We start from the raw sequence: 134976 nt of genomic DNA on the forward strand, positions 1-134976 counted from the left end.
GTGGACATTAAAATTAGAATGGTTTAGCATGGGGTACTATGTGAACTTCGTCAAACATCGCTAATAATGCCAAGGTGATAGTGGAATCGACATCTCATGCGTAGCATCCAAATTTCGCGAGATATCGTCATGTACGAAAAATTCTAGACTGTTTTTGGCCAAAAATGAAGTTTTAAAAACTACACAATACAAAGGGAAAAAATCCTTTCACCACATTCCACAAATCTAGACTATTTCTTATATTTTCCAGTGCAAAGCACCTAAAAGACTTCTAGAGTGAAATTTAAATCATTGTTCTTCAACAACTTAGTAAAAAGTTTTAAAAATATTTAAAAATGAAAAAAACACGTATATTAACACCCAAATTTTCACTCGTATTGAAAGCGAAATGGATTTAAATGTAATCATCACTGCTCACTTGTTTTTCTGAAACAGAATTCTCCCAGTTTTCGTCTCATTTAGTTCCAATCGTTTAGCATCAATATTTCTGTGCTCGGTCGGAAGTCTTGATCGTTAAAGTCATTGCGCTAGAAATACAGCTAAAATTTCACAATTCGAAAACCACTTTCTTCTCTTAAGAAATTTGCAAATAAAAATGTGTCTGACTTTTTTTTCTAAAATATTTTTTCATCCGCTTCGCGATCTTAAATAAAATTTTCGCTGCTTTACTTGACGTCGCTTCTCATAGTTTACATGCCACTGCAATAAAAGCGTGACATCAACTGTCTGTTGTCGACTGTCATCGACAGCTGTTGACGACTGTCTTTTCATCCAGAGGCTCATACTTCCAATGAAAAGGCAGATCCTTGTAAACCCAAAACTCGTGTCTGTCGTAATCTGCAATTTGTGCAATCTAACGTTGTTATTTTTCCTTTTTTACTTTTCATGCACAATGGTTCGCATCCAACGAACAGTTACATTAAATCTCGAAGAGTTATACATTAAGTCTTTATTTATCTGCGATGAATTTATGCGTGACAATTTACTCGAAAAGTTCACAAGGAACGAGCTTCATTTTTCACACACAGAAATTGTCATTTTCTTCATTAAAACGTTTCCTTCATGCAAACAGCAACGCAACACCTTATCACACACACACACGCACAGCGCTTTATATTAACCATTTATTTTCATCTTAACTAATATTCATCATGACTCATTCTTCATCTATGAAACTTTTAACTATGATGTACCAATGTTTTCGAATGGCAGTTTCACTTTCGTGGGGGGAGGGGGGGGAGGAAAGAAGTAAGTTACATTGTCCGTTTTATATCGGAGCATTCATGAAAGAAATCTTTTCGTTCCCAAACAAGGACAGGGCTTAATTTGAAAGACTATTTCTCAGTTTTCTTTGTCTGCCATGATCCCTGGGTTTTGCTTCCGGTTTTTAATTGCTGCCAAAAAAAAAAAAAAAACCTGAATGAATCAACTAATATTAAATCTAACAAATTAATTTCAGGACTGAACTTAAGCAAGCATGGTGGGCGGATTAAAAACCTTTTTTTTTTCACTATACTTGTGCAAAAGTGCTTTTAAATTCGAGTATGAAAATTATCTTTTTATGAGCAAAACATTTATATTAAAATGAAAGTCAATACCGCCCCCCCCCCCCCCAATCCAAAGAAGGATAGGAAAAAAAATACAGTCTGACCGCCGATCAGATGGAAAGGCAAACATCTGGTTTACAGGCGGAAATGGACGCATCCATTAATTTTCAGGGATGCCAGTTTTTGTAGATGCGTGTTAGCCTCTAAATCAGCGGTTCCCAACCTTTTCCCCTTTGCGAACCCCTTCTAAACTCCAAAAGAAATTGGCGAACCCCTTGGGTGATACTAAGCAATAATTAACAAGCAAAAAAAAAAAAAAATTCGTAGGGGTTTTTTTTTTTTTTTTGCTTGATGCTGCTCCATAGTTTGTAACAGGGGTTCTCAAACTGGGTGCCGTAGGAAGAGATGAGGGGTGCCGCGAAGTGTCCGTGGTATAGTATCAATATATATGTAAGCTGAGTGCGCGAGCGAAATAATGGTCGGTTAACTAGTAAGGGAATCCTTTATTTTTAGACACAATATAAAAAAAATTCACTGGGTCCTCTTTCATCGACATTAATGCGTCTATCTGAAGATAAAGCGTTATCAACAAGCCATTGTTAACTACCAGGCAACATTGTAACAGTGTATCATAAGTTGTTGTTAAAGAGTGATGTCAACCAACTGATCTTATTTTAAGGTAAATTTTGTTTTCACACGGTTCCCTAAAGTTTAACTAGAATACAAAAAGTTGCATATTGTTCTTGAAACTTAAATTATGTAGTTGACGAATTCAAAAAGAAAAATGTTGTGTGCCGTAATATTTTCCTCGAGATTTGATAACCTAGAAAAGCAGATTGAACTACTATAGGACCAAGGTTCGCCTCATTAACACTGTTCCTTATAATACACTGCTCGACATAGAAAATTCAACACCCAGAAGGAGTGGTCAGAAAGTGATGAAATTTGGAAAAAAGACAGAGACAGCAAGAAATAATAAATGATCTTAATTTCAAAATGATGGGCAGAATACAGAGCGAGAACGGCGTCGGCTCAGTAGGATGTAGGCCCACTGCGGACAGCGATACACGAAGAAACACGTCTAGGCATAGAATCAATAAGGGTGCGGATGGTGTACAGAGGGATGGCTCTCCATTCCCTTTCAACCATTTGCCACAGTTTGTCTTCTGAAAGAGGCAGGGACACAGTCTGCAAAAGGCGTCCAATCACATCCCACACATGTTCGATTGGTGACAGGTCATTAGAGTATGGTGGCCAGGGAAGCATCTGTGTGCCTTGGAGAGCATGTTGTCAGATTAGGGCACTGTGTGGTCGGGCGTTATCCTGCTGAAAAATTGCATTAGGTAGCCCTTGAAGGTAAGGGATTGCCACCGGCCGCAGCACATTATCCAAATATCGTTGGGAAGTCATAGTGCCCTGAATACGAACTAGAGGTGATATGGAATTGTACGCACCCCCCAAACCATTATGCCACGTTGTCGTGTGGTGGGACGTTCCACAGTTACTGCCGGATTAGATCTGTCTCCACGTCGACGCCACACACGTATGCGGCCATTATCACTGGATAAAAAGAAGCGGGATTCATCTGAGAACACGACATTTCGCCATTCTGTCATCCACGTCGCTCTAGTCCGGCACCATACTAAACGTTGCTGTCTATGTTGTGGGGTCAATGGCAGTCTTCTTAGCGGACGCTGTGAATGTAGACCACGTGCGACCAAACGACGGGAAATTGTTCTGGTTGACATGGGAACATTCAGGGTATCTTGCACCTGCTGCAGAATCGAGGAACAAGTGACTTGTGGGTCTGCTACAGCTTGTCGGTGGATGCGTCGATCTACGCGTTCTGATGTCACTCTGGCTGCCCCTGCACTCCTCAATCTTGCCACATTTCGTTGTTCCAACCATCTTCGGCACAGCCGATGCACCGTGCTCGCATCCATGTGGGTATCGGCTGCGATTTGACGTACGGACCAACCTCCCCTTCTCAGTCCCGATCACCATACCCCTCGTAAAATCGTTTATCTGCTGGAAGTGCTTTCGTTGACGTCAGCCTAGCATTCTCTCGTACTACACGTATCCTCCAAGACAAAAACAAAATTTCTTCGATAATTCTCCAGTCAGAAATAACGACACGAATATTGCCCATTCTACAAGTTCCTTCCCTTATATCTTACTTTACGTGCGTCGGAGAGCTGCGCATTTCACATCATGTACATAACGCAGTGATGTACGTCTACTCTAAAAATTGCATAAATTTCTGAACACTCCTTCTTGGTGTTGCATTTTCAATGTCGAGCTGTGTATAACATCGGACACCGGAGTATTTGGTAGGAGGATGTGATTCCGTGCTGCATATGATGCACGAACTGTGCGCAGGTGTTCGTAAAACCCCCCTGAAAATAACGACTTATTCTTAGTAGTTGTTTATATAATAGAGATGGACTAGGGTGCCATGAGAAAATTCTGAATCTTCAAAGGGTGCCGCGAGTCGAAAAAGTTTGAAAACCCCTGGTTTATAACAAGAACGAAAATATAATTGCAAAATATAGAATTACACCTATTGCTCTACGAACTAAAATGATCGCCAAAAATTAAATGCAAATCAAATTTACCAAAAAATAAACTGATTATTCTGTGTTAAGCTTCAGTCAACTTTGAAAAAAATTTGAAAATTGAATATTTGTGGAACAAAGAGTCTCAAAGCTTGGCTGAAATTTTTCTGACTCAAGGGTACATTATTTCTATCACTAAATCAGAAGTTAATTAAAGAATGATCATTAAAATACCTTTCAGAGAACTGCCTCAGATTAACTAAATGAACTTTTTTCTTCCAGTAAAGTAAGAAAGATCTCTAGATTTGTGTCTTCTCGAAAACAACTACGAGCCTAGCTATTTGATGAAGATATACTGTGCACATTAATCGTTTGATTTCTCAAAAACTGTCTTGTAATTATGCTATAAGTGCGGACTAAAATGCGTATATTGAAAAATAATAGAAGCGTCCATTTATCAATGTACGCATTTACGCTAATTTTTACACAAATGGTAATTTTTAACAAAACAATCATTTTTAATCTCATTTATTACAAGAGACATTTGCTACACAAATTTCATAAATTCCTTATTTACATGTAGCGCAAATTAAGTTGCATGGTTAAATTCCGTTTATTTATTCATTTATTTTTTTACTGCGTAAACCTCATACTGGCAAACTTTCACCCACGTAAATTTTCTAAAGTAATCAATTTTTCATACTTCCTGTGGTATTTTTGGGTTGCTAGCCATTCTTTCTCTTTTTCGACAGTAAAGTTCGAAGTAAATTTTAGTGTGAAAATTACAGCAACTAACAACGTGATCTGACTTCTATACACTTTTGACTCAACAGAAGAAAAGAGCAATAGCTCTTCGTCGGACTCAAATGGCAAAGGAACTAAACATCAAAATATTTGAAACGCTCGCATATGATTTTCATAAAGTTTAATCAATATTTTCAATCAAAAGTTTCTGAGGAAAGGAACGCTTTCAATTTCTTTCACATGGGGATATTGTATTCATAAGTAGAGCTTTTTCAGCATAGCTTCAGGCTATCATTCTCAATGAAAGCACTAAAATCGACGCTTTGCAATGACACACTAAATTCTCTGAATGTAAACTATGTCCGCAAGTATGCAAATATTTTCATGCTGAGTATTAAATGTGCCAGAGACAAATAAATACTAAAAAAGGAGCAAAATTTGCTGAAAACCGCTTGAACATAAGACTTTATCAGAAACAGGCATGTTAAAACTCCGCCATTACAATATTTGTTTCGCGAACCCTTGGGGGTTCGCGAACCACCGGTTGGGAACCACTGCTCTAAATTAAACAGTCACATTCAAATGAGCGAAATACGTGCATGAAATTTTACTTTCCCCCCTATTTCAGGTACACTCGTCTTAGTTGAACGTTTGCCAATTCCATATATTCCGTGGGCAGACTGTAAATATGTTTTAAATTTCAATAAATCATACCTCAAATAGATTTCAAAACATAAAGACTTAGAAACAAAATATTTAAATTTTTTTTAATTCTAATGACTATTTCTATAAGCTTGGTTTGCACTAAAATGTATGAAATAAAATGAGTATATGCCTTGTTGATTGTAACACTCAAAAATTGATGTTGATTTTACTACCTTTATGTTTATTCTAAAGCAACCAATAAAATTGAAGTTAAACATATGCGGTTTACAACTCTGTACGAAAAGTTTTTACTATAACCGTCAATATTTCTTCTCTCAATTTTAATTTGATTTTTATTGGCTGCTTTAGAACTAACATAAAGATATTAAAATCAACATCAATTTTTGAGTGTTGCAATCAAGAAATCATACTTATTTTACTTCATACTTTTTAGTTCGAACCAAGCTTTTAGAAATATTCTTTAGAATTAAAAAACATTTTTTTAATTTTATTTTCACTATTCCAGTTTACAATTGTTTTTATATTCGAGTATACAAACCTGCAATATTTAGAGCATATCAGCGGTAAAAATAAACGCTAAATGCATTTCTATTGCAGCAAAAGTGAATAGTGTTTTTTAAGAAAATAAGGATCGGTAATATGTAAATATGTTTTAATTTTTTTAAGTTCTAAAAGTTTCATGTCAAATAAAATTTTAAAGAGAAAATTTTTTGATATCAAATATTTATTTATTTTTATAAATCTAATAACTATTTCAAGTACGAGTATTGGTTTATTCGAAGTAAACAGTTTGAAATAAAATAAGTACAATGAAACTTTTGAAAGTTAACCACCTGCGGTACAGTACTTTCGTGGTCAACTTATAGAGGTCGATAAATAGTACGATCCAGGACCAGTGGTGTTCCCATAGGGTATACTCCACACACGCCGTATACTCTCAAACATTTTTTAGACATATAGCGTATACCCTCAAGCTTAAAAAATTTTCTTATTATGACATATTATGTATATGCTCGCATACACATATTGTGCATAACTGATTACTGGGAGTATACCCTCAGAAAAATTGCTGGGAACAGCACTGTCCAGGACTAATTCTGTTCCCGACAATAGCTGCCAACTCAAACAAGTGGTCAACTTCCAAAGGGCAGGCCCGTCATTTAAGATGGTCAGGGTGGACCAATTGCCCCCCCCCCCGCTTAGAAAAATAAATGTATTCATATGTAAGTTGGCGCGGTTTTGTTGTTTTCCAATTGAATTTGTCCCCTTTGTCCCCGAAATGACGGGTCTGCAAGGGTGGTCAACTTTACAGGTTTCACTGCATCTCATTTCTTGATTACAATTCAAAAAGAGGGGAAAGTACATCCGGAGCGAGGGTGGGAATCGAACCCACCGCCTCAAGTGTGTGAAGCAATTGCTTAGGCTAAGGATCCTACTCTGCCACTGAGGCACATTTAACTTCTTTAAGCGAGTATATTTTAAGCATTCCTGTCATCACAGACACGTTTTTGTTGCTTCTTCTACCCTTAATTCAACATGAACTTTTAACTCAACAGGGTATCATTTCCAAACAATTCGTAACAGATAGTATTCTCTATCGCATTCACAGATTTTCAAGGAAATCATGCACTCTATTTCGAAAGACGCGTCTGAAACGTCCACTCATTGTTTAATCCCTCCCAATCTCAGGTTTTATTGCTCGTTTCGGCCTCGCGACTCGGGATAACAACATCTGATAAAATAAATCCTTTCGCTTGTCTTTTTACGTCACGGATTATGCGTAGAAAGTTACGGAACCATAGAATAAGGACGACGAGCGACCGCCATTTTGTGCCTAAACCAAATGATTTCGTCTCCCTCTAAATTCATAAGTTTTATCAATACGCCAGAGATTCGTGGAAGTGAAAGGTTGAGGAATCATAAAACGATCCCATGAACCATCCTTATGGAGTAATGTAGCCATAGTTCGCCCCCGTGCTCTATTTCGTGCCCAAGTTTCTATCGTCAAACACTAGGTTTCGCCACCGGTGATATTTTTTATTGGTTGCAATCAAGAGCACTGTTTATTTCGGAAAGTTTCATGTGTCTAGTCCTCTGCGTTGTTGCTTGGAAGCAGTTATTCTGCTTTTTAAATCGTGAGGAGTCGTAATAGTGTTCCTGATTGCTCTTTTTGATAAATTAGAATGTGTTTATTTAGTTGTATTTGACACAATTTTTTCGTGTAAGCTATAAACTAAGTGATCTGAAAGTTTTGCAACATTTGGTTTCTATATTGGCAGATACAGCGGTGGTCAGAATTATAAGAACAACAGAAAATTGCACTGGAAAAAAAAGTTATTTCTGAAATAATTCAATGAAATTTATACTCAAAGTGCCTTTTTAAGCTGGAAATCGCTGGGGAAAGCAGAATATTTTGAAATATAAATTATAAATGTTTTGCCGTGATTAATAAAAAAAATGCCACTGATAAAACTGGACAAAATTGTAAGGACAACGAGCATTTTGCCATGAAAAACCCGGGTAATCCATAATTTCCCCCTTTTTTTCAATCACTTTTATCAGTCTTGATGTCACGGAAGTTGAAGAACGGTCTTGAAAAATTTTATCCTGGCTTTTTTCTTTCTTTCTTTTTTCTTTTTTTTTCTTTTTTTTTGGATGGGGAAAATAAGTTCTTTTTTGTTTCGACATTGAATGCCATTTTTTCATACTTCGGGTGCCACAATGCCTCACAACAGTAGCGTAACTTCAAATTTTCGGCCCCGCCGCAAAATCTGACTTTGGGCTCCCTACTAAAAATCGTATTAATCTACATTTTTATTAACATTTTTGAGTTTTTCGGCCCCACAATTTTTTTAAACAATATGTATTGTTTCAAACAATATGTGATTGTAAGCCATTTTTTCGTAATGTAATGGGAAGGTGTCAGTGACTCTCTTCCTGCAATTTTTCGGTGTTGAAGTTCGAAAAACGCAATTCTTCGATGACATTAAAACAACAGAGTGGGGAGGGGATCCTTGGAAATTTTTCGAAATTGAATTTCTAAAAATGTAATAGGCCACTTTTGATGAAACTAGATGAATGGGTGAGGTTTGGAACTCTGCCCCGGAGTTGTTTTAAATTTCCAAAATAGTGATTTTAAGCCTTCTTCAGTGGTGTTTATTTTTTAAAAAGAAAACAATTGGTTTTTCATGATGAAATTTTCGATATCGACACTTCGATCCTAATATTTTAATGTGTTTGCAATACACGCATCTTCGAAGCGTCTGTGACAACTGTAAAAATACTCTTAATGTTCTAGACTGAACTGGTACGTGGGGTATTTTTTCCACTCTGTTTGGTCAAGAGCAATTGAGTTTACTAATTATAAAAAGAAAAAAATAGTAATAAAAGATGAAAAAAAAAATCATAGCCTTGATTTATTTTATGTTTTACATTATCATTTTATCAATTACTTTATATTTGTTTTCTTACTTATTTATTCGCTGTTTATTTTTAAATTTAAATTTATTTTTCTACTAATTTGTTTATTTCTTTGAATGTAACTTGGTAATTTTCATTTCCTTTACAAACTATAATAGAACATAATCTCTAACAATGTCTTCATAAGTTATTATGTGCATACATGTACAGCTGATATCACGTTTCATGTTAGGAAAATTTTCAACAAACTGATGAACAAAATAGTTTCAAAAACTACTTACGATTTTACAGAGAGTTGTTCTGGGACGAATCTTTGAAAAATACAGTACACAAAACTGCACCACAGTCACTGCACATTGTGCGAGCATCGTTTTGAACTCTTTTAAAATTATCAGTTCTTTTGTTTACACACACGATACAGAATTTAGAATGTCTTGAATGATAATCTAAATGAGAAGAGGCACTTACCGGTCACTTACTTTTGATGCGTTCAAGGTTAATGACAAAGAAAAGAATTTTTGCTTGTTGCTCATCTAAAATGCAGTAAATATAATTTCTCTTGGGGTGGAAGCCGAAATCAGTTGCGAAACCATGGGAAAATTTTTAAAAGGTACGGGATCATAAAAGATAAAAACGGAATACCATTTCGGCAGTTACAGAGGGCAGTTAATGAACTTTCTGTCATTCGACGTTAGAGCAACTGAAAGCCCCTTCCCACGATCATAGAAGATAGATCTATCTTCTGTGGTCCTGTATCCCTGCACTGCTAATCCCTAATGTGCATCCCAAAGGAGCAGGAGCAAGAAAGGGAAAAAATGAAAGAGGAGGTTCCGCATCCCAGAGGAATACTTTTCGGAAGAAACTCACCGTCCGTGGACGTCCGGACGTCCGACGTACTTCTGAACAAGAAAAAGAGAGAAAAAACTTCCTTTTATTTTCGAAGGAGATAAAAAGTATTCTGCAGTGTCGTTTGGTGTATTGTGACGCCTCAAAATAACTAATAACACAGAAAATTATCTTCCTCGTCGATCCCTTTATCTTCGGGTAATTTAGTGCCCATTCCGAGTCCACGGATATAAGTTGCTCAAGCAGGTGAAATATTTGAAAGATAAGTGATTACAAAAGATCACAACTTACTGCTAAACCCCAATCTCCCTAAAGATCGTTTACATGAATACAACTAAAAGCTCTTTTGGGAGGTCCCATTCAACTCAGTTCTTTGGAGCGGCTTTCGCAAACTATCCCTTCCTCATGTTTTTTTACCCCAAAATAATTGAAATAAGAAAGGAATTCAAAAGCAAGCTTTACTACTGCTGAATTTCTTCAAAAAAAAAAAAAAAAGAAAAGAAAAAAAAGGAAAGAAAAAAAAAAGGAAGGGGGTGGGGAAGAAAACTTGTGAAATTGAGTCAGGATATTTTTAAAAACAAGCTTTGATAAATTTTAGATACTTTCACGGGATTAATTGCAATCAATAAGAAACCAAATATCTTATTACTATTTTTAAGTTCTCATATAAAAAGGTACAATTAATGCACTGGAGTAATTTTTAGACAGTAAATATAGTATGAAAAAAAATAGGGAGTAAAAAGAATATTTTATTTTGTAATGTCTAAAGGTACATTAAAAAAAAGAACTCAAGATATTATCATTTCATTTGTGTTTTCATGTTCTTCTGTTTTTCACGATCAACTTTTATCGATAATCAACTCTTCCATCATGGCAGCCAAGATTCAAAGAAAGTGGGAACCCTGAAGGTTCCCACAATTTTGTTTTTGCTTCAAAATCTAATTTTCAGCTTCTTGCTTAAAAACTTGGGAGAGCCAGCTCTTCTTATCGGCTCCATGCTGTAGTTAAATGACATTAATCCAACTTATAGCTGTGTTCATTTTTTGAATGAAATTTTAGCACTAATTATAAATTGTTGAAATTTACTAAAATTGGGTCGGGCCCGTCATTTTGAAGTTTTCCAGGGGGTGGGGAGGGTTTGAATTTAATTTTTTTTTTTGGATTTTGTTGGAGAAAAACATCAAAATACAAGCACAAATGCATGATTACTTATTATCTAAATTCCCTGACTTCCTTGATTGCTCAGATGACGGGTCTGGTTACTGCCTTCTTTACGACCCGGGCCAAAGGACTGAAAACTAGTTTCGCCGTGACGTCACTCTAAGAGGCGAACGATTCTGTTGTGGAGATAGCTAGCTAGAATGGATTACAGCTTTTGCAGAGTGTACGTGGTTTTGAAGTTAAACTGGATTACTTCGAAATAATTGCAATTATAATCGATAAGTGTTTATATGTCACATCTATTTTTGTAGTATTAATTACTTGAAGTTGTATGTGCGTTTCTTAAGGGTATTTTACTTGTAATGAATTAGATTTGTTTTCTATGTCTGCAATATTATATCGTAATGTCGAATGTTTCCTATGCTGTAGCATAACCATAATAAGTTTAAAATTCAAACCACTAATATTTTTCAATTCTTAGTGCAAATCAGAGTTTTTGTGCCCACAATTTGCAGATATAAATTATCTTTGTCAGAAAAAATGCAAGTAGTTATGAGCAACTATTATTATTTATTCGTAGTATACATTACGATGCAAAATTTGCAAATTTTTTTGTGATGTAAACATTATTTTACTTAAGATACCCTGAATAGCGAATATTCAGTTAGAAATTTAACTCTGGTATTATTTTTTTTTATTTTATGCCAATTTAAAGTAGAAACGCTATTTTCTGTAACATAATAAATTTATATTATCATTATTAGTTTGAAATATTTAAAAAGTAAAATCATTCCAAAAACAAATTAGTAAATGGGATTTTTGGTTTAAAATAAATTAATAATTTATTTATTTCGTGACATTTATGACCATGGTAACACGCTACGCCTTACCTATTAACTTCCGAAATTAACTTGCTACAATATTTAATATCCAATTGTTAATCTCATGTTATTAATCACCTTTTCAAAGACTTGTGAAAAAAATTGCTTTTTATTTATTTTTTTACTTATTTATTTTTATTGTTTATACCTGTATATTTTATTTCAAAAATAGTAAAACAATTAATTGACTTTACATAAATTTGTGAACACTTAATCTTGTGAAGGTTTTTTTTTCCTGGATATTGTGTTATATTTAAATGAGCTAGTAATAGTCTGAAGTTAATGTGGTGTGACATAAAATTTGCGGCAAATTAAAAAGCAACAAAGTTGAAATTTATCATCTGAGTTTTCCTCATATTAAATCATATTTTGAATGTAAAAGTATTAGTTAGTAACAATTTGAATTAATTCAGCACTATGGTAGTATATTATAACTTTCATTCATTGTGTTAAAAATGTATGTTCGCTTACCAATTGTTGAACATTTAAATTTGTTTACTATTTGGTTTTGTCTGCCGAATTGGCCGTATACCAATCGCATATTCAATGTATTCCTAGTTAATACTAATTGTAAACATAGTTTAAGTGTTATAACAAAATTTTGTTAAATTTACCTTATATTTAATATTTTTAAAATTAAATTTCAATTCCTGTTTTCACTGAATATACTCTACGTAGAATGGTTTTAAAACTAGATTTTTTTTTTATTTTATGGAATTAAGCATTTCTTTTAAGACTGAATTAAATGTAATTTCCTTGAACTTCTTTGTTTTTTTTATTTTCCTTTAAGGTCACTAACATTTCCATTTGTCTGACATAGCGTGGACCCGAGAGATTTTTGATGCAAAAAAAGTAATGATGAAACCTATGGTGAAAAATAGTTAAACAATGTTGTAAATCTACAAATTTGAAAAAAATTTGCCATCCAACTTTGATCGAGCCTTTTGTTGGGCCAATACAGCAATTTCACGGAATAAGCATTAAACATTGATTTTGAAATTTAAAAACATGCAATTAGGCATCATCCTGCTGAAACAAATTGTTTTAAATAGTAATTTACGGTGTTTTTGGTTTAAAAAAAATACTGCTAAGTACATCAACATCACTCTCAGAATTCATTCTGCCATGCACAAAAAACATAGGTACAGTTTCCGGTTCGTAGCGAAACTTCCACAGACCATTACTGAGCCGCCTCCAAACGTACGCGTTGATATTTTGTTTTCCTTCACAGAGATTGTACCAGAAGTCGCAAAAATCACCTAGTCCATCCTAATTAAACTTTTTCACATCAGAAAAGATTACATTGTCCCACTTTTTACCCATAATCAAGCATTTTTGGCAACGCTCAACCCTTGATCTCTCATGAATTTTTTGTAGAGTCGATCGTGACATTAGTTTCACATCATGAAACTTTTTCTTTTTTTTAAAACATGTTAAACAGTTCGAGAACTGGGAAGATTTCGATAATTGGGAATCTGGCGATGTTTCTTTATTGGCGTCAATTTTTGGCTCCAGCGCCTGACTGCTATAAAGCAGAAGGGTTACTAAAATAAAATTATTTATGCCAAAAATGAAACAAACGTGCCAGATTCCCAATTATCGAAATATCCCCGAGAACTGCATTGTAACTTAAACTCCCATCTTACGTCTTCATGTTTGTTTTTCAAAGCAAGCTCGTCTCATAATCATGTGTTTCACAAGTACAGAAACAGAAGATTTCCTACCAGTTCTTCTTTGGGGGGGGGGGATTTTTGAGAAAGTTTTAAATGACCGATCTTTTTCTATTCAGATTTGTTGCTATTTGACGTGCAGTAAGCAATAAGTCGTGAATTTTTCAAGCACCGACTTCGTTTTTTTTTTTTTTTTTTTTTTTCAAATTCTTTAAGTTTAGTACCTAACGTCATGACTGTAAAAATAGAATATGACGGTCCATATCGTTTACCGAGTATTTATATTGTTATGTAGTGCAGTGTGCAGAACAAAAAACAAGCAAATTTTGCTTTTCAGAACACACAAATTTAATTGTCCTTATAATTTTGTCCAAGTAACAGGGATGTATAAATTCGAACTTCATTGTATAAATACAAAATTTCTATGTATTTCCAATAAAAATACTTAAAAAAATATCTTTAACCCTTAGTTTCTAGTCATAAAATATGCATAACTTTCCGACCAAATGCAGCCAAGATCTGGGTATTTTTCTTTTGTTCTCATAATTTTGACTACCACTGTAAGACGTCCTATTTTCGTCTACAACCAAGAGTCGACGAAAAAGACGATGATGCAAAGTATCCTATGTACTAAAATCATTTTTATGAACACAAACATGGAGAATATGGATGCATTGCCTTCAGTATACCTCGAGAAACACAAAATGTGCTAGGGGTTGGAGAATTAAAAAAAAAAAAAAAAAGCAACACTAGTTTTGAGTGTTAAAGAATCAGTCTTACAACTGTTAATTTAATATTTTGTGCTGAAAGTGCATAATTTGTGATGTTTCTCTTTGATAAAATTCTTAGTATGTATCGATTTTTACTACCATATTTTCAAAACCATTAACCCCTCTTTTACAGTATGTATTGGGAAAAGGGGGGGGGGAGGCTAAAATGTGACAAATATTTTCCTTTCAGGTAAAATTTTATTTTTCAAAACAAATTGTTTTTCATGCATTTAAGCTTAAATACCATGTGCCTTAGTTGGTGGTGTTATAAAATTATTTGAAACATTTCTTTTACTAATTGATCGTGACAAGTGGTACTCAGAAACCAAAATCTCACATAAGGGGGACAAAATATCGTTTTTACCCTACTGACATACATACAAGGATAATATGAACAAGAAGGCAAATTTCACTGGGTGATAGAAAACATCTAAGCAAGGCAAAAATCATGTAGAACATAGGGGTCGAAAATGAAATGTTGACGCGCTACATGCACACAAAACCAGAGACTGAAAGATACGAGACAGGAAACAAATAATGAAAAAAATTTACACAAACATTATTTTACGCAACATTTTAGTTTTTGAGAAAGGTTTAAAGGTAGTGCGTTAAAATCGACATTTTCGATGAAATATTCGTAAAATTTTTTATGATTCCGTTTTGTAGTCTCATTCATAAGCTTTCAAAAATTGTCTTAGTTTTGACCAGGGCTGTGGAGTCGGAGTCGTTCGAAAAAATGCCGACTCCGACTCTGAATTTCTTTTTTTCTTTAATTTTCACTGACTCTCCTCGCAATTTTTAAAAATTGACTATTAATTAATTTGATTTCATGTATAAAGGCCTACTAATAAGAAAATGACTGTCATTGTGGAAACCAGCTGACTTGATTGTTTATTGAACTTTAGTAACAGCTACCTACGCCGTAGTCTCCTAGTTTGCTTATTTTTTTTAACTTTATTTAACTGATAGCAATTGCCAGCAAAGAGTATTGTGCCTAACATTTTCTAAATAATTACTTTCATATAAAAATAATAATATATTTTTCACTTCGATCTCAGTTAAAAAAGAGTAAAAGGAATGCATCGTTTGAGCAAGTCGGAAACTTCTGACGATGCTTGGTAAATTCAAATAAGTGTTGGCACGAAAGCACAAATCCAAAAGATCGGATAAAATATAAATGTTTTTTAAATCTTAAGACTTAATCTAAGAAAGCTTGGTTATCACTAAAAAGTACAAAATAAAATCCGTACATGATTTCTTGGTTCCAATCTCAATAATTGTAGTTAATCCTAAAATCTTTATATTAAGGTTAATTCTAAAGCTGCCAATGAAATTAAAATAAAAATTGAGCCAAGAAATGTAGGTATAGTAAAAGCTATTTGTACAAAGCTGTACACCGCCGCATTTTGTGTAAAATTTGCTTCAGACGTACCTGTACCCAACCTCTTCCCGCAATACAGTGCAATGATTTTGGTTAAAATTTTAAAGATGGAATTTAAGATTTATTATTGGGGAAATTTTTCAGAATTAAAGTATTTCAATTTTTATAGACTCTGAAATTAAGTTGAGGTATCACCCAGCAAATGGGTGTCAAACACAGTTTGCTAAAAAAAAAAAGAGTTCCCATCCGTACAAATGTAACGGTAGGTGTCAGGTCATGGGAGGGGGAGAGATATGGGGCTTATGACCCACCCCTTAAGCAGCCAATATAGCCCAAAATCTGAATTTTTTTAGACTTATAATTCGGAAAAAACGCCATAGATCTCTTATTTTTGAACCTGAAAATTACAGTTTAATTCCCCCTTCCCTTTTCTAATGCCCCCCTTTGTAACCAGAAGCTGACTACGCCCCTGCTAGGTGTTTCATTAACTACTCGTATTTTCGAAGTGGAGAGGGGAAAAAAAATCAAAAATCAGCACCGTGACCAAACATGGCAGCCAACTTCATTTCAATTTTTAAGTAATCTTAGGTAACGGAAGAAAAGATAAATCTCTTCATTCATTCATTATGGTAGAAACTCCCGCGGCGCCCTCTATCAACAAGCTCTCACTTCTCTTCGGTTCCGGAGTCAGTCGGTCACCATGGCAACGTCGGGCGCGGATAGCAGCTGGAGCTGGGTCGTGGCGGCCGCATGCTGTTGGATAACTTTCGTCATCCAGGGGCTTGTGAGATGTAGTGGGGTGGTTTATGTGGCCCTCATCGACGCTTACGGGGCCAACAGGGCGCAGGCCTCGTGGCCCTTCACTCTTCGAATGGCCATCTGGAACCTGAGTGGTGAGTAGAAGAAAATAATTAACTTTGTCTACGAGGCGAAAGTTGATTTTGTGTTATCACAGTTTTTAAATTGACTTCATTATAATCACCCTTCATGTATATTTCGAGTACTTATCCAATGCGTAGAGATGAACAGCCAAATGCGTTGCAAATAATGACTTTCTCATTTTATTTCTATTCTCTAAAAAATAGAAAACTGAATTTAAGCTTGATCAGGACTGATTATTAAATTTCTGAAATTAAAATAAAGACGAGAAAGTCGCTCATCAAGGTATGACGGGTGAAAATTGCTTCTACATTTGAACGAAGCAATTGCCTGTTTGGTGATATTTTGATAGTTGATATTTTAACCCTAACTCCAGTGGATAGCGTTAATTTTCAACCTTTTTTTTTTTTTTTTTTTAATTCTTCATTTCCCTAAAATACCAGTAAAACAGTTAAGTTACCGGATCGAGTTCAGCCTTGTCACAATAAAGCCTTTCCCTGCATATTAAACATTACCAAGACATAGTATCAAATTATCATGCCGTGGAGCGAGTTTCATTGTTGAAACTCGCGGGTTACTCGATCATTGCCTATTATATATATATATATATATATATATATATATATATATATATATATATATGAGGATAAGCAACGTTAAAGAATTTGGATAAAGCTGTGGTATCAACAAAACGAAACGAATTTTCTGCCGAGTTGGTTAAAACAACTGGTAGAAACCGGTTAAAACCTGCATGGCAAAAACCACTTTCTGCCATATTTGCGGCAGAAACTAGCAAAAACTCAAAAAATGATGAAAAATTAATTATTGACATACAATAGAAAATGCATGAAAAAAATAGTTAATTGTTAATCAAAGCACAATTTAATTACAATATCATCACAGTTCAGAATCAAATGCCGCATTCTTTGGACCCTGCAGTTGCCTCTTAAAGGTGGTTTCTAAAATCGAAACAGTTTCTAAATTTAGGCACAAATGAGAAACTTTGGAATATTCTTGCAACAGAAGAGCTAGCAGGCAATGCAACAAGGAACAAGCATTGTTTGAGAAATTTCCATCTATTGTAATTTTTTTAAACTGGTTCACCATGTAGAAACCAGTAGTGGCAAAAATTTGACTGAAAAATTAAGTTTCGAGAAATGTGGCCAATTTGTTTTGCAAAGCTGTGACATTAGATATAAAATCTATGTTAATATTGGAATATAAAATTCTGGCACTTTCTTCTTGAAGAACTTGATAATTTCAATCACAAGCAATTTAGAGGAAGCCTATAAGCAAGCAAATTACAATTAGTAGGTAAATGTTACGAGCATCTGGAATGGAATTGAAGAGTTGCTTTTCCGAACTAAATCAAGGGATAGGAATCATAAGATCAAATCATAGAATTAATTTTTTTAAAATGATGAAATGAAGTTTAATTTTTTAGTTTACTTAAACAAGATTCATTTAGTAATTTGTTGAATTATTAAAGACACTTTTAAGATTTTGCCAGTTTCTGCCGGTTTTTACCGGTTATAACCAGTTTCTGCCACTGGCACGGCAAAAACTAGTTTATGCCGGCAGAAAGCCAGCCCTGATTCTAATAACTGAAATTCTTGGCAATTTTTTCAAGTTTTGCCAAAATTGTTGATGCTAATAAAAAGAACTAATGCTTGTAGTCCTTGAAAATATAACAAAAACAAGAAGACTGCCAAAATTTACAAACAGAGAACGCATTACAATGGTACGCGATCACTGTTTATTAAATTTTAATAGCGTCTCCTAGCATTGCATGGGCTATCTTGTTTATAAAAGCGATGTCAAGTGACTCATGTTAAATAGCTAAAAGAAGGAAAAAATGTAATGCAAAATTTACATCAAAATAATGATAATAGAGTCACCAAGAAATGCGCATCCGGCGATGGCGGGCGGTGCATGGGCTACCTTGAATAATCGGTCACTCCCTGGGTAGAGGCAAAAAAAAAAAAAAAATCTCGAACCAAGTGACACAAGTTCATCACGTATGCCAACATTTTACATCTGAATGATGACGGCAGTCTCCGAAAGGTGCATCCGGCGTCGCACGTGCTAGTCCTCAAAACTTCCATTCGAAAAAGGTCAACAATTCTTAAATAAAGTCTAAATTTTCCTTAAAAAAAAAAAAGGTCTCCGTCATATTAACATTGGGCACGGCTATCTCGATTGTTGCATCGCTTTCTGGAGGAGAATACATCGCTTTCTGGAGGACATACAGGTCCCTCCCCCCATTGTCGCATGATATATGAAGAGAAATATAGTTTAAAATGCCATTTTAAAGTAAAGAAAATTTCCAAAATAGCGTCAACAGATCGTACAAATCCTCATTCGAATGTAGTTCCTAAAATGTCTCATTAGAGTGAGGAACAATCCCTAAAAATAACCATCAGAATGAAGAGACTTACCTAAAAAAACTTCAACGGCCCCGTTAAAATGAGTCTGTATTTTTTTTAACTACTACCATTAAATTTGAATGTTTTGTTGTTTGTTTAAATAAAAACGTCATACATTATAATAGTGAAATATCCCTTTCTTCTTCCTCTACCAATTTTCAATTTCATCCATAGAAACTTAGATTTCAAATGAATTGATCACTACTTGGTCTTCACTGTTAGCGTATATTTCACTCCTCCAAAATGGGTTTCACTTCTCTAAAAAATGTTAAGGAGTATTTTCTCTTGGTGAGAAATTCTGTGTGAGTGTGTGTTTGCGCGCGTGCTCATGCGCTCTCGCGTATATTTACACGCACATATACGCGTATATGTACGCGCCCCGAACTAAAATTTTTGGGACGTGGTAATTCTCAAGTTGCCGAATGGAACTTCAAACTTTGTGGAAGGATGAAAATTTTACCGAATCGTCAGACCTAATTTGACGAATAAGTTAATTTTTGGGATATCACACAGACCTCCAGCAGTGGCGGATACAAGGCGGGGAGGGGGTCACGGGGGTAATGACTCCCCCCCCCCCTCCCAACCGCGACCGTATTTGAATGTTTGCTTGAAAAAATAAAAAAAAAACTTGATCGAAACCATATTAAAAAGATTATTTTTTTAATTCAATATTTTTTGGGCATTACATGAAGGGATGGATACAAGAAGGGGGGGGGGGGTCATGTGGGTCGCGACCCCCCCCCCCCCCCCGGAATCTGTGCAATGTTTTTTGTAATCGTATAAGGTTCATTGCATTTGAGTAGTGAAAATGACTGATTGAAAAAAAAAGAAGAAAAAAAAACTGAACGGAGAAGCATAAAAAAAAAGAAAGAACTTTTGATTTCCTTTTTTTTTTTTTTTTTTTGTGGCATAACACGTCATTTGCTATTGATATATAGCTTTGCTTGAGAGAGTCTTTCCACGGCGCTGTTTTCAGGTGCCAGTGAACTGAATAAACAAAGAAGTGTCTGCCGCCTGATCGGTTTTTATGCAACAAATTCAATGGACGATAAAAATATTTCCAGAGTTGTAAGGCATAGCTTTAATTGATAAAACATTTGATTGTGTAATTATTTTTATGTAAAGTCTCTGTAAATTAATATTCCTTTCTGTTGTGATTTTTAAATAAATCACTTCAAAAAAATGCCTTCAAAAAATTTTACTTGAGTCCACTCTCAACACTTGGCCATGCCCCCCCCCCCCCTAAAATGAAATTCCGTACTACCCGCCTCTGACCTCCAGTGACCTTCTATCGGGGCACCCCTGCATACAACCAGCTTAATTTATCGTTCTAGTCTCAAAATTTCCCCCATTATTTTACTTTGTGAGCTTTTTCGAGCATTCCGCACGTCTCACCTGTGCGACCGGTCTTTTCCGTGGATTCGCTCTCAACCTCTTGAAGGAGATTCCCGACAACCACGCTGTCTGCCCTCCTCGCTTGGAGTGAATCCAGAAGTTAAAAGAAAAGAAAAAAATACGATCCGAATACTCCTTTGATTACTGCTAGGATTTGGATGACTTTGTTACTGGTTGCGCGAACTATTCTCATTTTCCACAGAGCTTTTGTGATGACTGTGTGCAAGATAGTTGCTGCTCTCACCTTCTGAAAGTCCTTGTCGGATGTCTTGCTTTCCTTCGTACAATATCATCCGAGTTCTTAACATTTCCTCACGTTTAGTTCACATAATTTGCATTAATATTGTAAAACCTTGCAAATATTTCACAGCTTCATGAACTTGGGGAACGTTACATATGCTCGTGGTCACAAAGTCCTTCAAGTGAAACGATATCTTTTGGGGTGCTGGACCAGGGATTGCTCGCCTTCTGGTCTGGATCAAAAATTCAGAGCTGTCTTCAGGGTCCCATCCAACAGGTTAAACCACTAATAGTGGTAGGTACGGGGGACCCTGCAGAGAAAAGCTTCATGAACTCATTATTTATGCAAGGGTGTCCCGAAGCTAAATTTTTGGGAAGGCGGAAACTTTCAATTTGTCGAATGGAACTCCAACCTTTGTCGAATTATAAAATCGCCGAATAGAACGCGAAGTTTTCGCCGTAAAATTTGTCAAGTAAGGAAATTTTTGGAAGGTCACAGTAACTTCCCGTGGCCTCTGATCGGGGCGCCCCTCAACGTGTGGGGTTTGAATCTGCTACAGGTATCCGCCTACGTCCGTTCTCAAGGAGGGAAATGGAAATTTGACAATTTTTGGTGTGAGTTCTGTGATTACACTCGTCCAGTTTCAGCCACTTTATATCATGTTTTTTACACACATGGATGCAAAAGGGAGAAGCTGAGGTTAACCAATGCCCTCATTAATACACGGTTCTACTCAGGTTCTACTTAACTCTCTATCATGTCAGTCAGAAGGATAATGTTAATAGCAAAAAAAAAAAAAAAAAGTAAATAAATGCACGTATTTCTACTTTCATCTTTTTAAAATTTCTCTTGAAGTAAATTACAAAAACAAGGAAACTAAACAAATACTAATTGCCGAAAAGGAAAAAAAAAACGAAAAAAGGTAATTGTCCATAGCAAAGTGGAAACTTTCCTCTCCCGCTTTTAATGACAATACAAAAAAAAAAAAAAAAAACGCTCATAATCTTCTGAAACTTTTCGCAATTAAGGCATAAATTCCCCAAAAGTCAAGTTACTGTACGTAAAGACGTTATAAAATTTTAATGTTATGCATTTGGTAGGCAATCGAATGGTTTGTTGCCTACAGTCTAGGCCGATGATTTCAAATTTGTGGAGCACAGAAATTTCCAGTACGATCTTGTCAAGTGCGAACCCAAAGAAGGTCATGATTCATGATACCTTTAAGTGACCAAACACAGCTCAAATCTGCGTTTTAGAGCATTACACTTTGACAAATTCATCCCAGACACTATTTATGCGTAAAAATGATACTTATATGACCCATTCGCCTTCCGGAAGTGACCCCTCCAAAACCAGAAGCTGGATTCGCTCTTGAATCTTGTACTATTTAGGGAGTTATCGTATGGGGCTGTCCATAAATGGTATCACCATGAATGGTCTTGAAGTCATAACAGTTTGTGACACGGGGGAAGATGGGAGTAACAAGAAAAGTGACATCAAAAATTGTTTGGTAAACAATTTGCTTATGAGAAACAGCGTGAGATCTGAAAAGAGAGGAGGGGGTAAGGCAAAGTGTGATACTTTGTGACACAGGGGGAGAGGGGATAATTTTTTTGAAAAAAAAAATCATTCATGGACAGTCCCTAGTGAGAGGTCTCAAACCAAAGTTTCTCACAACTTAATGAAAAGCGAGGAAGTTGTATATGTTTTCAAGTTAAAAGCGGTTCGCAAACAGATAAAGATTGAGAAACACAGGCTTAGTGGGTTGAAATAGCTTTTGCAATCTTTTGTAAATAAGGAAGGAATGTAAGTAAGAGCCAATTATATTCTCGCTGAGCAATCCAGCCACGAGATAATGCTATGCAAATAGGAAAATAAACTCTTTTTTTTTTTTGAAACTTTTAAACGAAGCATATTCGGTTTTTCTTTCTTTCATAGTATTATTGTAGGGGAGCTCATCAGGAAAGGTACAGAAATTTTGGGGCGAGTCACAAATGACTTTTACGGGAATCCCTCCAAATTGTTTACCCCTATGTCCCTACATATATTTCACCCCTCATTTAAAAAATCTCGGTCCCGGGTCAACAGGTGCTCTATCCCCCCCCCCCCCCCGTGCACACGCCACTGGAGCCCGTGATGCTAAATGCAAATAAATCTTCATATTGAAATACATGAGCGCGTCCGATTTTTATACAGAAGGTGCAGCTTGATGTTCCAGTCATCGTAGACTAAAATCTGACGAATATTCAGAGGAGTTTCATTAATCTGACCGCTAGAAAAAAATTTCGTCGATCATACCTACTAACCGATGAAATATTCCGTTTCAACCATCAATTCACTCGCCATTCTCAGTGGTCAAGCTTAATTGCTTACTGTGACTGTGTACGCTCTAAACTTGATCAACAGTTTTTATTACTTCGGCTTGTAGAAATCAGCAGATTATAATTTTTTCGTGATTCTTGCATTCTTTTCTTGGGAAAAAAATCAACCTCGCTTCAGAATGTAAAGACAACGTTTTTGTCCTTTTCTTTTCTTTCTTTCTTTTTTTTTTCTTTTTTGCAACTTTATAACCCTTCTAAACCCTTACTTCATGCTCAAATAGTCAGAGTTTCTAAATTTACACTTTTTAGCTAGTAACTAACCCACCTTATCTTAATCTGACGCAATTCAATGATTCTGACGATCAATTTTTTAAAATTATTCTGACAGGCTGCCTTAGACGCACAGCCTTGCAAAAAGGGGCTTAAATTTTGTGAAGGTACTCGAAAGGATGAAAGGTATCCCAATCAGCTCTTCGACGGGCTCAAGTAAATCCCAAAACACTCTTTGCGCTCCCCTACTAAGAAATTTTTTTCATCTTTGAACCTAAAGATATTGCATAATACTAGAAAAAAGGCTGAATCCCAGCCAGAATGCTATCACAATGTTTGCCAACACTCGCTATTTTTAGCAAATGCGTCTCGGGGAGGCTTACAGGTGAGGACTCATCACCTGTTGCAGCCATTGACCTCTTCCACTGTCCGGACTGATTCTCCCAATGATTGGACATTAACTTATGGTTGAAGCTTTGGCATTACGTTTAATAAAAAAATTTTGAAAAAAAAAATAGAACCGACTTCAAAATTGCTCTAAAAAGTGAAAAATAATTTGATTCTTTAAACACCATCGATAATGCTTTTAAACATAATTTTTGAAGTTGGCGCAAAAACAAAACGTAAAATCCAGTGTAACCATGCTTCGTTCATATTTTTTTCAGAAAAGCCAAAGTTACGAATGAAAGATTTATATCGTTATTCAAATATGCTGTCATCAATGCATAATGTATGTGATAGTGAAGAAACTGGGCCTGGTTAAATTTATAGTTATAGTTGAGTTACGGCTGTGAATGGTTTTATCTATCGTTTTTGCGTCAACTTCAAAAATTATGTTTAAAAGCATTATCAATGCTGTTTAAAGAATAAAAATATTTTTCACTTTTTAGAGCAATTTGGAAGTCGGTTCTATTTTTTTTTTTTTTTCAAAATTTTTTTATTTTATTCTTTTTAGTGTAAATGTAGGTATTTCAGAAATAGTAAGAAGTTACCATCACGAAACTTCGCCTTATTTTTTTCATAAAAATTCTCCATACTAAAAAAAAAAAACTATAAACACGCATTAAACTTTAGGCAATTGGCACTAAAAACTTATCTTTGTTCCTCTCTGGAATTCATGTGTGGTTAATTTAATTATAACCATTTAAGTATTACGTTTTCCCTAACTAGTTTCCATTTCACAGCATACAAGTTGCTTGTTATGCAATTCTGTATTTTCTTACTTATCCCTGAGCATCTGTTATTGGCGTAGATGATAACGATAAAAATACTACTGTGTAGTTGAGGCAAACCAAATGGTAGCATTGTGAAGGCTAAGCAGATCCTAATCACTGCATCACCTTGCTTCCAGGTTAGGTTTACCCCCACTATGGAGCAATAGCACTGAAGAAGGGAAGATTTCGATAATTCACATAGCCTTACTTATAAATCAGCAGAGTTACCAAAATCAAATTATTTATGCCAAAAATGAGACGACAGCGCCAGATTCCCGATTACCGAAATATCCCCCTGAAGAAACTTGATGCTTGCTTCAGAGAAGCTTTCATTCAAAATTATCACTACAATTACTATTAATGTTACTGTCGTATGGCATCAAACTTTTATAAAACAATGGGTTTTTATTTAATCATTTAATAGGGAAATTGCATGAAATTTGTTGTTTTTTGCCCATAACTTTTTTCTAAGGGACAAATAGGGTCAAGCAAAGTAATGGGACCTAAGTTGAGCCATCCCCTATCCATTAAAAAAAGAATCATCAAAATCGGTTCACTAGGTGAGACGCTGTGAGTAGACAAAAAAAAAAAAAAAAAACCATACATACGGTATGAACTGATAACCGCTTCCTTTTTGAAGTCGGTTAAAAAAATAAGTACCTGTGATAAAAATAATTTGCGAGAAATGAATAAATACCTTTGTGCAACACAACAATAACAGTAGTAAACAACGTAGATAGAACACAAATTAGCAAATTGATTGCATTACACGTGTTTCAGCGTTTCAAGGAACTCCTTTCTCAATGCAAAAAGTGTGAGCTTCACAATATAAAGTCACCCGATAGATGGTAGAACTACATATGAGGCAGTGAGAAGCAATGGAATGTAAGTAGCAAAATTGAGTCCCGTATAAAAAGTTAAATTTTGTATTTTTTGCCTAACTTTTATTTTTACTTCAAACTTTCGCTATCTTAACTCTGCATCTGATTTTTGCAACTGGAAGTATACATCTAAGATTAACGGTTGCGAAAAAAAAGGTCTTGCAGGTTAAAACGGAACACCCTGTATAGTGTTGCTTTCAAGCCTGTTTAGCTTTAACCTTATACTCTATATTCATGGTAACTTTATACTCTATTTAGCCTCAGTGGCGCATCGAAGAGGGGGTTTGGGGGGTGAAAACATCTTCCCCCCAGAGCCATTAGTTTTAACATAAATGCAAATTCTAATACAGTAGTTATGCACATGAAAGGTCTGTTTCGATCAAAATCCACCTTCAAAAGGTATTTTTGATCAAAAACCCCTTCAGTAGGTATTTTTGATCAAAACCCTCCTCCAGAAGGTATTTCTGACTGCGCTAGTGTTCAGCCTATAACGCATTTTCTTTATTTCAAAGATGGTAAGACTTTACGTTTAGAACACTAACAGAACCACGTTAGAAGTCAAAATAATGAAAAGGATTATCGATAATCCAATTATTTCTCCCACTAGGCCTTCCACATTTTCACATATGGACTACCCCAACTGAGACCCTTTGTAAAAGTAGGACCACAGATAAGAACTAGGAAAGGAAGAAAAAAAGGAGCATGTCCATAATCCTAACTGATACATTAAAGAAGTCCTCAAACAAGAGCAGTTAGAAGCTACAAAGAAAAAAACAAAATGGACAGAACAAAACAAAAAGGAGAAATTACTTTAAAATGTACAAGTTTCTATTGAAGCAGAAATGAAAAACACCAAAGAAAACAGTATAAAACTAAAACCTGCGACAGTGAAAAAGTTAGTACACTCTGTAAAAAGGAAATTAGTGAATGGTACTGTTTACGAAGTAGAAAATTGTGCTTGCATCTATTGTTTGAAAGCACACAAACAACCAATCGAAAAAAGGACAAGACAGGGTTCAATGTCTTAGATGACACAACGCAATCCCATGCGAAGAGAAATACTTTATTTTTGTTAGTAAAATCTAACAGAGATGAAGAATATGACTAAACAGTTTGTTTTTAATTAGCAGTAAGCTCTATGATTTTAGTTTAGCCTATGAAATGTTCTTTAATTAATTATTTGCGATTTTCTTATTTTTAAATATTTTTTTAGAAAGTCTTTTTTGTTTTTAATCTTGTTGTAAAAATGTTCACAAGCTCATCTGATATTAATTTTACTTGTCAATGTTACAAATGAAAAAATAATTACCCTAAAGAATCCTTCACGGTTGATTATTTTTTGACTTTTTTGGTCATCGATAATCAAATTAATTTTTTTCCGGGAAGTGAAGTAATCTGGTCGGGACGCCGGGATTTTTTCTGAAAACCGGGACGTCGGGCAAGCAGTTATAAATAAGGTATCACATTGCTCAGAATTAAATTAGGCATTTCCTTTTTTCCCAACAAAATTAAAGATTTGTAAGGTTAAAGGTTCTTAGACCCCGAAAACATTCACTTGACACTACCTTATTGGCTGGTACTTTCGCTTATGCGGTGCTTACGTCTGAGAAGCCTGTCTCTGATTACAAGAAGAAAATGATTCTTTTTTAGTTTATTATTTAACATATAGCTACAAAAATATAAGAAGCGAAGGCTGAAAGTCCTTTTTTTTTCTACAATAGTCTGTAAAACAGCCCGTTCCATTTAATATAGCTGTGGAGCTGGATTCGTCGAACAGAACAAGACAGGGTTGCGTGAGTGCCAATAACCTCATTGGGGATTCGAAAAAAGAACAAAGAGCACCTAGATTGGAAAAAAGGAATATTTCACAGCATGCTAACCTATATTCAATTCTTACTCTTTATTTCGGACATTATGCAATTGTTTTTACATCCTTTACAAAAAAGGAAGTATTGTATTCGCAAAAAAATGTCACTCGAAAATCGTCCTTAATTTCTATTTTGCTCACCCCTGAATGAATGTTGAATTTTGTTTTCAACCCGACCACACGTGGATAAGTGCCTAAGAACGTATAGCCTCCGAAATATCCATTTTGACAGTCCCCGAGTTAATTACAACGAGTTTTCTCGTGACGTCCGTATGTACGTATGTATGTATGTGCGTATATGCGTATATGCGTATGTGTGTCGGGTAACTCAAGAATAGTATGTCCTAGGAAGTTAAAATTTGTTACGTAGACTCCTAGTGGGGTTTAGTTGCGCTTTTTCCCTTTTGGTTGCAATCGGGTGTTTCTAAAGAGGTCTTTTGCCCCTTTTTGAGGGGAAATCATTGTTAATTTCGATGCAAACTCAAGTGGCGTTATAATTTTGCGGACACTTGGAGATATAGCGCCAGTCTTTTGGTCGCCAAGTTTTGTCGCCAACTTGGCGACAAATTTAGCGATTTAAAAAAAATTGTTATTATTATATATTTTTTAAATCTGGTTTCAATTTGGTCACTATTGGTGGTATTTAGAGCTTTAACTATTGAATCACATTAGAATTGCCAATAATGGAGAAATAACATTAAGTTGGTTTGGTAAAAAGAAAGTCATGTGATGCACACATCGGCTCGTTTCACCCCACATTTGGTTAAATATGAATACCATAACCTTCCGCATTTCATTTTCGTTAATTGTTTTAAAAGTATTTCATTTGAAAAGAGTCTAGTTTCAGCTGAGCTGGAAAAGTATGTAAATTTGTAACCGGTAACATCTTTTTACACTGTAGAATTAATTGCTCTTGAACTAAAAAAAAAGGCTTCTTTTACGTTTAAAACTCGTTTTGAATGTGTTTTAAATTGAGCCTTAAATATTTTGAATTAGGAAGAAAAAAAAAGTTACAAAAATGGCTTTTACTAATAAGTGTTGTAGTACGAGTCGAACCGCACCATACTGCAAACACAAGCTGGTGAGATAAATTTACTTTTACTACCCGTTTGTTGGCACTCTCAGCTTCAATGAGATGACATCTGCTTTCAGCTCGTTTATTCGCAATTCCAGACTGAAGAGTCAGGGCTGTATACAAGGGGCGGGGAGGGGGGTTCTTAGGGTTCAATCTCCCCCCCCCCCCCCCGAAAAGTTCGGCTTGACATTTAAATGTTCGTTTTTATTTAAAAATTTCCAAAAAATATTGCTCCAAAACTCAAATGTCTTTCATATGTATATTAATTGCATAAAACGCTTTCATTATAGATAACACGACGACTTGAACATTAGCGCAACTAGCGCAAAGCTCCGCATGAAAGTTTTCAACCCCCCCCCCCCCTGGGTTTCTGGTTACGACCCTGTGAAGAGCCAAGCTTTGCCTTCAGTTCACGAGTCGAATCACACCATACTGCGGACACTCGCTGGTGGGATGAATTTATTTCAGCTACCGGTTTGTTGGCACTCTCAGCTTCAATGAGATGACTTCTACCTCCAGCTCGGTTATTCACTAATCCAGACTGATGAGTTCTAGTAAGAACGAAACTGCAGTCTCTGGATGTGATAAGCAGGCTGTCTGTTATATTGCATATAGCTTTCCCTGTTTCAAATTATCCTGTCATTACTACTTTCATATTCATCAATCCTTAAAGCATTATCTTTTATCAAAATTTCATTAAGGAGTCGTCCATAAATGATGTTACGCTTTGAGGAATAGTGAGATTCATCAAAGTGCGACAGTTTGTGACAAGGGGAGGGAAGGGGTTACAAGAAGTGACATTAAAGCCTTTTTTCATAACATTATGTTCTTTTGCCGTGTTACAAGGAGTAGGGAAGGGTGTAAGGTGAATTGTGACAGTTTGAGAAAAAGAGGAGGGAGGAATGGGGTCTAATATGTTGAAACAAAAAATATGATACCATTTATAGACAGGCCCTAAGCTATGAAGATATTGCTTTCCTTTTAGTATTGGGACATATTCAACATAACAGAAAAAGAAAAAAACATTGAAAAGCTTATTTTTTGAATCGAAACCTTATGAAGCTTCAAAATGTATATTGAGAGAAAAATAAGTAAAAAAGTAAAAAATGAAGATAAAACTCTTAGTAAACAACAAACATCGGTGTAATTACAATTATTATTTGCTTTTGCTTTCTGCAACCATCTATGCTACGGGAAAATTTATCTGTCTATCTACACTATATGACCAAAAGTATTGGGATACTTTCAAAAATTCACATTTTTAAGGATTTCTCGAGATATAAGAGACCAATTGCTTTGTAACTTTTGTCACATAAAAGGTATGCTCCAACTGTCATTTTACAATGAAAGTTGTATCATCCACGCATTTAGGAGATCATCAATAAATTGAGAAAAAGAAAAATGTTTTTTGATCATCGTTTATCGTAAATAGCTGAAAGTAAGCTCTAAATTTCAGAAATTAGTTACTTTACTATGTACAATTACGTTACATACTTTTGAGAAAGTATCATTAATATTCATGAAGATATAAGCATTTCTATCAGAACTACAAATTTTATTTGAAGGTTTTTGGCTCGTATCGCGCAAAGTGTTCCATCTAAACTTACCAAATTTTCCGAAATCTTGACAGCATAAAAGAGAAGTACGATACTAAAATTTGAAATTAAAATGTCGAAAATTTGAGGAAATATGAACGTTTAAAGCAACTAACTTTTCACTGTGCATGCGCGAACGATAGCAATTTTTGACTTTCCATAATCTAAAGCCTAACTAAATTCCCCAACACATAATAAAATTCCAGTTCAATATCTTAAAAATTCAGAAAGTTATCAGCGATCTAATGAGCCGAATTTGAATAGCTTTTGGGTAGGCGATGAACACAAAGAGGGATTGTTCGCAAATAATCTCTTTTTATCATGAATGTTGCAAGCAAAACTTGCGAACCAGGAGTGCCCACAAGGGGGGATTATGGCGCAAGTTGCGCCACCAAAACTTTTTTTTGGGGGGGAGGGGATATTTTAAATTTATTTATTGATTCATTTTTAATTTAAATTATTCATTTCATTTTATGTATTCTGTTTATATTTCATTTCATTTATTTATTTTGTTTGTGTGTGTGTCTCAAATTGGCGTACAGGGTTCGTACGCTCCGGGAATTCCGGGAAAACCGGGAATTGTCAGGGAAAATGACTCTGTCAAAAATGTCAGGGAAAAGTCAGGGAGTTTTCAAATTTTGTCCTCCAAAAAATTTTTTTCCCAAGGAATTAAGTACTATGAGATCTAGTCTTCGTTTTTATTGTGATTTCACGAAAAAAATTGTAAATTTTTATCTAAACCGACGCTGGCACTTAAAAACTGCAATCGAAAAATGAACGTTTTTTTTTTCACAACGAAAAATGCGCCAAAAGAGCGAAGATTTTCTTGCATGGAGTCAGTGAGGAGAACGCATTTCTTTCTACTGCCTTAAGTTTTAGATGGGTTGCCACAACATTCTATTCGGTTCAGGGTTCGTACGCTCCGGGAAAACTTGGAATTATCAGGGAAAATGACTTAGTCAAAAATGTCAAGGAATTTTCCAAATGTGTCCCCAAAATTTTTCTTTTCCCAATTTTTCCCAGGGAATTTCGTTTTATAAGATCTAATCTTCATTTTTATCGATGTATTTAAAAAAAATTGTAACAATTTTAAAGCAATGAAAAAAGTGGCGACCCAAAAAATATTCAGCTGCCGCCATTTTTGGCTCTCAGTAGTTCCCAAGGGAAAAAAAATCAGGTGAACAGCAATTATGCACAATCTCAACAGGAGAGAAGACAATTTACTGCTTCGGAAGCACAACCTGTAGATGGGAGGGTCGATCGGGGAAAATGGTTTTTTTTTTTTTTTTGTTGATCGGAAAATCATTTCAGCTACGTGTTAAACGTAGTCGCCATCTTTGGTCATTCACAAGATGGAAGTAGATACGATCCAAAAATGCCTAAGTTTCTAAAAACAAAGCAGAATTGGATGTTTCCTTTAATTGAAAACTGATGAAAACAACAAAAAATGGTCTGCAAATTGTTTTTGTATTATTATTTGAAATAATTTTCTTGAGAAATGAAAAATTTTGTTCTTAAAACTTAATCTTATCCTCACTGCCTCGGACGCAAATGTGATAAAAACTTTTCAATGAATTGTAGTATCATGAAGATTTATTATTTTTTAACTGTCTTCATGCAACAAATTAAAAAAAAAGTTATTTCTTATTTTTGGGCATAGCCGCCATATTTGGTCATTCCCAAGATGGAAGTACACAAGCCTTTTTCAAGTGCCTAAGTTCCCGAAAACGGCATTGGATGTTAATTGCAATGCAAACTATTGAAAACAACACAAATTGTGCCCTTTTTTCCGGATAATTTGTAATTATTTTCTGGAAAAATGCAAAATTTAATCTTCATAACATTTTTTTTGTTTTAATTGATTTAGACTCTTAGGTGCTAAATACTGACTATTTTGCTTTTATTGTAGTTTTTTAAGGATTATTAATTATTTATTACTATTTTATACTACAAATCCAAAAATCTACTTATTATTTTAAATTTTTCACTTTGTCGCCATATTTGATCGTTTGCACAATGGAAGTAGACTTAAACTTCCAGAAACAGAATTGGACGTTTATATCAATGTGTAATATTGAAAATAACATTAAATGTGCAAAAAGTTATGAATTTTTGAAAATTAACTATTACTTTCTGGAAAAGAAAGTTTGAAATTTTAATGTAAGCGTCCTTTAATATGTGAAAAAAAAAAAAAAAAAAAAGATTATTGGCATTGGCCTATGTTTGGCGGATGTTGATTTTTGTTACTATGCATTACCTGGTATGCCGATTGATGCAACAAGTTAATCATATTTATACTGAAATTTAGCATTGCATTTTGCTCAATATGTTTCGTGTAACCTACTTATAAGAAAATAAAAAGTATTGTAAACCAAAAGCGGATGCTAAAAGGTTGCTGCAGGACTACAGCAAAATGCTATAATATTACGCGTCACATCAAAGAAACGCTAAAATAAGTTGAAAGTACTCTGTTTTCAACAAATAGTAAACAAATTAAAACAATTTTGAACAAAATGTTGAAAAAAAACTTTAGACAGAGAAACAAACGAACAGAGAAACAAACGTTGACAGAGAAAACAAACGAAAAAAAAAACAAGTTTTTTTTTTTTTTTTTTAAATCTAAGGGGAGAAGTTTCAGTTCTTCTGCATCGCTACTTTAAACAATTTTAATTATTCTGAAAATATTACTATTTAAACTTAAATTTTGAATGAAGCGAGTAACCTGGAATTTTCTAAAAAACAACCTGGAAAAGTCAGGGAACTTTTTTTAACCAAAAGTGTATGAACCCTGGCGTAGCACTGAACTTTTCTAATAAAATAATAATAACAATAGTAGTAGTAATAATAATAATAAATTAATTAATTAATTAATTAAAAAAAAAAGTAAATTAAAATAAGAAAGAACTAAAAAATGAAAAATAAATAACTAATATTTAAAAAAGTAAATAAAATAAAAAAGAGCTAAAAATAAAAAAGGGAAAGAGTGCTGAGATTTTTGGGGGGGGGGGGTTGCGCCATTGAACTTGGGGAGGGGAGGGGATGAACACCCCTGTTGCGAACGAGAACGACTCCTAACGAGTCGTCGTCTATCAAAGAGCTATTCAAATTCGGCTTAATACATTGCAGATGACTTTCTGAGTTTTAAAGATACTGAACTGAAATTTTATTGTGAGTTGGGGAATCTAGTTGGGGTTTAGATTATGAAAGTTACAAATTGCAATCGTTCGCGCGTGCGCAGTGAAAAGTTAATTGCTTTAAACGTTCATATTTCCTCAAGTTTTCAACATTTCAATTTCAAATTTTAGTGTTATACTTATTTTTTATTCTGTCAGGTTTTCTGAAAGTTTGGTAAGATTTGATTGAAAACTTTGCGTGTTATGAGCCAAAAATCTTCAAATTAAATTTAGTTCTGAAAGAAATGCTTATAATTTTCATGAATATCAGTGATACTTTCTCGAAAGTGCGTAAAATAATTTTACATAGTAGGGTAACTAATTTCTGAAATTTACAGCGTATTCTCAGCTATTTACGGCGAAAATTGATCAAAAAACATTTTTATTTTTCTCAATTTCTTGCTGATCCCCTAAATGCATGGGTGAGATAACTTTTATTTCAAAATGACAGCTGGAGTATACCTTTCATGTGAAAAATATTTACAAAACAATTAAATCTCTTATTTCTCGAGAATTCGTTAAAAATATGAATTTTTGAAACTGTCCCAATACTTTTGATCATATAGTGCATACATAATGGGTACTTTTTGTGTATGTGTATGTTCCTTGTACAAATCCACAGTTTACGTCGGATGTTTGCGAAATTTGGCACATAATTTGATGCTGAGAATTCCCATGGGGGTTTTTCACCTCTCGCGAAACGGAATGCTTATGCCAATTAACAACAATGACTGAATTTTCGGAATTTAAAAAAAAAAATCCTACGAGGTCTAAATAAAAATTTCGAGTCATAAAATTGCTCTTTTCTACACGTTAACGAGAAATTTCACTTTTTTTTTCTTTTATTTGAGCTTTATTATTGAACATGCGTCACTTGACACAACTTTTGCTTTCGAGGTAGACCGTGCAGCGCCGGACAACGCAGCTAGTACATAATAATACAAAAATCTGAAAAAAAAAAAGAAAAGAAAAACATATAAAATAAAAATTTTAGAAAGAATTTTAAAATTCGGCGTCTGCTGAGGTATGTTAAGCCACTTTTAGACAAATAATCTCGTCAGGGGTGCCCCGGAAAATCATTTCTGCCCGATTACAGTACGCTAAAATAGTGCATGGCGTAAGTTTTAATACACTTAAAAGAAGAAGAAAAAAACTAGTATGTTTTCCCAGTGTGCAATAATGTTGCAGTTAAGCGAATCCTTACATTCTATTCGTGGAAAAGTCGTTTTAACCTTCTTTTTCACGGACATTAATTTTTGCACGAGATGATGAAATGGGGAACGACTACCGTTCTTAGACAAGGTTGAAAGATAATTGGTTTCCCACAAATAAAAACAGTCAATGAAGAGGTGCGAAAAGTTTTTTATTGCATGACAACCTGTAACGAGTCGCTTAAGTACCGCTCATTATACGGATCGTTTGCTGGTTATGGAATATCTCGAGTGTGACATAACATGTTGTATCATTACCAGTGAATTGCCGAGTGCTTGGAAACATGCTAACTTTTTTCGGAGTACTTTTCAAATTTTACAAAACAGATAAACGATATTGCTGCCTCCCAAGCAGGAATTTTTCAAAGGGAGAGGGGGGGGGAGGTGGTCCAGGACCGAAGGTCCACCATTCTCATATCATACTCCAACACGTATTCAAACATATTCTTTTGATTTTATTGATTGTTGGGAACAAAAAATGTTTAAAAAATGTTAAATTAATTACATAGCATTAGTTAATAAATAAATTTATTAATAAAAACATTCAATTAAAATATCAGAAAATACAAAAATGACTGTATTTACTATTATCATAATTAAAAAATCTAATCCTCACTATAGAACAATTTATACTCACATACAGTTCGATTTTGCAGGGGAAGAAGGAGAGAAAATAAATTTTAATTTGCGGTTCTATAAAGTCTTAATAGGGCATAAGGGTTGCCCTAATGTAAAGTGGACAGGTTGAATAAAAATAATACTTTTAATGTAAATCAAAAGAAATCGCCATGGGCGTTGAAACACAGGTCCCAGCGATGCGACAGCAGGTCGATGCCTTAGCTGTAGAAAGATCGAGGATGATTCCTGGGGAAGTCTTGCACGGCGTCCTGCATTTCATCGTCCGAATGGAAGCGTTTCCCCTGTAAGGCTCTCTTAAGTGGCCCAAAGAGTGGAAGTCACATGGTGACAAGCTCGGACTATGGTGGTGGAGGTTGCTCCAAAACCTCCCAAAGGAATTTGTTTAGGGTACCTGTTAGGGTATTTGTTAAGGATATTGTACCTCAGATATTTGTGGATGATAGTGCGAACTGTTCCTATATTCAGGTTGAGTTCGTCATTTGTTTCACTGGTCTTAATCCTTCGATTAGCTCGGATCATTTCATTAACGAAGGCAATGGAATCATTGGTGATCGCGTAGTTTGCGTGGCCCGGTCTCGGCAGATCCGTAGTCGTTGGCCGCCCTTTTCGAAAACTGTTACACCACTTGTTTACAGTCTTACGAACTAAACAGTGGTCACCATACACTGCTACCATTCGCCGATAGATGTCCGCATTACGCTCACCTTACGCAACCAGAAACCGTACTACCGCGCGTTGTTCCGATCTGGACGCATCCATGGCTAGTACGACCTTCCTTTTGTGCTAGTAAAACCTGTGAAGTTAACCACCCTTGTACGTTTACCACCTATCTAAGTCAGGCACAGAATTAGCCCTTATCATAGAAATAAACCTTTGTAAGCTGATCACCTGTTTAAGTTGAAAGCAGTGCACCGCAAGTGGTCAACTTAAGCGTAATTCAAACAGCGTCCGCACATCACGTTCGCCACGTAAAGCGGACAAAGTAACGTTTTCCGAAAAGGGAGAAGCATTCACACTTTGCGAACGCGAAAAAGGCACATGTCAATCTCTCACCCAATAGAGAGCGCGCTCATGTCGTGGAGACCAATAAAATGCGACGCCCAGCTCTGCGGACGTCAGAGCCGTCAAATATCTGGTTTCTCGTCCCGTCGACGGGTCCCGTACAATACGACTTGCTGCCATGGCAACGCCGGCCGAAAACTGGTTTTAGGGAGAAAAGTATACGTCGGTGACGGATGTGCGGATGCAGTGTGAATGTGTGTGTTGCATTACACAGGTTTCACTGTATTTCCTCTACTGCAAACAGATTTCACCGCTGAACAGCATCTGAGATGCATACCTCATACCACCTATACTTGTAAATTGGCGCTCTAATCGAACCATTCATTCTAACGTTATCGCACTTGTCTATTTTTCATTTGGGCAACCCTTATATTTATAAAATCTAGCACCGATAAGAAAAATATATTTTTAAAAAACTAAAAGATAAAAACATTATTTTTTAATTTTCATCCTTCTTTCATTCAGGTTTTCCCCAAAAGTACAATATTAGCTATAATCAGAGCCTTAAAGGCGGGAGGAGCACCGTCTCCTGAAATATTTGGTTTTTTAATGTAAAAATAATGTAAATGCAACGTAAATTATTTTTAAACCGCCTTTTTCTTTTGGTGAACCCATTCCAAGGAGAGTTTTCCCGAATGCTTTTTTTTTCTTTCCTAACTACAGTGCTGGCTACGACAGACAATATTCGCACAAGGAATGTCATGATCAAATCCTCACCTCCGTCCCAACCCCACCCCGGAAGGTAAACGCTAATGTTTTTTTTATGATGTGCGTGATAAAAGAAGTGTGCGACTCATGAAAGGTTTACTTCATGAAGAAAAAATACTTATAAACAGGTTGAACTTATATGCCTTTTAAAGTTAAACTTAAAACTAAGACTTTTTTTTACGAAATTTTGATTGGAGAACAAATTTAACCTCTATCTGCATTGACATCTTCGGTAAAATCAATGGGAATGCAAAAAAAAAAAAAATCGTCTGAAGAAGAAAAAAAACGTTTAAAAAACACTGGATGAAAAATAAAACATTAAAATAATATATATATATATATATATATATATATATATATATATATATATATATATATATATATATCATCTGTTATACCTTAGTTCTTTTATTTGACCCAAAATGTGACTCCAAATCACACGTCTTTTTACCCTCTCTCTGCCCCCTTGTCACAAACTCACAATTTCACGAACTCCTCCTCCTCAAAGCATGCATGACATTATTTGTGGACAACCCCAAAGCAAATTTGTAATTCAGCTACATTTTCCTTGCTTTCACGTCATTACCATTTTCTTCGACAATGAAATGAATACAAACGGTTTAGAAACAAGCATTTTTTTGAATCAACATATCATTACCAGAAAATTAGGTGTTTAAATGCTCGATTAAGCATGATTTTGAAAATTCAGCGTTCAGATCGCTACATTTTGTACATCGTAAAGTGACAGATTTTTAGTTGAGGCAACGGTAGGCCAGATTTCTGAAATGCTGAACCGTGACACCGGAATGACCCCCCCCCCCCCCAGCGTCGCGAGTATTCAAAAGAGTATGCACTCCTGACTGGAATTTAGAGTATTTTACAGGACTGTACACTCTCAATGCTATGAGTCAATGGTTACTAATTATGAACCTAAAACAAAGGTATTAAAAATGACACCATGCAGATAATTTTTAAATTTTTACGTCTTACATGTTTTGCCTACAAGTTATTTCGTAAGAGAAAACACTTTAAATGAGGAATGAAAAATTGAACAATATTTAAATATACTTTTTATTAGTTGGGACTTTTTTTAGAAAGTCTTGTTTTAATCTTGTAAAAATCCTTATAAGATATTCCGCGATATTAATTTTTCAAGTCAATGTTGCAAATGACAAAGTAATAATCCCAGATAATCCTTACCAATTAATTATTTTTAGACTTTTTTTGGTCACCTGTTATGAAATTTATATTCTTCCGGGACATGAAATAAACCGGCCGGGAGACCGGGATTTTCTCTGAAAACCAGGACTGTCCCGGTCCAGGTACGTCTGGCAAGCCTACGCAACGGTAAAACATTGTAACAATCGGATATCATTTTCTCTTTGAAATGTTTATGGAAAGAACACTCATTATAAACTCAGACATTCTGCAAAGGGTTCGATTTTAGAACTAAATATAAATTTCTTATCATCCGCTGCACGTTCAACATTTTCAACATCATTCATTATGATTTCAAACATAAACAAACAGATAAGATTCGACGATAGTTTTGCCAGCCGCTCTTACATATTTTCTCATCAGGAGGGTGAACGGTCGATTTCCATTTGGAAAAAGAATATTCAAGGTCTCCAGACTTCGTATTTCGAACGAAGGAAACGTGAACGTTTTCCGGGTCAGCCGGGAGAGACGTTCGTTGGGCATAGAATATGAATTTCTACTCAGTGACCCTAATAAGTTCCATTCCGTACGTGACGAGAATAGTAACGGGTGCATTATAGCTATTCGGAAGAGGTTTTCGTTTCGGGCCGGAACGGTGAGTAGAAGTGTATGCGTTCGATGCGAAAGGCTGGCACACCCTTGCGAAAAATGTAAAACTGGGTGATGTTTTGTAAAACTAGAATCAACCAAAGCAGGTCTGTCATTTACGCTTTTCCAGGGCTAGGTAGCAATGAACCTATACTAAACAAAAGGTATTCAACGTCGAATACTTAGTTGAACTCTTGGACCTTACAGTTTTTTGAAGGAGACTCTTGATTAAAGAGAAGAAAAAGTAGGGTAAAGCTAAGTCTAAGGTGAGGTTGTAGCCTAGGAAGGGGCGTGCACACGCACAGGGGGAGGGAAAGGGACACCTGTTGTCCCGGGCCCGAGCCTGAAAGGGCCCAGAAATTTTTAAACTAGGCGTGAAATATAGAAGTAAACAACATGGAGGGAGGCCATTCATTTGTGACAGTCCCCAAAATTTCTGTGCACGCCCCTGAGCCTAGGCTACCTTACCACGGACGCTCCGAACTAAGATTTTTTGGAGGACAAAAATTACCAATTTTCCGGATTTAATTTTAATTTAACCGAATGATATACGTATAATACGTTATCATACATACATAACATCCAGTGAGAAGGAACAATTGGTATTATTGAAAACTATTCAAAACACTTTCTAAAAGGGAAAAAAAGTCTCAGTGTTGCAGTGTTATCTTCAAATTTGACGAATAGTCAGCAAAATTTTCCGAATGAGGATTTTTTTGGAAGGCCACATCAACCTCCCGTGACCTCCCATTGGGCGCCCCTGTACCTTACCTAGGGTAAAGCTTTACAACCTATTCACGTTTACAAAATTATTTTGGCACCTTTATTTTATCAGAACGCAAAGATCTTTACACGATAATGAATGAAAAGGTAGCTAATGGGAGGTTCTGCTGGTTTTAGAAAACATATTCCATGAATAAAGGGTGATTGCGGATAGAATTTTCGAGTCTTTATCAGGTGAAAAGCGGAAGAGGTGGAACTGGTCAAATGCAGGTTTCAGTGGAAACGGGGCTTACTGGAATTCCATACTCCCTGCTTTAATCTGGCTCATTGTATTTCCTTTGTAAATGTATCCATACAGTAACCTTTCACTAATACGTCACTTTGTGTCCCTCTCAGTCGATTTTCAAAAGTTCTGTTCAAAAGTATAGAAAATTGATTTAAAAATTATGTGTTACTGATTCAGAGAAACGTCTCTTAGTTACGCTAATATTTACGTAAATGTTACTAGCATTAACTTCATCTATTAAAATTAGAATATAGAAATGAAAAAAAAAGAGAAATAGGTTTCTTTCGAAGTATATTTTGAGATTGAAATTTATAGAATCTGATATAGCGTTTATAGCAGTGATGCTACATTTTTCTGAACTTGATTTCCTGTTCTTGACTGCTATTGCAATGCTTCGAAATTCTTCGTCCTCATATTTTGGAAGGCAAGAAAACATTTCATGACAGCGATATCATGTTCAAGTTCGTCCTTCTCATATTTTGAAAGACAAGAATACTGCTCATGATAGCGATATCATATTCAAATTCTTCGTCCTCATATTTTGGAAGGCAAGAAAACATTTTATGACAGCGATATCATGTTCAAGTTCGTCCTTCTCATATTTTGAAAGGCAAGAACACTGCTTATGACAGCGATATCGTGTTCAAATTCTTCGTCCTCATATTTTTGATGGCAAGAAAACATTTCATGACAGGGGTATCATGTTCAAGTTCGTCCTTCTCATATTTCAAAAGACAAGAAAACTGCTCATGACAGCGATATCAAGTTGAAATATTCTTCATCTTCATATTTTGAAAGGCAAGAAAACATTTTATGACAGCGATATCATGTTCAAGTTCTTCATCCTCATGTTTTGGAAGGCAAGAAGGTTCATAACAGCGATATCATGTTCAAGTTGCCTTGAGTTAGCTCCTGAGAAGGGAAAACTTCATGACGAAAGTATCGCGTTTTTACTTTCAAGTTATTAATAGAAAGTGTGATATTGTGCATGATCAGAAGATAGGAGAAAAAAGTAAAAATCCACTATAAACGGAAGAACTGAAGGTCTTATTTACTACACACGGAAAGGAAGCAATGTCACCACCTAGTTTAGTATTCCAAACAAGACAGAATACGAAAACCTCGCATATGAGCCCAACACGGAAAGATAGCTCCAGGAGTCACTAATTTGTCAACATAATTTATTGTCTGATAAGTTAATAAATTGTTCGCATTGTTTACCGAGATCGGAATCCTTAATAAGTAACATGTACGCGCATTTTGTACTAAAAAGTTTTTAATTGTTCATCCTTGGTGAGGTCACAGGTGTTATTCACGTCGAAAAAGTATATTTCTCGTGCTCTTCTTGAGCTTACATAGTGAACTCAACAATCGCCATATCCTTTTCGGGCAAGGCAACAATTTTTGAGGCAAGGACAAACCGCCACCAAACTCGTCCAGTTTCAATCGCTGTATGGATCATAGATGATTCCGTGAAAAATAAATTTTTCCAAACTTCACAACAAACATTGTGAAACAGCACGTCAGACAAACGTAAAAGAAAGATAAAAATTACATAGCGACCAGTAAAAGAGCAATTCAATTTTTTTTTTTTTTTGAAGAAATAACGGGTTAAAATTTTTTCTTAGATAAATTAGCAATAGTAACTTCCAACTATGCATCCGACTTACACATTAAAAGAGGACTGCGTACACTTGCTTCTTAGCTATACTTTAAAACTTTTACATATTTAAGTTTTCAGACAGAAAACAACTAGAAAGTTCCGAGTTTGTCCACTGGTTGAAGTGTTCATTCATTAAGTCGGGGTCATTTGTTTAATTTCAACAACATAAAAAACCTGATGCAAACCTATAAAAGTTCTCTCAATTTTTAAAAACTAACCTCATATACCATTTGAAATGTTTTTCCTATCATGTATTAAATGCTACAATTTGTTACGATGCCACGAAATTTCGAAATGAAATTGCGCTCAGGTGTTCATTCAATGGGCGATCTACCCTTCTGAGTATATAGAGAGTGACTAAGAGATTCAATTAGAGGAAATATTGGGTGAGAAAATCTTAATCTCTATTGAAGAAACTAGAGAGAGTTAATACATGAGAGAGAAGTTTTTTTTTGTAATATATTTTCTACACAAGAGTACAACGTTTAAAGAGCTTCTATCTCTTATTTTTGCGTTGGTAAAATTTATTACATCGTTCATATTCAAAATATGTCTGAAAAATCTTCATGGCTTTCACACAATTTCTATCGATGAAAAAAAAATATTGATTTTATAAAAACTGATATGATAAACGCGAAACTAATTTTTGATGAAAGTCTCATAGAAGTAAATAGCTCACGTTTTGTTTTTGCAAAATTTTGTATTAATTTATTTAAGTCCTGTTAAATGTCTTATACATCCTTTGAATGTAGAAAAATGCAGGTTTTAACCTTCTGCTTTTCCGCAATAAATTCCATTTTAATGTTTTTTTTTTGTAATTTTTTTTTTTGTGAAGTTTGTAAAGTCAAAATATTTTTAATCACACCATTTAGCAAAGCTTTCCCCCCCCCCCCCTTCAAATTTTTTAGTCTCACCATTTGGAAAAAGGACTTTTTGTTTTTTTACTCTGTGCGAAGTTGAAACGAAATACTTTTTAAGGAACGAAAAAAAAAATTAATAAATAAATTCAAAAACGAAAATGTCTCATGCATGAGAATGGTCCGTTTTCGCAACCACGATTTTGGTTAAGTCAGTACATTTAAATGAGCTAAAGTTTTCCAGCCCACACTTTTTCAAAATTCGCCGTTTCTCGTATTTTTCAAATGGTCTTGCTTTTACTGCACCAATTAATCGTTTTGGTTGGTAGTTAATAGATCAATAGACCCTACTATTGGCTAAAAGTCAAAGGAAAAATATGGTTGAAAGGAGGTGGTTTAATTTCGGCCAAATCGGTGTTTCGAAAATCGCCGCTCTAGCTTTTTCACACTGTAAAAAAAATTCGGAAACGGTTCTGAGTATATCGTGCAGCTGCGGTTCATGAAATTTTCAAAAACGTTTCTGAGTATTTCGGAATCCTCTTTCTGTTATGTCCAGAAACGTGTCTGAGTATTTCGGAATCCTCTTTCTGTAATTTTCAGAAACGTTTCTGAGTATTTCGGAATCCTCCTTCTGTAATGTCCAGAAACGTGTCTGAGTATTTCGGAATCCTTTTTCTGTAATTTTCAGAAACGTTTCTGATTATTTCGGAATCCTCTTTCCGTAATTTCCAGAAAAGTTTCTGAGTATTCTGTGCAGCTGTGGTTCATGAAAGTTTCGAAAACGTTTCCGAGTATTTCGGAATTCTCCAAACAATTTTCAAAAACGTTTCCGAGAATTACGGAATCCTTTTTCCGTGATTTTTTCTAAAATATAATTCTTTATTATAGTATTGCATACCATATCAGTTTCAATTCTTTCATATCTAAGAGCAATAATACAAGCAATTTTAGAATCATTCGTGGATTTTTTTTTTTTTTTGAATTTCTAATGACAAATAGCATGACAACAGCATAACATATGCACAGTTATAAATTTTTGAAAATTTATGAAATAATATAGTAGTTTCATTCATAATCACAAAATCGTCGGGGGAGGGAAGGGGAGTACTTTCTAAAAGTGGGATTGTTTGTTAAACAATATTAAACTTCAGTTTTTCTCTCAATATTTTCAAGACAAAATTATCAACATATTGTATTTTTAATGCAGAACTTAAAAACATATCTTGTATCAAACTTGATAGCTTTTATTTTCGGATAAAATTTGACAAAACTTACCTACACTTTGCGTTCCGAAATTCGCTCACGTCAAGTCAATTTCTTTGACGAACAAAGGGTACCGAAAAGTACCAACAGAAAAATTGATGAATTTAAATATGACACCAAAGTCCCCCTGCTGGAACCATTCGGGTTTATTCTTCTGTTCTTGCCCTTTTCCAGTTTATCACAAATATAGATACTTAATCAAAATAGGTTACTGATTTTATTTTTAGAGTGTGCGCAAAATGCATTATATATTTTATTTATTAAAACATTGAACTCTATTACATGATTATTCCATTTCATATATACGAGAGTCCCCCCCCCCACACCATAAGAGTAATGGTGCACCCATAAAATGATATAAAGTGCCCCCCCCCCCCTTAAAAAAAGCAACCCCTTGAAAATGTCAATGGAACAGTCTGCGTGGTGAACGCCCCTCGTCTTCTCCCCATATGTGCATTGCATATTAATAACATAGTATTTAAAAAATGATCACTTTTAAAACGATGACATGAAATAATATTACTTTTTATTTCGGCATGTAAATGCAGCTGTTCCATTTTTGCCACTGACTCATTCCTCCTGACTGTCCTACATTAAACTAGTCTATCCACGAAGGAAATGTTATTTTCGGAACAACTAATGTCAAGGAATTTTTTTATTGTTAACCACATTTAACAAAATGGATAAGCAGATGAATTAATTGCATAACTATGTTCTTACTAATAGATAATATGGTCATTTTCTAATGGTATAAATATTTTTAAACGAATGAATAAATTATAATAAAAAAAGATAATACTGGCAAATTTTTGTGAAGCATATTACAATACTAGAAAATATTTGCATTACCATATTTTTAATGAATTAAACAATTGATTTTTTTTTCTTTTTGAACCAAAATGTATGTACATCCAAGTATTTCGAAAAAACTTTTCTGTGATTGCTTCTCAAATATAAATCTTATTTCTTTTGCGTAATTAATCGGTTTCAGTTGGTTACAACAAATAGTACACTGCGCACATGTAGGATAACTTGAAATTAATTCGATAAACCCAAAAACAGTTACAATTTTAGCCTCATCAAATGCAAATCAACAAAAATATAAATGTATATAACAACATGTTTTAAAATATTCATTAATACTTACAAGTGAACATGAGCGGAAGAAAATCTAAGTACCTCCATTAGAACTGAATAAGTAATCCAAAGGGATTCGTTTCATTAAGTATAAACACGGGTGTTGAAACTATTCACGCTTGAACACACAATATATATCTAATTATGGTCGCATTGGAAATTATAAAGAAGCAAATGGTTATTAACTAACTTAATAGCTGCGTACATCGTCTAAAAAATCAAGGGCAGTCCAAAATGCAAAGGCGTAAAATTAGTTTCGACACATTTTACTACTCTCTAGACATGGAATAACAAGTAATCCAATGCTAAACAGTTGCTGACTGCAGCAACCATAGATAAGAAAAAAAATAAGTTCTCGTTATTTCCGACTCATTGGCGCCCGGGTTGGAAGGATGAAATAGGTTTCGAAACGTTGCGTCATCACTTCCGCTTCTAGATATCTTGAAATAACAAAAAGCTTTCTGAATATTGAGGTATTCGCTATTGGATGAAGGATTCCTACTATTTCGGAAACGTTTCCGATATATCCAGAAACGTTTCCGAAATTTGTTACAGTGCAGCGCTGTTCAGATGTGTTTGTCTTTATTTTCTTTTTCCTCCTTTTAAGAGTCATTAACCCTGAGCTCCCCTTTTACGAGCCATTGAACATTTCGGGAACCCTGAAAATGATTAAAGTTACCCTGTTTGGATCTGCGACTTGTTTTTATAGAAATAAGTCAATGAAACTTGATTATATGTCAGCTTTTTGGAAGTCATATGGACGTTTATGGAAGTATATGGAATTCATGGAAATATATGGAAGTCGTATAACATTTGGAAGTCTATGTCGGCCTAGTTGGAAACTAGGGGCCCGACCCTTGTGAGGGCTAGGTTCGGAGTCGGAGTAGTACAAATTTTATTTGTTTTGCGGATGGAGGGAGCCTGACGATCAAACTGACAACGTGCCCGCCTTGACTCTCGGCCGTCCTGGGAGGAAAATGTGCAGTTACAAAACATTCTAGTTCATCTTTATCTCCAGACTAGAAAAACGCCCGTCAAGGTATGGCGGATGAAAATTGCTTCTGCATTTGAACGAAGCAATTGCTTTGGTGATATTTTGATTCTTAAAATTTTAACCCTAACTCCAGTGGATGAATCCTAAACTCCAGTAGATAACGTTCATTGTTGACCATTTTTACGTTTCTTCATTCCGCTAAAATCAGTCTTACAGTAAACAATTAAGTATCCGGATCCAGTTCAGCCTTGTTAAAATAAAGCATTTTCCTGCATGTCAAACATCACCAAAAAGTATTATCAAATTATCGTGCCGTGGCGCGAGTTTCCTTGTTGATTACGTCAGCGTTATTCGATCATTCGCTATTACATGTATATGAGGATGAGAAAAAGGCACCATCAAGAAAAAACTGCATTGTAGGATTATTTGCTTCAGTCACATATTCAAAGCGTTTTATAGCGTGTTCAACCGTAGCGCGAAGCGTTTCTTTCTCAATTGCAGTAACCTAGCAATTGAAGTTGCAATTAATAAGGAAACTAAGTCCTCATATGACGGTGAAACATTTGAAGTAGTATTTCGTTATCCTCATGTGTATAATACAGGGTTGGCCGGATTGAACCCAATTGGGTTGGACCCAATGGGTTTTTTTGAAAAAACCCATTTAAAAAAACCCATTATTTAGCCCACTTTTGGGTTTTTAAAAATTTTCTGAGAACTTTTTTTTTAAAAATAATTAATTTAAATAGTTTTACAATTTAAACTTCTTTTTTATTTCTTCTTCACAATAGGCAATGGACATAAAAAATGAATTTTGAACTTTAATAGTATTTCTTAACTCTTAAGGGCATTAAAAAATGCTTCAAAGATTTTAAATAAATATATTTAACTTTTTCCTTCAACTGGTCAATAAGGAACTCAAATTATCTTGACTAAGTCCTGTCACGTCAGATTTTCTCGGTATTTGCAGATTGTACAAAGGATACTACTTTAGCTAAAAGGCTCTCATGTGAATTATTTTCTGCAAACCCAACACGTCACAAAACTCGAATAAACAAGGTATATTTTTTAGAAATTAACAGGTTTTACAAATGGTCGGACAGAAAACGGAATAGGATGTACAGTATTTTCATTATCTTACGAAAAAGTTTAATATTTCTTACTCTGTACACAGAAATAGAAAAACAGGCAACATAAAATTCAAAGAAATGTCTTAATTAAGCTGGAATTCAGTAAAAAGGGATTTAAACTACTTGAGGTTCTACAGTAGTTTTGCATAACAAAATGAAATACTATAAAGTAAAATACAAAAAAAAAAAAAATGTTGCAATAAAAAACGAACAAATAAACAATAGATTTTATCACTCAAGAAGTAACTTTGCCTTAACTGTTGGTAATCATGGAAACTAAAAAAATCTGAAACTTCACCATTCTTGAATTTTGTCGTCTTTTATACCCTTCTTCAGAAAACGCTGAATTTTCCAGCTTTTTTTTATCAAGACAATTTTTGTGCTTTGTCCATATACTTATGCTACAATATGCTACGAGTACCCCACCTTTCCCCTAAAAAAAGACAAAAAAAAACCCACATTTCTTTTAAAAAACCCAGCTTTAGTTGGGTTTTTTTGGATTTTATTTAAAAAACCCAAAAAACCCTGGGTCCATGGGCTTTTTTAAAAAAACCCGGGTTTTTGCCAACCCTGGTATAATAGCGAATGATCGAGTCACGCTGACGTCATCAACAATAAAACTCGCATCACGGATGTTGATAATATTTTTTGGTAATGTTTGACATGCAGGGAAACGCTTTATTTTGACAGGGCTGAACTGAATCCGGTAACTTAACTGTTTTACTGGTAAGATTCATTTTAGGAGAATGAAGAAACGTAAAAATGATCAACAAAGAACTCTATCTACTGGAATTTAGGGTTAATCCACTGGATTTAGGGTTAAAAATTCAACAATCAAAATATCAACAAACGGGCAATTTCTTCGTTCAAATGTAGACGAAATTTTCATCCGTCATACCTTGACGGGCGAAATTGTAGTTTATATATATTTCCCCCCTTGGTCCATATAACCTCTATAATAAAAATTTGAACGACATAGGTTTATTAAATTGAACTCTACGTATACATGGGATTAGCAGCAAGGTAAATTTAATAGCAACCACCCCGTATGTTTGAGCTCTGTCGAGTAGCAATTCCATTTTAGTATTTATCATTTGTTGCACAAAAGATCTTTCACAGATTCCGAATATGTTGTATTCTCGGTTCGTTGCATGAACTTGATGAAGTACATGGATTCCACTTCTATGTGATGCAATTTAATTTTGAAGATTTCTAGAAATATTATTTAATTTTTTTTTTTTTTTTTTTTTTTTTTTTTTTTTTTTTTTTTTTTTTTTTTTTGCTCAGTAACGGACGCATCTTATGAGACACTTCCGTTACTGGGTAAAAGAAATTGCGTAAGCATTGTTTGCAGAAATACAAAAGATTTAACTTTCATTACACAAAAGTAGAGTCCACGCTCGTCATTACGTTCATGCAATTAAATAATATAACATATTGGAATTACTTGTAGGATTAAGATGCTTGTTTTTACAGCGGAGTTGCCCATACATGCATAATATTGCTCCGCACTTTCTTTACTAGAAATAAGACCCTGGGTACAACTATATCTCTTACTCTTACGAAATATTTCTAATAGATAATCATTTAGTTAAAGCTATTCAAAAATTGCCTAACATTGAAAATTACATAAATAAATTGTGCTTTATCGTAACAAAGATTGTCGAAATCAAGGGTACTTTTTTCATTAACCTCCTTTCACGGCTGACAATTTTTATATTGAACGAGAAAAAAAAACAGTTGTGTTTTCCTATGTGTTTTTCTTAAGACTCTTTTTTTTTTTTTTTTTTGAAATCAGTAGAGCGTTTCAAACATCAACATTTTATTTTTAAAAAAATCATCATACAACATCACTGAAGGACGCGGAACTTGCCCTCGTTATCAAAGAAGCAAAGTGAGACGTTGAGATATTTTGATTTAGTTTTTTCCGAAATAAATACTTCGATTTGGCGTTTGAATAGCTTGTAGCAAAATATTGTCTCAGTAAGAGAAGCGCTAAAATTTTATCCACTTTCCCTTTTTGCTTCGCGTAAATCAGAGGTTCCCATACTTTTCCAATTCGCGTCATCCGAATTATAATTTTTTCACGGCACCCTAGTCGACCTCTATTATGGATATAATTCCTGATACTATGGAAACTTCGCGGCACCTTTCGCCTCCCCTTGTGGCACTCACTTAGGGAACTGCTGTCGTAAATGTTTCTGTAATCTTGGTTACCTGGATGGCATAACAGTTATCCAGGGCCAATGGCATAGCGAGAAATTTTTCACGGGGGAGGGGGGGGGTGTTCATATAAAATTTTTCGAAACTAAAAGCCGAAAAGTTCAATTTTAAGTCCTGACATGTGTATTCTTACATATGTAACTTTTGAGCCTCATGGGGGAAGGGGAACGACCTTCTATCTCCCCTGGCTATTCCCCTGTGTCCAGGGCAACTTTCATTCACAATTTTTCTAATTTTAAGAGCCAGAGTTATATATTAGCATAGTCATATTGAGAGCCTACTTTAATTTCAAATGATTTTGTTGAATTAATGCAAAAGTATTACGCAAAAAAAAAAAAAAATGTTTAATAGTGTTATATTATTTTGAAAAAAAATATTTGTTTAATAGTGTTATATTATTCAGTATGCTCCAGTATCACTTTAAACTACTAAAAATTACAGCATTTGATCTATTTTCCTTTACTTGAAATTTTAAACGCCGAATGTGAAATTCACCCCGTTATTTCTACGTTACAACGTTTCAAGCGCTTCATTGGCTGCTACGACACTGTCATTAAATTTTTATTATGTACTAAGATTTGTTTCTGTCATTATACATCCGTAACTACAATACGATTTTCAAGCGTATGGTGGAAATTTTTTCAAGGAATTACAAATTCAATGCATGAAGGAATGCTACAAATGAATGTGTTCAAGAATCAGACCCAGAAGGAAGCCTGAATTCACAAAAAAAAAAAAAAAAAATCTGATAAGTAATTCGAAGCCCTAAGATTTCCGTCGATAGCCTCGCATGGTTAAAATCATAAAGTTGCGCTGATCAAAGCTCCGACATAACCTTCAGGAAAGATTTGATGTTATTTTTCTCACCTCATTCAACAATGAAAGTAACAACTTTTCAAATCTTAATTTCGTTTTCGACTTTGAAAAATACCATTAAAATAAAATCATCCACGCCATTAAAGTGAACTTCATACGTTCAAGCAGCGTAGATTAGTTCCGGCGCAGTGAATCTTAGGCAATGCAAGTGATTTGAATGGAAGTCGGATTCCCCGTAAGGGGGTCGTTTTATGATTCATTTAACAGATTTCGTTCCTGCGCGATATCTGCGGCTGAATTTATTAACTTGATATGGTGAGTAATATAAAACTAGAAAATCGCCCGTCAAGGCATAGCGGGTGAAAATTACTTCGACATTTAAATGAAGCTATTGCCTGGTTGTTGATATATTGATGGTTGAAAATTTTACCCTAACTCCAGTGGATTAGAATTAAACTCCACTAGATAGCGTTAATTGTTGACCATTTTTACGTTTCTTCATTCTCCTAAAATGAGTTTTACCAGTAAAACAGTTAAGTTACCGGATACAGTTCAGCCTTGTGAAAATAAATCATTTCCCTGCATGTCAAACATTTCCAAAAAATATTCGCAACTCCAGCGCTCGAATACGCTACTTTGCGGTGATTTATAAAACTGCCGGGAAAACTAAAACATTGCCACGTTGCGTTCCATGTGTGTCTGTTGACGTAAACGCAGTCAGTTTGTTCTGAGTATTTATTAACGCAATCGGTGTGTCTTAGTTCGATTTCTGTAGATTTCAGCTACAGAAATTGTTTCGTCCCTTAGTAGTATTCTCAAGCTTCTCAGAATAATGTTAGCTTTCCTTATTTCCTTCTAAAATGTGAGTTGATTGAGAAATGGTTAAAGCGAAAACTCTGGATTAACAAACTTGTATAACGTTATACAAGGTAAAATTTTTTATTGTTTTGTATGAATTTGTAAGAATATGGTTTTTTTTTTTTTTTAATCTTAAATTAATTTAACTAACCATATTTTACAGCAGCATTCAGTTGTAATGGACGGTATGCAGAATATTTTTTTGAATATATTACCGTAGAACAAAATGAAAAATGTTTAACCGAGAAAGAATTTACTTTATTCCTTTTATTCTCAGCTGAAAGGTTTCGCCAAATTTGTTTAGGGTTATAGTTTTAGTATTGTGCGAGCAAAGTAACCTTGGCGAGATTTCGCGTTTTTAGTTAAACCATTTTTAATTTTTATCATGAGTGGAATAAAATGGTTGTAAGATTACAGAATTCGATAAGTAAAAAGAAATAATGGTCAATCAAACTGAAAAGAAAACTATTACCATATATCCGTGAGAATTTTGTTGATGAGTTGCATAACATGACATAATTAAATTGTAACTCAGAAATTAGAAACATCGAAACAAAAAAAAATTTAAATTAACCGATTCGGGAATTTGAGAGAAATAACTCAGCTACAAATGCAAAACAGTAAGCGGTAGCCAAGCAAGGCAAAGAAGTATCATCTTCTTTTGATAATAATTTGTAATGTCATATTAAATTTTCTAGCATTAATTGTTATTCTTGTCAGGCCACAATTATTATTTAGTTTTATCAAGAATTGATAAATATCGAATTCCACATCGTGGAAATGGCTGCTTAGAACTACGAACTACGTAGTTTGCATTAATGTTTGACGTTTAGTAATGCTTCTTGAACTTTCATTTCTTTCTACGTGGGCCAGAATATCAACAAGGCTTTGAAAATTAATTTGAAAAGAATAAAGCGAAAAAATCATGCATACGAACTAAATTTACTAAGCTTATTAGCATTTTCTTCGTTACCACGTGCATTTGTTTTAGTTTTTTCGTCCGCCATTAGACAGTGACTGCAGTGCCCCCTATAGTTCGTTGGAGTTGCGAATCATCAAATGAAAATAACTTACTGAATTTTGGTGCTTCAACAATGAAATAATGCAGTCACGCTACGAAGGGAGTTTCATTGTTGGTGACGTCAAAGCGTTAATTTAACTATTATATTATGAGGATCTCTGAAAAGCAATGATGTCTACAAAAGAGTGACATTATTCTGAGGGACTCCCATGGCATATGGGCCCCGAAAGCACCAGTATCATTTTGCAGGGGAGACAACCATCCCCTACAAGGGTGATGGCAAGCCACTCCCTCCTCAAATGCTACGGAGAATCCGCTCCCCCCCCCCCCCCCTGAACGAGACCCCGCTAAAAAAAGAAGATTGAAATCTGTCTGAGATTTACCCCACAACTAAAAATTTCAATGGCGCAGTCTCGTAACCCCCCCCCCCCCTCTCTCTCTCTCTCGCCATGGACCACCTCGTAAACACCCCCACATATAGTTCGATTTCTTAGAAAGAACATTAAACTTGCAATAACAAAGTTATGTCATCATTCTGTGCCCACGATTTACGATAAATTGATATATGGACGTTGATAAATAAAATGTAAAATATTAAAGAATTGAGGCAGTGAGATGCAAAGGGATGTAAGTGCCAATATCAAAAATTTGGAGATTACCAGTACTAATGGTAGATGAACCTCTTCTCTGTCTTGGGACAAGAGATAGTATTAGTGGGCCTGGTACATTTCTGCTGTAAATTAAGATTTAGAAAAACTTTTCAATGAAAGTCTACTTAGGATCCCAACTTTAAACGCGTTTTACTCAAAACTTGAAAATATACACTTACATGCCTTTTCTTCTCACTGCCTCAATTTAACTCAGTGTTAATTATTTCTGAAAGCTTGCAGATGAGTCGTTGAGTAATTTTAATTACTTTATATCACACAGCTAAAACAGGTAAAACAGCTAGAGATAATTTAGTTTGTGGTCAAAAATAAATGGATATGTTTGTTCTCTTCTAACAAATACTCTTACGGAAAGAACAACAGTATTTCCTTTCTCCCCGAGATGATGCATTTATATATGTAATTTAATTTATAAAATATCACAAAACGGAAATGTTTCAAAACTAGAATAAATATAGTTATGATGGCATTTTGTAGAAAACAATTATTTTGCATCTAGTACAACTTCTCGTGTTAAGCTCCAGCGACTACGAAAAAAAAAAGAGTTGAGCAACTTTATTAATATTTTCATGGAAAGCAAGAGAAACGTATCTATTTCAGTTGAACCCACTGTTTGATATGAAACAGTTATGTTGGAACACATAACGTAAGAGCAATGTAGATAAAAAATTTGCTATAAATTAGTAGGTGATTGTCAATGTCATGACACCGAAAGCTCAGTTAACAGATTGCTTTCTAAAAAAAAATAATTTGAATTTTGACCACTTGAATTCAAATTATGTTTTTCGCAATCACGAATGTGTGTGTGTGTGTGTGTGTGTATGTAGGCGTGTGTGTTTATGTGTGTGTGGGGAGGTATGTGTGTTTGTGTGTAGGGGGTATGTGTATGTGTGTAGGCATTGTGTCTGCTGGTATGAGTATGTGGGTAGTTGTGTGTATGAGTGTTTGTGTGTGTGGGGTGGGGGAATGTGTATGTGTGTAGGCACATGTTTGTGTATGTGTGTGTAGGTGTATGTATGTGTGTGTATGTGTTTGTGTGTGTGTGTACGTGCGTGTATGTATGCGTGCGTGTAAATGTAGGATATGGACGCAACCTAGAGACGGTTTTCGTAAGAGAAGCAGCATCGTGAGGAGCCGGTCGACGGTGATGCTGCAGAGGGTGCTGGCGAGAAAATAAAATGATAGCACATCAAAACAATCAAGTGAAAGCAATAAGCAATCGTGATTGCTCAAAAAAAAAAACTTTTTAAAAATGGCTTTCCACGTTCGCATTCTAACACTTTAGGAATTTTCACAAGAATTAAAAAAAAAAAAAAATACTATCCAGAGCGGGTGGGGGCGTCATAACAGTCCTTACAAGTATACAATATACAATGTAAAATTAGCAATATTGCTGAAAACCCAGAGTTTTGATACGTTTGTAAGTGTGTAGGTTATATTTATTTATTTGTTTATACATTAGTAGTAATGGCAACATGAGTAGTAAACAATTCGCTGGAAATTCAATGAAATTCAATTTATTTCTTTAATAATCTTACAATGTAACATTAGCTCTCTACAGAGATCGACAAAAATTATAAAATCTAAGGAGCCAGCAAAAAATGTTTGCCATCCGGCAGATTATTTCTCGCAAATCTAACCGGACAATTCGGTGCAACATAGCTTGGGGAAGATACATATGTATGCCTTTCCCTCTGGGAAAAAAAAAAAAAAAAAGTTTATAGGCTTACTCTTAACACGCTGTACTGCATCAGTTGTTAACAGTGATCAACGTGAATATTAATGAACGAAAAATGTTTTTGAATTGTCTTTGTATTGAAAAAATAAATGAATTAATTAAGTAATACATTTTAAAAATTAAGCATTTTAATTGCTTAAATAATGTGAAAAAAAGTTGATCAGCCGTCACATTTATTGTCAATTTTTTTTTATTAATTCCATCCTCCTCTCAGCTGCTATAAATGATAATAATAACGCTCAAGGGCGCCGATATACAAAATTTTAACGGGGGGGGGGGGGCTCAAATATTTTCCGCATAGTAACCGATTTCAGTATACAGATTAGAGATATTAAAATTTGACATTTTTAATAACTTATTTATTAATGGCTGGAAAAGAAATCTTTATACATTTTTGCAAATGAAAAAGCACTAAAAGCAAGGAAGTTCTCATTTCTGAGGGGGGCTTGAGCCCCCACTTGCTCCCCTATATGGGCGCCCTTGATAACGCTGGATTTATTCCGGCCTTAAAACTGTAGTAAAATCCGCTTTTCATTTCTATGTGGAATGGGCATATTTAACAAAGAAAAAATATTCATCGAAGTAACGCTAAAGCTTTTGGTTCATTACTAACCTAACTTATATTATTTCCTGCAACCTTGTACTATAACTACATAATGTGGTGTTCTGAAACTTATATAATATTTTTTTGCTTCCTACTCAAAAGATGGCAGCACTACATATTTTAATAGCTTACCGTATCAACTCGTGGACAGGGATAGTGAGAAATAAATCCTGCTATTTGAAAATATATATTAAATTTGAAAAAAAAAAAGTAATGATTTTGTTGAAAAAATAAACTTGTTGGTGAGCAACCATACATTCTTAAAACATTAAGTTTCACATTTCTTTTAATCTAATTATTAAATGCAAATTGTCAGACCCAAAAGCTTAAATTTTGGACCCTCTGCAACAAAATTTATAGGGCAGGGGCGGACTGTACCTGCCCTATATATTTTTATGTGGAAAAATATTTTTGCCAACCCTACTCAAAAAATGTTGGTTGTATTTTTCCGAACACAAAAAAAAAATTCTAGTTAATTCGTTCTAGTATTTATGCGAGTTTGAATTCATAAGATTTTGAGTAGCACGCATATAAACTCGTGAAAAAACGCTCTTTTATACTGAAAACATCATTTTCGAGACCGTTTAAATAAGTAAGATGATTAGATCTCATGGTTTTCTGACATGAGTCTAAACCTACACCACGTAGAGCATAATTACAGCTCTTGCTCAAAAGTTATTGACTCAAGCGTTTTAGAGTAATTGACCTAAAAATGTGATTCTTTTTGTTTCAAATTATCAACTTTGAGACCGCGTAATTAAATAAGTTGATTAGTTGCCATGCGTTTCTAACCTGAACCTTAAGAGCCATTATTTTGAAATTCAGACAAAAAACGGAAATTTTGGCAGTGACCATTTTTGACTTTCCTAATTTTTTATATCTCAAAGTAGGCCATAAGAAGTAAACATTCTGAAATTTTTAGCTTTCCAAAAATTTTTTTTCGCTCGTTAAAAGTTCCCAAAGTTTGACGTTTTGCAGCGCTTTTTAGAAAAATTCTAAAAGTCGCATTTCAGTGCGCTTTAGCTCTTTACAGAAACACCACCCCACGGTTATATGTTTATATTTATTGGTTGTACTGTATCTAGTGATGACGACTTCATAGTTAGTTTGGTTGGGGGTTGTTGCTTTCTTCAGATAAGGGGTCGCAAAGTATGGATTTTATCCGTTTTCGCGCAAGTTGAACCTGCGTTATTTCCCCCAAAAAGCCACCCCCCCCCCCCCCCCGAAAAAAATGTAACATATACTGAAAGTTTATACCATGAAGAGAGTAAATGACACAAAATTTGCTTGAGATTTAATTTTTTTTAGGAGAAAAATGCCCTGATATTTTTCAAATTATCAAAAATTGTGCATTTTTGATCACAATTAACTCAAAACAGCATCACTAGGAAAAAAAAACCTTTTATATATTATGGTACCTGGCTATGTGTAAAATATCATGAAAAAGAAAGCAGCATGGGATCTCTTGTTTTCCAGAAAATAATTTTTTTGTAGCTCATTTTATGCGTTTTCTCGTACGTAAAACGTGTGTCCAGTATGCAGATTAGATCTTCTAAAACTTTAAGGATGTAGTAAGAATGTATATATGTGTGTATAGAGAAAGAAAAAGACTAGTAATACTTTATTTTTCTGATTTTTACAAATTGATGTTATTTTAATTGCAGGTAATTCAGAAAACGATAAATAGATATCATATCCATATATATATATATATATATATATATATATATATATATATAGATTTATCGTATCAATCCCAAAATAATTCTTTCTTATTTATGTCCGTAGCAATGGAAGAAATATCATGAACAATATCTGTTTCACTTTCCTCTAAATGCCTTTTTTCTATATCATCTTCAAATACCTCTAAAAGGCTGTCGGTTCTTGATAAATCAGTATTATCTGCTTTTTTTTCCCTTTGTACATCGGTTAAAAGCAGCTTCAATTTGACTTTTTGTCAGATATTCGTTCGGTTGGAATATTTTTATGTCTTCAATCATCTCTATTCTCATTGCATGTTCTGCAACAAAAGAGAAAACAAAGAAGAAAACATTTTGGAAATCTCACGTGAGGGATGGGCTCTCCCAACTCGTAAAAGTACACAATTTTCATTGCAACAAATAGAATTTCTTTATGAAAAGTTCCTTTATGGTAAAAAACCGGCAGAAAACAGACGTCCGACCAAGTAGAACATGCAATGAGAACAGAGATGATTGAAGACATAAAAATATCCCAACCGAACGAATATCTGACAAAAAGTCAAATTCAAACTGTTTTTAGCTGATATCCCAAGCAAGAAAAAGCGAATAATACTGATTTATCAAGAACTGACAGCCTTTTAGAGGTATTTGAAGATGACATAGAAAATAGACATTTAGAGGAAAGTGAAGCAGATATTATTCATGATATATATATATATATATATATATATATATATATATATATATATATATATATATATATATATATATATATATATATATATATATATATATATATATATACATATATATATATATATATATATATATATATATATATATATATATATATATATATATATATATATGATATCTATTTATCGTTTTCTGAATTACCTGCAATTAAAATAACATCAATTTGTAAAAATCAGAAAAATAAAGTATTACTAGTCTTTTTCTTTCTCTATACACACATATATACATTCTTACTACATCCTTAAAGTTTTAGAAGATCTAATCTGCATACTGGACACATGTTTTACGTACGAGAAAACGCATAAAATGAGCTACAAAAAAAATTATTTTCTGGAAAACAAGAAGAGATCCCATGCTGCTTTCTTTTTCATGATGTTTTACACATAGCCAGGTACCATAATATATAAAAGGTTTTTTTTCCTAGTGATGCTGTTTTGAGTTAATTGCGATCAAAAATGCACAATTTTTGATAATTTGAAAAATATCAGGGCATTTTTCTCCTAAAAAAATTAAACCTCAAGCAAATTTTGCGTCATTTACTCTCTTCATAGTATAAACTTTCAGTATATGTTACATTTTTTTCGGGGGGTGGCTTTTTGGGGGAAATAACGCAGGTTCAACTTGCGCGAAAACGGATAAAATCCATATTTTGCGACCCCTTATCTGAAGAAAGCAACAACCCCCAACCAGGGGCGGCAAATAGGGGGGTGCGAGAGGGGGCGGTTGCACCCCCAAATTTTTCACTAAGAATAATATAAAATGGTAAAATTCAATTTAGATAACTTAGAAAATCATTTGCCTGAATTTTCAGAACAGAAAAAACTGATGGAGGATAAGTGTTTGCCTTAACTAAAGAAATAATCGCTTCATATGGGTTAAATATTTCAAAATTGAGTAATCTATGTTATGATGGAGCATCTTGTATGAGATACCCGTACAGTGTAGAGTCTGTGCAATTTTTACGCGCAAATTCCATGTCATTTTACATAAATTTTTATGCTCATATTATAGCTTAATGTTCAGCTAGTAAGTGTTCATTGACGCCATGTACTAGAAACACATTTTAGCAACTCGGTGTATCATATGCTTTCATGGGAACTTTTTGTAAAGATATGCTATTTTTGAAAAACATCTCACATCAAAAAATACTTTCACATCAACAAATGTATCTTGAGGCTCTTTACTTGACAATCTCCGAGTGACACAAGATGGTCTTCAAGAGTTATAAAAGCCCCCTGGAAGAATTACTGGAAAGCGACCTTTTCATTGCTAAAAAATTTGATGTAATTTTAATATATATGACTTTCTCTGAATTTTTTGTTTACTTTATTTATACTGCGGAGCGTTTTTTTGATAAATGCTACACTCTATCATAAAAATTTTAATTCGTTAATCTTAATTGTTGGATTGACAATTGAAACTCTTAGTAATATTCGCATTAATGCATACTTGAACCAGGTGTGGAACTTTGTGACAGAACTTTTCGTAACAGTTTTTAATGTATGCCAATGTGGAAGAGGTGACAAACCCCCCCCCCCCCCAGATGAAGTTTTAAGTCAAAATATAGAATCAATATTTTGAATAAACTGATCAATTCAGTTTCTCAAGAAATTGAGACAGGATTTAATGAGATATATTTATTATTGGTCTTAACTTCAATATTATGTAGGTCGGTTATAGAAAGCGAAAAAGAAAATATTACACTTATAAGTAATAGCATGAGGGAAGAGGAATTGTTTTGTGAATTGTGATTATACTTTTTAATGACACAAAATAAATACTAGCCTATTTAAAAAGCTTTCTTGGTTATTTTAAAGAGAGGAATCTAAAGGAAATGTGCTTTTTTGACATAACTTTCTTGCTTCCATTGTTTTTTGACTGTTTCAATCAGGTCAGTCATTTGAAAGATGACTTCCGTGATTAAATTGAAAAACCGATGTAAATAAAGCACAAATTTACACGAAAATACAGCATATAGCTATTTCAAGGCTACAAAAATGGAGCCTCTTCATCGGTGTAAAAAAACTACGCACACAACCAGAAAGTTGTAGGAGAACTGAACGTCAACCAATTTTGACTTGCGTGTCTCAGGAGGTTAGAGAATTGCCTTCGAAGCGCAATGAGACAAAGCAAGACCTTCCTCTTTAGCTATACTGGCAATAAATTAAGTCATTGGATATTGATTAACTATAGTTACAAAATTTTCTGTTCTTCCTGACTCCAAAAATAGCAGATTAAAACTTTACTAAAAAATAAAAACTACTACCGAGATATTTTGTGAGATAACTTATAACAAAATAAATTTAAAGCTTCGGTCGAAAAAATTTTAATTGTTCTTTACAAACCTAATTATTCTTAACATTAAAACCATTTAATTATCAGTTATTGTGAAAAACCATATGTATTTTATACCGTTCTGAGGAAATTCATGTTCAAGAAACTCGACCCCCCAAACGAAATGCTGAAATGCCGCCCCTGCCCCCAACGAAAATAACTATGAAATCATCACCACTAGATACAGTACAACCAATAAATATAAACATAACCGTGGGGTGGTGTTTCTGTAAAGAGCTAAAGCGCACTGATACGCGACTTTTAGAATTTTTCTAAAAAGCGCTGCAAAACGTCAAACTTTGGGAATTTTTAACGAGCGAAAAAAATTTTTTGGAAGGCTAAAAATTTCAGAATGTTCACTTCTCATGACCTACTTTGACCTATAAAAAAATTATAAAAATCAAAAATGGTCACTGCCACACCTTGTCTGAACTTCAAAATAATGGCTCTTAAACTACACTACTCGGACTATAACTACAGCTGTGTCCCAAAGTTGTTGACCCGTCGCGATCAAAGTTATTGACCTCTAAGCTTGAGCATTTAAAAAAAAAATCATCGTTTTTGAAACCGTTTAACTACTAAAGCCAAGAGAAAACAAAGCTATTTTATATTTTTCTGAATACAATACTGTGGTGAGTAGTTCTTCATATACTTATTTCCGAGGGTTACTCAAGGCTTTAGGAGATATCCAGGCCTAAACAAGGCGAAAAAATTTAAAAAAGTAGCAGTTTCAATTGACCTTTGCCCTCAAAGCCATGAGTGAGCTACCAAAATATTTACGCTAGCCATATACCTAGTATCAAGTAGTATCCTTATTTAAAAGAATTGGCTTGGTTTACTCATTGCTTTTAAAGCAAAGCAGTGATATATTTAGCTCTTTTTTCTCACGATCTTAAACTCTGACCTCCACTCGGGGGCAAACAAGTCAAATTAGAGAGGAAAGAAGCTTCACTTTTTCTTATTTAACTATAACTAGTAAAATATCCTGAAAATTTCAGGAAAATTGAAGGTGTCAACTATCAGGCTTTCATTCACTTTGTTCAGTAGAAAAAAAATGACTCTTAAATTTCAGGAACACGTTTTACGTGTTTTTGAATCAAGGAAATTTTGTTTCTTTTAGGAGGGAGAGAGCAGGGCCGCGCCAAGCTTGATCGGCACCGTCGTGCAAATGTCTTTTGAGCGCCTTTATGCAGTTACGCTCGAGCAAAATATAATTAATTCCTAGGGTCAGGTTTTGTAAACAAATGCAACATGGAAAAAAATACCTTTGGCATTTAATTTATTAAAATAAAAACAATCTGTAAATTTTCAATTTTGGAACAGAGTGTACGTGTTTACTTCTTATCTCTTAAGTTATTTCGAGTATGGGCGGGTGTAAGAGACGGGCGATTGAAACTGACTTTTGGAATCTGACTTTTTCTCTTGGAAACCTGGCATTGAGCTGCCGTTAAAAAAGAAATGGTCAGTTTCAGTTAATCAAAGCATTTTACCCCAACAATTGAAAAAAATCTTGGAATGTAATCGAAATAATTATTGCTTGCTTGTATGCAGCTTAAATTTCTAATATTTGATATACTGTCCAGAAAGCAAGATGTCTATTTCTGGTCTTGATATTGATCGATATTTAGTTTGTTTCTGAAGAGAATGTTTCAAAATATAGAAAATTCTGAAAAACCTACTTCACCGAGATAGCGGATTTTTTTCAGGCTGGGCCCGGTTTGACGAATCCGACCTGTGATATGCTAATGCGTTTTTGGAAAAAGAAAATATTTTGAACATCAAAGTTAACACCCCTCTAAATGTCTCTCTAATTAATAAATAATTATTTAAAGTGTTATACCGGTTAAAATATGACAACAGAGTACTGAATAGATTTCTAAATTGAAGTGTAGAGGATATTTCCCCTTAAAATCTGAAACTGAAATCTTTTCCGGTAAAATCCAAAGTTTTAAGGTACGGAACCGTTACAAAAGGCATTGAATTTAAGATCCAAAACAAATACATAGTCTTTCCAAAGTTTTTTTTTTTTTTTTTTTTGATTTAATGCACAAATAGTTAAAAAGATAAAAGGGGAGAAGAGAAGAGAATCAAGTAATTATGGTCAACACTTTTCCGAACTAAAAATTTAACCTAAATTATTGTCTACAATGTATAAATATTACATACATCTAAGTAATATGCAAATGTGCTTACAGTATATTTTTTTAAAATGTATGATAACATAAAGCAGTGGAATTACAACGAATTAAAAATCACAAAAAGACTATGTTTACACAAATTACAATACAAGATATTCACCTCAAGAACTTAAGCCCCCTATAGTAAGGGGAATCCCCCAAAATGGGGTTAAGCAAATTTCTTGCTCCTTGTATGCTCAACCTTGTGTAATAAAGACATACCGAAATAACATTCATGACTCCACATTAAGAAGGAAAATGCTAATGTATGCATTATTTAATGTCACTTGTTTTCAGTGTAAAAGATAGCGCTTTTGAATAGCATGTTTAGATACAAGTCGATAATTTTTCCTTTTAGATTCTCAGCGAGACGGATTAATTGTTTCAATGAGCAGTATAATTTCACTGCCTCCATTAAATGTCATGAAGAATTCTATTTTACTTTTTAGTTAGAGTTTATTTTCCCTTCATTTGAAGCATTTTTGATCGGTAGAGTTCGGCGCCCTTTGGGCTCTTGCGCCGTCGTGCGTCGCACGACCTTGCACATAGGAACGGCGCGGCCCTGGGGAGGAGGCGGCAAATTTCAAAACTACCTAGAGGCAGCATGAGCTAAATTCGGCCCTGCTTGTTGTGTTTCGCCTATCCTCACCCCTATTTAAAAAGTGGAATCTTCCAAGCCACAGCGGATCAAAGCTAACTTATCAAAGCCCGACCGTATTTCAAAGTTAGATAAATAAGGTGTTATCAAGTCTTACAATGGAAAAAGAAAATTTATTTTCAAAAACTTTAAGATTTCCGCAGAAACCTTTTTACATTTTGAATCCTTATCTCGTCAAGGGTTTTTTTCCCCCCATCTGCACAATATTAGCTAAAAACACATAGGTGGCGCTAACATCGAAATCTAGAAATGGCGTCTATAAAAGAAAATAGTGAGGAACGTTTTGAGGATCAACCCCCTACAACCTTTGGGTTAACGCATACTAGCAATAATAATATGACAGTTTACATCATTATAAGGATTGTATCCATCAGTATAAGGATAGCTGCGCGAAGTTGAAAATTGTCAACATTTTCTCAGAATTACGAATGGTGTGCAAGTATTAACGTTGAGAAAAAACTTTTTGATGTAAGGGTAACCTTTTTGCTTGAAAAGTAAAAGAAAAAACAGTATGGAAAAACACAAATTTTGTCTTTTCTTCCATAAGCTCATTCCTTTTTTTTTTTTTTTTTTTTTTGAAAAAAGGGTGTCTTGAAACCCCGAAACACATGTATGTAATTTTCTATTTTCCTGCAAAATTTGTGCCTTTTTACGTTGTTTTATTTTACTTTATCCTGCATTCATTCAAACAAGTTTATTTTAAGACATTATGCATTTCAAGTCTCATATAGTAATAGAAAATTCCCCTTCATAGGTCCGCTGGCGGGAGCTCTAAGTTACCGATGGAGCATTAGGACTATTACCTTCGGAGGTGTTCTTCTAGTGACAATAACCAACGTCATTTGCTGGTTTGCATCCGATATTTATGTTGTCACTTTCTTTTTAGGAGGACTACAAGGTATGCTTGGATCAAAATTTTTTTAAATATTTTCAAAGTATAAAAGTTTTTCTGTATTCCGATTTGAAAAATACCCAATAATTATGTTAATAATAATTTAACAGGAAAGAAATTGTGACCTTAAGCAATCTAAATTAGTTTAGTGTGACTCTGGTAAGTTGAGCTACGACTTAGACAATGTTTACCTCTGTTTTGGGTAATGGGAAAGGGTAATTGGCGCTGAGTTGAGTTGAGTCACTTTGGTAGTAGTTTTACAAAAGTACTTCAACTCAAATCTGCCCCAACAACATGTTTCTTTTTTACTGAACTCCTCCAAATTCAGGTAAACACTGTCATGGTCATAGCTCAACCAACCAGAGCAGCACTATACAAAGCAATTGCTTGTTGACTTTTGGTTCGGCTGACGATTGACAACATGGGCCTATAGATGTAGTATTAACTAGATACACTACGAGAAACAGGTTCTATGGACAACTAAATAGATGGGCAAGCGTCCGAAAAGCACATGCGCTCAAGCAACTTTCGCCGACCACTGGAGATCAGTGTTGGCAGTTAAATCCAGGGTAGGCTACGATTTGATTCTTGATTCTTGCGTTCAATGGCAGCTAGTGATTGCTGCGACGGAGTTGTGTACAGTGAAATCCCGTTACAACGAACTTCAAGGGACCGCAACTTTTGTTCGTTGTATCGGGAATTTCGTTATAATGGAATTCAATCTACATACTAGAAATTGAATCAGGACTGAAATTTTATTTCGTTGAAACGGAAATTTCGTTGTATTGATATTCGTTGTAACGGGATTTCACTGTATCTAGTTTTACTAGATCTATGCATGGACCCAGAGCAATTTCGCAACGAAATCTATACGTTTCTGCAATACCCTTAGACACGCAAACATAACGTTTCAGAATGTTTGCGTGTCTAGAAGTATGCTACTGAGGCAGTGTAAAGCAGGGTTGTCCTTTTTCAACTCAAATTAGGGTGTCCCATCAAGATTAGATAATCTTTGCAAATGCAGATTTCAAACTTGGAGTACATAAACAATCCCAAGGAACTGCTACCACCTATAGATTACGAGAAGAATGTGAAAGAAAAGTATGACTTCAACGTTATATTTGGTGGACAAAAAAAAAAAAAAAAATCCTTTAATACAAACTTTTGATATTTGCTTATAAAGAGGAAGATGTTGAAAGTGTCCATCGCTCAATTAGAGCCAGGCAAACAAGTAAAATCGCTGATTCCATTATTACATGAGATATGACGTCATACTTTTCTCCAGTAGTTTTCTGGAAAACCATAAGTTGTAGAAATGCACTTTTCTGGTGGAAATTTTATGCGCTTAAAGCAAGGAATCTCTCTTTACAGAGATTATCTAACCTTGATGGGACACTTTGCACATATCTAACGTGATATACCAGTAAATTGGATAAAAACAGCTGCCTATGTCGAAAAAAATATGGCATTTTGAGTTAAAGCAATTATTTAGTGTGAGATAAACCTCAGTGATTCAAAGCAGTTGTTGGTAAGATATAGTGCTGGTAAAAAAAAAATTGCATCACCCTCGCATTTTCACAACAATGAGATCATGTGAGAAGTCTTAGGCGACCGAGTAACGATGAATGTATGTTAAATTCTGCAAAACTTATGAAATAAACATTAAACAGCAGGAATCCGATAATTTTTCCATTTCTGAACCTGCGTGTGTAGTAGCTAGAAAGAAATACGAATTTACACAAGAAACAAAAAAAGAACAAAAAGGAAATGCAATTATGTCTTACTAGGGCCGTTTCCATGGACACTTTCGACCCCGAAAAAAACCTGCTTTTCACCGCATTCAAGTTATTTGCGGGGTATATGTGGATTTTTTCTCCTCCTGCTTGCTTCTGGAAGCAAAGCGGAATTTTACCCATAATACATTACGCGAAAAACAAGTTCGTCTATTAGCCGCTAAGGATGCTGGGTAAAAACCGCTTTCTGTGGCACAATGGAAAACCTCTTTTTACATAGAAATGGGGAATTTTTCAATCGGTTTTTTGCGGAGCCAGAGCGGGGATTTACCGGGTCGAAAAGAGTGTTGTGAACGCGGCTAATGTTCCCCCAAATATGAGGGATCATTCTACTGCTAAAATGAACGTTAGTTAACAGGCTAATGTAAGATTAATAACACCAGTCTGTAAAGTTTATCTAACAGTCTAGAAACAGTGCAACAAGCAATGGAGGTATTTTACTTCGATGGTTTCAAACTATGATGGCATAGAATCTTTCTTGCATGTACTTGAAAGCAAACTTTTTTTTTTTTAAATATTGTTTACAGTATGTCGGCTTGACTTTTCAAAAGTTTTACCAGGCTTTAACTATCCAAACAGAAATTAAATTGCTGTTGTTTTACTGTTCTCCCTGTCTCACGGAACCCGCTCCTCCCCTACTGTTATGTGCTACTGGGAGCGAGATAGAAAGAGGTATGAACTCGAATGGTGTAAAAGTAGAATAAAGGAGGAAATAAGAAATTTATGAAAAATATTCGTTTATAACTTTGAATCTCGCTTCTAGGTCTTGGCGTAGGTATGGCTGTTACCCTGGTCCCTGTCATTATCAACCAGTACTTTTCCAAGTACAAGAGCACGGGCGCTGGAATAGCATGCGCTGGCGCTACAGCGGGTTCCTTCGCCCTGCCCCCCATTGTTGAGTACGCCGTGGAAGAGTACGGGCTGTGCGGGGCTTTTCTCATGATGGCCGGAATCACCCTACATGGAATTCTTGGGGCGGCGTTGCTGAGGCCTGCCCACTGGCTTCAACCTAATAACAAAAAGAAGAAACTCAAAGGTAAGACAGTTCACATTTATATTAAAACTGGTCAAAAACCCTTATCCACAGTTAAAATAAATTAAAAACTTTCAAATCTAACTTTTTCAGTTATGATAGATTAAAGTTTTACTTTGCCACACCAAAGCAAAAAAAATTTGAACACAATATTTAAAACTAAAATCTTTGAAAGAAATTTTTGATATTCTGAAAGAAAACAATGAGTTTTCTCTTTAAAAAGAAAAAAGAAAAAAAAAAAGCTAGAGGTGTATAGCTAAATATGAAAAACTGAAATCTTACTTTGAAAAAGAATAATAAAACTTTTAGTTAATTTTCCGTTCTGTTGTTCATATATGTCTTGTATTTCTTTTTTAGGAGATCAAAACCTAAACTTTTTGATGTCTAAATCAGTAGAAGCTTTGGACAAAGACGAAGTGAAAAGTCTTCTTAAAAACAGCAAAAAGACCGTGTGCCAAGAAAATGGGTCAAAATCAATCAAAACTGTTAGATTTGTTTGTGATCAGGAGAAAATACCTAAAAATGATCCTGAAAACGAGGAAACATCATTATTAGAAAATACAGTTCATCCAATTATTGTATCTTCTAACAAGGAGACTCCAAACGGAATAGAAATTTCTCGGGGCAGTAATGGTGTGGGCCATTTCGATACCGGTTCTCGTACAGTAGTTATGAATAGTGACTACACCCATATTCTGGAGCCTTTATCTTCGAAGAATTCTGATTTGGAAGAGGACCAAAATGAATCCTTCTCCTCCGGCAAACTTCATTTCAAAGTTGTTGAAGAAGAATATGACCCCCAAATCAATCTCGCACCCGTGCATTTGACACGTACCGTTTCTGAACACGAATCTGAAACTGAACCATTACCCAACATGGTATACTGCCCAACAACAGAACCTACGCCACCTTCCAGCTGGCTCGATTCCGTGCTGGTGCCTGTCAAAGCAGCTTGCGAAATCGTCAAGAATCCTATGTTCTTGATCATTGCCAGCAACTATTCTGTCTTCTTTCTGTCCTACATGACCTATCTGATCGTGATAGTCGATTACTCCTTGGATTTGGGTGTCGACAGGACAGATTCGGTGTTCCTCATATCTACCTTCTCTGTGGCCGATCTCTGCGGTCGTCTCGGTTCAGGATGGATCACAGACAGTGGGATTGTGAAGAGGAAACACTTGATGATGGTTAACATGGTGACTGTGGGGGGATTGCTGGTAGCCACTTCCTTCACAACTACGTACATGGCTGTAACAGCGGTTTCTGTGTGCGCAGGCCTGATTGTGGGAATCAATCTCATCCTTTTCTATGCCTTATTGGAGGAATATCTGGGGCTAAAGCAGCTGCCAATGGCTGTTGGGCTCATGAATTTCTCAATTGGAGTGATATCATTTGTGACACCTATATTAACAGGTAAATGCTCATTTCATGTTCTTTTATAATGACTATAAATTAATATCAAACAAAATATTTTTTCAAATTAAAATAACAGATTCTGTTCTGATCTTCCATGAAATGAATGTTACTTGTCTATTGCCATATTTACTTATACATTCAAGTAATAGTTTTTCCGAAGTTAATTTACTGTAAATTAATTGCTGAATTACAATACATTAGTTCACGGCCAAATGAGATACTATCCGAAAGCCATCTTACAGTGTATTTAATATCATTAAGAATCTGTTTCTACTAATAGACAAGACAAGGCGGTGGCTGGGGCGGTAGTTTTTGGGGGCTGTAAAAAAGATAAGAAATGAAGCTTTAAATCCCAAATGTTTAAATTCTTTAGAGGTGTAACTACACGGAAATGAGAATTAAAACTTCTTCTACGTATATCGTATATTTGCTGGTAGTCTACGCAAAATAGGGGGTGGGGGTGGGCAGAGGTATGGCCTGCCCAAAATAAAAACGTAGGCTCCGATTCTATATAAGCACTCCCCAAAATGTTATTGCGGATTCCGGGGATTCGCACAAACGAAACTTGTTTCACTTAATATTTTTCCGAAATATTTAAAAGCAAAATTTATGACCATCCGAGATTGAGAATGTTTTTTTTTTTTTTTTCGAAACTACTCTTGCTGATGAGAAAAAAAAGGAAAAAACGTGGAAATGCTATCGGCGCCTGTTAAATTTTCTTTTTGGATGAATCATTCGATGCAGTTCACAACTCGTTTGAAATTAAAAAATATATATATATTCTACCGAAGAGCTAGACGCTAAACCATCCAATAATTCGATAAAAATTCGAAAGCCTGATTGCCTGATGGATATGAACCCCCTTGCTTTGCAGAATTCGTATTTATTGCCCAAACATTTGTTTTGAATTTTTCGATATTGTTAAAAACTGTTTAGAATATTTTCTACTAGTGCAACGAGTCAGCGCGAAGAATGTGAAACATCTTTTCGGAAATAATAAAGGTGGAAGTTTACAACGCAAAATTTTACAAGATCATTAACTAATTCTTGAATCAATTGTAAAATATACAAATGAAAAAAAAAAAAAAACATTGGCAGTAGAAAAATTATTATTTTGCTATTATATACTGTTATGGCATTAAAACGGGAGGGGTTTAAACTCTTAGCTATTGTGGCAGAAAACAATGATTTTGACATTAAAGCAAATTAACTACATTATAGCCCAGTCAATGAAGGTAAAAAAATAGGCTTTGTCGCAACTAATTTAGGGAAAGCTGAATTTTTGCAGGATGTTAGCAAATAAAGTATACACTAAAAAAATACAAAGTCCCGACCCCCACCCCTCTTGCTTTCTCCCCCATCCCCCTCCGAAACATTGCAAGAGCAGTACTATGATTATACGTTTTTCGTGTCGCAACTAATTAGGGGAAAACTGAATTTTGGCAGGATGTTAGTAAATAAAGAAAACACTAAAAAAACACAAAGTCCCGACCCCTACCCCTCTTGCTCCCCCCCCCCCACTCTCTTCGAAACACTTCGTCATCAAGAGCAGTACTATGATTATTCACTTTTCTTTTCGCAGCTAATTAAGAGAAAGCTGGATTTTTGCACGGTGTTAATACATAAAGTGTACACTAAAACCTACATAGTCCCGACCCCAACCCCTCTTGCTGCTCCCTCCCCCTCCATCCGAAACATTGCACACTGATCATTTCAGTACTATTATTCTACGAGTACAGCTTGAAAATTTATGATGTTACCGGGGTGTTCCTTTTTTTTATTTCACTGCTAACAATATTATAAACCAGTGGTGCCGAACCTAAGGCCCAGGTGCCGTATCCGGCCCGCGAAGCTGATCCGTGTTGCCCGTTGTTTTGTGAAATGTTACAACTCGAAAAGCACGATTAGTGACAATGTTACAAATTGTTAGCCAAATATTTGGAAATTGGTTTCTGAAAACATTGTTGGGGACCACTGTTATAGTATAACAACGTTTCATAGTAGTATGTACGTTTCATAATTTGTGTATAATATACACAAATTATGAAACGTACACTTTTTATGTAGATAGCTCAGTTTCACCATTTTACCAACTTAATCATATGCAGAAATCTCACAACAAAAACCAAAAAGTAACTTCAACAAATTAATAGCTTTTTATCATTACGTCTTGGAAAGAAATGTTTGAACAAAATTTATAGATAATAATATGATAATAGTCATTTTCTTGAACTGGATCAACAATGTAATAAGGGGCCATCTTCTAATATTTCGTTGGTTTGGTCCGAAATATTGTTACAGTGCATTCCACTACAGTGTTCACACATAGGCGTGCAATCGAACCTAACTTTACGACAGATGCAGTTTGAAACACATAATCTTTTCAATTGCAAGATACTAATTGGAGAAGTTCACTTGAAGCAGAGGTAATCTTCATGAACTTAGGAATCAGTCTGTTGCATGAAGTATAATGCCAACCCCACTCTTCTGGGGGAAGTTTAAAACCTAACCGAGTTTGAATCTGGTGTTGACCCTAAAAACTCTGGTGGAAACCTTAAAAAGATGTTGACGAGTGACGACTGAAGTTGGTGGAAGTTTTGATAAATCAAAAGTGGACTTTTGGGACATTTTTGTGATTACTTGCTTTTCACAAACTTTTATTCAAACTTGGTTAGGTTTTAAACTTCCAGCAGAAGAATGGGTTTGGAAATATATTTCAAGCAACAGACTGATTCCTAAGATTATGACAATTACCTCTCAGCTCCAAGTGAAAATCTCCTACTAATATCTTGCAACTGTAAAACATTGTGTTACAAACTGTAGCTGTCGCAAAACTGTGTTCGATTGTACGTCTATGTGTGGACACTGTAGTGCAATGCATTGTAACAATATTTCAGACGAAGTCAACAAACTGTTAAATGACCCCTTATGAAAGAAAAATTGTAGTTATGTGGGATTCGATGGGTTCTGATCTTGACACTGTCACTCAACGAACGATTCCAATTAACACTCATAATGCAATTTCAATTAATACTAGAACCTATATACAATAGCTATTTACATTTATGAAATCAAATATCAATTCTACATCTGCAACTACGGCATTTTCACAGCGAACTATTCGGGCGGCCCTTTTAGCGCGTCCGTCCATTCTCGTTTCCTTGGCTCTCTTTTTCGCTAGTCGCGCCGACTCGTGGGATATGTTATGTCGTGGATACTCGGTGGCGCCGGCTCATCCAGCCATCTCAAGGTAGTCTGAGCGCCCCGGTCTGGGCTCCTACAGTTATAATAAATTGATGCCTTTTTTTTTTTTGAATGCAACCTGTTTTTCAGAAACCAGTTGCTACATAGTCCTCGAGTAGTAACATTTCGCAAAACAACGGTTCACACTGATCAGTTTCATGGGCCGGATGTGACCCATGGGAAGTAGTTTATGCACCACTAGGTTATAATATTTTAAGAAGTAAAATCGAAAAAGGAATACTCCGGTATCATCATTAGTTTTCGAGCTGTAAGCGTATAATCATAATAATGCTCTTGCAATGTTCTGCTGGGGCGGGACGGGGGGTGAAAGCAATAGAGGTACTGTCCAACCACGGATTGTATGGAATTTTCAAACGTCCAGATAAGACGAATCTATCTGAATGAGGGGGAAAAGTAAAAATTTGATGCCGTTATTCCGCTCATTTGAATGAGTCTCTGCTTCTGCAAAAGCTGGCATCGCTAAAAAAATAATAGATTCATTCATTTCTGGCTGTAAAACGGATGTTTGTCTTTTCCATACAATCCGTGGTCACACAGTAGGAGGGACTTTGTGTTTTTTTTTTTAATGTATACTTAGTATATCAACATCTTGAAAAAAAATCAGCTTTCCCCTATTTAGTTGAGACACGAAAAGCGTTATAATCATAGTACTGCTCTTGCAATGTTTCTGGGGGGGGGGGGGAAGAGGGGTGCGGGTCGGGACTTCGTCTTATTTTAGTGTATACTTTTTGTACTAATATCTTGAACAACATCCTCTTTTTCCAAATTAGTTGCGACACGGAAAGCGCATAATCATAGTACTGCTCTTCGCAGTGTTTCGGAGGGAGTGAGGAGGAAAGCAAGAGGGGTGGGGATCGGGGCTTTGTACTTTTTAAAGAATACATTACGTACTAACATCCTGCCAAAATTCAGCTTTCGCTTAAATAGTTGCGACACGAAAAAGCGTACAATCATAGTACTGTTCTTGCTGTATATCGGAGGGGGGGTGAGGGGGGAAAAAAGAGTGATGGAGGTCGGAACTTTGTACTTTTTTTAAAGGATACATTACATACTAACATCCAGCCAAAATTCAGCTTTCCCCTAATTAGTTGCGACACAAAAAGCGTATAATCATAGTACCGCTATTGCAAAGTTTCGGAGGGGGTGGGGGAAAGCAAGAGGGGTGGGGGGTCGGGACTTCGTGCTTTTTAGTGTGTACTTTATGTACTAACATCCTGCCAAAATTCAGCTTTCCCCTAATTAGATGCGACACGAAAAGCGTATAATCATAGTACTGCTCTTGCAATGTTTCGGAGGGGGGTGGAGGAGAAAGCAAGAGGGGGTGGGGGGGTCGGGGACTTTGTATTTTTTTAGTGTATACTTTATGTATTAACAACCTGCAAAAATTTAGCTTTCCCTAAATTAGTTGCGACGCGAAACCTTTATTGATTGGGCTATTAGTAATAGAGACTCTGTTAGGTAATTTCTCATAACGGGGCGTCATAGCGAAACGATTAAATCACAAAAGATGTGGACATTTGTGACGTGTCAGTGCCGTTATTGGACCGTGAATGATACTAAATTCAAACAAACAGCAATTCACAGAGTGCTAAATATAAAATGCGTACCATTTATTTTTATATGACAGCATATCATTTGATTTAAAAATAGTTTGACGTTTTTTTTTTTTTTTTTTTTTTTTTTTTGAGCAATCACGATTGCTTATTGCTTTCATTTGTAGTGATGGGCATAATCGAGATCTTTTGATAATCGAGATCTCGGGAATCGAGTACTTCTGATAATCGAGATCTTTTGAAATCGAGAACTCGAGCGATTGATATTCGAGATCTTCCGAATCGAGTACTCGAGCGATTGACTTCTAGAGATCTTTATAATCGAGTACTCGAGCGATTGACTTCTCGAGATCTTTATAATCGAGTATTCGAGCGGTTGACTTCTCGAGATCTTTATAATCGAGTACTCGAGCGATTGACTTCTCGAGATCTTTTGAATCGAGATCTCGAGATGTTTTTAATCGAGATCTCGAGATGTTTCAAATCAAGATCTCGAGCCGTTTGAATCGAGTACTCAAGTTGTTCATTTTCTGAGCTTTTCCAGAATTGAGCTGACTGCTACAGGGATGCCCACTAAAAGAGGGGAGGGGGCATGGTGCAACTTGCGCCATTGGCCGTTTTTTTCAGTGTTTTTTATTTTATTTTCGGGAGGGGTGGGGGCATGGCGCAGCCAGTGCCACTAAAATTTATCGGTCTAGTCTTTTGAGAGGGTTCTTTAAATCTCATTTTCGGGGGGGGGGGGGGGGGGGGGTCCATAGCGCAGCCTGCGAAACTGAAATTTTTAGAAGTGATTTTTTGAGATATTTTTTTTAAATGTCATTTCGTCAGTTGGGGGGAGCTCTTTCTAGACGGATGCTCCGTAACATTTGAGAGGAATTCCCAAGTTGTTTTGGCAGGGGTGCGCTCGAAATAGGAATGTGCCATTAAGTCTATCATATAGGGGTATAATAAGGGGCGAACCCTCCTGGCTTTTAGAAGTTATTGAATTATTGCTTGTCAACACTACTGTTAGCTTGTCAGAAACTAGGAGCACGACATTTGGATGACCCGGCTTGGAGTAGTATAAACTTTTATAAGTTTATGGGTGACGGCTAAAAAACTGGCAACGGGAACTTGACTCTTGGTGGATCCAGGGGATTCCCCGTAGCGATTGAAGTGATGCGCTATCACCCCCTCTCCCTCCCACCTCAATTTGTGTAACGGGTTGATTTCTCGATTTTTAGTTTTTTTACATTCGTTTTGAGTGATTTATTCGAACGGCTATGCATTTCAACTAATGATTCTCTGATATCACGTGATTACCTCGAATGGTTTCGATCTCTCAAACATGAAGTTAATAATGTAAACAAGTAGGGGAATCGTTGCTCTGCGCAAAAGGACTCATTTATTCTTGTTTATTGCTTTTGCTTTTTTTTTTTTACGTGTGTGCTCTTGTTAGTAGAATTATATTAATCTGACTGATACATGAGGTGGGAGGGTAAAATATTTCTGGCTGCGTTTTCCAGAAGATTGGGATTCCCGGCGCATTGAAAGTTACAAGTGTGGCTTAAAGTGCCTTGAAGTTCGTGATTATTTTTTTTCTTTCTTGATTCGCTCTTTTTTATTTTTATTTTTCATTCGCTGACTTAAATATGTAATTAAAGGTGTAGGGAGTGAAACTGAAATGTTTCTGAATGCATTAAAAAGAAATTTTGGAGATTTTCGTGTGGGATTAGTTTTAGCTTCCACTCTTTGACCCATTTTTTTAATAAAAATTATATTTTATGCAGATTATTGTTTTTTTTTTTTTTTTTTTTTTTTTTAATTCCATACGCAAAATATTCGTGACTTCTTGTGTGCGTATTATTTTTTTTTGCATGCGTAGTTGAATGAAATATTTTTCTTGTTTTACTCGCTTCTGTTTATGTCATATTCCTTATATTTTTAATGTCATATTCCTTATATTTTCATAAATGTGGATTAGTATGTTAGTTACTCAACTTAAAAATTTGGAGACAATTGATGTGCTGATTTTATGAGATTTTTTTTTTTTTTTTGTATAGTGTGTTGAGGCAAAACTGCTGAAAATGCTTTGGCTCGCGACTGTCCATTTCGTAACTTAAGGTTTCGTAGCTGCGCTTCATTTTCCGTTCGCTGGTCCTCAAAAAGGTTTAAATTGATTACCAAGTTTCTCTGAAAAGCAGATTACGTATTGGATTTTCAAATCATCCGAGACGCTCGATAACCGAAGATTCGACAACAGGCAATATATTATACAAGGGTTCCCACGAGAGAGAGGGCGGGGGGAGGGAGGATCCATGGCGCAGACCGCGCCATTGAAGTTTTGAAGAGGAGAAGGTAACTTATAAGAGGGTTTTTAGTCCTTTTTAGGGGGCTCTCGTTCTGGGGGTTCTTCATCGCATTTGAGGGATGATTGTCATCTCCAGGGTGGGGGGGGGGGGGGGGGTGATGGGCACCATTGCATTATAAACACATTGCGTTTAAACGTTTCACAAACGCTTTAACATGGTTGTCACAGCGTTAACAATCGTTTTAAAACCTTCATCTCAACGAAGTGTGCTCTCTGAGTAACCCCATCCGAAAAAAAAAGCACTTTAGAAGCAATTATTTGATTCTGAAACCTTATAGAATGACGGGGGTGTTCGTCCGTTCCTGTGAGCAATGGCGCGCCTCTTAATAAGAGCTAAGACAACTTTAAATTTTCAATTACACAGTTTGTACAATACTAGTTCAATATATTTTTAAGTTAAACAACTCTAAAGTTTAAACCTGCTAGTGTCGCCCAAAGACCCGCCCATATTGTCATTATCCCTCACTTTTTAATAAAAATTATACATATTTAATCTCAATAACTGTCAAGTTCAAAACAGTATGGAAAGCGTTTCTCTACCCTTTGTTTCAAGATTTCACCGCCGAATCACACCAGGGGCAGATACAGAAAACCATTATAGGCAGGGGGGTCATGTTGAAGAAAGCCCCCCCCCCCATGAACGAAATTTTTGTTTCTGGTACGAAAAATGTCTGAACGTGTTTAGGAGTCAATAAAAAGCACCAAATCGGTCAGGGATAGGGCACCTAATTGGGGATAAACGTTGCAAATTAATTTCATGACCTATGAAACGAAGTAGTAGTTCAAATATTTACTTTGAAAATAATAAATAATAATAAATGAAATGAAAAAATACTGTCATCGTTTACATTTTATGCATGAAGTGTTTGAACACAATGTGTACGAATACTGTAGGTTTAGGGTGGGAGGGAGGGGGTCATGACCCCCATGACCCTCCCGTTGTATCCACCACTCACACAACGCATGCCCCTCCATAAATTCGCTCATATGATTATTAACAATTTTCGTTCAAAAAATATCGCTCGATTATGATGAAATCTCTCAATTATCGAAAATTCGACTCCAAGCATTCAACTATAACCCCATTCGAATAAAGCAAGCGAAAACCAATCATTCGATTTTAAAATCGTTCCAAATCTATCCATTCCAAGAGGAAAGGCGCAACACCTATGAAGCTCTTCCTCAAGAGCAATACCCCCAAAAGAGACAAAATCCCCTAAAAATTACAATCTCAGTTTGTGTCAAAACTTATTTGCACTCATAGGAAGGAATTACACGAGAAGTAAAAAACTTGTTTTATTAAGAAATAAATAAATACCTTTGTGCCGAGAAGTAACATGAAATAACAAAGGTTATGTATCCCAAATATACAGAGTACTGCAGAAACGTGTTTTGGAGTTTTAAGGTGCTCTTTTTTCAACAAAATAGTAAGCTTTTGCATGTAAGGGGCCATTCATTAGTTACGTAAGGATGATTTTGGCAATTTTTGACCCCCCTCCCCCCATGTAAGGGTACGTAAGATTTTTCAAACCCCCTCCCCCTATTCTTGCGTAAGATTCCATTTCTTTTTTCAAAATAATAAAATAACGAATCTAACATCACTGGAATCGAAATTAAATTCACTATTATTAAATTAAACCCTTTTGTGTAACTAAATATTTACTAGAAAGTAGGAATTTAGACTGACTGTTTTTTCGACATTTTTTTTTTTGTATATGATGCGATACTAATTAAAAATAAAACATGCCATGCATAGTGCGATTCTTTTATTATGTTTTACATTACTCATTCTTAGTAAAACAAATTAAAAACAGCTTATCCTAATACGTTATTTATTTTCCAGACACAAATGAAATATATATAATCCCTGTCAAATCACTTGACTGCGCAATTTCAAATGTAAAACATCGACTTGGAAAATATTACAAAAGATTGGGTTTGAACCAGGGTTGGCAAAAACCCGGGTTTTTTTAAAAAAGCCCATGGACCCAGGGTTTTTTGGGTTTTTTAAAATAAAACCCAAAAAAACCCAACTAAAGTTGGGTTTTTTAAAAGAAATGTGGGTTTTTTTTTGTCTTTTTTTAGGGAAAATGTGGGATACTTGTAGCATATTGTAGCGTAAGTATATGGACAAAGTGCAAAAATTGTCTTTGGGGAAAAAAAGCTGGAAAACTAGTTAAAATTCAGCATTTTCTGAAGAAAAGTATGAAAGACCAAAAAACCTAAGTATGGTGAAGTTTCGGTTTTTTTAATTTTCATTATTACCAACAGTTAAGGCAAAGTTACTTCTCGAGTGATAAAATCTATTGTTCATTTTTAATTACTACCTTTTTTTTTTGCATTTTACTTTATTTTATTTATTTTGTTATGCAAAACTACTGTAGAACCTCAAGTAGTTTAAATCCCTTTTTACTGAATTCCAGCTTAATCAAGACATTTCTTTGAATTTTATGCTGCCTGTTTTTCTATTTCTGTGTACAGAGTTAGAAATATTCAACTTTTTCGTAAGATAATGAAAATACTGTACCTGTTCTGTCGACTGTTTGAAAAATCTGTTTATTTCTAAAAAATATACCTTGTGTTTATTCGAGATTTGTGATGTGTTGGTTAGCAGAAAATAATTCACATGAAAGCCTTTTAACTAGATTAGTTTCCTCTATACACATATTGAGAAAATCAGACGTGACAGGAATTGGTCGAGATAATTGAGTTATTTATTGACCAGTTAAAGAAAAAAGTTAAATACATTTATTTAAATTTTTTTTTAATGCCGTTAAGAGTTAAGAAATACTATTAAAGTTCAAAATTCATTTTTTATCTTCATTGTCTGCGGTGAAGAATAAATAAGAAAGAAGTTTAAATTGTGAAAGTATTTAAATTAATTATCTTTTTTAAAAAAATTCTCAGAAAATTTAAAAAAACCCAAAAGTGGGCTAAATAATGGGTTTTTTTAAATGGGTTTTTTCAAAAAAACCCATTGGGTCCAACCCAATTGGGTCCAATTCGGCCAACCCTGGTTTGAACCCCCTCCCCCCCAAAGTATATAGACGTTTTTCCAACCCTCTCCCCCTCAGGACCCTTACGTAATTAATGAATGGTCCCTAAAGACATCCAGTAATACCCCTACATCCACAATCTCACTATTTTGCGTTGAAAAAAAGGGTTCCTTGAAACCCCGAAACACGTGTCTGCAGTAATCTGTATATTTGGGCTCTAAAACGTTTGTTAACACCTGTTACACTTGCATCATTACCCAATGGTATAGTCGCAGGTGGACGTAAGGGGGAAGACGTCCCCTCAGGTTTTCAACTTAAGTATTCCGCTTTTTACCTGAAATATAATTTTAATTTTAATGCCTCTCAAGTTAGAACCTTATTAGCGCCCCCAACCTTCACTTCCACCAAACATATCATTAGACTACCAAAGCATCCCAAAGAATCATTTGATAATCAAGCATTCGACAGCATACATTCAATCATAATAATATTCGAATGAAACATTCGAGAGACAACTATTTGATAATAACACCATTTAGATCGCAAGGGTAACTATTCCTCAAGTGTGCTGGCACACCTTTTAAAATCAGGACCCCATGAAGGATACTCCCTAAAAAAGACTAACGTCCATTAAGAATTTCAATGGCGCAGTCTGTGCCATGACTCACCTCCCCTGTGGGCACCGCAGCGCAGCCCGTCACTCACTCCAAATTTTTCAGGGGGAAGGGTTCAATGCAAATTTTTTTGGAGGACAACAAAAACCATGCCCATTCATAAGTAAAATCATTAACTTTTCAAAGCCAGCCCTCTGACCCCTAAATGACGGATCCGCCCCTGCAACTGAATCACTTCAGAAGCAGGGGTACCCCCTGAGGTCAAACGCGCACCTCCCTCAATATCGCAGAGCCTCCCAAAAAAAGAAAAATACCCCTAAAAACACCCCCCTAAAAATGTCAATGGCACAAGCTGCGCCATGACCCCCCCCCCCCCTTCCTAGGTGGGCACCTCTATCAGAAGTCAACTATATTGAGAGGTTCATTCGATTATCAAATCGGTCGAAAAATACATTGCTCGAGTGATTGACATCTCGAGAACTCAACATCTCGAAAACTCAACATCTCGAGAACTTAACATCTCGAGAACTCAAGATCTCGAGAAATTCAAAGCGAGAACTCGAGTAGTTGATCGCTCGAGCACTTCGAAAGTGATATTCGAGAACTCTAGCAGTCCATCGCTCGAGAACTCGGAAAGTGATAATAGAGAACTCGAGAATTTCATCGTTCGAGAACTCGAAAAGTGGTAATCGAGAACTCGAGATACGATAATCGAGAACTCGTGGTAATCGAGTTCTCGAATGATCTTGAATAATCGAGTGATTCGATTGTGAGAACTCGATTATGCCCATTACTATATCATTTGACTGTTTTGATGTGCTATCATTCCCCCCCCCCCCGGCATCGCCACCCTCGGCAGCATCACCGTCGACCGTATTATCACGATGCCGCTCCTAAAGCGAAAACCGTCTCCAGGTTGCGTCCATATACTATACACACACGCATACATACACACACCTACACATACACACACATATATATACATACATACACCTACACATACAAACATATACACACGCATACATACAGAAACCTACACATACAAACATATACACACGCATACATACAGACACCTACACAAACACATACACACGCATACATACAGACACCTACACAAACACACACACCTACACACAACTACCCACACACTCATGCCCGCACACAGACACAAATACATATGCCTAAACACAAACACACATACCCCCAGACACAACACACACACGCCTACATACACACACACACACACACTCGTGATTGCGAAAAACACAATTTGAATTCAAGATGACAAAATTCAAATTATTTTTCTTTCTTTCTTTCTTTTTTTTTTTTTTTTTTTTTTTTGTATTATGCGTTTTACTTCATTTTTGACCGTACGCTATAAAAACTTGCTTTTCATCAGTGATCTACGAAAACCTTAAATGATCCTGACCCAATCACTGCAAATGGTGGCCCAAAACCCAGCTCTTGACTGTTAAAAAAATGCTGGGACCCCATTTACAGAGTGCATAGATATAAAACTTAAAAAATGCGGTTCATTTAGCGTTTAACATTTTTGGATCAATTTGTTTTCAATACATAGGCTAAAAAACATATATCTCATTAAGGAAATTCATAGTTATAGCCAATATGTTTGGTTAATTTGGGTTCAAATGCCTTGCATATAACCTTCACTGAGCAATTAGACTGCTGGTAAAAAAAAATTGCATCACCTCGCATTTTCACAACAATGAGATTACGTAAGAAGTTTTGGTCGACCGATTAACGATGAATGTATGTGAAATTCTGCAAAACTTATGAAATAAACATTTAACAGCAGGAATCCGATAATTGTTTACGTAGATCTGGGCTGCTTCCGGGCCAAGGCAAACTTCTGACCCCATGCTCATTTTTCCATTTCTGAACCTGCGTGTGAGTTTAGAGAAAAAAAAATTATTTAACCCCATGTCAATTTAAGTCTAATGACAGGATAAAGGTTTTTAAATTGTTACTTACCAGTTTTGCCCTATGGCACGGAGCAGAATCATCCTGGAAAATGCCGTTTGGAACTGAAGTAACGTGATCCCGGAGAGTAGGAAGCAATTTCTCCTCCAAAATGCCAATATACATACGAGCGTTTACTGTTCTTTGCACAAAGTGAAGCCCATCAACTCCTTGATCAGAAATACATCCCCAAATCATCTGGGATACGGGATGTTTGACTGTGTGTAGAATGCAGTCGGGATGATATTCCTCTCCCTTGAGGCGCGAGTGATGCAATTTTTTTTACCACCACTGTATGCAAAAAAAAAGGTGTTGGTTTTCAAGTTGAAAGTGTTGATTCTATTAAATGGACAGATTTAGGAGGGGCACAACATGTCACAGGGACGTCACTGCGAGTCACATTAGTCTCCGTCACAAAGTAATAGAATTGTGACGTCTCACAGGAGTCAAACGGGGACACGTTTTATGTGACTTGACTACGACGTAGCTGTAACAGCTAATTTTCGAGCGGTTACTTTGACATTGTGAAAAGGTAATCGCATGCGTTATTAGTAAGTTGCTACAGAGCAAGGAATCATTGCAATATACCAGCAGTGCCGCATCGCTTCCGTCGGCGAGGCGAGTAAATGTAGCCCAGAACCGACGTTTTTATTTAAGATCTTCGCTAGTTAAAGTCGATTCAGAAATGCAAGGTGGCTAAACAGGATCCCCGAACAGTTACGAATGTTTCGATACCTCAAATCACAACCATTCTCGAGAAGTCGCAGATCTTTCCGGTAGGATTTTACATTTTAACATAGTATATTAGCCGCCTTCGGCGGCGTACTTCGGACACTTTGCCCCTTCTTGCCGCCAGCGGAGCAATATCCGCCTCCCCACGTACGACGGCTCGTTCAACTTGCCCGCAGCGCAGCGGGTTGATGTACAACTCCATTTTCCAGACATATCCAAGGGGTACTTCTGGGGCTTAGCCACATACTTTCCCCTGAGGTAGCTTAAGTTAGTGAAATAAGTTTAATTGACGTTTTGGGGACGTAAATTACATTGCCTTGAAGGAAAAAATCGTCCAATCAAGAAACGCGTTATAGTTTTAGGCAACTCGAAACATTCGTTTTCCTCGCGTGACTTTCCCATCTGCAAGTCTCCTCCGCTTAGAGAAAATATTGGCCACTAGCTTGTGGTCGAATTCGACGTTTCAGAGGAAATGAGATGGGGGAAAAAAAAGGTTTTAATAATATCCCCGCTAATTAAAGTTGTATAACTATGTAACCTAGCCAAACATGATGTCCGGAAAATTACAAATCTATCGATACTTGGTTCGAAAGTTAGTTCTCTGGCGTTCACATGAAGTTTGAGTGAAACAAAGACATAAATAGCTATGTAGATACACTCGGATTTTAATAGTTAAGATACTCTCTGCAGAATGGTGATAATAAGACCTGAGTGGAAAAAAAAAAGAAAAACACTATGATGTGGACATTTCAGCGGCTGAAATCAGTATGATGAGATCAAAAAATAATGTTGCATATGATCAATGAATTTTACATTAGTGGTAGTATCGGGAATTGGTGTTTATAAAATCACACTATAAAAAAGAGAAAAAAAGGGGGGGGGGGAGAAGCACCTAAAAAGAAGAGGGCATTCCCTGAGCAAAAAAGTCACAAAATCACTTTATGATAGGCAAACAAATACTTGTTTGTAATCAAGACTTTTATTTCAGGTTACTTCAGAGACACAATGGGAAGCTACGATCATCTATTCCATTTTCTGGGAGGAGTTTCTATATTCTGTGGATTGCTGTGGATTCTGGAACCTATGCATGCAGCTTGCAACAAAAAGACTGTGGCGTTTGAGAAAACATCCCCATGCTGATGTTTATTTTTTTGTATCATTTTACTTAGTTCAATTGTATGTAAATAAGGGAACAATCAAACGGTAGATGTACATAATCTTTGAATAACGCCCGCGCAAGTGCAAGATTTTCAGCTTAAACTTTTCGAAGGAAGAGTCATAAACAACTGATTTTAACAAAGGAAGAAATATGAAAACGTTACTATTTCATGAAAATCAGCAATTTTTCTACAGTACTGGAAAAAAAATTGCATCACCCTCGCATTTTCACAACAATAAGATTATGCGCGAAGTTTTGGTCGACCGATTAACGATGAATGTGTGAAATTCTGCAAAACTTATGAAATAAACATTTAACAGCAGGAATCCGATAATTGATTACGTAGATTTGGGCTATTTCCGGGCCAAGGCAAACTGCTGACCTCATGCTCATTTTTCCATTTCTGAACCTGCGTGTAAGTTTAGAGAAAAAAAAAATTACTTAACCCAATGTCAATTTACGTCTAATGGCAGGATAAAGGTTTTTAAATTGTTACTTACCAGTTTTGCCCTATGGCACGGAGCAGAATCATCCTGGAAAATGACGTTTGGAACTGAAGTAAAGTGATTCCGGATAGTAGGAATCAATTTCTCCTCCAAAATGCTAATATACACCTGAGCGTTTACTGTTCCTTGGACAAAGTGAAGCCCACCAACTCCTTGATCAGAAATACATCCCCAAATCATCTGGGATACGGGATGCTTGACTGTGTGTGTGTTGAATGCAGTCGGGAGGATATTCCTCTCCTTTGCGGCGCGGGTGATGCAATTTTTTTTATCACCAATGTATTTTTTCTATTTTATTAAAATAAAAAATCTTATAAAAATCTGTTTCAAATAGTCTTTTTAGATAACTTGGTCCGCAATGTCTCTATTTTTAAATGTCTCACTCATATTTCAATAGTGCTATTGGCTATTGCATTTATTGGCAAAATATAGAGAGGAATTCACACAGTATCGTATAATTATACAAAATTAAGAATTAATAATTATAAAAGACATTTAAAATGAACTACAGGGTTTGTCCGGAAAGTAATAGGACGGCGTCGATTAAAAAATTATTGAGCTAATTGTTGCAATTATTTAAAAACTTTCAAAATAGGCTCCTTCTGCGCTGCCAGCGCGATTTCGAAGCATTGAAGGCGCCACGGTAGGCATTCTCCGGAATAGCCTTGAGAGCCGCGGTGCATGCTGCTTGGATCCCCTCTGTCGTCTCAAAATGCTTGCCTTTCATCGGCCTTTTTAGGCGAGGAAGCAAAAAAAAGTTCGGGGGGGGCTTGGGGGTCACTTTCACACATGTTCAAATTTTCTCGGCACACTTCCACTCGCCGCAATTTCTGGTCGTCAGTGGGCACTTTTGGGACCAACTTCGCGCACACCTTGCGCATGTTCAAATGCACCGTCACAATGTCATGAACCACAGATTTTGGTAAATTTAACATTTGGGGAATTAAACGAATACTTAGTCGACGGTCTGAGTTCAAAACTTTGCGCACACGAGTCACATTGTCGGTGTTCGTCGAAGTCGAAGGTCTTCCAGCACGGCGACCTGTTCCCGGCCCGCCAAAAAGACCTGGTGCCACCGAAGCACACCACGTCTTGCTAAAGCAACATCTGGGTAAGCCTGCTTGATCATATCAAACGTCTTTGTCGCAGATTTACCGAGTTTCACTCAGAATTTAATCGCGTAGCTCTGCTCTAACGAACGCTGCATTTTCGGCTTGCACCACTCACAGAAACACGTCACGCGAAAATGCCTGTCCTGACTCTCCAGGAGCTCGGAGACAACCGACTAGCCGCTCGTTCGTTAGCTAGGAATGCCCTCAACCGAATCCAGTCGGCGCGTGCACGCTCCGAAGTACAGTCGCGGCGGAAGAAAATTAGTCCTATTACTTTCCGGACAAACCCTGTATTAACCTCATTCACGTTATTCTGTCACTGAGGGCAACAACTATTAATCAATCATGTTTATTAAATCAATTAGTTTTGTTTGTTCAATCAATCACGTTTTCTGAATCTAACCATTACGTTCATTTTATTTCTTTCACTTAATAGATCACGTTCAGTCAATCAATTATGTTCACCAAATCAATAAATCACGTTCATTCATTAACCAATCACGTTTATTGAACCAATGAATTTCGTTTATTCTATCAGAAATGCAAAATCAATCACGATTGTTCTATCAGTCCATTTCAACTATTCACTTTCATTCAATAAAGCCATTCCATCAATCTCTTAATCACATTCCTTTTATTACTTTCAATTAATCGATCACGTTTAGTCAACCAATTACTTAAAAATGTATTATTTATCCGTTCATTACTAACATTAAAATACTGTACATGTTGATGTTTGAAATGTCGCCAAACTTGGCGATACAAGGCGATTACTCGCAAAACTTGGTGCAAAATGCTAACTTGGCGATAGCTTTTAAGGCTGTTGTTCCAAGAGATTGGTGCCAAGGGAAAATCAATCTACTCCCGTAATCAAAATCAACAGCAAATAGCCTCCCGATCTTTGTTGCATACGACGTGATTTTCAGTCTAGAATGAATTGAGATAATATAGTAGAAAAATTTTGCGTTTTTGCAATTTAAATTAAGTTTAAATGAAAATCTCGCTTGGCGACGGTTTCAGAATAGCAAGCACTAAAAACTGAACAACTTTGCGTCCTACTACAAATCCTGTAATAATATTGGAAAAAAAAAAACAGTTATCGATGATTCATAAGACTTTGATGGTCTTAATGATTATTTTTAAATTTCATTTTCATTAATTTTTATATTTTAAAGTGTGGATGTTTTAAAAACTTGTTCAATTTACGGACATTTAGTTCCAATCTTCTCATGCAGGTGTCGCTAAAGTAAGAAATCTGAAAAGTACCAGCCTCTCACACTTTTCCTAATTAACTCTACCATAAATCACTTTAGCTTTCTCCCCTTTTTTCCAACACGAGCCACTTGTGAGCTCCTCCTTTCTTCAAAGTCTGATAACGATGTTTCCCGAGCATGGGCGTCGCGGCCGGGGGGGTCCAAGGGGTCCGGACCCCCTCAATATTTGAAAATTGGACCCCCTCGATAATTGTCAAGATGAAATTCATTATTTTGGGGAAATTATTTTTGCTTTGAAGACTTTAAACAGTTGCATAATACATAATTTACCATGTTTAATTCATATCAAATAAAACGAAATGAACATCGAAAAAAAAAAAGAACTAAATAAAAACAAAATAGGTGATATGTATAGTGAACAGAAAGTCGGAAAGTGAACTCCAATGACAAACCATTGCTCTGCTCTCTGCGCACACGAGCTTCAGTGGAGGATGCTAGAAAGGGGACACCTTCTCCCGAGTGCAATGTCAGCCATCCATAGTCGTGTTGCCGGCCTCCCCAGCTTGAAAGCAGGGCTGCGGAGTCGGAAGGAAAATGATCGACTCCGACTCCTGGATTTTTTAAACGCCCGACTCCGACTCCAGATTTTTTTATTTTTATTTTATTGTATTTTTTTCAATTCCCTCTCCCCCTTCAGGAAGGGGGAAAAACCACAAACAGAGATTGAAATATTAATTCTTTTCCATGAAAATTTCGCATTTTGTATTTAATTGTAAACGTAAGATGCATACAACGTCAGAAATTCAATTAGAAAATCAAATTTTCCAATAGTTACGAGTTCAAAGTGAGATGACTTAAAAATACCATTTTTTTCTTTTTCAATAATTTAAAAGGATTACTTGTAATTTGCCCCCTTTTAATGTTTAACAAATACATATTGATAAAATCGTGTGCTTTCAAATTTTGAAAGTTGCAACTTGAAAGAAAAAAAGCTTTTTTCTAAGTCTAAGTTCTTGAGATGGGGTGGTTTGCCCCGGGTGACACCCATCTGATAGGTGACACCCAAAGTTAATTTCAGAGTTTGTTAAAAATATAAATATTTTAGTTCTGAAAATTTTCTTGCACATATTTTAAATTATATTTAACTTTTTAATTTCAACGAAAGTAAGACACATATATGTCAGGAGCAAATTTTGCACAAAATGCGGCGGTATACAAATTTGTACGAATAGCTTTTGCTATACCTATATTTCTTCTTTGCTAAATTTTTAATTTAAATTTTATAGTCTGCTTTATAATTAACCTTAATACAGTGAAACCTGTGTAAGTTGACCATTTGCGGTGCAGTACTTTGGTGGTCAACTTAGACAGGTGGTCAACTTAGACAGGTGGTCAACTTATAAAGGGGGTAATAATTTTTTTTTTTTTTTGTCATTTCTTGCACCATGTATTCATTTTTTGACTAATTGACACTTACTATTTCCGTTCAACTCACTTTCATTGTTTAACATTACTTTGAAACCATAATTTAAAATATTATTCAAATAGTTTTAGAGGTTATTTTCTCAGAATGACGTATAATGTGTCATGTAAATTTAAAATTTCAGTAAATTGATCAAAAAAAAATTTCATTGTTTATAAAAAGTTATTTGATATTAATAGTTCCTAAAAATGCATAATAATCAGAAATAACAAATTTTCGCTTATTTTTTTTCTCATATACATTTAATGCATTTATAACCATGATGATCTACTTTTCAACAAAATAACTCCTTATTGAAGTTTGGTGCACTTATTAGACACTAGTTTTGGAAATTCCATATGTGTAAGCTAATTTTCTCTGGATTTCTCCCTTTTCAATGAATTTTAATACTTTATACTTTTTATCAATCTCAAGTTCAACTAACTTTCTTTTTGAAGCCATTTTATGTAAAACTATAACACAAAGAGCAACAAGCTGGACTCTCCTAGTTCAATAAGGCAGTTGAAAATGAAAATGTCCTATTTCTTAATCTCTTGCACCAGAAATACTGGAATGCAAGTAACTTTTAAAAAAGCACAATTCCAGTGTTGCCACAAAATATTGCAACTGGAAAAAAACACTTTGTACTTTTCTACTGACACATGTTTTCATTGAACAGAGAGTACAAAAGGTAATCTCAAATATAACAACAAAAGAAAAACAAGTTTGGAGAATAAAAGGGTTCTTAGTAGTTTTCCAATGTGGTTAAACTTACAAGGAAGTTTAGTTATGCTGCTGTTTTATTTAGTTGGTAAAATGCTGGTCTGGCATTAAAAATACTCTTGGAAATTTATAAAAAAATAATAAAATAAAATAATTTGCTAAATTAAGTTTTAAAAAATAAACCAAGTGGTCAACTTACAAAGGGTTTTTTACAATACTCCAAACCAAATTTGGGGTACATTAGTGGTCAAGATAGACAGGTGGTCAAGATAGAAAGGTGGTCAAGTTACAGAGGTTTTCCTTCATTATACAAGATAGGACTAATTTCGTTCCTGACAAAAGCGGTCAACATAGACAGGTGGTCAACTTACAAAGGTGGTCAACTTTACAGGTTTTACTGTATGAAGATTTAAAGATTAACTGCAATTATTGAGAGTTGTAACCAAGAAATCATTTACACTTATTTTGTTCCATACTTTTTATGGAGAATTAAGCATATAGAAATGGTCTTGACAAAAAAAAAAAAAAAAAAAAAAATCATCGGATCTTTTAGATTCGTGCTTTCATGCCAGAACTTATTTGCAAATTTGCCGAACACTCTCAAAAGTTTCCACCCGAGCTACGGGCCTCGACTTACTAAATTGTTACTTTCCTTTAACTATTTTATAACTGAGATTGAACAAAACACTATATTTCTACTTTTATTTGAAAGTGATTACTTGAAAATGTTAGGCAACAAAACCGTTTGCTGACAGTTGCTATTTGTTAAGTTGAAAAGCAAGCAAACTAGGGGACGGCTACAGAAAGTTCGGAAAGCACTTAAATTAGCTGATTGCCATAATCGCAGTTATTTTCTCATTAGTAGCTTTTTATACGTGTAATCGAACCAATTGCTAGTCTGTTTTTAAAAAATGCAAGGAGAGTCAGTGAAAATGAAAGTAAAAAAGAAGGTCGGAGTTGGAATGTTTTCTAATGACTCCGACTCCTTTGCCCCAAAATCAGTTCGACTCCGACTCCACAGCCCTGCTTGAAAGTCATTCCAGCGTATTTGTTGCTATTTAGGGGGAAACAGCGGGACAACTTTAAGATACTGAAACTAGATGGACAACTCCCCCTTCCCTTTTTACGACTCAACAGAAGTCAGACGGGGATCTGAGTTTCTACCCCTTTCTTTCTTATCTCGTTTCTCGGCGCTTCCAGGTTTCTGTTTCAAGTTTGGCAGTGTTTGTTTCTCCGATTCGATTCAACTTATAGCGACCCCGACGTTACCCAAACAAAATGAGACACCTGACCTCTTTGGCGGTTTTTTGCAGCTGGCAACAACACTCTGGCCAAAGGATGCTCAAAAATTTAGAAAACCACTTACCTGGTCAAAGGTTAAGTTTGGGGTAGAAAGGGAAAGGACGTGTCATGTGTTTGTCATTATTCAACACGTGGCTTCAAAGTACCTTACCGAAGCGCGGTTTCTCAAATGTGTTTGCGGCATCTCAAATTTGACCAAAAAAGCGTTACGTTACAGAAAAAAAAGAGGAGGAGTCTAAAAATTAACGTGCAATTTCAAAAGCAAATCGTAAGTCAGCATAACGATGGATACTGTGATGTCACTTCCAATAGACCAACGAAAAAAGAAGCGCAAGATGACCAGAAAAAAAAAAAAAAAAAAAAAAATAGAAATAAAAGGAGCTTTCCTATTGGGAAACGTTCCGACAAAAACAAAAATAATTTCATATTGTCTTTTAGTCTCCTTGAGAGTAAGTGACCTGAAGAGCGCTCCATTTTTGGTAAAAATACTTTTTTTTTACATATTCGATTACGGCTATGGATAGGTGACTTGAAACGGGAAAATGTAGTAAACCTTCTACGTCAAATGAACCTGAGTAATTTTTAACTACTGAATCATCAACAACATCCACGGAACCATTTTTAAAAAGTCAAAAGACCGTGATAGGTAAGTACCATTTTGTTTAGTGTATCATGCAGGGATTCCCCGATTTTATACTATTCAGATTAGGTTATTTCTCAATTTTCTGAATGAAATTCCTAATTACCCACATCACTACTACCCACATCACTAGCTAATAAGAATCTCCTTTTAATGCAATATTTCACAAAAAACTTCGAAATTTGAAGACTCGTCAGAATTTTCTGGGAAAGGAAAGTTTATGAAAGTTCACAGTGACCTCCTATCGAGTAGCCCCTGAGTGCCTGTTAATCAGGTATGCTTTACAGTCAATATTTTGACATTATGAGTCCTATCCGAGCTAATGCGTTCAACTTTCTCTCTCTCTCTCTCTCTCTTTTTTTTTTGAAATGTTTCATCTTTTATAAATTTTAATGGAATAAATAATACTCCTTTTAGTTATTAAAGCTTAACAGAAAATTATCCATTAATAATCCTGCTTTACTGAACGAATTTTATTGAAATAACCATTTTAAAACTTATTGTCACGTGTCAGAAAAAAGCAGTTCATTTCTCTATCTCTTTCCCATCGTCCGCTGATCAGAATTCAATTATGCACCAAATGCTGTTTGTTCTCTGTGTAGGCCAGTACTTTTCAATCTGAGGGGTGTGCCTCTCAAGGCAGGCCTGCCACTTAAAGAGGATCAGGAGGGGCACTTTCCCCGCTGACTTTGAGAAATCAAAAATTAAGGTATATACGAGTACATGGGCATGGCTATTGCTGTTTTTTGGTTGCTTATGCATTGAGTGTATGAAGGATTCAACAAAAAAGCAAAATTTTGGTGCATTTGTTACAAAAAACCTGAAAAAATTAAGAAAATATTTTAAAAGGTTGCATTATTAAAATATGATATTATGAGAGCTTAATTATTTGTGTCTTATTTTATTTTTGTATTTGTGTTTTTCGCAGGTTCGTAAATGTCATAAGGGTGAATTATATACTTTAATTTTTTAATTAAAAAACATCAAATTAAACTCTTTTGAATCCAACTTGTGCCAAGAACTTAGAACTGCAGGGTTTATCACTATGTAATATAAAATTTAATTATACAGTTGTCGCGGCTTATATATGAGTCACATTTTGTTCTAAACAGCTTTGATTCCATAAAGCGGCTGATTCAATGAAGCTAGATTTCGTTTTTGATGATTTCATCCATTAAGAACGGTTAATTCAATTGTCCACTGTTTCAAAATGTTGAAAATTTGGTGCGGCTACTCTTCGTGTGCCGCCCTTCGTCGTGTAAAGCTGAAAGAAGCTTCATTGCGCTGAGAAAGCTGAAATTGTATCTAAGGTCGACTATGACACAAAAGCGGTTGAATCATGTTGTTTTATGTTACATTCACAAAAACATCTTGGACGAAATTGATCACAAAAAAATAGCACGGATATTCGTATTCCATGTGCAGTCTAGAAAAAATGTATCTGTTGGTATTTAATTTTTTTTCTTATTGTGTAATTATGTAAATCAAGATGTAAACATTTGAAAGTATTGTATCAAAAGTAAATCCAATTCTATTTGATGTCAAGTTTTTGTCTCATATATATATATATATATATATATATATATATATATATATATATATATATATATATATATATATATATATATATATATATATATAAACGAATTTTTCTTAATGCAACTTGAAAATGACAGAGTCAAAATGGTCCCCCCCAATAAATTTCAGCTGACGACGCCAATGTTCCCGAGGGCCCATCGAGACGTGGTCCTCCCCATCGAGAAGTGGTTGAATGCGTTCCTTTTGCTAATTTCAGCTTTTCACTGAGGCATTTCGCAATTTTTAGTTTAGTCGGTCTGTATTTTGTTGTTGTGAATGGCATTCTTTAATAAAATGAAAAAATAAATAAATAAATAAATAAATAAAAGCGATTTTTTGGCTATTTTGAAACAAAAAACATTTATATATGTTTTTTTTTTAATTTTTTTTTATTTATTCATGAGAAAAATGAAAAATGATAGTGTATTCGACTATGTGTGAGCAAAAATTTTTAATTTACCTAAATTTGTCACTTTTGCTGTAATTGTATAGTTTGATTTGAAGTTACAGATTTATTAACGACTGCTTCGGTTTAGTCACTTAATAAAGGGATTTCTTCTCTGGAAAAAGCAGGCTCCATCAAATATCTGTTGTTCGATCGACACTCTGAATAATTTCTGAAATTTCAACTTTTCATCATAGTTTTCCTAAACATTCTTGACTTAATATCTCAATGAGAAATAGTATATAATTTACACAAACACAAACATCGTATATGGGCAATAAAAGAGAAAAGCGAAAGGTGAAAATTGTGCAGACCAACTCCAAGAGCTTTCCTGTTTTGAAAGTTTTAGGGTTGTGACTATTTTTCAAGAAAATGAGAAATCTCCTTTCAATAATGGTTTGGAAAAGGATTTGATACTGTTAAATTTAATCTTGTCTCCCTTTTCATTTTCTTTTTGATTTTTCCTCATGCAAATTGATCACTAACTTAATTTCTTCTAAATATTTCACATTTATGTGACTCCCTTTTGATCAGTATTTCCGTAATAAATACCTACTCAGCACATAATTGTAAATTTTAGTTCTTACATTTCAAATCCAGTGCAGATTTTCGTGGATGATATTCTTATTCATTTACTAAATCTACATGATGGGCATTGGCGGATTCAGGGGTGGGGCAAGGGGCTAAAACCTTCTACCTCCTTACATGTACACCAGATCTGAACTTGTACCAGGTAATATATAATGCTTTTTTATGGTGGGGGGGGGGGGGGAGGCTTCTCGTATGTAGTGAAAACTTACAAGAGACTAAACAGTCATCTGCAATGGTACGGAAAGGCTTGGAGGAAGTAATTCATTTCTGCGATCGAGGTAATTTTATCTGAAGTTATTACCTTCAAATTAAATCAATGAAAACCAGATTAGTTTGTTCCCAGGATGAGGGGGCAGTATCCCCCACGCCCCTCCCGGAATAGTTAGCCAATTTACAACAAATTTAGAATTTCTATTTATATAAATGTAAATATTTACTCTTTACAAAACTGGAAACATTATAGTTTAAGGTATATATCTGCAAATAATTTAATATTACATGTTTAAATGCAAAATGAGGTGGAAGTGGAGAATATTTGGAACATGGTTCATAGTGGCCCCAACAACCTAAAAGTGACGACTAACTTTTTTTTCGTTTACTGGCCACTGGCTGCTTTCAATTCTTTTTTAGTCTCAGTGTTTTTTAAAATTATTATTTATTGCGAGTTGTAATGTCGCTTCGAGAGATGATTTTTCCAATGTTCCCATCATCTTTGACGATTACCTCTTGATGGGGATAGGTTTGTAATTGCTATCTATAAACCCTTATGTGTGAAATTTAATATGAATTTGACTAAATGTGACCTTGTTAGTTTCTTTTGTTCGTTTTCGTTGCCTGTGAAAAATTCCTTCTAGCTATGTAAATATCTGAAAATATTTTCCAGCTCACTATGCCATTTCTATATGGCGCTGACCATAAATGATGTCACTGCCACACATTCTTTCAACAGTTTGACACACCCCTCCTTTTTCAAAGTGCCACACTTCACCATATTCTTTTTGTCACTTGCGAAGTTTTTTTTTCTCCATAAACATATATCGTCACCTCAGAGCAACAGTAAGACATGAAATCCCAGAAATAACACTAAGATATCTTGCTGTTGCTCTGAGGTGACAATAGACAAAAATACTTGCTTGTCGCTGTCACACTTCTTCTAATCCCCTCCCTCCTTATTTTCAAACTATATCACAATTTCAGAAACTCCCCTCACCGTGACATCCTTTGTGATGAACTGCTATGCAAATTTTTTCAAGCACTATAATATTGCTAAATATTATCTCGCCCAGCAAGACGGGTCAGCACACCAATACCAGAGACAACAAGTTACCATCATGGGCGCCCATATGCAAAATTTTAAGGTGGGCTCAAATATTTTCCCCATGGTTTAGAAGGATATTTTCCCCATAGAAATCGATTTCACTACATATTGGGGTTATTAAAATGTGACATTTTGAATAACTTATTCATTAATAGCTGGAAATTAATGTTTTTACATTTTTTGCAAAGAAAAAAGTACTAAAATAAAATCGATACATTCACGACCAGAAATGTCATGTTCACATTTTCCTACATAAAGTTTTGTTTTTACGATTGCGATTTTTTTTAAGGCATCGTTTTTAAAAGTGCGATTTTTGTAAAGGGTTAGTTTTTACAAACGCGATTTCTGAAAAAAGTTTGTTTCCACTACTATTCTTTTCCTACATTTTTTTTTTTTTTTTTGGTTTATAATTTCTTATATCTGTATAATACATTTGTTATTGGAAAAGAAAGCTAGTTTTCACTCAATCAAAAATATCACGAATTCGGTGCTTCTAGCTCTTTTTATAGTTTTTTACTGTTGCATTTAAGTAACAGTGTGAAAATGATAAATTATCTCAGTGTGTGTCAGTATCAGTACTGGTTTCTCAAGTGTTAATTCAAAAGGGTTGGGCTAAAGTTTGGAAAATGTTTTTTAAAGTTCTCTTTTCCAAAGTTGTTAAGGAAAAATTTGCCTAACCTATAGGTCTACCCCACTGCTGTGAGTGCATGTCCATTTAATGAGGTTTCATTTCATTAATCCTTATATATTATTTCTGTAGCCTGTTTTTGGTTTCTACGATAAATTTCCCTCAATTCTTGATCGATTTCTTTGATTTACGGCTTATTTTATAGCTTATGGTGCTGGCTACTGACGAAAAATAGACCCAAGGTCTGAAAATTGTTTCTTTTAGCCGAAAAACCTGTTTTAAAGAACCAGAATAAGGTTTTCGGTCAAACTTATAACTTTAATTTGCGCTATGACCGACAGAGCTGAGTAGCTTGATCGGCAGAGCGTTCTCTTCGTAACCAGGAGATTACGTGTTCGGGCCCACGTCCGAACAATCTGCAACAAAAAAATTTGAGAAATATCGCGCATTACATGAACACTGAATTAAATGAATAACAACTGTGAGGGAATAGAATAAATGAGAAGGAAATGCTTCTTGCTGATATGAAAACATTCAGTGATTTTGTGCTAAATTACCTCGAAATTGCACGTGTTTTTTTTTTTTTTTTTTTTTGAAGCTTTGGCTCTGGAAAGAAAATTAAAGCATAATGTAAGCGAAAATATAAGTAACAGGTTTAAGATTTCAGACTACAATAGAATTGTGTTTTGTTCAGAAAAAAAATAATAAATCGTATATTGAAATATATATTCTTCTAATGACTTTTTGACTCTTTGTACAAATAAATAAAATACTACCTCAATTTGAAGGGTAAAATATATATTTTTTCTTCTTTTTGCTAAAAAACAAATAGCTTATCACATTTTTACTACATTCGAATGCATAGTTCAATTTATTTTGTATTTTAACCGCGCTGTTAAATGATGAACACGTGCTGCCATCTAAGTTATAACGGTTTAAGCATCCTGCGATAACAAATTGTAAAAATTTTCAGAAATAAAAACATTTTTCTTCAATATCTTATCTTATATATTAGTCCCCTCTCATTTTAAAACTTATCAGGCTGGCCAATGACGAAAAAAAGACTTACGGTCGAAAATTCAAGTTTTCGAAATTCGCCTCTTGCTGTTTCAAAACCTTGATGCTGCCTGTAGTTCTTATGCATTTTTTAAAGCAAAGTTCTAATGCAGTTTTAAATTTTTTACGTCGCTTTCGGCAAAAAAAAAAAAAAAAAAAAAAAGTCTGTGTGTGTGTGTTTATATTTTAATAAAGCTTAACAGCACTGGACTTAGTTGTTCGGTTTAATTGATAAGTTTTTTTCGGTAGAGCGTTCGGCTATAAACTATCTGAACTTCGGGCAAGCTTGGGCTGTCCGACATAATATCAAATTTATATTAGTATTACGCATTACATGTGCTCATAACATACAGACGTAATAAAATAAATGCAGTGGGAATGCTACTTGGTGTTTCGACTCCTTTATGCACGCTACAGTTATCATTCGGATAAGTTGATTGTTAATCGAACTGTGTTCTTTGACTACATCCAGACCACTCAACATAATGTAAGCATAAAAAAGTATTAGATTTACCTAAAGAAATCCTTTTTGTGCAGAAAAACATTTTTATTGTATGCTAAAATGTAGATGTTTCTAATAGCAGTGTTCGACCTTTTGTACAAATGAAAAAATACTACGCCCGATTAAAACAACGAGTTTCACGCAGTAAACCTTTAATTTTTTATTCGCGCGAATCCTTATATATTATTTCTGTAGCCTGTTTTTGCTTTCTACGCCAGATTTTCTTCAATTCTTGATCGATTTCTTTGATTTACACCTTATTTTAAAGCTTATGGTGCTGGCTACTGACGAAAAATAGACCCACGGTCTAAAAATTGTTTTTTTTTCAGCGGAAAAACGTGTTTTAAAGAACCAGAATGAGGTTTTCGGTTAAACTTATAACTTTAACTTGCACCATGACCGACAGAGCTGAATAGCTTGATTGGCAGAGCGTTCTCCTCGAAACCAGGAGAATGCGTGTTCGGGCCCACGTCCGGACAATCTGCATCAAAAAATTAGCGAAATATCGCGCATTACATGAACACTTAATTAAGTGAATAACAAATATGAGGAAATAAAATATATGAGAAGGAAACGCTCCTTGCTGTTTTGAAAACTTAATGTGACTTTGCTAAATTACTTCTGAAATGCACGTTTTTTTTTTTTTTTTTTTTTTTAAGCTTTGGCTCTGGTAAGAAAATCAAAGCATAATGTAAGCGAAAATACAAGTAACAGGGTTAAGATTTCAGACTACAGTATAGAATTGTTTTTTGTTCAGAAAAAAATAATTAATCTTATATTGAAATATATATTCTTCTAATGAGTTTTTGACTCTTTGAACAAATAAAAAAATTACTACCTCAATTTGAAGGGTAAAATATATATTTTTTCTTCTTATTGCAAAAAAAACCAAATAGCTTATCACATTTTTACTACATTCGAAAAGCTACGCTTAAAAAAGAGCATAGTTGAATTTATTTTGTATTTTAACCGTGCTGTTAAATGATGAACACGTGCTGCCATCTAAGTTCTAACGGTTCAAACAGCCTGCTGTAACAAATTGTAAAAATTTTCAAAAATAAAAACATTTTTCTTCAATATCTTATCTTATATATTATTCCCCTCTCATTTTAAAACTTATCAGACTGGCTAATGACGAAAAATAGACTTACGGTCGAAAAATCAAATTTTCGAAAACGCCCATTGCTGTTTCAAAACCTTGATGCAGCCTGTAGTTCTTATGCATTTTTTAAAGCAAAGTTCTAATGCAGTTTTCCATTTTTTTACGTTGCTTTCGCAAAAAAAAAAAAAAAAATAGCCTGTGTGTGTGTTCATATTTTAATAAAGCTTAAAAGCACTGGACTTAGTTGTTCGGTTAAATTGATAAGTTTTTTTCGGTAGAGCGTTCGGCTATAAACTATCTGAACTTCAGGCAAGTTTGGGCTGTACGACATAATATCAAATTTATATTAGTATTACGCATTACATGTACTCATAACATACAGACGTAATAAAATAAATGCAGTGGGAATGCTACTTGGTGTTTCGACTCCTTTATGCAGGCTACAGTTATCATTCGGATAAGTTGACTGTTAATCGAAGGGTGTTCTTCCTTTTTTTTTTAAAGCTTTGACTTCATCCAGACCACTAAGCATAATGTAAGAACAAAAAATTATTAGATTTACCTCAAGGGAATCCTTTTTGTGCAGGAGAACATTTTCATTGTAAGCTGAAATGTAGATTTTTCTAATAATAGTGTTCAACCTTTTGTACAAATGAAAAAAAAAAAAATACGCCGGCCAAATTGAAACTACGAGTTTCTCCCAGTAAACCTTACTTTTTTATTCGCGCGAATGCGATATAAAACATTAAAATTATTATCAACGTCATTAGTAAGAAATCATTTTCTACTCCTCTGCTTTCGGCTGAAAAAAAAAAAAGCATTTTGTCTACGTTCGAAAAATGACTTAAAAAACAGACTCAGTTCAACTGGTTTCGGTTTTGAATTTTAAGTGTTCGATTAAAAGAAAAACAAGTGCGGGAATTTAAGCCGTATAGGTTTAAGAAGCCTGCTTTGGGAAATTGTTAAAATTTCAAAAATAAAAACACTTATTTTTTTCAATCGAATTTACTACTTCTCTAGAATGTTTGTTTCAATTGCTACGTGAGATATTCGTCATTCTTTAATCAAATTCCATGTTATACGAATAATTTTGAGTCGTATCATGCTGCCTAATGACAAAACATAGACGCATAATCTGATTACTTTCTTTCGGCAAAAAGCTTTTTTGCTGTTTTTTACTACGCATTCCTTCAATGAATAGCATTCGAAAAGGAAGGCGCAATTGCTAGGTTTGTTGGAGTGTCGTTCTGTTAATCAGAATGGCGCCAATTCGAATCCGTGCCAATAAATATCTCTTTAATGTTTCTTTTTTTCCCGTCAGATGCTCACATGGGCAGGACTGTATTTGCCACAACCTGTTTTTTCACATGCACAATTACTGCTTTTTCACAAGTTCCTACTCAGCCACACTTTTAATGATATTTATGTTTGCATTGAAATTACGTACAACCAAAAGGTGAGCGATGATCAAATTATCACAACGTTATCTTTAACGAGGTTTTGTTACCGATGTCTTCAAATTACATTCCTTTTCTTGTGCGCTTACTTTTTCCGTGTACTTTTTTTCGGATCTTTTTCATAATGTTCTTCCTTTGAAATTTTTAAAGAACGAAATGCCTTATGAAACGATTTGAAGAACAGTGCGGAGTTCCGCACGGGTCAACTAGTATGATATAAATGCTATTAAAAAAAATGGAAATCTATTTTAGAAACTAATTTCTGCATCTGGTAACTATTTTATTGACTATTTTTCATTGGCAGCCCTGGGGGGTATTCTCAAACAGGGGGTCTGTGGGAAGGGGGCCTTCTTTCGGAAATTTTTGAAAATTACAGTAAAAATGCTGGTTTTTGATTTCAGAACGATTTTATAGCACTGTTTACTGAAATGATGTGTAAGGACTTGACTTGAAACAGTTTATATCATTTATGAGGAAGTGTATTACAATAGTCATATTTTTTGACTTTATTAGCCTTGGTCTCAAAGAAAAAGAAATTGTAATGATATACGAATAAATACCCAATTACAAGCTATACAATTATTCTATAAATACAGCACTGAATAATAACTTTAAGAAATGTCTTAATTTGATGCATAATATTATCTTTTTCTTTTTTTAATGGATAAAAATACTTCTTATACGTAGCACACTTTCTCTCGTACTGGCGATGTGAGGGGTGACCGGGTCGCATACATAACAAACTGCATGTTATTATTGTATTTTTGGGTTTGCTTTCAAGTAAATTTACTTGCATTGTAGCTGTAGAAAAAATATAAGTTGTTTTACAAACTTCCTGATGAAAAATATGTTTTATACTAACAATTTTTTTAATTTAAATTCTTTTTGAAAATCCGACCAAAAATGCTGGGGGTGCGGCGCATTCCCGTAAATCCGCCTGTGCTATATTTTACAATGAATACTAGAATATTCATCGCAATTATTGAAGCTCTAGATAAGCAAGTTTAATTGATTGATATTTTTTTTCTTTTCGATCGAAATTTAAGTATTGTTTAAAGTTCCATTTTGTTGAAAAATTAAACGTTTAATTTTAAATTTCAACAAATTTGTTTTGGCAGCGTTTGACAAGAGGTATTGTTTTGATTATTTGGCGAACATTTTGAAAGCATACCAAGAAGTGATCTCGGCGCAATACTCCGTACCGTATTTTTTTGCCATATTAATATAGTTTTTGACGTTTTAGATTTTTTTTCCTTCATCCAAACATAAAATCTATTTGTATGCCAAATTTGTGAGTCACTTGGAAGTGAGTAAACATTTTAATGAATAAATCAACCAGTCATTGTAAAAAAAAGGCAGTTTTCAAATTTTGATACTTTCACAGCTATCAGAGGTATAGTTATGAAATTTAGGATTTTTGTTCCATGAATATTCATTAGACGTACCAAGTTTCAAGTATGTTAAGAATCTTCAAAACCGTCTATTTTGATATTGAAAAATAGGGAAATCATCATTATGGTGTCACCATCTTCTGTGCTTCTGGTACTCATTATTTAATGCAACAATTACAAACTCAACTGATTAGGCAATGATTTCATTTATGTAGTAAGAGAGCGTCATCTGTCAGTAATTAATTAGCAAAATGGAAAGTAGCTCTAAAACTACACCATGCAACTGAAATTTTGGGAATGTTTAATTTTTTCCTTTCATTACATGGTGAATACTAACTGAGTAAAAAATTTCAAGCTTGTGTGACAGCTGGAAGTACCTTAGAATTTTGATGACGTTCTTTTCCCTATCATCTGTCGGACAAAATTCACGAACTTGGACTGGCAATATTTTGTGAACCATTGTTTCAAATGGAACAAAATTTGCAACCATAGCTCGCTATCACATGATCTCTTAGTCACAAAAAAAAATCAGGCTTTTGGCTTTACCCACAACAAAGTCACAGGGAGTCGAAAATGCAGTGAGTTGCTTTGAGAAAAGGATAGTACGGTTGTGCTTGTGTTTTTTTTTGAATTGGCTTGCTTTTGCTCGACTTGGCAGGGCACTGTCGTTCCCCCAGATCAGGTCCTTCCTCATACGTTTATTAAGTAACAAACATTTTTAATAACAAAAGATGATTTTTGTTATCAACAAATTAATGGCTTTTACTTGTTATAAAAATTCTTTAACTGCTTGCACAGTAAAATAATAAAGAACGATTGCAACGGCTATGTCACCAGTAAGCATTTTTCAAGAGACATGAAATTTTAACTTGACTAGAGTCAAAATAATTCGACGAAACTAATCAAAATGAACTTGGGAATAGACTAATTGGGCCTTTTAGTTGCTCATAGATTTAGCAGACATCTTGGATCACTTTTGAAAAGATTTATGGGAGATTAAAATGGAAATTTAGGTGAAATCTTTTCATCCTTTCAATATTCCCTATACTTAGTGCGGGGAACTGAAAGATAAGTAAGCCCTTTTGTAGTTCAAAATGTGTAAAATTGTAATTGCAAGGAATTTTCCAGATAATCCGAGTTTTCAGTAATCCGAGGTGGCATCAGTCCCAATTACCTCGGATTTTCGAGGCTCTACTGTGTGTTCAATTATAAATAAACTACTTTATCTAACACTAGCGCAGCCAGAAATACCTTCTGGGGGGGGGGGGGTATTAAAAATACCTTTTGGGGTTTTTTTTAATGAAAAATCCCTTCCGGGATTTTTTCTAACGAAAAATACCTCCTGGAGGGTTTTTTCCCCTTTGATAAAAAATACCTTTTGAAGGGCTTTTTAAAAATAAAAAAACCAAACAAAAATACCTTCTGAAGGGTTTGTTCTCTAAAATCAAAACAGCCCTGTCACATGCATAAACTACTGCATTAGAATTTGCATTTATGTTAAAACTCTGGGGGAGGCGCTTCCCCCCCCCCCCATCTTTTGCTGCGCCACTGGTATCTAACATTTGTGCACATGAATGAACGGAATTGCTAATCGTAAGAAATTCAAATAATAACTTCACAAAGTAATATTTATAAAAATAAATTTTATTTCAAAACCACGGTACATATTGCAATAGAATTCTAACAAATATTTTACTCTTTGAACAACATAACAGATTAACATATTTAAAGCTGTGCTGCTATATATCTATACAATTGGCACTCAATATTATGAACTCTTTGGCCCCAAAAATTTGAAAAATCAAAAAATACTGGTACTATATAGGTAACTAAGGTACTATATAGGTTATGCAAAGTTTCAAAACAGGTAGATTGAAAATAACAACTCACTTTGTTTGTTTCAACAAAATCTTCGGAAAGATACATAATTCCATTACATCAATATAAATAAATATTTCACGAACGCTTTGTGCCACAAAAAATGTTTAAGGGAAAACAATAAAAACACAATTCAAGTGAAAGTCATTATATTCTTCCCTTAGATCTTCAGATACAGCTACTTAGGCCATTTTGATCTGAGTGTTGATTGTGTCAAAATATTTTTTTTTTTCAGTTTGGTCAAGAATTGCAAATGACATTTTGAATGAAAGATTTTTCTATGCCTAATAAACTGCTTAAAAAATTATGAGTGTTCATATATTAGAGTTTCATAAAATTGAGTATTAGCTGTGTTTTTGTGCATACAGTGAAACTTCTATGAGCAGCCATCTCTATACACAGACCACATTTGTTAACAACCAATTTTCCAAGGCACTGATTTTCCTCCAATTGACACAATATTAAAACATCTCTGGGACAGATCAAGCAACCTTCTGTTATAGAGACCAGATTTATCTTTTCAGCTGAAAAATTGTTTCCTCTTTTTCCTCTTTACATACTAACCAATTTAGTTTTTTTTAACTACTAAAGTGCTTAGAATATTCAAATAAAGGTTCGAGATTTTTATACCTTTCAGACATTGAAACAGAGTCAAGGGGAGAGTATGTCTAATGACGGCATTTGTCAAATAAACCCTAGCATGGGAGTTTCTCTTCCCACTCATAAAGCAAAAATTTAAAACTAAATAAACTACATCATATCAAGTTCAGAAAGCAGGCAAGACATTACCAAAAAAATACTCTGCTTCAGGATTAAGAAATAAAGTATCAATAAAGGTACTAGTGGAAAAATTGAGGACAGAAAAAGAAATAGGTTTGCAACGCTCTCAAAAGAGCTGAAACAGTTTTGCATTGAAATATGTAATCGTTAATTTTTCTTAGAACTGTGGGTGGTTACTCCTGAAAAAATTTGAAAATAAATAAATAAATAATGGGAAAACCAAGTTCTTAAGGAATAATGGCGTTCGCCTTTAGTTGCTGCCTTTTTTATAGAATGGTTGCCAATCCTTGGAGAATTTGCCTATTTGAACTCCAAGAGCAAAGCTAGAGACTAGAAATTCAGAATAGTAGCCATTGGCTACCAGAGTCACAAACAGTGGTAACCACTTTTGACAGCCATTTAAAAGAAATATTTTACTCAAGGGAGTTAGCTCAAATTACATTGCCAAGGTAGAGTCGACTGATGTGCTGAATATAGCAGGACTGGAAGTGTGTTGTCGTAGTACGATATATGCTATGGATTTTCACCAATAAAGAAAACAAATGATCCCCACATTTGACGACTAGGACTTGAATTTTTGGTATCCATTTTCAATGACAGGGCTGCCTGTTGGCAACTAGCAACGGCTAAAATAGAGCAAAAATCCAAAAGTCATTGTTGTGCCTAGCTAAGAAAGGTTCTACCAGAATAGGAAGCCCTGCTAATGGCAAGTAGTCATTTCACAAGGTAAGAACATTCAAGCAAAGTGTTACGTCAGTCCTCAGTACTTTGCTGCATGCACTTCATGAATCATGAAAATACAAGGCATTAGGGGCTAGTGTTATTTCAGATAGCCGAAAACTCAGAAAAAGTAAAACAATTACTCGTCATTATAACTTTACGCTACTAGGACACGTACAGCCATGGGAAGGTAAAGCGCAGTATCATCAAATTTTTCACATTTTTAAAATTTATTATACTATAGCTTAATTGTACAAGCTTGACAATTTGGTAACCATTGAAAGTGAAGCCAAAAAAAAAAAAAAATGGCTTTCCTATTTTAGTATGAAATCAAAACACCTCTCCACAGATATTTCAAAACCTCATTTCTGCAGATACTGCGCTTTACCTTCTCACGGCAGTATATTTTACTCTTCAGGGTAATAATTTTAAGAAGGATTGGTACAGTAGGTGATTTGAGGTTAGAAATTGTTTTTAAATTTTTGGTTCCCCTAACATTGTTACTAGTATTTTTACATGATGTACAGCCACTAAAAAGAGAGCTGCATGGCAAAAAATGGCAATGATGTTTATGAAAAGAAGAAAATTGCTAAGAGCAGCATTTTTGCTAGCCGTAAGTTTTTGACACCTCAAATCAAGCAGACCTAGTGAGCCTCAAATTCTCCACTCTACTGTATAAAGTATTAAACTTTTGCAGTTAATTGAACTTAGCCTTTGATTCTGATTTTCAACAGTGCCGTGTCCAAGGGGAGGGTTTTAGGAGTTAAACCCCTCCATTGGGGAAAAAAATAATAAAAACCAAATGAAAAAATAAACCCCACAGTGTAGTAAGATGAATAAATACTGATGTTACTAGCGCAGCCAGAATTTACATTCTAGGAGGTGTGGTTCATAACAGTTTTTACATGTACAGTAAACCTCGTTTGCCCAGACTAACTTGGATCAAATGCAACCCGAATAAACGAAAATACGAATAATTCGAGAAAGAAGCAAAAACATTCTTAAATGAGCAGACTTATCTTTTATTAAAGGATCATTATATTAGTAAAGGATTTCATTCAGATAAACCAGAGATTCAGAAAAAAAGAGGTTCTGCTGAAAGAAATACAATAACAGAATTGGTAATAGAGTAGAATATCTTTATAAAGCCAACCTGTGTAATGCAATTATCTATAAAATGCACAACTTTTCAGAAGAAAATAAGTTTTGTAGTTAAAAAAAGGCCTCTGTTCCATCTTGCGAATGTGAACATTCTTAAGCAAATTTGATTTTGAAACATTTTTTTGTCTTTCAATCTTCATTCAAAGCTTTTAAGTGAAAATTAATATCACAGTGAAAAAAAAAATGCCAGATCACTCATGAAACAGTTGCATAAAAATGCAACTGTTATACAAACCAAGAAGCTAGCAGAAGAGCAGGATAATTCACTTCTTTTTGATTATGAAACATTATTATTTGTGATTGACAATTTTTATATTATATTGCATATTTAGTGTTTTAATACTCATTGCAGCTTAAATGTATTATGAAGTGCAGATACATAAATATATTCTAAATGTTAGTTTAAAATTTGTAAAATGATGTATTTATAACCCAAAAGCTCTGGTCCTTAGGTGTGCATTATAACGGTCTTCTAGTGTTACTTAAAGCCAAATCTTCTGGGAATTTGAACTATGTCCCCCCGCTACATTCCTCAGAAATGAATAATTTGACACCTACTGTTGTGGTTTCCTGACAATGCAGATAAGAATGAAAATATATTGAAACCAAAATCCCTCCCTTTATGAAATCCTGACAGGAGCCTGATTTCCTGCATTAAAGCAGAAAACAAAGCTCAGCGAAAATTAACTCTCCTTTTACAGATGTTCAACTTTAGTAACTATTTCAAGACTCTTCCAATGCAGCATTTATCATCTTACTACATTTTCTATAAAGATGAATGGCATCAGTAGAGTGAATATGTATGAGAGCTTTAGACTTATATTATTTTTCTATTCTTGGCCTAATACTTTTTTCAACACTAATCTAAACATCTTTGGCAAATTTGTGTCTACATCATTCCTGCCAACCCATTAAGACAATAATTAAGCAAAAATTCCCTAAAAACTCAGAATTGAGGAAAAAAAATCTCTGAGAGTTTTGAATGTTATTTTCTGATCACCCATTTATCAAACAAAAATAGTGTATAGCTCTAACAAACAGCTTAACAAAAATAGTGTATAGCACACTAATAGTGTGCAGCTCTGGTTAGTTGAGCTGTGACCTTGACTATGTTTACCTGTTTTAGGGGAATTCAGTGAAAAATAGATGTGTTATTGGCTCGGATTTTAGTTGGAATATTTTTGAAAAACTAGTAAGAAAGTTTCTCGACTCAACTTATCGCCAATTACCCCTCCCTATTTACCGAAACAGAGGTAAACATTGTCAGAGGCAGAGCTCCACTTCTCAGAGCCTCTCAATATCATTTCTTGCATAAACTTATATTCATTTTAAATAATTCAATGCTTAAAGTTTTTTGAAAAATATAGTCACAATAATGAAATAATCTAATCATTATCAGTGAAGTTCAAATAAGCCAATCATCAACATTAAAGCATAAATAATTTAGTCATTACATTCAGTCATTAAAAGTGTACCAAAAAATACAGATTTTAATTGGAAATTGATATTTTTCTGAAAAATGGCTAGATTTTCCCAAAAACCTCCAACATCAAAACGTGATCAAGAAAAAAAAAAGGAACACAATAATAAAAAAATGGGTTACAAGCAAAAAATTGCAAAAACTGATCAAATTTGATGAAAATAATTTTAAAATTGTAATATTTGGCACTAGTAATGAACTTCAAATAAAAAAATAATAAACTGTTGGCACAGTAGTTAATTTTTAGTTTTAAAATTAAGAAGAAATCTTTACGAGAGTTGAAAGCCCTTAGCTAAAGGATCGTCTGGCTCTAAGTAAAAAGTGTGAGACCCAGTGTAGTATGCTTTTCCAGAGACTTCCACAACTACAGCGTCATAGCCGTGAAACTTCACCTCTTCCACGATTTTCCCACGGAAACTGGTGCCGATGATGCTTCGGAATTCTTTCTCCTGTTGGAGTTTCATGGTCCCTTTCTGGCACTGGAGAGCCATGCGAGCAGTGACACCTGATCCGGTGGGACTGCGATCTACCTTGAAGTTCAAAATTTGTAATTGTGAAAAACGATTTTATTTAAAATTGGGAGTCATTAAAATCAGTAGGACACAAGCACAGGGATGCAAGTGAACTCAAGTAAAATTTTCTGAAGACAGTCTGAAGTTACCCTTTCAACCGTAAAAACTCTTCAAATATGAATACAAAAACCATTGAACTGGATGAAAAAAAAATTAAATATAATTTTTCCATTTTAGAATGTTGCCAGACCAAAATGTTCGGAAACAGCAGCTCAAAATTTTCGGAAATGTCAGAAATTTCAGATCACACACACCCTTAGACAAGCAATAGCAGGATGTTCAAGGAAAAAGTGATGAATAAAATGTATTTAGTGTAACTGGTGTATACCAGGAAAAAGGGGATATAACACAAATTTTAAAAATTAATATTTTGCCACTTGCCATATCCATTCTCTTAAAAAATAAATGAGTTTCTTGAATCTTAACCTGTTTTTCCCAAATAATGTGATGGCTTTTCGAAAATCAAGTTTTCTCTTTGTGTTTTTACAGAGCAAAAAATCTCTTTTTTGTTGCATACTTACTGAAACTTCAATAAACTTGTTATCAGCACATGGGGATGACTAAGAAAAAAGAGTGAGGTAATCATTGTTTTTAAGGAAATGGCATAAAAACAAATTTTTCCCATCTAATAATTTTAGTTTCTCTTCAGTTTTAAATACAAATAGTAATTTAAAAAAGAGAAAAACAGTAACAGGGGACCCAGCTAGGTTGTTCCTAGTCAATTTATGAACCTCTAACAAAGATCAAGAAACCTCTTAAAACTAGAGATGGAAAGTCGGGGAAAAATACAGAAATTTTTGGGGGAAAGTTAAACATACCATTCAAAGGAGTTTATTTTCTCTCTGGAAAAATTGGAAGTTTAAATATTTTAGGCACAAAATAATGAAAACGAAAAATGATGAAATAAGCTTTGTGCTTACAATATGATTAAAGTAAAAAACCAACGTAAATAAAGCAATTTTTCAAGAACATATAACATATAGCTATTTCAAGGCTACAATGGAGCCTCTTCATCAGAGCAAAAAACTCAACACAGCAGAGCCGGCTCTAGCAGTTTTTGCCGCCCCGGACCACGTTAAAAAAAATAATAATACTAAAGAAAAAATTAAGAAAGAAAAAAAAAGAAACATTCAAACATTGCAAGTTTTAATTTTTGCTTCACAAATACAGTATATTTCAATTCTATTTGATAATTTTTTTTTAAATGTGAAACGCTCCTCTAAAATTAAACCTCGCCCCCCCCCCCTCCCCCATTGTTTTCATCTATTCATTTATCATCTATATATATCGGTCCTAAGTCCGGCTACAGCTCCTACACTGTCCGACAGTAGCACAACCAAAAAAATATTTTTAGGGGGGGGGGGCACACTTAAAATTTCTCATATCAGCTAGGGGGGTCCGAGGGCTCTGCCCCGGAGAATTATTTTAAATTGTAGTCCTAAGAAAACAGTTTTAGACAGTCTGTGACAGAAAAGACGGTGAAAGTTTCGGGGGACTTCCTGAGGAATTTTAAAGAAATTGAAGTCTTAAAACCGCTATTATAGACGATATGTGTCGACATTAGAGTAAGGGATGGGACTTCAGTGCTATCTTTGATTTTTTTTTTTTTTTTTTTTGAAATAGAGTGAAATTGATCACCTCTTACCCCAATTTTTTGACACTTCAGTTCCAAAACGCAGTTCCTGACAAACTTTGAAGATTACGGGCAAATCCAAAAAACATTTTGAAATAGATGTCCTAAAAAGAGAAGTTTTTTAGCGATTTTCAGGGGTGAGAGTTTAAAGATCTCACCTTAATTTTTTTGAAATTATAGTTTTTCCATTTTTAGATTTCATACGGAAGCATCGTCTCACTCTATTTAAATAGGATTGCGTGCTAAGCAACTAAACAATTTGTTTTTAAAAATCCATTTTTTGACAACTTGGATGATATTTGAAAGAGGGGTTTGAGACGCGAGGCGTTTCTCCAGAAGTTTTCAGAAATGGAAGTCATAAAAAATGTGACGGTACATCATCTTTGGTAACGTTAGAGGCTCTGCAGTTTTTTAAAATTGTAGCTAAAAAAAAAAGTCGTAAATGATTTTCGGTGTTGTTAGAAGGTGAGGTGTTTGGTAGTTCTTCCCCTGGAAATGTTGCAAAATTGAACAACTGGAAACAAAGTTTTAGATGCCCATTAATGATTTTGGCTGAGGGAGGAGGCTTCTGAAGCATAGCATTTTAAAAGAATTTCTTATTTTTGGACCGTCAAGGAAAAGGAAAAGAAAAAGGAGAGGTGGGGATGAAAAAAATATGAGGAGTGGGATGTCATTAACTGAGCAATAACCTGTAACTGTCAAAAAATTTAATTTTGAGGTTCTTTTCAAAAGAAATCAAGATTTTTTCACAACATTCTGTATTTTTTTCAATTAAAATTACTTCTTTTTCTGGAGCATTCATTTCTTTTCTTTAACAATATGGAATATTTTTCAAAAAAAAAAAAAGTATTATATTCAGCTCTCTGGGGGTGGGGAAATCAAAGTCTGGAGTGCAGAAGTTCAAAAACTGGACAGCCAAAAATGTATGATTATTTAAAATGTTGTAAATAATAATTATTGCTGAACTATTGCTATATCCTACAGCGGTAGATGAATAATGGCTCTCCATATATTTTTGGAGATTACCTGCCGAGTCACTAAACCAATTTTAAATCAATTTAACATTTAACAAAATTAGTGGGAGAAGTAGAATAAACTTAAAAACCCAGATCTTATACACGGCATTTTCAAAACATGTCGTAGCTGTATAAAATCGGGACCTTCTATCCGTGGAATTTTATGTTCATCGAACCTAGTGATCGGACCTCATGTCCAACTGGGCATATGTGGATATTCTGTTCGCAGACCTTTAGGTTTTGAACCTTCTATCCGGACCACCTACTGAATCACGCCCCTAATGCATAATAGATCCCAAAGCGCTCACAGATGTGGGCTGAGGTTTTGTTAGGGAAGTTCTTTAACATTCTTTAAATTTAAGTGAAAAAAACAGATTCTCTAATGCAAGATTTGCAATCTTAGTGAGCAGCAAAACATTGAAAAGTTTCATTGTTGATAAGTTCCTAATTATTTGCTACGTTGTTGCAAAATTTTGTGGAGCCCCTAAAGATGTTTCATAGCTCCTCTAAAAGGTGCACATTTTAAGAATCATTACCTGGAGCCTTACTAAAATATGCACCTAATGCATAATAAGCCAAAAAAGCGCTCACATCTGTTGTTTTGCCTTTGAACATTCTTAATATACAATGACAGAGAGCCGATTCTCTAAAGCCAGGATTCCCCAGGTAGGGGAGCCGCTGAATATTGAAAGTTTCATTACTAATTAGTCCCTATTATTTGTAACGGTATTGCAAAATTTCACAAGGCGCCTGAATAGGCTTCATAGCTCCCCGAAAAAGGTGTACATTTTAGGAATCATTACCTGGAGCCTTACTAAAATACTCCCCCTAATATATGATACGTCCAAAAGCGCTCCAAAGATGTAGTTTTGCCTGAGAACATTCTTGTAATTACAATGATATAGAGCCAATTCTCTAATGTAAGATTTTCCCATCTAGGGGGGGGGGGGGGGCCAGGAAATATTGAAAGGTTTTGTTATTTAAGGACCCAATTATTTGCGACGTTGTCAGTGCACGTTTCATTTTTTTACTGGTACAAAAAAAAAAAAAAAAAATACAACCCTTCCAAAACAACGGCAAAATATAGCTTGTAAAAGCTTTCCTTCCCCCTTGTTTAAGCATCAGTACGGACGAAACAATTGACAAGAAGAGAGCGGCATGGTTGTAAAGCACATACCCTAGGGTCTAGAATCAGTGGAGGATGTTGGAGTTGCCCGCCATGGTGGATGAAAGACCCGAAGTTCTAGGAACTAAAAACGAGTCGGTGCAAGTAAACCCAATAATTGTGGAATGGTCTGTCTAGGGGAAAAGATTACAGATACATTTTAACAGTCAAAAATCTTTTATTAAATAGTTAACAGGAAAAACAACAACATTTGTATATATCACAATACATATTCCCAAAACACAATTATGACTAGAAAAAAAAAACCTAAAACATTCATAGGAGAATTCAAAACAAGTTTTGTTTAAAGTTCTAAATATTTTTCATTTCTAAATATCCTTCCGTGGTAATTTTCTGAAATTGAAACTATAAAAACGCAATTGCAGATTGCTTTGATTAGGTCAGGAAAAGGATGGTTCAGTGGCTTTTACCCCCGGAAACGTTTTCAACGCTAGTTCTAAAAATGCAGTTTTAGACAACCTTAAGTAATAATAGAAAGAGTGGAAAGGTTTCCATGTATACTCCCCCCCCCCCCCCCGTCACCACCCAAGGCAACTTTTCGGAATTGAAACTCGAATAATGCAGTTTTACACAAGGTTTGGTAATGTTAGGGGGGACGGGAAGCTCTCCTCTGGAATTTTTTTGAAATTGTAGTTCTAAAAAACCTATTTTAGACATTATTTGTGTAATATTTGGCAGAGGAGAGGCTTGGTGGACTATCCCACAGTAATTCTTTGAAATTAAGGCCTCCAAAAATGCATTTGTGGATTGTCTTCAGCTATGTTTTGGGAGCTCTTCTTAGATAATTGTTGACATTAAATTGTTAAAAACGAGATTGTAAGCTATCTTTGGCAAGGTGGCAATCAGTTTTTCAAAACTGAAGCTTCATAAAAATGTAATTTCAGCTGACCTTTGATGATGTTTGGGGGAGGGGGATTGGAAGCTCTCCCATGGAATTTTATTAAAATTGTCATCCTAAAATGCAGCTTTTGACGGTTTTTGGAAATGCTAGGGGGGAGAGGTTCGGTGGCACTCCAGCAAAATTTTTCGAAATCAGAACTCCAATAGCAGTTTTAGACCATTTTCGGTAATGATAGGGAGAGAAGGAGTTCAGGGGCTCTAATATGGAATTTTTTTTGAAATTGTCGGTATGAAAACGCAATTTTAGACTATCTTTGGTGATGTTAGGCAGAGAAGTTCCGTTGCCCTCCCGCGGCAATTTTTCAAAACTAGAACCCTAAAAATGCAATATTGCTACAATCATGTTAAGGGGAGAGGATTTCTTGAAATTTAAGTGCTAAAAAGACGATTATACACCATCTTTGTTTAACATTAAGGGCTGGCAGTTTTTCGAAATTGAAGCTACAAGAAGCAATTTTACCTGACCTTTGATGATGTTTGGGGGAAAGAGGTCTCGGAAGCTCCACCCCGGACATGTTTCAGAATTTAAGCCCTAAAAAAGAAACTTAAAAAACTATTTTTAATGATGTCTCCGCCGCAAGAGGGGGAGGGAGGGGGGCTCCTTAGGAAAAGTTTTGAACTTGTAGCTTTAAAAAGGTAGTTTTTGACGAATTTTGGCAATGTTATTGGGTGAGAGATTCAAGGACCCTCCACAGGCAGTTTTTAAAAATTTAAATTCCAGAAACTCAACTGCAGATGAATTTTGATAATGTAATTGAAGAAAGAAATTCACGGTTTTGCAGTGAATTTGTTTGTTTGTTTGTTTTTGGTTTTTTTTTTTTAAATTGAGCCCTAAAAACAAAATTTAAGACTCTTTAATGATGGTGAGGGGTCATTCCTCTGAAACTTTTTTGAATTTGAAGTCTTAAATGAGTCATTCTTAAAAAAGTGTAACTTTTCTGTCACGCGCCTTTTACAGAAAACACTTTAAGGAACACTTCATTTAACAATGCCTTTTTAATTTCATCAAAAATGTATCTATTTAAACCAGTTTTGTAATAATAATTTATATTTTAGTATATTTTTGGTTCACAATTTGTGAATTCTCACCTCCATGGCATGTCACACACCTTGCGTGACTGTTTATGTTGCTTAATAACTTGTTTAATTAAAAGTATACATTTATTTATTATTCCTTTCACAAGTGTCTCAAATACTAATCGTTTATGTATATTTAAATTTTTAATATTGTGTTTCAGTTTGTTTTTTTAGGATAAGTAGTCATGTCACACAAAACATTCTCACCTTCATTACCTAAATACAAAATGCCATTCCTGATTAACATGTGGCAGTAATGACATCAAATTTTATTTTCCATGATACAAGGGTGCCCTTGTTTATTTTCAGCCATAAATGAAGTTGTAAGATTTTTGTCGAAAAAAAAGGAGAAAGATTTTGCTGCATAAACTTAATGTGGTTATTCGGACTTCTCACCTCCGTGAACTCAAATTTCAGGGATGTAAACAATGCGAAAAAAGAAATGACCATGTTTTCATATGCTTGACATGTGCAAATTGTAGCAACGAAGAAAAAACATATTTCCCTGAAAAATGTATCCATTAGGCCTATATTAAAGAATAATTTCCTCATCTCTGTGAATCTCACCTCCGTGACAGACCTTATCAATGTCATTATTTCGGAGGTGAAAATAAATGATGAATGGGGAAATATATCAATCTTAGACAGTCTACCATAACGGATAACTAAACGGATAACTACTAATTAAGCTGTACTTTAATTAAGAGAGCTTAGTATTAGATTTCCACTAATCATTAAAATACCTCACTGTTTGTACCAATTAACAAAATTACTACTTTGATATTAAGTTGGCCTCAATTTTTAAACATTAAAAAAATGTTTTCTTTTTTTATTTTCTATGAACAATGTATTTATTATTATTTTTTTTTAAATTTATGAGTAAAATAATTGGAACTTAGCTGGGCCATTGTTTATGGTTACTTCTTGTAGGTAACACTTTCCTGTAAGAATTTCAAAAAAAAGAAAAAAAAAAAGGTTTCAAAATCGAAAAATATTGGCGTTCAAAAGTTACGTTTTCTGGAGAATGACCCAAATACGCGGAACCACCAAAACTCGGTCCCACATACAAAAATTTACATTTTTCGGTAATGATCAAACTGATTCATCAATTGTGCATACTAATTCGAGAATTTTCATGGGTAGAAAACTTCCTTCTATGTATGAGATATAGAAGAAAGTTTAAAATTGTTTATGAAAAATAGTTAACATAAGATCAAACTGCTCTACTTCTATCATCGGAAGGTCCAACATTTTTGAAAGTTTGGTGAAAATCATGTTATGGTAAATTTAAAAAACTGTCATTTAAAAAAGGATACAAAACATGGAAGTAAAATGCAGTGGCGGCTTGGTCTTGAAAAAGTGGAGGGGGCCAGATCATGGGCACACTCCCCCCCCTCCCCCCCCCCCCCCGCGCCTCGGTTTTTGAAAAAAAAAATGTAATGTATTTTTTTTTAAATATTTAAACTTTTTTTTTCTTTTTTTTTTTTTTTTGTTAAATTAATAATATTAAATTTATTTTAGCAACTAAATTAAAAATGTGAAGAAGTAAAAACTTTTTAAGGGGTACATTCAAAACTAATATAAAAATTATCTAAAAAATAATGTTTGCTTCTCCAAATTGTCGTTATAGTACGCTAATTAGTTGAAGGAAAAGAATCAAGAAAGGAGCAAACGATCTGATCTTGCGCAAATGAACTCTTCTCCCTTTATTGAATGTTTATTTTACATAGCCTGAACCATGTAAGAACATTCAAACTATGTAAAATAAACAGCATAGAAGTAGGGTAAGCTGTACATAAATATTGAGGTTCAATGGGTTGGCGTTGAGGGGGGGGAACACACACATGCACAGATAATCTGCGACAACATGTAATCCGCACCTCATAATTTTACCTTTTTAACAGAAAATTTTTGGATTATATGCAGGTTAATAAGGTACAATCCTCTTTTTTTTTTAATTTCAAGCACGTACGCACAAAAAAAGGAAAATAAATAAAAAGTTAAATTATTGTCTTCTAAAAAAAGGAAGGGGGCCCGGGCCCCCTCTGGCCTCTCCCACAAGCCACCACTGGTAAAATGAAATGAAAAATTCTTCATAAACTCAAACTTGTTTGCAAATTCGGCCTGTCAAAAGATAAAATATATTATTTTAAAATATAGTTTAAAATAATATATTAGTTCTTATTGATTTTCCCATTTTTAATGAATCAATGAAAGGTGGAGCATAATGGTCAAAGTTCTTACAAAAAGAAGAAAGATTTAAAAAATACTTTATTTTATCCACTTATGATCCCCTCTTTTTCATCGCTGTCACAAGTATTCATCGTACAGAATTTTTTCTTTCCAGAAAAAATCATAATAAATTAAAAGGGAATCAAACCATCAGAACTTTTTTTGCAACATACTCTGATGCCATCCCGTCTCTAAGGTGGTCTTCATTGAAAAAGATACACGTCTACTAAATATTGGAAGGAGTACGTCAAAAAAATATTATTCATGCATCTTACTATTTCTCGTTGAAAAAGTTTAAATATTTTTGTGTCTTCCAACAATTCTACTTTCACCCCCCCCCCCCTCAAAAAAATTCTGATGGCGCAACTTGGGCCATAATCCCCCCCCCCCCCCCCCCCCGGTGGGCACCCCTGTATGCAATGACGTGACGCAATATAATTTAATGCATAAATTAACTATCAGAACAACTCAACACAGTTAACATTTTAAACTGTAAAACCTTAAAATAGTTTCCAACATACATTCAGCAAAAAGTTACTCAACACTTATGCCCATTACGTCATTCTATCATGATGGTAAACAACACATGAATCTTGTTGGGATTTTAACTGTGGGGAACAATTTGCTCGCTGGTTAGCTAACGGGATAATTTTCTAAAAGTTCAAAAATGAAGGAAGTAAGTTGTAAAACTTTTACAAACCTTCTAAAGCTTTAGGAATTGTCTTCAAGAACCAAAACTACATTATTTTTCTAACAGAGGATTCTGATGGTAATCAGACCGCACCCCATCCATTCTGTCTCATTTCGCAACTAGACAATCTGAGGTTGGCGACAGCAATTATGGTACAATAAACGTAAGAGAGCAAAAAGACCTACAACTTTCACGTACTTTTCAGATGCCCACAAGCAACAAAAATGGAATTACGTTTGCAAAACTTTTGTACAAGTTTGCCCCTAATGAAAAATGTGTTTCAGACATTCAAACCGAAATGCCGCCCCTAAAATTTGCTGTCAACCTTCACCTACAACCTTCACGTACTTTTCAGATGCCCACAAGCAACAAAAATGGAATTACGTTTACAAAACTTTTGTACAAGTTTGCCCCTAATGAAAATGTGTTTCAGACATTCAAACCAAAATGCCGCCCCCCTAAAATTTGCTGTCCCTGGACAGGGGTCCGGTTTGTCCAGCGTTAGAGCCGACCCTGACCGCACAACCAGTAAGTCTTGAAATAACTGAATGTGAACCACATGGACACCAGTATTCATACCAAATGGGTCACCCAATAAAAATTCACAAGGAATGACAACTAACCAATCAGCAAACTACAAGTCGACCCCAGGGGCGCACAGCAAGGGCCCTTGCAACCAGAGAGAAAACAAAAAGCAGTTTTCAAAATGGTTTCCAATACATCAAGAAAAAATGAAGTGCTGGAAATATTATAAACTAGAGAAAGAGAATTTTTCCAAATATGGTAAGCTTTCCAAAACTCGAGGTCATAGCCCAAAGAACATTTACAAATAGTTCTGGCAGATGAAAAGTCAAAACAGTGGCCTGAAGTCCAATAATGCTGACCAAGGGAAGAACAAGAAAGCTATTTCTGTTAAACATAATTTTCCCCCGAACAGGTCCCGAAACTGGAAAGCTCAATATCTAGTGCTGCAGCTACTGGCGTCATCTCCAACTGAATCCTCCCACCATAGGATTTTGAGAGCCCACTCGTTTAACTTTGAGCAGTTTCACATACTCTTGAACTCTCTCTTCAAAGTTCTTTGCAAATTTCCCTCATGGTACTTGTTTGCTATTGGTCTTACAGTCATACTTAGTTTTAGGTGGGGTTTACTACACTTTTAGTCTGACCAACATAAGCAAGTTCACATTTGCAGGAGATGCTTTAAATACCACAGTTGCTATGGAAATCAATGGTATGCTTTAAGTTTGTAAACTTAATCATGGGACAAGGGAGCATCCCCACCGCCAAGAAAACCAAATGCCTATCACCATCTTAATAATCTAATTCCCTAGGTCAGCATTATTGGACTTCAGGTCATTGTTTTGACTTTTCATCTGCCAGAACTATATGCAAATGTTCTTTGGGCTATGACCTTGAATTTTGGGAAACTTACCATATTTAGAAAATGTTTCTTTCTCTAGTTTAAAATATTTCCATCACTTCATCTTTTCTTGATGAATTGGAAGCCATTTTGAAAACTGCTTTTTGTTTTCTCTCATTGGTTGCAAGGGCCCTTGCTGTGCGCCCCCCCCCCCCCCCGGGTTGATTTGTAGTTAGCTGATTTGTTAGTTGTCGCTCCTTGTTGTGAATTTTTATCGGGTGACCCATTTGGTATGAATACAGGAGAAACAGCTTTGGAAGCAGAAACCTTGCCTGAATGAGAGGGCTTAATTATCTTATTAGCTAACAAGTTTTACATATAAACTCATTTTTGCTTTATCATGTCTTTCATTTATTTTGAGAATAACATCCAAAAAGCAAAATTGGAATAAATAATTACTATATAAAATTATATGTTCCCAGAGTGAAAATGAACCATTGTGTAAGAGTAGAAATAAAAATGTGGGAAACATGAAAATTTTTCGATGTTTTCCTTACACCCATGGTTGAGTTTTGACCGCTGGTTGAACAATAGTATATAAGTAATATCAGTGAAACTTGATCGATAGTAATGAATATCATAGAGCTCACAGCGTTAGGGATTCATGAAAGGGTTCCTAGCAATCTTAAAACAAATGTTTGAAAAAATTCATTGCACATTTGTATACAAAACTGAAGAACTTCATTCTTGCTACAACACAAGACTATATTTTCAGGTACTTCATTGTTTTGTTTCACGCTAAATGTCCACTGAAAATATCCATAATGATCTTATAATATTTAAATAATTTTCAAATGCAAAATTTACCCATATTGCTTAGTGTATCACAGTTGAAACCATATCACATAGGTAAAACAAAAATTACCAGTAAGCGGAATTCTTTAAAAATGGGAACATCTTTAACATTAATAAACTGCAATGTTTGTTGAGTCGCATCTGTTACTCTGAGAAATATTCCCACATTGTAAAGAATGCTGAATGCAAAAAAATATTTCCATATCAATAGCCATAAAAGTTCTAATTTAATACATTTATTCCCACCCTTTATTATCTAAAATGAACATGTTTTAAGTTATGAAATGTATATGGTATATTAAACTCCTTTACTAAAAAAACTATGTAGTGAAAGTTGGTTATCAGCCAAATAATGAGAACATATTTTAATTTAAAACCGTAAAAACAAGCCCTGATGAAAATTCACTCACCTGCCTATCAGCAAAAACACACAAGTTGGTTGAAGCACCATCCAAGTAACTATCTTTACCATCTGTAATAATGGTACCATATAAGAAGGACAACTCTTTGCTCACAGGGTGAATAGGCGGCATTTGTTCTTTGACTGCACCTGCAACAATAGCAAGATACATAAAAATTTTAATTCTCTTATATATAATAGCTGATGATTGAGTAACCCACCTGTTTCAACAGTGAAACTTTCGCCACGGCATGACAATATGTTTTGGTAATGTTTAACATGCAGGGAAAGGCTATATTGTGATAAGACTGAACTTGATCCGGTAACTTAATAAGTTAACTTTTACTGGTAAGATGGTGTCATTTCAGGGGAATGAAGAAACAAAAAAAAAAAAAAAAGATCAACAATGAACACTACCTGTTGGAGTTTAAGGTTAATCCACTGGAGGGGTTACATTTTCAACTATTAAAATATCACCAAACAGGCAATGGTTTCATTAAAATGTAGAAGCAATTTTCACCCGTCATATCTTGATGGGCAACTTTCTAGTTTAAATTATATTTAATACCTTTAAATCAGCATACTTAGTTGAAAAAGATATTTGTCATAATTACAACTCTTTAAATAAAACGCATATTTTTGTAACTTAGCACATAATAAAAAAAATGCAGTTTTTCCATGATTTTTTTCTTAACCTTTGGCAAAAGCTCCCTCTCTTAATAGGCCTTCTACATTGCAAATTTTCCTCGACAATCACATCATGTGCTTGACTAACGTGAAAAACAAAAACGAGAACTTTCTGTATGCTTTCGCACACTATTCTAGTTTTCCAGAACTATCAAAGAAGTTTCAAAATTTTCCAGGTCACGTTACACTTAATCCCCCACACTCCAAAATGCTAAATTCAAGACACAAATAAATAGAAGTGGAGCCATAAACTTTTAACCCGGGTGTAGTCGCATCTCTTTATATTATGTTAATGCTCGCGTTTCTGTCTTTTCCCCGCCTTAGTGATCTATGAGACGAAAAAGAATTAGGAATAATTTCTTTTAGGGTTTGTTCAGCTAATAGAACAGATAAGATTTACTATACAAAAGTATGCAATGAAGAACAATATTTGCAGCATACGCTGAAAGAAAGTTACTGTCTGGGACAAGACTAGGTTGTCGCGCTATTGGTCTAAATCAGTGGTTGCCAAACTTTTCCCCTTGCGAACCCCTGCCAAACTCCGAAGGAAGTTTGTTGGCGAACACCTTGGGTACTGGGTAATAAGAACCAAGCAAAAAACAGGTGCACACACACTTAGTATTATTCCTGGGATTGGATTTCTTACTGTTGCTCTGAGGCGATAATATAGAATTACAAATATTGCTATGCACTAAAGTGATCACAAAAACATGAATACAAAAAAAAAGGTTACCGAAAAACAGGGCTCATAGCAAGTGGAAAAAAATATATAGGAGTTTGAAAGAAAAAATATAGGAGTTTGGTAGCAAAATATATAGGAGTTTAAAAGGAAAATTATATAGGAGTTTGGTAGAAAATATATAGGAATTTCGAAAAAGTATAGAATCTAGTATGTTTGAAGTACCGTAAAAAAAAAACTGAAAACCATTATCAATACAATTCTATAGTGCATGAAGTGATAGTAATGTGAAGAGTAACAGATGTGAGAGCAAATGAGTTTTTGTACTCACAGCCACTTATATGAATTATGTTTGTTTCAAACAATTTAGATTCAATTAAGCAAAATTGTGTGTGCATTTTTTCTTTTATTTCTGAATGTAGAATTCTACATACAATTTAAGAGAACTTTAAATTAAGTTTTTAGTCAAAGGAGATATCATTAGGAGTATACTACTCACCCAAAATATTCATTCGCTGATTATTTAAAGAATTTTATCGCAAAACAGTATGAAAAAAAAATTACAAAATGTAGATTATAACTTATGTGCTTCGAAAAATGCATCTCTTATTGATTGCTTGAACTAGGTAAGCATTAACTTGGACATTTTTTTTTTAAAGTCATAAATCTACCCTTCGTCCTGGGTATCGGTACCTCATTGCTTCAATGCTAACACTAACACAATGAGAAAGCCGAGAGCACAAAGTCCCATCGACTCCATGTCTCTTTTCGTCTCACTGGTTGGACTTTTCGCAAGAAAACCATTACAAAAAGTGTGCAACACTCTGCCTCCCTTCCATTTCACTACTTACAGAAAAAAAAACTAATTTTACTAAATGAAGCCAAAGAAAAAAAGACTGCGCTAATGCATCACGTTTGCAGGAAATGGTCAGTCTCATACGCTTGATTCATTATAGCGGCATGTTTGATTCAAATATTCAGCAATTTTTTAACCTTAAAACTAGATTTTGCTTTGTTTTTGAGGATTTAATCCATTGTAGCTGATTCAATTACCCGGCACTCATTGTAACGGTATTATAGACCGATTCCTGAAATTCTTGAAAAGTCTACACACAAAAAAAGAACAAATTTGAAAAAAAAGGAGACAAAATGCTATAAAATGGCTTTGTTCATCGAGATAGTTACATTTTTTAGCGAGCTACAAGCTTTGAAACATCGGAAGTACTCAAAGTTGAGTTGATACCAAAATCTGTACAGAGCATTTTCAAAAACAATCGTTTGAACTACCACCATTCATTTGAACTACATGTAAGATTATATGAGACAAAATTAAAAGCTTTCAAAATCTTTTCAGCCATACACTTAAAGTTAACATGACTTACTATTACAATTAAAGTTAAATCATTAAAAGGAAAAATACTTGAAAACAAGTTAAAAGTTGCAAGTAAAATCATATATATTTTGTATATTTCACAAAAATAAAATTATTTAAACAGAAGTTTAGTACATATACCAACATCGTCAAAGCAGAGGAGAAAGCAGAAAAAATGGATCAAAGGTTTTTGCATTTTTGGGTAGCATTCAACATCTGACGAAAAAAGTATAGGAGTTAGTGAGAAAATATAGGAAATATAGGAGAATATCTGACAAATTGTGAAAATATAGGAAATATAGGAGATATAGGAGGACAATGAGCCCTGAAAAAATAAACACATTAATATTTGGTGTTGGGCGTATATCTAATTTGAATTTTTTTTTTTAAATAAAATATTAGTGGAACAAAGAGCTCAAAGTTTGGATGAAATTTTTCTGACACAAGGGTATATTTATCTCTATCACTAAATCAGAAGTCATTTCAAAAATGATTTTTAAAATATCTTTCAAGCAGCTGTCTCAGATTAACTAAATGAACTTTTTTCTTCTAGTAAAATGAAAAAGATCTCTAGGTTTAAGTCTTCTTGAAAAGGACAAGGACTACGAGCCTAGCTGTTTGATAAGGATGTACTACGTACATTAATAGTTTGATTGCTGAAGAATTTTCTTGTAATCACGCTATAAGAATGGAGTAAAATGTGTACATTGAAAAATAATAAATATTTTTCAATACACGCATTTACTCTAATTTTTTCACAAAAGGTGATTTTTAACAAAACAAATATTTTAAGCTCACTTACGACAAGTGAAATTTTCTGCACAAATCTCATAAATTGTTTGTTTAAATTTTGTGCAAATTTTATTGCATGGTTATAGAGTCTGTTGATTTTATTTTTACTGCGAAACCTCACACTACCAAACTTTCACCCACAAAAATGTTCTTAAGTAATTAATTTTCCATACTTCTCGTGGTATATTTGAGTAGCTAGAAATTCTTTCTTTTTTTCGACAATAAAGCTTGAAAAAAATCAATGCTTGTTACGAATCGCGGATCAGAAAGTTACAATGTGTAAACATCGAAGAATGAATGTTTCAAAGGATGTGACGTAATGCGTAAGCAGATGGATGACGCAATCTGCTGCTGAGAAGGGATAGATAGAAGATTCCAGAAGCTTCCAGGCAGATCTTAGGTACGCATTTCCGGTGTGACATGCTGCATTGTGCGATGTAGGATATAAGCAGAGGGAATTGCGGCAGAACCATTTGTGCTCACGTTTTTTCATCCCTTCAGCTGTAGATAGCCGTTCTTTTACGAATGCTCACTTATTGAAGCGGCGTCAGGAACTTAGCACAGGCAATGGCTGTTCATTTTTGAGAAGAGTGTTGGGGAATTAAATTTTTTGAAACATATTTAGGAAACTTCAGTTAGTTGCATGCTGTTGAAACATGTTATGATTATTTTACTATTTACAGAAGTAATATAATTTATAGTTGTTAATTATTATATTGTTCAATAAATGAAGTTAGTTTTAATTGACTTCTGTTACTTCAATCTTCAATGAAACTTTCACATATGACACAAAAGCATCTGCTAACCTGTGGAGTTGACTCTATTTTTTAGAATAACAAGAGTTTAGCTCGCATGCTAGGCTAACAATTCTTGACTCGACACACAGGAAGAGCGATAACTCTTCGTAGGACTCAAATGGTAAACAAACTAAACTTCAAACTATTTGAGACATATGCTCATTGACTCGCATATGCTCCATGTAATGTTTTCATCAAGTTTAATCAACTTTTCTGATTAAAAACTTCTGAGGAAACGAACACTTTCAAATTGCTTCATCTGAGGACAGTACAGACGACTTCTGCTAGAACGCGATCCGACTTACACGAAATGGCTATAATGGGATTTTTTCACCAGTAAAGAATTTTAGTCCTAACGAGAATTCCTCACCCACAATGCAAAATTTTTCGGTGGGGAATCGTGGTGTGTAAGTATTGGCTTTGTAATTGGCTACTTTTTTTTCATGAATATAAACCTTCATCCCTCTCGCATCACTGAAAGCGGAAGTTCCCGCACCATACTAGTCTGAACACCACTTTTACAAATAAATATTCCTTATTTTTTGTTTTGTTTTTTTCATTCTAAATGAGAAAGTTGATGAAATATGACATCTAAGAGGGCTGTTTCATATAAAGTTTGTGAAGATAGGAAGAAAAAAAGAAAAAGTTTTTGACAATTAAAGGAAAGCTAAAGCTTCTCGATGCTAAAGCTTTTTGAAAAGCTGAATCTCAACTAAAAAATGCATCGAAGGTAGCATAGCAATTAGGTATGAGTGAATCTTTGGTATTAAATACATACACTTAAAAGTCAAGAAAAGGGAACCCATAAAAGTTTACCGAGTAATGTTTTAGTAAAATGCAAAAAATTATGAAAATGGAAGCTGCTCTTGTATCGTTAATTAAAGAAACCAGGAAGAGGTGTGTTGCCATAGATGAAAACATTATAAAAAAATTAGTGAAGCAACTGTATAAAAATATATTAGATTAACGGTTTGATTACGCAACATAAATCATTATCATCTTCACTTTTTTAAGTTACAAATATCATTACTGGATCTACTGTACAGTACAACTATGGTGCATTAGCTTTTCTTATTGTATACTGTACAAACTGTATACTGGTTAACTTTATGCCTTTCTTTCTCATTGGTCATTGATTTTGTGCATTGCAGCAGTATTTAACGTCGAATAAAACTTTTTTAAAAAATAAGAGTAAGCATTCAGTTCTTTATGTAAGAAACAGTAATGTATAGTTACGAAATGGTTTTTTAACAGTAGAGGGGTTATTTACAAATGTCTAAAATAATTAGATACCTTTATAAAAGTTTTTACACATACCATTTTCCACAACGCGAAATTTCGACTTACGCAAAATGTCTTGAAACGCATCCATCATGTAAGTCGGCACTCGACTGTATTCACAAGTAGAGCTTTTTCAGCATGGCGTCTGGGCTATCACTCTCAATGAAAGCGCTAAAACCGGCCCTTTGCAATGACAGACTAAATTCTTCAAATGTAAAATGTGTCAGCAAGTATGCAAATATTTTCATGCTAAGAGTATCCAATGTGTGAAACCAGAATTAATAAAAAAGGAGCAAAATTTGCTTGAAACCACTTGAACATGAGACTTCATCAGAAACAGGCATGTTAAAACTCCACCATAACAATATTTTTTTGCGAACCCCCTGAAAACCTGTGAACTCTCGGTTGGGAACCTCTGGTCTAAATGAAGGACATACATTTTTGAAAGCTATGCAACCTTGAAGTATTGAAAGAAATTTTCAGAACTCTGTGTGAGGGCTGGGCAGTTACTAAAGGTCAGCTACAGAGATGGGCCCCATTATCACTATAAGGGACAGTGAAATAGAGCAAAATATGTAACAACGGTCAGGGAAAAGATCAATATGCGACTATTTAAGGGTTAAAAATGACAGTGCTTGAAAAAAAAAAAGAATGAATAAATAAGAATAAAAGTTAGTTTATCTTAAATAATGTAGAAAAATATTTGACATCCATACCTGTGACCAACGCTGCAATCTCGATCATCTTGTTAAGAGACGATGTTTTTAAATTAACAGAAATAGTCTCATCTTTTACTATAACATAGAAAGCTCCTCCATAGGAAATGTCTACTTCGATCTGCCCTAAACTTGGGACCAGTATCTTCACTCCTGTAAACATAAATAAATAAACAAAAATAAATAAATAAAATCAGTCAAAAATTAAAACAGATGTTTAGACTTAATGTTAATACAGAACACGGGCGTCGTTGGCACAGGGGACATGTCCCCCTCAATATTTTGAACTCGTCAAAAGTCCCCCTCAATATTTGAGAATAATAAATGCGCATACAAAAAATTCCGGTTTTACTCATTTGTGACAAAAAAAAAAAGAAGAAAAGATTTTGGACCAAAATAGAGCTACTGATCTACCACGAAAACGAACAGGAAATGACACCCCTTGTAAAGCAAAAACTGCCTTATCTATAACATATGAGGAACCATCTGAAAGTCAGTTGATTCTCACACTGTTCCTTGTCCATTTACTTACCTTTTTTGCCTTCAACTTCTTCCTTTTCTTATTTCCTGTATCTTATTACTCCCCACCTCCTACTAACAAAACTCCTACTTAAAACGACGATTTTTCCACCATTCAAATCTCCCCACCATCTTTCTGACCACTCGGACGGGGGGTGATAAATCTTTGTTGGGGTTCGCTTTGTGTTTACTTCCCTTGATCACATGGTCTTAGAAGAAAGTGTTTTCTCAGAATTGAGATCAAGGTCGAATTTGTCCCCTGCAAAAAGTGTTATTTTCAATCCAAACGCAGTTGTGTGAACAGCGAACTTCGGACCAAAAAATTCTGTAATTTAAATTAACCATCATTTTCAATTTCTCCAAAACTTCAAGGCCCATTTTAATTCTTTTATGATAAGTACTGCTCTCTTTTTTTTGTTGAAAAAGGCATAACGATGTACAGCTATTGGAGATTCTCTCAAAAAATATTTAAAGACCCTCATTAGAAAAATACATCTCAAATTTCTTTTCCCTTTAGGGGGGCCTTCAATTCTTTTAGCGTCATCGACACCAGAGTTCAAATTGGTATCGGATATTTTTTTCTTATGTTTTCTCTTAGCCAAAACATTAACCATAAGCCTTTGTCGCAAAAGCGAATATTATAAGAAAATGTTCCGTATTTCATTTTTATTTTTCATAGTTTTCATCAACTTGCTGCGAGCTAAGTTAATAGAAGAACATTTCAGACGAAAATAATGATATTGCGCTATTAATAGTATAAATTTTTGACTACAACATAAGAAAAAAAGTATTTTACTATTTATTGACAGTTCACAACATAAAATATTTTATCCATATTTTTCTAATACATTACATTTCTTCTAATAAATATGACAAATGAAGATTGTGGATTCTGAATTCTCTCTCTCTCTCTCTCTCCACCATAGAAGAAATATCTTAATTTCGATCTTTGATTATCTTTTGGCTTGCAAGAATAGTGACCAAAAATGCACTAAAAATTAATAATTTAAGTTCTTAAAATTCAAAACTTTGCTTGTTTCTTGTAGCAAAAATTTTCAAACTTTCAGTGTTATAAACATTAGTAAAATTTGCATTTAAATGAATGCGTACATTACTGAAAGGAGACATTACTGGTACAAATACTGAAAACTTGAAGTTTGGTTGGAATTCCTTATTAATAGTAAATTTAAAATGGTTCACAAATTTTTTGGGGGGTTTCCCCTCTCTGTAGTAAAAACCACACTACAAAGAAGGGGTTGAATGAAGCAACCGGCCTGGTTGAATCATGAGGTGTGACATGGCCGCTTCGGCCTGTAATAATTTATGTTGAGAATATTCATTTTTACAATTATATTTTATAAATTATTGTCCTTTTAGTTATATACAACTAAACCATACAACAAAATCTAGTGGAAAATTATATTTAATTATAAAGTTTGTGCGCTGAACCCTTGGAATTAGAAACTGCAATAGAATTGATAATATATTCTAAGTTCCCAAGAAATAAATAAGTTACATTAAATTATATTTAGTTAATAATTATATGAAAAACTTTAGTTGCTTCAAAATGAAGCAGTCAAAATATTGCATTCTTGAAACCTTTCTAGCTTTGAAACTTCCAAAAAAAAAAAAAACATTGCACCAGTTTTTCAAATCTACCGGGACAGATGTCGCAGCAATGAGAACCCTTAAGGAATTTCTTTTAAAATTATATTTTATTGTTTTGTTATTAGTATAAAATTTCAGTTTTATTTATTCAAATACATTGATGTAGCAGTAAAATTTACTCCAATCCCAGTTATTGATCAAAATTATTAATAATAATCTAGGCTTATAAAATATTCAAAGAATTATAAAAACGTAAATAGAAGCTGAATTTTTAACTTTTAGTTTTTATAAACCTAAATATGAGGAGAATGCCCCTTCCTTGCACATGATTTTGATCTAAAATCTATATATTTTCTCTTTAGATAATTAAATTCATTTACAAAATGAACATTGATATAACGCTATAAAAGAACAGTGAAAGATATAAAGTTTTGATTCAATTTGTTACTTTAAAGGAAAAGGTTTTGGGGTGTATTATAGGTCAATGTGTGAATTCACGTGCATTGTTAATCAAACTATTATTTCTTTGAATGTTGAATAGTACGGCTTATTTTGCCATTATCCTTCTAGAAATCAATTTGCTCTTCCTCGTCTTTCAAAGATAAAAACCGATTTAAAAGAATACATTTTTCTATTCATATTATTTTTAGTTTATAAGTAAATGCGAAACGAAAAAAGTAAGTCAAAGAAATAAATAAAAAATATTATAATACAATAGTGCAACATATATCAAAAATAATTACTCCGCTGCTATAAATTAACAGTGAAGTTACTGATATTTTTATATTACTATTATCTTGATATATATTTACGATCAGTGATCAAATGGATATTCAATTTTGTGTTCGATGTTCAGTCGACTCTCGGAATTTCTTTGCATTTTAAGGCAATGCTTAGGGTATTTTGCACTACAAAATACCAGGGGAGGGGAGGTCCGTTATCTAGTAAGTAAGTTTTTTTTTTTTTCGAAATTTAAAATTGCTGCTTGTGAAATAAGTCGAGCTATTCTCCTTTGAAAATAAGAAGTGAAAATATCGTTATTTTATTGCTTTATTTAGTAGTATTTTTTCTTAATGCGTTCAAATATTTTATCCATAGGGGAAACGATTTCACCTATGTTTGTTTGCTTCACTTTTAACGGGATTCGATTCACATTTAGAGACTAACTTTTTATTTTCAGTTATCTTATTGAAACGTTAAGAATACGCTTATTTGAGACGGTTTTCGACCGTGTTTTTAGCCTTTTGAACGTCAACGTTCTCGAACGAGAACATCAATTTAAAAAAAAAACCTTTATAATAAGTTTCGCTTGTGAGTATTTTCAAAAAATTACTTTTATCAACAAAAATAGATTTAATTCTTTAAAAGAAAAACTCTTTCATTTATACTGTTCCTACAAAACATACAAAAAACCTGTTTTTATAGATTTTCAGAGTTAAAACTTTTTTAGCTTAATGCTGATAAAATTTCACAGATAATATGTATAGTAATCATGTTGATAAACAAACACGACCGATAAAAATGAGCTATCCATAAAATCCCTTCTTTTAGGATAGAAAAAGGGTTTCTTGTAACTCCGAAACACGTGCTTACGGCTTCCTGAAAATTTGTACCTATGAACTTTGTTTTATCTTCTTTTACTTTTCGGCACACGGATATTTATTTAATTCTTACTTATATTCATTGTGTCATTTTTTTATTTTTGAGCTGGAAGGCTTCCCGTTTCTTTTTACATCACTAAATTAAAGTTCCCGTTTTCAAAAAAATGGGAGGGGGTATAACCCCTTTGTGATTGTTTTGCATTGTATCAATCGTCCCCCCCCCCCCCCCCCAATAACGAAGATCCAGCGACATCCATGATACAGAACATAGTATAGCTTATAAAATTATAATTTCAATACAAGAATGGTACAACCTGATTACTCAAGAACTAAAAACATTTTTTGGAATTGTAAAACAAGCAAAGACCTATAACTTCCACAACTGCCGCTCAGACCCCAGTTTGTTGCAATAGTACAGAGCATCATAACTTATACGACTAGTTCTGACATTCTTGGTAGATGTTGACACATAGATAACCCATATTAGCAAGTACCGTTATGTTGGGTGACTTTACCAGGGGCGTAGCTAAAAGGGGGGTTTTGGGGACAACCCCCCCCCCCCCCCCCGAAACGTTTGTCTCAACAAAAAAAAAGAGAAAGAGAGAGAAAAGAGAAGAGAAAGAAAAGAAAAAGAAAAAATTAAATGACATTTTTCTGAGTAACAAAGGTCAAAAATTCAGTTCGCTCCCCCCCCCCCCCCCCAATGCCTTTGAAAATCTGCTCCATGACTGACCCTCAAGCGTAAAGACACCTCCCTCTGCTGCGACAATTTTTTGATAACTGACCGAAATTTGACACTTTGCTTTAGAAATGAGATTGATTTGTTAAATCCATGTATATGTAGCCTTTCTTCGACATAGATTCCGCAAATTGTTGAATATGTTTAATTTTATGAGTGACGCAGTGGGAATATTGCATGCAGTCAAAGCTGTATGTTTCGAATTTCACAGGAAAGAAAAAAAATCGAGATAAAGAGGTTTTGAGATACGGGGACTTTAAGAAACTTTATAGAAATTTGGAATATGATGGTGAAAATTTGAAATCGGGACATTGTGGGCTCTTGATTAAAATTCCTCTGTATTAGTTTTGTTAGGTATTTATTCCGTTATTACATTATTAAGTGCTTTATTGCGAGTTTAAGGAATCATTTTGACACTAAAAGAAACATAAAGCATATCAAGAAAAAGTCTTTTATTGCTTTTTGGTCCCGATTTTTTTTTTTTTTTTTAACTCATTATCTATCCTCTTGAGGTTAGCAATTGCTGCAAATCTAGTCTATTTCTGTTAGCTTGGTTTGCATTAAAAAGTAGAAAATAAAAGACTTCTGTTTATAACACTCAAAAATTGCTGTTGCTCTCTAATAGATACTTATGTAAATTCTAAAGCAGCTAATAAAATTAAAAAGTAAAAACTTGAGAGGAGAACACATGGTATGCAGAACTTTCTACTGCCTATATTTCTTCCCTATTTTTTTTTAAATTCAAATTTTATTAACTGCTTTAAAATTAGCATAAATGTAAATACATAAAAAGCAACATATAAATACAACGATATGAAAAACAATTTCATTTTTTGACGGCTATATTTCATGGAGTCTTTTTTGTATTTTATTTGAAAGTCAAACATCCAGTTTACAGGCAGAAATGGAAGTATCTATTAGCTTTCAGGGATGCCAGCTTTTGTAGATGTGTGTTAGCCTCTAAATTAAGCAGTCACACTGAAATGAACGGAGCACGCTCATTGGTTCGGATTGACTGGTTTTGACAAGACCGTTGCTAGAAAATTTCACTTTAAATTAAATGGAGGGAAAATAATAAAAAAAGTTGAATTTTCCATAACATTAAAAAAATATAAAAAACATTCTTTGCTTTTGTTTTGTTTGACACAAGTATCGGACTTGGGGCACTCCATTCCAAAGTATGTAAGATTCACCTCCCTTTTATTTTTTTTAATACTAAAAAAGTTCATATATATATATATAAGACGTAACCCCCCCCCTGAAAGTTGGGTCTAGCTACGCCTCTGGACTTTACCCTATATATCAATGTTCGAAACCATTGGTGGTTCACAGTTTGAGACCAGTGAAAATTGCTTCAGACCACCATGAAATAGACTTACACAGTCTGTAAGACCAGTTCAAATTTGACAGGTGAGTTGTTTAATGCAAGAGTTTTATCTAAGGTTTCTAAAATTGGCCAACAACAGTGGTGGCCAACTTTCTTTTACCTGTGAGCCACAACTCATATTAGAAGGATTAATTCGTACAAGTCAACCTGAATTCATAATTTTTGTAAAAATATTTAATCTTTTACTAAATAAAATGGGAAATTATAGAAAAAGAAAGAAAATTATACAAACCAAGAATTATTTCTATTATTACTTGATACCTTTTCTATTAGTGCAAAGTTTACATTTGTTTCCCAGAAACTAATTTCTGAATATTTGGCTCCAAATTTGTGACATAGCGACTAATCATGGTTTTTGATTTTCAGCATTAATCAAAACAACGAGCTACACAGGCCAGCTTTGAGGGTTGCATGTGGTCCATGGGGCATAGGTTGGATACCATTGGTCTACAACTACATTTTACGACTTCAATTTCGAAAAAATTTACAGGGAAGGGTTGGTGCCCCTCTCCTTAACATCACCAAAGATTCTAAATTGTTGTTTTAAGACTGCAACTTTGAACATTTTCTGAGGGGCTGACCCCTTATTTCCGAGCAAATTTACATCTAGGTTCCTAGGTTATACTAGGTTCACATTGCAAATTCACTTTTTCCACATTTATGATGAAAATTTCCAGTTTTTTCATTGTTTGTATTAGTGCTTCATTCCATATTTAGTAAGATCAATAGAAGGGTCTCCAATTCAGGTTGCACATGGGGTCTCGCAAAATCATAATCCGCCACTGAACTGATGACATCAGTTGTGTTCACATGATACTTTTGTACCTCGTATTTCCCCGCTCCAGCTTCAGATAAAACTGGTAGAAAAAATCATTGTTCATTAGCAAAAAGAGCTTGTACCCTGTATCTGAGAAAGTGGTTTAACCCAGCATCCTTAGCAGCTGTACCCAGCTAGTAAAAAAACTCATTTCGCAAAATGCATTTTAGGTAAAAACCTCGCATTTACTCCAGTCAAAAGCAGGAGGTAGAAAGATCGACATTTAACTGGGAAATAACCGGAATGGGGTTTAAAGCAAGTTTTTTCCGGGGTAGAAAAGGTCCATGTGAACAGGACTATCCAGTCAATCCAGTAGTCAGGGACAGGGCCAGATTTAAGGGAGGGCAGGTGGGGCTACTGCCCTGGGGCCTCCACAACAAAGGGGCCCCGACAATAAAATTTTTACGAAATATCCTAACTTTCATGGGTCAGCAAATTTTACGTTTTTTCTCCCCTATAAATAATAATAATATAAAAAAAATAAATAGCAGTAACTTCAGGATGTATTTACTATTAAAGTGATGATCGAAAATATCGGATATATAAATATACAGTCAAACCTTGATATCTCGAAACCTTTGATGTCTTGAAACAAAAATTTTCCCCAGCATTTTCCATAAAAACCCATGTATTTTCCATAGTTATCTCGAATATGTCGAAATTTTTGCACAGAAGCAAGTTTCAATTGTCGTTTTGCTTTGGCAATTTTTGTAGTAAAACCAGTTCAGAGACAATTGCTTAACGTTTTTCATCCCTTTTCTTGGAAATTTTGTGAATAGGGGATTGGGACAAGATAATAGGGGAGTGTTGGTATGAAGGGGGTGCTGTGTTTTCCCCAGAGTTTAGAGTCTTTGTGCATTTCTCTCGAACTTATTTTCCACTTTGAGGAAAGGGGTTTGATTTTTCGTCTCTCAGTTTTCAAGCGAAAACGGAAAATGCATTCCTCATTTTCATCATTCAGTTTTTTTAACACCTACAAAATGGCTGCTGAGAACTTTTTGAATGTGAGGTTACTAGTTAAAGATAAAATTAGAATTTTTAAATTTTTAGGTGAAAAAACCAAGTTGAAATTGTTGCTCATTTCAAAATCTCATCCTGCGCACTTTCGACAATTAGAAAATTTCAAATCTAGTAAATATTGAAGACTACTTTACTGATCGTGATTCGAAGTGGTCCATAGTACATATATAAATGCATATAGCGTACGTGTGTGTTAATGTGAGAGTTACTAGTGTAATTTTTAAAAAACTTTGATAACTCAAAAACTCGATATCTCGAAAAAATTTCCCGTCCCGAGAGATTTGAGATATCGAGGTTGTACTGTATGTCAAAATATTCAGATATATATCAAAGTATCGGATATTTTCGAAAATATGATGATCTTTTCGAACCCTGATTAGGGGCCTCCATTCCTTTGTTGCCCCGGGGCCTCTACGCTTCCAAATTCGGCCCTGATCAGGGAGAGAATAATGTGCATGATAATTCACTGTAAATTTTTTGTCAGTTTCACTTCTACAATTAGAGCAATGTGGAACAAGGTTTGCGAAGTGTTGAATTTTTCAAATAATGAATAATTGTTACCAATTTTATAAACAAAGGCAGGAACACTGTGAAATCGAACCTTTCCACACTTATTGTTTGAGTACTCTACATAAGTTTTAACGGGACCACAGGGGCAATTCAAAATGACTTCTGTCTCAGGAGAGGTAGGTGGAACCAACCCAGCATCGATGACGTACTGGCCAAGGGCCAAGACTGCATGCCCACACATTGAACTATAACCTTCATTATGAATAAATAGAACCTCTATTTCATTCTCTGAATTTTTCATTAAAAGGGCACCGTACATGTCTTTATGACCTCTAGGCTCATTCATTAACAGCTGACGGAAGCTGTCTTTGTGAAGACGGGCAAATTCTCTTTTCTCCAACAAGGAAGAGCCTTCCAGTGAGGGGAATCCAGACACCACAATACGCAAAGGTTCACCAGCTGTATGCATGTCACAGGTCACTATCTTTACAGTTGTCTCAGGTTCAAAAGACATTTTCCAAACTGAATAGAAAAGAAATAAGAAAATTAACATGAATCATTCCTGGCAAATTCAAATTTAATTTTTTTTTAATGAAAATTGAGGTAGAAAACTTTTTTAGAGAAACAAAAAACTGCTAAAGTAGAATTTCAATCATCCCAACTCTTACTATTCGAATGGCTGACAATCCGAAACACTTTCAGAGTTTCAGACAAAAAAATTAAGACGGAAACGTAATGCGATTTGAAAAATAATGACTCAGTCTACAGGCTATTTTCTGCGTAAAATTTTTTTGCAAAATAGGTATAATTTTTTTTTTTTTTTGAGCCCTTATATGATGGCATTTCAGACTACAAACATGTAAAGAAAACTAAGCAAAAAATCCTTTCAAAAGTTATGCACTCTTTTGCAAGTCAAGATCAATCAAAATATAAATTGCTTGTTCGACAAATTGTTGACGTTTAATACACAGAGAGGAAAAACAAGGGAGGAGAAAAGAGAAGCATATCATCACTTGCTCATATCGGCTTTTAGTGCAGTTTGTTTTTGATCATTTCTCCGACATTCCTTTTTCCCCGTTTCGCCAAATGTCTTATAGTAAAAATTATACAAAATGCTTTAAAAGAAATGGGGTGGAAGTTCAGAAAAAAAGCAACCAAAGATAATATTCTGGCACTCCGGACAATTCAACTTTATTTTCTTGATAAGAGACAAAATTGAAGAACTTTTCAAGGAATTTCAAAAACTTAAATAATTTGTGAAGACTCTAGAACTGTTGAAATTATTTAAAGTACATCATTTGCACTCTCAAGAAGCAGGGCTGATTCTAGCAGGTGTGCAGAGTGTGCACTGCACATGGGAGGCCACAGGCCACATCATATAGTTTTCTTTTAATCAAGCAAAATTCGTCAAGAATTTCTCTCAAGATAACATAATAAGTCGAATAAATATGCTGAATTTTAAATGTTCAATTTTATCAAAGTAAGTGCCAATTTTCCAACAGCATAGCATATTAAGAAAAATGGAATGTTAGAGCACATTGTGTTGCTCCATTATCCATTGATATCAACTCTTTACACACATGCTTCATTTGGTTGCAAAATTTGAGACAGAACTGGTAATCAGGCATGAATACAGAGGAGGGACAGTGACAAAAATCCCGAAGCACGGGTGCCTTTTAAAGGGCACTGATGCTTCACCCAGCCTCCCAAGTTTTTATTGACCCTAAACAATGGAGACATATTTTGTGTAAAAAAAAAACTATGCGGATAGGATACTCTCCCAAGTATTTCAAACAACAAATTCTGTGTTCAACAGTCGCAGAGACTGGAGAGACAATGGAAAATTGCGACTCCCCTGAGAGTCAAACATATGTAATCAACGAACTAAAATTTTTAATTTCCCCTCTTTACAGCAATTTTTTCTAATTAAAATCACTAATGAACTGCCCGGATTCAGATCAGGTAGGAGGACAGGGCCTTTGCCCCGGGTTACAAATTTTAAGTGTGGCTCCAAAACGAAGATCCAAAAGGATGCCGAGACTAAAGGCTTCAAACTGCGTTTTTAGGACTTTAATTTTGGAAAATTTTGCTGGTTGAACCACCGATTTTAAGGATCCAATTAAGTCTCTTATTCACCCTTTCTTTCTTAATGTAATCAAACATAGCCTAAAAATGATGGCTCCAAAATGTCTTTTCTGGAGACCCCTAGCTTCATCATTCCCTAGCTTAATCAAAAATTGCTCAATGGCAGTTTTCGAATTTCTTTTTCGAAATTTTTGCGGTAGAGGGCCCTGAAATCCTTTCCCTAACATTACTGCCAAAGTTAGTCTGAATTAGCGTCTCTAGAGAGGCCTCCAATCCCACCCCCTCTCACTTAACATATTCAAAAACAAACTAAAATTGCGTTTTTCAATCATCAGTTTTGAAGAACTTTTGGGAAATACCGCGGATCCCCCTTTTTTCCAACAAAATCAATGGTATACATAAAATTGATTTAGATGATAAAAAACATATTTTAAATAAAAAGAGAAAACATTAATTTTCATTATATCAGTTAATTTTATAGGAATTTTTTTTTTTTTTTTTTGAAGGAACTAATTAATTTATTTTGAGCTTCAAGCTAGAGGCTAGAGGGCCAGACCAAAACAACATCTCCTTTCTTACGCCACTCATAAAATGAAATAAAAGCATTTTTCTAATTTTACCGAATAACCTCAAAAAGTTACAATATTTAATAATAGACTTTTATCATGTTAATATATCAATGCCCAATCAGTGAAAAAGAAAAAATAAAGAAATGGAAAAATATCCTAAACGGCATAGTATTTATAATCAAATATTAATAAACATCTGAAATATGAAAGATAACTAAGAATGCTTACTTCAATGTGCAATTTTAAACTACAGTGGATTCGCGCGACAGGGCGATTCGATTTACACAAAATATCTACATAGCGAGTTTTACTGGAGTAATGAATTTTGTAGCTAACACGAATTCCTCACCCCGTAACACTAAAATGGGAATTGTGGGGCTTAAGTATCACCTTCTCTACTGGCTACTAAATATTAGTTTCGTAAATGCACTTTCCCTTTAGCAGCACTGAAAGCGGAACTTCCCCAATCGTACTAGTCCGAACATAGCTTTGTTAGTTTACAAATAGCCACTCTGCATCTTTTTCATTCTAAATATGAGGTTGATGAAACATAATATCACATAAGCGGTTGTTTATCTAAAGTTTGAAAATGGAAGGTAAAATAGAAAGTCTTTGACAACTACAGAAATGTAAAGATTTTCGATATGCTAGAACAACTAAAAAGTGTGTCGAATATAATTACAGTATCTATTGTACAAGTACTATTGTAACGTTGCATTTTTTTATTCTTACATACTATAAGTACCATACTGTTTCATTTTATGCCATTATCTCCCACTGATTTTGTGCATCCTAACAGTATTTTTATCCAATAACACAGCTTTTAAAAAAATACATTAAAATTTCAGTTCTCTACTCTCTATGTTTAAATTCGGTAAAAGGAACTTAAAAAATGGATTAAAAACAGTTTGACGAATGTTTTCAAATGTCTCAAAATGATTGGTATACTCATGAAAAATTGTATAGATACCCTTTTCCTCAACGCGAAATTTCAACCTACGCAAGGAGTCTTGGAACGCATCCCTTGCATTGAGATT

General features: G+C 34.7%; 2 protein-coding genes across 2 annotated transcripts in view; one reads left to right on the top strand and one right to left on the bottom strand.

Annotated features, from left to right (window-relative positions):
- The first annotated feature begins 16369 nt into the window (after positions 1-16369).
- Positions 16370-82559, top strand: LOC129231405 (monocarboxylate transporter 12-like). The gene is made up of 5 exons (XM_054865717.1): positions 16370-16534; positions 62762-62905; positions 65456-65728; positions 66083-67138; positions 81619-82559. Exons 1-5 carry the CDS (start codon positions 16513-16515, stop codon positions 81768-81770), a joined length of 1647 nt encoding a protein of 548 aa, XP_054721692.1. The 5' UTR covers positions 16370-16512; the 3' UTR covers positions 81771-82559.
- A 22327-nt stretch (positions 82560-104886) lies between these two features.
- Positions 104887-134976, bottom strand: part of LOC129234410 (trans-L-3-hydroxyproline dehydratase-like) — a 32163-nt gene continuing 2073 nt past the window's right edge. The window contains exons 2-5 of the mRNA XM_054868410.1: positions 131337-131807; positions 123085-123237; positions 116771-116910; positions 104887-105365 (exon numbers count right to left, since the gene is read on the bottom strand). Coding sequence (XP_054724385.1) covers positions 105105-105365; positions 116771-116910; positions 123085-123237; positions 131337-131807 — 1025 coding nt within the window. The 3' untranslated portion in view covers positions 104887-105104. The remainder of the gene's footprint in view (positions 105366-116770; positions 116911-123084; positions 123238-131336; positions 131808-134976) is intronic.

The sequence above is a fragment of the Uloborus diversus genome, chromosome 1 (genome assembly GCF_026930045.1).
Source record: "Uloborus diversus isolate 005 chromosome 1, Udiv.v.3.1, whole genome shotgun sequence".
In the NCBI taxonomy this organism is placed as follows: Eukaryota; Metazoa; Arthropoda; class Arachnida; order Araneae; family Uloboridae; genus Uloborus; species Uloborus diversus.

What these genes read in the sequence shown, in the direction of transcription:
- LOC129231405 (XM_054865717.1), top strand. Translation starts at nt 16,513, where the DNA reads ATGGCCATCTGGAACCTGAGTG. An exon ending in CAAAAAGAAGAAACTCAAAG is followed by an intron (nt 65,729 to 66,082) that starts GTAAGACAGTTC and finishes TTTCTTTTTTAG; the next exon opens with GAGATCAAAACCTAAACTTT. An exon ending in TGTGACACCTATATTAACAG is followed by an intron (nt 67,139 to 81,618) that starts GTAAATGCTCAT and finishes CTTTTATTTCAG; the next exon opens with GTTACTTCAGAGACACAATG.